Source organism: Ochotona princeps, chromosome 9 (assembly GCF_030435755.1).
Source record: "Ochotona princeps isolate mOchPri1 chromosome 9, mOchPri1.hap1, whole genome shotgun sequence".
NCBI classification, from domain to species: domain Eukaryota; kingdom Metazoa; phylum Chordata; class Mammalia; order Lagomorpha; family Ochotonidae; genus Ochotona; species Ochotona princeps.
In genome coordinates this window covers 26,127,728-26,271,906 of record NC_080840.1, presented here as the reverse complement: position 1 = coordinate 26,271,906, position 144,179 = coordinate 26,127,728, and the positions used below count along the sequence as shown (strand labels likewise).

General features: G+C 39.5%; 1 protein-coding gene across 1 annotated transcript; it reads right to left on the bottom strand.

Annotated features, from left to right (window-relative positions):
- Positions 1-42,230: 42,230 nt before the first annotated feature.
- On the bottom strand, positions 42,231-79,585 carry EIF3E (eukaryotic translation initiation factor 3 subunit E). The gene is made up of 13 exons (XM_058668551.1): positions 79,425-79,585; positions 75,798-75,912; positions 74,315-74,432; positions 73,040-73,082; positions 71,699-71,803; positions 62,360-62,485; positions 61,583-61,707; positions 55,975-56,101; positions 55,121-55,222; positions 53,472-53,581; positions 44,216-44,318; positions 43,777-43,911; positions 42,231-42,419 (listed from the first exon to the last, which is right to left on the bottom strand). The coding sequence occupies exons 1-13, from the start codon at positions 79,512-79,514 to the stop codon at positions 42,381-42,383; spliced, it is 1,338 nt and encodes a 445-aa protein (XP_058524534.1). The 5' UTR covers positions 79,515-79,585; the 3' UTR covers positions 42,231-42,380.
- Positions 79,586-144,179: the final 64,594 nt, after the last annotated feature.

Below are 144,179 nucleotides of genomic sequence, written 5' to 3'. Positions count from 1 at the left end.
CCTGTCCATGTCTTCCATTCCTCTGACTCCTCATTTGCTCTGAATCTCGTTATCACAGAAGTAAGACATGTATTGAGTAAAGTCCCACTCCTTACTAAAAGCAAAGCCCAGCTAGTGAAATATCGCAATTTCACAGGTCCCATTTCTTTCTTCTTCCCCAGATAGAAGAAACAATAAGCTTTGAAATGGAGCATAAAGAGGCCCACGGCATATGCTTGTCTAAAAGCCTGACAAGCTACAGAATCTATTTCCCCTCCAAACGAACAGCACTACACTCTTGCAAACCCAGAACCAAAACCTACCTGGTGGGACATGTAACGCAGGCAACATGGCATTGCTGGGTTTCCCTCTGAGCCAACTCAGACTCAGCTGTCCTACTGGAGGCTTTTTTTTTTTGCCAGAACAGACTAAACATTGACACTTCAGTCATCAGGGACAAGCAGGCCTGGCAGAAGGGCACATTTGTGACTGGTAACCAGTCTTCCCAGGCCTCCAGTTTTATGTTCCTTGATTTCCAGTTGACTTGGAAACCACACCAGGAGAAGCCCTGCTTCAGTTCTGTTTCCTCTATTGGCCCGAGGGCACATGGCAGATGGAGGGCTCCGAAACCTAGGCTTGGACAGAGAGAGCACAGTCTCTAAGCGGCTGTCATGAACGAGGAGGGAGGAGAGGACGCTGAGTGGGAGCCTTCTCGTCCTTGCCTTTCCCCTGGGAGGCCACACAGGACTAGATGCTCGGGAGACCCTGTGGCTTCTAATGCCAGATGCAACGCACATGTGTTGTCAAAGTGGGATTAGTTTTTTTCCTTTAAGTAGGTTAAGCTTTCTAAAGCAGGGGTAATTAAGATGCTAACTAGACAATGAAGAAAAGAAATTGTAAGGCTTAATGAGGATGCCACAGTTACCCTCCAATGGAAATAACAACAGGTTTTCTTTGATTGTTATGAGAAAAGAAGAAAAGAAAAAAGACAACAACAAAACATACCCAGATAAAGGGCTCTGTCTACCAATGTCTGGTAGAACTGGGAGTATACCTAACTACTAATAGAACTGGGCCCTCTATTTGGGAATTGTTTTTTTAAAAGCATTTTTCTTTTCCATTTTTTCCCGTTGCTTATTGGCTTCTTAAATTCTCTTTGGTCATCATTTTCAAAATACTAAAAACATATCCTGCTCTCAAAGACTAGCGTTGTCTTGCTACCACAAACAAGTGTGTTTTCATTACAGGTTCTAGGATTTTGCCAAGCAGAACTTCACAGAAATTGAAATTTCATAGGAGGAGAAATGAAAACAATCAGAAAAGGTGTACAAGTCCTTTTGAAGTTGATTCTATTTAGACGCTATTCTGACGATCTGTCTTCTAGTCCCAGTTCCTGCTGCTGGTGCTGTCAGCTTCTCTGTGTCTCTTTTTCCTTCTCCTGAAGAAAGTGGGAGGCTTGGCCAGTCTCTTGTTTCTAATTGCTCCTCCCTCTTCCTCATCCTTGCACAGCTGCCAGACTGTTGGCTCCAGCAGGCCAACTTGTTGACACCATACTTCTCTTTCAATTCTTCGCTAAAGGCACGGAAATTCAACCTTGAGGAGTCTCCTCTGTAAGTAATATCCACTCATGTTTTTAAAGACAATATTTTAATCATCATTGTTTATTGACTGGCAACACATTTAATATCTATCATTAGTGAACTAGTTAAATAAACTATGGCTCAACCACATAATGGGGAAAATGGGATATCTCTAAATATGCAAAACATACTAATCTGAAACAATTTCAAGATACAAAGCCATATTTACAAAGTATGTTTCTATGCACTCAACCAGGGATGAAGTGAAGAGGAAGATGATTTCCGCAAGTTGCAGAACACAGTGATTATGTTGCTTATTGGATGGAAATGAAGATCTGGGATTTTTTTTAATTGCATGCTCTTTATATACTTTAATATTAAATGTCAATATTTTGTAATGCAAAATGCTAATTTAAAAGAATAATTTATTTTAATGAAAGTACTTATCACCATCTGCTGAAGGCACTTTATTAACTGGCTCCAATACTTGCGACATCTCCTGTGTTGACCCAGTCTGTACCATGCCATTCGCCATTACCTGACCTTCTCCTGACATGCAAGAATGATCCACACAAAGGCCAACAGTTGGGTCTCCTCATACACATCCTCAAGATCAAAAGAGTGCCCATTGCATGGAGCTTTTGGAAAAATCAAATGAGATAAAACATAACAATTCCTTGTAACAATGCTAACAAACGGGCCCGGCACCGTGGCCTAGCAGCTAAAGTCGTCGCCTTCAATGCCCCGGGATCCCATATGGACGCCGGTTCTAATCCTGGCAGCTCCACTTCCCATCCAGCTCCCTGCTTGTGGCCTCGGAAAGCAGTCGAGGACGGCCCAATGCATTGGGACCCTGCACCCGTGTGGGAGACCCAGAAGAAGTTCCAGGTTCCCGGGTTCGGATTGGCACAGCACCAGCCATTGCAATCACTTGGGGAGTGAATCATTGGACGGAAGACCTTCCTCTCTGTCTCTCCTTCTCTCTGTATATCTGACTTTGTAATAAAACTAAATAAATCTTTAAAAAAAAACAATGCTAACAAACACTGTGCTTCATCAATATTACTTGTAATTATTGTCTGATGCTAAGGTAATCCTTCTCCAGATAGAGGGCTTTGCTCCACTTTCTGACTGCGGAAAGGCTGCTTACACTCCAAACGTAGTTCAAATACCATCTTGATGTCCGTTACTACCTCTGAGCTGTAAGCACTTTGCTCACACCCTTGTGTCAGGCTTTTCCTAGTCTATCATATTTAGTAACATACCTGTCTATTTCTACCCAGCCCGCACAAGGTAGGAAGAGTAAAGATGTGATATATGTTTTTTTTTTCAAGAGTCTTTCATAAATTTTCAGCAATTAGAAGAATTTAGTGCAATGAAAGCAGTACAAAAATTCCCAGAAGATGTAGCATGTTTGTGCTGCAACAGTCAGAATCCTCTCACAGCGTGTCTGCTGATGGTTTCCCCACTGTGTGACACCAGAGGAACCTTCTGGGAAACAGGGATTAGTGCTCCTGCCAAGACTCCCCCCTAGGTGATCTGAGCACTTCACACATTTTGGTTGTCAAGCTTCACTGTTCACAGCTCATCCTTCTTGCCAAAATGTTGGGCCAGCTTTTAGTACTTAGCAATATAGATTGTGAGCTAACGCTTGGCCAATGTCTAATTTAAAAGATTGACTATGCATTAAAAGCCCTAAAAGACCAAAAAAAAAAAAAATAGACTTGAATAATCCATTACAAGAGGAATCTCTTGGCTGATTGTTGTTTTGGATTTGAGTTTCAAATATTAACACAATAGCATATTCAAGCGTCCTCTATTCTCATGTGGGAAATAATACATTCTTCACATATATAGAACACAATTCCAGAATTAAAATGTTGAAGGGGGAAAGGTTATTTAGATAGACAGTTCTCTATGGATAATGTGTTATCAGAATCATCTGGAGGTACTTGTTTAAGATTTAGCCTCCAACCCAGGCCAACTAAATGAAAGTCTCTGCAAATGAGGCCCATAGAATCTGCTTTTCTCCTGCAAAACACCTTGATGATTCTTAAGTGCATTAAGCCTGGCAGTCTCTGATTTATATTAGTACTCAGTAAAGTTAACTTGGGAAAGAAATGCAAATATAAAGATCCCTTGAAATAACAAGTTTCACCAATTTACCAAATATCTACTATGTGTTTCTCATATTTAATAATGTTTAATTATCTTATTTGAAAGATAAAAATACAGAGAGCCCATCCACCACTTCTCTCCCCAAATACAAATAACAGCTGGGACTGAGCCAAGCCCAAGCAGGAGCAAAGAACTCAAGCCGGACCTCCCACATGGGAGCAGGGACTCCCTGGAACCATTATCCTTTGCCTCCGAGTACGTACACTTGAAGGAATCTAAAATCAGGAGCAGCACCTGGAGTTGAAGCTAGGCACAGCTGTATGGGAAGCAGGCATTCCAACTGCAGCAACAAATACTAGATCGCTATTGTGTGCCTTTTGTATAGAGATTCCACATCTTTGCTTTCGCCAGGCATCTTGGACAATGTCATAATCTACAGTGTGGCTTGGGCAACTGCAGAGGTGATATGTGGTTACTTTCTTGATTGACTCTCTTTCCTCTTAAGGGCTACTTCTGGGTGCCCAATTCTCATAGAGCTACACTTGCCCAGGTCTCAGGCTTGATGAGAAAAAGTAGTTATAGACAGGATTAGGGTAAATAACATGGTTTGTCTTGGGTCTCCTGTAATGTGGAGCCCAAATCAGAAGAACTACAATCATGTCCTAATTGAGTCTTTGCACTCACTTCGATTACACTTTTAGATGTCTTTCCGTGTAACAGATTCTGATGACTTTCAAGCCCTTCTTTCCATGAGCACATGAGATAAAGCTGGGAATGAAAAGCAACACATTCAGCACTTCTGCTTCTCTTGTAGTGTCCCAGTCAGTGAGGTATGATTTGGAAGTCACTGTGCTTTTGCAATGAATCTATACATTAGCAGAGAGGAACTGCAAAGTTGCTGCTGTAATGGAAAAAGCACTTGTTTTCAAGTCATATCTAGGTTTGAGACTGACTTCATCTTTTCTTGGGTGTAAGATTTCTATTAAGCAATTCACATCTTTATCACTACAGTTTCCTTGCCTACAAAATGAAAATAAGAATTCCCACTTCACATGGTTGTCATAAACATTGAAAAGGCACTTAGGATACATACTAGATATTTAATAATAGGTCATTAAATGGAAAACCAGAAAACAAAGCTTCAATGGGTCCCTATAATGTGGTTAAGTGAACTATGTTGCCAAGAGAAATCCTAAGAGAAATACAAACAATACACACACTACTGAGATGCCTGTGAACAAGATAAAAGCTGAAGCACACATTATGTAACATTGTATAGAAGTTATTTAAGTAATACAAAATGAAGCCATATGTGATGAATTGCTAGAGTAAAGCAATAACAAAAATGTAATCAAGAACAGAAGGAAAGAAGTAACTCCAAGACCAGAGAAATACCTTAGGAAGACCACTTTGAATATTATGGAAGGGTTTGTGAAAAGATATCTTTATTCACTCGACAAACATTGCCTGAGTGCCCAACTATCACCAGCCACTGTTCTTGTTACTGAGATGCAACCAGAAAGAAGATAGCAGAATCCCTGCTACCATGGCATCTATATTAGTACAGAGGAATGATAAACATGAGAATAAAGTCATATGAATTCAGGTAGTTCATTGAAGAAAAGTAGGGTAGGGTAGAAGATGAAAAGTGGGACTAGCTGGGAGTTACTTTACAAGCAGAGAGTCAGAGAATCCCCTTGCCAGACAAAATTGTCCATCAGAGACCTGAATGAAGTGACTGTGTGAACTAAGAAGAGACAAGGGAGAAGACAAGAGAACAGCAAGAGCAAAAGCAAGCAAAGGTTGCCTGGTGAGATCTTGTGGGAAGAGAGTGTGCTGGAGTGAAATGAACCTGCACAGCAGTGGCAAGAGGCAATGCAGGGTGGGGGATGGGAACATGCCACCAAGCCCCTTTGACCATCAGCGAGCCCATCTTCCTCCACGCTGTGACGTGAACCTGTTACAGGGTTAAGAGAAAGAGCAATGCGTAAGTATTTCCTTTGGAATGGGCAAGTATTGGGTGAGAGAATAAACAGGTATTTATTCTAAGACCAGGTGATCAAGGAAAGGTGATGGTGGTCTTAACTATCACAGACTAACAAGAAAACAAAATGTATAGTCACATTAAAAGGAGAAAATAAAACACCCAAAGGAGAAGCAGTAGAAAAATATGACAAGGTGGCAGACACAGTAAGATGACAAGCTAAGGAAGAAATGACTGGTATGAGAAACAGAAAATATTCAGAAAAATATTGTCTGAATAATAGAGAGTAAAGGCCTAGAATCTAATTTCACATTACTATCCATGTGCTTTTATAAGTATTAACCTTTCTTTTATTTAAACATTTTTAAAATATTCACTTAACTGAGAGACAGAACTCCAATCTACTGGCTCACAACTACTCTAAATGGCCTTAGTGACCAGGAATGGGTCCAGGGCAAAGCCAGAAGCCAGGAACTCAGTCCAGGTCTCTAATGTGAGTGTCAGGGACCAAGATGCTCAACCCATCACTGCTGCCTCCCAAGGTGTACATTATCAGGGAGCTGGAATCAGGAGCAGAACTGGACTTAATCCCAGAGATTCTGACACACACAACGTGAACATCTTAACCACTAGACCAAACACTCTCCCCAAACTATTAGCCTTTACAATACTTAAAAAAAAAATGTGTTAGAACATCTATATCCTAGAGTTGTGGGGGTCAAATAGGAAAATATCATTTTCTTGACACAAAGTAGTTTCTCCAAAAATATTTATTCATTTCTTTGTGCCCCTAATTGGGTGAGAGCTTTATATACCCACCTCCAATCAGAAGACACATCAAAATTCCTTCATTAAGAAGCATGTGTAACTTCCTCGTGGAGATTTTGTATCAGTGGATCAACAATTCCAGTTCAGTTTTGTGAATTACTGTATTGTCTAATAATATAAGGAGGGTACTAAGAACTGATCCAGTGTTAATGCAAGAAGGGAAGATGTTTTCAAGCAAACTGTGTGGTGTGCTCACATCACCTTAGTGGAATCCTGCTGCCAAACCCTGTTGAGCAGATGGCTCAGTCTTGGACCCACTGCATGGTGAATTGTTAACAGTCACATTGTGGGAGCAATTTTGATTGTCTGGAACACTGTATAGGGAGAGGCAGGCTTTAAGGTAATCAAAGCATAAACTCTATAGGGCTTTATGGATTAAGGTCACAGCCCCTCAGTGAATACATAATGCCCTAAAGATGATTCTCATTTGCTCATCTAAAATGGGAAATGGAACAACAGACGGGAGAGGGCTTTTATTTCCACTGTGCTGAACTAAGTGACTCCAGGACTCAACTGTGACTTCCCGTTAGGCCTCCCTTGTATAGCTTCATATTCATCTTGCAGCATTTAGGAAAACTGAATAGTTTCTAAAAATTAGAATGAATTCCATTAAGCAGTTGAAGATGAAATGTTGAGTCAGTGTCAGCTTAGGAGATCCAGCTCAAGACTTAGTGTTTCAATTAGAACTTATGAGAAACTAGGCATACTCGGTGCCAGTGCGTGCTGTTTATTCCTACCAAGAATGCCTCAAAGAGAAAGAGAAAGATTCTAGGAAGAACTTCCTGCAAGGGAAGAAGCCAGATTTTCCAATGACTTGAGTCAGTAAATATGAGTTGAGGCCCTGAATGGTACTCAACACCAAGTAGGCTGTCATCAATAGAAAACAATGTTTCTTTATTTCCTTGGAAGTTTACAGGATAGTGAGTCAGCTTTAATTCTGGAGAGTTGAACCACAGGTTTGCATTCTGAACAGCCATGATGTATGTAACAGAAAGATAAGTGTCCCCTTATATGTCTGTCCAAATGACATATGCCTTTCCATTCTTCCTTCTCTAAGTATATAGTACTTACTTAGCATAACATTTTATGTACCATGCTGTTCTAGAATTCATGTGAATTCGGCCACCTTCTTAATGTATTTTTTCTATATGGGTAACAAGTTGTCTTAACTCCCTTAAAATTTACATGGGCTGTAGGGGAGGTAGTGTCATGGCATAGCAGGCTAAGCTTTTGCTGGTATCCAATACAGGTGCCAGTTAAAGTCCTTGCTGCCCCATCTCCTTCCTTCAGCTCCCTGTTAATGGCCTGAGAAAGCAGCAGAGGACAGCTCATGTTCTTGGGTCTCTGTACTCATGTATTAGACCTAAAGGAAGCTCCCGGCTTCAGATAGGCTTCAGATGGCCTGTTGCAGCCTTTTTTTTTTTTTTTTCCCGTGCCTATTGCAGCCTTTTGAGTAGTGAACCAGAGAATGGAAGATCCCTCTCTCTCTCTCCTTCTCTCTATAACTGTCTTTCAAATAAAAATAAGACAAATATTTTAAGAAAATGTACATGAAGAGCAGGTGTTTAATTTAGCGGTTAAGATGCCTGTGTCTGCCTGTGTCCCTGGCTGGTGTAATGGCTTGACACACTAATCCTCTGCCTACAGCACTGCCATCTGATATAGGTGCTGGTTCCTACTCTGACTGCTGCATTTATCCAGCTCCCTGCTTATGGCCTGGAAAAGCAGTTGAGGATGGCCCAAGGCTTCAGGCCCCTCACGCATGAGGGAGACCTGGAAGAAGTTCCTGGCTCCCAGCCTTGCATCAGCTCAGCTCAGGCCATTGTAGACATTTGGGAGTAAACCGATAGATGGAAGACCTCTCTCTCTGTAAAATCTGTCTTTCAAATAAACAAACAAACAAACAAACCAGAAACAGGTGCGTGCATCCCACATTTGAGTGCCAGGGTTTGAAATTGGATTTCAGCTTCTGACTCTACCTTCCTGCTAATCCGCGCCATGGCGGGCAGCACATGATTGTCTAAGGGTTTGAGTCTCTTCCATAGAAGAGGCCTAGATTCCACTCCCGACTTCGGGCCCAGCCTAGCCCAGCCTCAGCCACTGTTGGCCTTTGAGGAAGAAGCCAGTAGAGTGACAAGACTCTTTCTCTCCCTTGCTTTTCCCCTGTCTCTGCCCCTCTGCGTCTGAAATTTGAAAAACAAAACTTTTTAATTAACACATACGGTGTGTACAGTTAGTATTTAGTTGTGTGTATCCTTGAGGATAATGTTTATTTTGTTCCCTTGAGCCTTTGTTTATAGTGTTTTTCAACATAGTGCTTTCATTCTGGTACTTCGAAGTACCAAGGTAAATGTGAAATTCAAGTTTTTAGTTAAGAAACTAGTAGAAAGGCTCTTTTCTCCATAATAGCATCTCTGGTCACTTCACACTGTTTTTCAAGTCCTATAAAGACATCTGTAATTACTTCAACTTCCCAGTAAATACGTATGAGTTTGTATTATGTTTGTAGGTGGTAGAAGTACATGAACAAAAACATGTCATACCTGCCTTCGGGACTCCAAGGAAAGGCGTGAACCACAGAGCATTCAGCTGACTGACACCATCTCTGATGAGCTATATGAGTACGGCATTTAGTAACAAAAGCTAGGTCTGGGAAGAGGTCACCTCCCGGAAGTGCAGGTGGGATGGAGACTACTGCAGCTTTCTAGGGGAGGGATTCTTCACATCCTCTATTGGGAGGCAGCACAGATTCCTAACTAAAGGAAGCCTGAGCTCAGGGCACAGAGCCTTCTGTGTGGAAAGGAATCAAAATGCCAGCAACAGTGCCAAAGACAGGATGAAAACAGAAAGAGCGGTTCCAACTAAGGATCCCAAATGGAGAAAGGTGCCTCAAGATCCCTATGGGACATCAGGTTGAAGGAGCTAGAAAGCTGGGGATGAAATACACATGTGTATTTGGTAGCTCCTAAATGAGCGCTTGAGCACAGCATGGTGTTCAGTCCCCAGGGCTGCCAAAGAGATGACGTTCCCAGCTTTCATCACCATTGCTGTGCTGTTTGCCCTCCCAGACCTCTGATGTCAGCAACCATGAGTTGCCATTCACAGCCATGGGATACTCTATAGTGATCTGCATCACTCTAAGAGGTGCAGCTTAAGTGAGTCGCCATTGTGAGTGATTAAAATCTGACTGTAGAAGAGTGTGCTTTATATAAATACAGTACTATTTTGTTTTCTAACGTTGTGACTGATCTATGTCTTCTCACATTGAAGGTAATAGAAATGAGAATGAGCTGCAATATTATCTCTGGCATAATCCAGACATCACTGAAAAGATAAGGCTGAATAACTATGCAATTTAAATGAAAGCTGCTAAATAATATAAAAGTGTGGGTGAGACAGTAAATAACTAAAATAGAGCACACTAGTAGGACAATACTGGTATACTATGCAGAAAAAAGTAAGCGGTCACGCAAGGTAGAGGAAGAGACATAAAAGTAAATACAGAGGTTCGGGCCTTGGGTTTGGGGGCAAATGCCACTCCTCACAATGTGGCAGCTGTGGGGGGTGCCCCTGCCAGGTCGGACCCAATGCTGGGGGCTCACGCCAAAGACACTGCCACAAGGCAGTGAACGAGTCCTCGGCCTCCCCCAGGACCCAAGAGAGCTCTTTCCTCAGGGTAAGTGTGCCATGAGGGAACTTGGGAACTGGGTTAAAATTCCTAGCTCCACCCAGCTGCTAATATCTGGCGGCTGGGTGAGTTTGGGAGGGGTTCGGGCCTTGGGTTTGGGGGCAAATGCCACTCCTCACAATGTGGCAGCTGTGGGGGGTGCCCCTGCCAGGTCGGACCCAATGCTGGGGGCTCACGCCAAAGACACTGCCACAAGGCAGTGAACGAGTCCTCGGCCTCCCCCAGGACCCAAGAGAGCTCTTTCCTCAGGGTAAGTGTGCCATGAGGGAACTTGGGAACTGGGTTAAAATTCCTAGCTCCACCCAGCTGCTAATATCTGGCGGCTGGGTGAGTTTGGGAGGGGTTCGGGCCTTGGGTGTGGGGGCAAGTGCCACTCCTCACAGTGTGGCGGCTGTGGGGGGTGCCCCTGCCAGGTCGGACCCAATGCTGGGGGCTCACGCCAAAGACACTGCCACAAGGCAGTGAACGAGTCCTCGGCCTCCCCCAGGACCCAAGAGAGCTCTTTCCTCAGGGTAAGTGTGCCATGAGGGAACTTGGGAACTGGGTTAAAATTCCTAGCTCCACCCAGCTGCTAATATCTGGCGGCTGGGTGAGTTTGGGAGGGGTTCGGGCCTTGGGTGTGGGGGCAAGTGCCACTCCTCACAGTGTGGCGGCTGTGGGGGGTGCCCCTGCCTGGTCGGACCCAATGCTGGGGGCTCACGTCAAAGACACTGGCGCAAGGCTGTGAATGAGTCCTCGGCCTCCCGCAGGGCGGCCAGTGCATGTGGTGCCAGGCTCTGCCTGCTGGCCGCCCGGCCTGGGAGCTCTGGGGTATTGGTTGTCTGAATCGCTGCTTAGGTAGCTCCAGGTTGATCCCACTGTGCTTCTGGGATCTCAGTCAATCCTTAACATTCCCAATGGCGGTAACTCTTCCTTTGAAGAAATTGGTAACGGAACAGAATGTACTGGGCAGGACTGAGCAAACCTTAGCCTACTAGAAAAACTAGAAACCAGCATGGAGCACAGGTCATGCCGAGCCATGCTCTTGCACCTACTGGTCTACTTGAGTCTAAGACATGATCTACGGCTCGGAACAGGCCCAATTGGGGAGCTAAGGGGACACCTTAACTGGGTTGAGGTTCCCACCAAGGGGCGCGTGTGCTGGAATGGGGGCTGCATTCTATCTAGGAAACAGTTGCAATCTCCCGATGCACTAGTGTGGGCTGGTGTTGGATGCACCAGGCCAGGCCAGACCCCAACATCATCTGGTGTCCTGGAGTACCAGCGTGGATGTGGGACTGACTAGGCTGGGTCTCAACCCCCTTCTGAGCCATGTGTGAGCTGTACATGGGTATGGCCGAGCCATGGCTGGGCTGAAACATCCAACAACAAGAACCAGAACGGGGTGAAAGCAACCTAGGAAAAGCCACTGTTCCTGCTAGGACAGGAGGTGAACTGACCAGGGCTGGCTCAAGGACCCCTGGTATGTGCAAAATCTGGCATTGGGAGAAGTTCTGATGGAGGAGCCTGGGCAACTCCTCTGGCAGGACACAGTCCCTGCAGGTAAGCGCAAGAAGCATGATAGGAAACAGCCCAGAATCGGCCATGGAAAGTTTCCCACTGGCATACATTCGGCATGGGTCAGGGGCAGACCGGGCTGAATCAGTTCATGTCATACACTGGTAAATCCGAATACCAGAACAGAGTGTGGGTCGAGCCGGGACTGGTCGTGACAAAACCAGTGCACACTATGGAACGCTAGGGCGAGGTTGCCTGTACTGGATTTGACTGCGCACCCATCCTGCACGAGCAAGATCCAGGAAGGGAGGGGCAGAGCTGGCAGGGGGATTAAGGGGCTGGTCCCCTCGCCGGACAGCTACTCCCACTGGAGAGCTTGGGCTGGGATGGGGACAGACCAGACTAAGCAAGGCTGTAAGACCTGTGCGCTGCACATGGACTAGATCAGGGAAAAGCCAGGCTAGGCGGATTATTCTTGCTGGTGCAAGCATAAATTAGAGCGGGTGAGGGATGTTTGGGCTTAGCCACAGCATCAGCTGGCAGAAGCTGGCACTGGGGACTAATTCTGTCAAGTCAAATCACAGAACCACCCGAAGAGTGCGTAAACCAGAACTGAGAGATCAGCAGAGGGGTCACAGAAGGCATTATTGTGACGCTGACTGGCATTCAAGAACCATACTCGGGGCTAGAATGTGTAAGGCATACGTGGACCAATGCCCTGACACTCTGACCCCATTGGATGGTTTAGAAGGGCCGGTGGAGTCTATGCAGGAGGCATGACAGTCTATAGGACGCTCTGGGCTGACCAGAGCAACCTCTGGCATAGTTAACACTGGCTGGCAACAGGCCTGGTTGGAGAGCGTGGTGGAGGCCTTGGCTGCGTGGAGCCTACCACTAAGGGGCACAGGAACTGGAGGGAGGCTGAGTTCTGGTCGGGTCACAGTTGTAATCCCTTGGCACAAATATCAATTCGGCTTTGACGCACCATGCCGGATTAGACCACAGCACAGTTTGGTGCTCTGGAGGACCAGGATAGATGTTGGACGGGCTCGGCTAGGCCTCAACCCCATCTGAGCCATATATGAGATATGCGTGGGTATGGACGAGCCGTGGCTGGGCTGAAACTCTCAACAGCAGGAACCAGAATGGATTGAAGAGCGGAGCTGGCCGAAGGACCTGCTGGAATGCGTGAAGCCCGACACCATGAAGGAGTCGGAGGGAGGAACCTGAACAGATCCTCTGACAGGACACTGACTCTACAAATAAACGCAAGAAGCATGGAGGTATATAACCCAGAAGAGGCTTTGGAATGTGACCCACTGGAATACACTTGGCTCAGGTTGGGGCAGACCAGGCTGAGTCAGTTCACGTCATCCACTGGCAAGCCCAAGTGCTGAAACTGTGTGGGGGCCTGGCCGTGTTTGGTTGCGAAAAAAAAAACAAAAAAAAAAACAGTACAAAACACAAAATGCCAAGGTGAAATGGCCTGTGCTAGCAGGGAATGCAACACCCGACCAGCACTCCTCCCACTGGTTTAGGTGAGGGACAAGAGTGTGATGGGCAGAGCCGGGGAGAGATGCGATACTCATTGGTTCCAATAGAGGTCGGGGCTCAGAAGAGAACCAACCCAGGGGTTAAAACCATCAGCTGATCGGAGTGATGGACTGTGGCGGGCACTGTGCTTACTAGTAATACATGTAGGAGCCTGGACTGGGAATGCCTCAAAGTTTTTTTTAGGGGGATTCCCCTGAACAAAATGGAGGAATCAAAGCATTAATCAAAAAAAGATGGAAAATGGAGTAGATGAATCAACCACCTCAGCTTTATGCTTGCAGCGGAAAACTGGACAAGGGGAAACCCTAAGACGGACTATGTCAATCAGTGGACTCTGCACCAGCCTCATCATACCTGGACTGTTGCTGATGATATGTTGGTGCTTCTAATTGATCGAGGTGACGCTCTGCTGGCTCTGCCTACAAACCTGAGAGGGCCTCCCTAAGAGGCGGTTGAACTTGAACTGGACAAGTGGGATGCTGGACTCTGTATAGTGTAAACTTTTAATTAGGGAATCTCAACGGAACTTGAGCTGTGGTTATGCATCAAGGTGAAGGAATTCATGATGGGGGAAGGGTTTGGGGTGAAGGGGGGGGAATCCCAGTACCTATGAAATTGTGTCATGTAATGCAATGTAGTTAATGAATAAATGAATATTAAAAAAAAAAAAAAAAAAAAAAAAAAAAAAAAAAAAAAAACCAGAACTGAGAGAGACCTGGGAGGGAAATAGTGGGTTCCCCCCTCTTGGGTCACTACTCCCGCGGGAGGGCATGAAAATTAGGATGGGGGCTGGGGTGGCTAGACAGAGAGGCACTCAACAACATCCGTGAGGGCTGGAGAGTTGAGTTGGTTAGATGGAACTAAGCTTTAATACCCACTGACAAGTACAAGAGCCAAATAGGATGTGGGACAGACTGGACTAGTCTGCCACACATACTGGCAAACCAGGGTAGGGGGCGGGCCTGGTGGGGGTTATTGTGGGTCGCCCCGACTAGGCTGCAGCTCTCACTGGTTGATGCAAGGGCCGAGTGTGTGCTGGGCAGAACCAGGCTGGACTGCAACACCCATTGGTTCCAGTGGAAGTCAGGACTGAAAGCGGAACCAACCCAGCCATTGCAACCACCAGATGATCGTGGGGACGGACTGTGCCAGGCCCTGTGCTTGCTGGAGCATACAAGAATCTGGTCTGAGAATACCTCAAAGTTTCTTTGGAGATCTCCCCAATCGAAATGCTGGACTCAGAGCCCTAGCCAGCAAAAGACGGAGGATAGATCAAGTCAATCAACCACCTCAGCTATATGTTGGCAGCGAAATACTGGGCAAATGAAGACTCTATGATGGACTGTGTCAATCAGTGGACGACCTCATCGAGTGAAACTGGCAACGATTCATAACTGGAGAACTATTAAAACCACTTGAGCAAATATCTCAGAGCATGCCCCACATCCGGGACTTGGGGAGGGTGGGAAACTGGGTGGGGCTTCTCTGTCAATATGCCCCTTTGCCTCAGATACATGATGGAAACAATATGGACATAATACTATTACCCACTTACCTATACCCCCTGAACCTTTTTTTTTTTTTTACCGTAGTTAACTATGTAAAGATTGTCAACAAAAATACAATAAAAAAAAGGCAAAAAAAAAAAAAAAAGTAAATACAGAGCCTAAATCTCACAAGTCCAGGATGAAACAGGGAAATATTCAAAATCAGCCAAATGACTTTCACCTTCCAGAAAGGCACACATACTCTGTCAAAAACAGTGGCCCCAGAATTAGGTTGGACACAATGAATGACCATACATTATTGTATTGTCCCCTTAATTGTACCAGGAAGCCAAGTTAGATGTTTTGATTCAAAGTTTCCAGCTGAAACATCTTATAAACAAATAAAAGGGAGGATCTCAGTCACAGATATGGTGGCTGCTTAATGTGACTGCATCAGTCAGATATTAGCCATGGTCACGCCTTCTGTACTACAAGTGGTAACCGACTCACGACAAAGAGCATTCCCACTGATTCTTAGGGATTTTCATTTGAAAAATGGAGTTTCAAGTCACTTCGATTTCTCTGTAGATTCTAGAAAAACTACAGAAAATACAAAAACGTGGCCAAATAGAACTTGGCTTTGTTCTTATATCTGCATCTACAGCAGTTTCCAATATAAATTTTGGAAAATTCCACTCAGTTTGTAACTATGATGTCAAAGAAAATGAAAAAAAAAAGCTTAAGTATCAAATATTCTATACATCTTACACACAACATTACCAGGGGAAAATAAGGGAGGACATGATATGCTTACCTTGGATATTACGGCCTCCAGCATGGATGCTTAGGTGACTTCTCAGTTTCCTTAAAATACACAAAAGTTCTTCGGAAGATTTTTGATTTTATAAGGATGGACAGAGAACAGCACTTGAGACGTAGGCCCATAGGATGCATATCATTATTGACAACCCTAGAAAAAAAAAGTACTAATATGTTAGGATGCCATTCAATCCTGTTTTCAAAATATGGGATGGGAAGAATGCTCTTCTCTAATTGGAAAGAGTGGGAAAAAAGATGACAATGAAACAAACTGGTATGTTTTTCTAAAAAGGGGTGATTTTTGAAAAGGTCAAGAGGAACCTGGGAAGCTTTGAACTGGCTGCACGTTTGAGTTGTAGACAGCAACAAAACTCCTGCCGTGAACAAGATGACTCACATTTTGGAAATAAGATGTCTTTAGAATTCAGGAAAAGGGCAGCCAAGTGAAACAGGAGTTTGTCATTTCTTTACTAAAATTGTACCTTATTTGGAACCCGTCTTGGATTTCATAAGTTAAAATCCTTTTCCCTGAGAAACAGAGATTTAACTAAGGAAGACTAGAGTACTCAATAGTATTGCAAAATGGTTTTCAAGTTAGATGAGGGTAACATCAATGAGAAAGTTCTAGATGCTGAGAATCTGCCTGGTAAGCTTAGCTGTTCTACCAGTACAAATCTACAGACAGAAAATGAGTGGAGAGTTTTAGAAAACTGACCAGGCTAAAAATTCTGACAAATCTGAAATCCTGCTATTGCTAGTGAGTAAAACCCCAAGGTATTATGTTGAAAATTCTTTCACTGAGAAAATGACTGAGATTGCAGTCATTACAGTGGCTTGACACTAGAAACAATGCTATATGTCTTGATGAGAGCACCAAGTTTTATATCTGACTTTAGAAGGACATCTAAAATAAAATCAGAGGTAGTTCACAGTAGTGTTACTGGAAAAATATAGATTGAGATACATGGGGCCAGTCCAATAGTACTTCATGCTAACCCTCTGCTCTGTGGCACCAGCATCCCAAATGAACACCAGTTCCCATCCCTGTTGCTCCACTTCCAATCCAGGTCCCTGAGATAGTCAGAGAGAGCAGCAGAGAATGATCCAAGTCCTTGGGACCCCACACCCATGTGGGAGACCCAGAGGAAGCTCCGGACTCCCAGCTATGCATTAGCTCAGCATTGGCCATTGAGGTCATTAGAAGAGTGAACCAATGGATGGAAGACATTTTCTCTCATCTCTTTCTATGTTAAATCTGCCTTTCAAATAAAAACAAATGAATCTTTCTAAAAAAATTTGTCATTTTGATATAGGTAATATCTGTTTCGTTTGCATGATCTCAAAATAAAGAGAAACATAACCCAAAAATTTTTAATATATAATAAAGAGATGACAAGTTTTCAAATATATCACCATATCAAAGGAAAAAAAAGTATTACAAATATGGCTAAATTTTCTTAATGGATATGATTTGTTTAGGCTTGCTTAATTGCTACTAATTGCCACCATTAGGTAATTACATTGTTTTAGTTGAAGTACTAACATTTATGTAAAAGGAAACTAAGAAATATAGAATTTAACATATGTCAAATATTTATGCATTTTAACATTTTTATTTTGAAGGAATAAAGCATCTAAACTACCTATTGAATATTATATATGGCTGTGTCCCAGACTGGATCTCTAAAAATGTGTTCATCTCTTCTCAGAGCTCCATCATGTTTCCTCCCCACTCAATGCTTCCAAGAACACTGCTCCAAACATCTGCTCACAAAACAACCAGTCAGCTGAGATCCCCTTCCAGGGAATCTACTGACAGCTGGCAGGGAAACAGGTCCCTCTTTCGATGAACAGACAAAGTGTAAGACATGCAATGACAAGGAAAATGGGCAGAGAGGAAAGAAAGAGGGACATGGGTCAAGGCAGTCTTGCCAGGGAAGGCTGCCCTGAGGAAGCCACAGCGACTCACACCCCTGGATGAAAAAGTGTCAGCCATTCACCAGCCCAGGTTTTGGGCCTTGGACAAAGTTAGGAGCTGCAGCCCAGTTGCCTTCAGCCCAAATTCAAACTGGAAGCATGTTTGTTCAGTGTGTTTCATATTTTACAAAGACTTGGGCCTCAGTTGTATAATTTTTTCAATCAGAAGACTTTGACTGAAGAACAAGATTTCTGACCTCTTTTGAAAAAACAGGAAATACAGCCACACAGGGCTTCCATCCCACATTGCAGTGGTTGCAACTGTCCCCATTAGATAATGCAAATGCAAACTCTGCCATTGGGAATCACTAATCTGACTTGAGAATCACACAATTGTCTCCCAGAGAGCATCTCTTGATCAGGGTACTCCAAAGAGCTAAAATGCGGGCCAAGGGGTGACTGGGTAACTCCATGAGCTACAAAAAGGAAATGTGCACATTGTGCTTAGGTTTGTTTTTATCTTATAAAAAGAAACAATTGGAGACGGCACAAGGACTCAACTCCAAGTGCTGAGATCCCATATAGGAACCTGTTTGTGTCCCAGATGCTCCGTTTCCCACCCAGCTCCATGCTTGTGGCCTGGGAAAGCAGCGGAGGTTGGCCAAAGGCCTAAGACCCTGCACCCATGTGGGAGACCTGGAAGAGGCTCCTGGCTTGGGAGCGGCTCAGCTCCCACCATTGCACCCACTCAGGGAGTGAACCAACAGATGAAGATCTTTCTCTATGTCTTTCCTTCTCTCTGTAAAATCTGCCTTTCAAGCAAAAATAAATTTTAAAAAGCAACAGTTAAGAAATTTATAAATATTATTAACCAAATGGCTCTACAAGGACTCTCCATGCCTTCCATGCTGGGTTGATTTGATTCATTATGTTTTGTTATTCAGTACATTATGATAGAATGCAGTTAATATTTGCCAGGTTAGTGAACTGAGGGCCCAAAATCCAGTGACAACTTAGAGTCAATGTGTCTTACATGACAAAGGCTTAATATACCATGTTGAGTATTTGCAGTTTGGTGGCCCACTATCGTACTCCCTCCTAGTTTCATCAGAGGTTTTATTTTCCCCTCCCTGTAGGGAGCTGCCACTACCTGGCACTTGGTAGTAAACAGCCCACCTCCCACTTCTACATTAGTTTAGACGCTTCTAAGCCAGTCACTCTGGGATCTGGTCACCTTCTTCCTTGACTAGCCTGGATATTTCTTATTTAGAAATGAGACGCTGTCCATTGCCACTTCTTTGTTCTCAAAACGATACTGAGCTGGCAGCCTCACTTCACAGTATGCTTGTGATCAAGTTATTTAGTGTTATCACATGGCTTTGATGTTTTTATCTAAAAAAATGCCCATTTTGCCAAATTGCCAAGGGTTTACATGAAGCATAAAGCATCCCCTACATAGCAATAACTATTCTCTATCCACTAGAGTAGTATGTGATAATATTCTGGTCTTACTCCTATTTGCCTTGTTTCCAGAATAATTTGAGGTGGTTTGTTGGGGGCAGCTATTCAACATAAATAATACAAAAATACTTCCAGCGCAGGAATTTGACATAACAGTTAAGGTCCAGTTGGGATATGTCTATCTTGTGTTGGATTGCCACTGTTTGAGAACTGCCTCCACTCTCAAGTCCAGCTTCTTGTGAATTCATATACTGGAAATGCAGCACATTGTTGGATCCCTGCCACCCATGGGAGACCTGGATTGAGCGCCTGCCTCCTGGTTTTGGCCTGATCATAGCCCTGGCAGTCTCATGGGTTTTTGGGCTGCGAAGCAGGAAATGAAAGATTGCTTTCTTTCTGATCTTTCTCTTCTTTCCATGTATCTCAAACAAATAATTCAAAAAATTTTTTTCCGCAAATTTAGCTTCTAACTTGTTGATTATTAAAGCTGGCAAGGAGCTCAGATGAATCCTTTCCTTGTTCATTAAGTTTCAGAAGCAATCAAATAGAAAATCAAACTTAAAAAAAATTCTAGTTCCCACCTGCACAGCTTGCATCTAATTCCCTTGACAGCAGGCTTAAAAGAAATAGAGTACTGAGTAATGGAATGCCTGGGACAGATTTCGGACACAGGAGATAAACTCCCAGGGTCTAAACTTGCACATATATCAGCCTATATCTTGTTCTGATCTTCATGGTAGAAGTGCATTCCTTTGGTTTATCCTCACTTGATCTCTTCCATTTCCCTACTGAGGACTAACCATACTCCATCCATACTCTCAGTTGCAGAATGAATTCCTCATCCCTTTTGGTGGGGTGTCATTTGTCAACTGAAATAAGGGCCTCGATTGTGAGGGAGAAGCCCTTAATATTGATAGGCAACTCCTGGTTATCATCGCCTCCCTCTTGCTTGAGCCTGATAGGGCACACCAGCCAGCTAGGTGTCAGGGGTAAATTCCTCTTAGAGGATTCAATACCCTCCACGGTGACCCCGTGACTCTGCTTGATCACTTCCTTTATTCATCTCTGGATACTGAGGAAGGTGAGAAAGAGGGAGAAAGCATTATTGGATGGTAACACAAAGAATTCACCAGCACACACAAACAAATGCACGGAATAGTTCCTTATTTGTTTTCATCCCTGCCACTCCAAAATATGCTGTACCCTCTGTCTGAGCTTGGTTACACTCTGGATCCCACATTCAAGTGGTTTTGCTTCTGAAAATAGCAGTTGCAAAACCAACACCCAAGTTCATTCTCATTCTTTCTGTCCAAACATGCATACAAGCCTATTATATAGCAATAGAACATTGTTAATAACTCATATCTCTATGCTCTTTTCTTTCCCAGATGCAAGTGACATTCTAATTTCTAATTGTCGTGGTAATTATTTTTAATGTTATCCCTTAGCAATGCACAGCCTCATATATGGTTTGGTCATTGTGGGGACATCCCAGGGCTGTTACACCTAGTGAGAAGACTTTAACATTTCTAGATGTTATGGACACACCTTGTATGTGCAGTCCATCACTAAAAAAAGTCACCATACATGACAAAATTAGTTTTGTTCATCTTAGAATTTTATATAGCTGGAACAATGCTATATTTTTTTGTAATGTGCTTCTTTCACTCTATATTCTGCTTATAGAATTCATCTGCCATAATGAATAGGTACAGTTAATAAGTTTTCTCTGCTATCTGTCCATTGTATTACTTTCTCATATTGCAATTTCTTGTGCCTATTCCAGTACTGGTGGACATGTGTTTCTGCCTGTGAACATTTTTCTACTTGTACTATCTCAGGAGCCTCTCCTTTTTTCTTTCCTGAAATGCAAGTCTCCCTGAATATTTTCTACTGTTCTTCCCAATTCTTTCTGACCAACTAACTGTCCAGTTGGTAAATTACTAACACACATATTCATGAATCACTCAGGTAATTTTAGTATTTAATGTTAGGTAACATTATACTGGTCAATTTTCAATATGACTCACAAATCTTATATAATGTTAGAGCCATAACAGTGCTCAGTTAGTATATTATATTCTTGTGTATTGAAATAATAAAATAATAACAGTTACAATCAAATAATTGTATAAAATTTACAGCTAACACTAATGGCAGCTTTACTATGTTCCAGATACTGTTTGAAAGGCAGTGAAAGTATTTATTTAACCCTCATGACAGTATTATATTAAGAAAAAAGGTACTAGAATGCTTATCCTCATCTACCGTATTTTAAAGAACCCATTTGTTATGTATTGATCTGGTTACTGCAAAAACATGAGCAAATAAAATCACAGATGCTATTGTGATCAGAATACTAACAGGAAACAATGGAATCACTGAGTTTGGATAAATGTTCTTTAAATACTATCACAGATAAATTTCTCTCTACAACTATGTTGTATTTTATTTCTTTATAAATGAATATTTATAACATGTAACCCTCATTTTACAGAGAAATGATGTCATATGTCCAAAGTCAAATGGCTAGTGTTGAAATAGAAGAGATAATAGAAACTTTAATAAAGCCAAATGTGTTATTCGAGATGGAGTTACAAAGGTATGATCACTATTGACACTAAATTCTATTATTTATTGAATATCTAAACTGTGCCAACTAATGGCTTCAATCCCTCATGTAATCTTACTAATTCACACCAAAATGTATTCATTGTGGATGCTGCTGTTTCAGTGTTAAAGTTAAGAAAATGAGGCGAATACAGGTTAAATAATTTTCCTACACAGCTAGTAAGTGAAGGGCTGGGATGTGAACTATCTCCAAACCTTAATATCCACGCTGTGCTGCAAAACCCAGCTGCCCCTTCATAGACTTCAACATCACTTTGGCATTGCTCTTTTCCTTGTTATATTCTAATTTCTCTTCTTGACTACTTCTCCTTTTAGAATGTAATGGGAAAAAAATTAAGAAGTTCAATTTGACAATATGAAAAGATGTCCAGAGACCACAAGTTTGAAGAAAAGAGGTTGGAGTGATGGTATTGGATGATGCATGGGAATTATTTATCTATACTGTTCTGCTGCCTGTGTCCCATAAGAGATCTGATGCAATACTGAAAGGAAAAGTAGATATGGGGCCTGGCGCAGTAGCCTAGTGCCTAACATCCTCGACTTGCACACGCTGCAATCCCATATGGATGCAGGTTCTAATCCCAGTGGCCCCACTTCCCATCCAGCTCCCTGCTTGTGGCCTGGGAAAGCAGTTGAGAATGGCCCCAGCCTTGGGACCCTGAACCTGCATGGGAGATGCAGAAGCAGCTCTGGGCTCATGGCTTCGGATTGGCACAGCCCAGGCCATTGTGGCTGCTCGGGGAGTGAATCAACGGACGGAAGATCTTCCTGTCTCTCCTCCTCTCTGTGTATCTGACTTCTCAATAAAAGCAAAATAAATCTTATAGAAAGAAAGAGAGAGCGAGTGAGAGAGAGAGAAGAAAAAGTAGATATGGTGCTCTGCCCTGCTCAGACTCTGTTGAACATCAAGACAGATTTTCCTTCCATCACTCATTCAGTGATGCATCCCTTCCTTTCTCCCTGCAAGTGAAAATTACCATTAATTAATATGTATTCTCTGCTACATCCATTGTCCTAATCTGAGAAAGACAAACATCATTCAAACACTTCTAGGATCATCTGGGGTGAGTACAATTAAAATCACAAATTGGTATTATTTTTATAGTTTCATTAAATAAGTAAAACTTTATAGCCAGAATTACTAAATTTGTTTCTAGCCCCAACATGCATTTGGTTGACATTTTTGCTTCTATCGAGATAGACTATTTATAAAGTGATATACAAAGTTCCTCTCTGAGCTAGGGAAGAACCTCAACTTCAGTTAACCCACACAAAAATCACCAAGGGATGGTGTGAGCTTAAAAAAAAAATACACGAATAAATTTAAAACTTGGAGATGTGAATGTGTTTTTTTTCCTTCTTACTTTAATTTACAAATCATAAAACTCCCTCATTTCAGAAGATATTTCTGGAAGTTCTGACAAAAATCACAGGCCTGTCTCACCGTCTCACCACCACCATAAACAAGGTACAAAATGGCTCAAGAACACTCCCCAAATTCCCCATTTCCCCCATCCTCACCACCCAGCTTCCACTGATCTCTTCGCATACCTCATGGATATGCTTTTCCAGAATACCAGATAAATGGCATCATAAATAACTTTTGTCATAATACCTACTCAGTCTGGTTTCTTCTCTTAGCATAATGAGTTTGAGATCAAGTGCATGCATGAGTAGTATATTCCTTTCTATTGGCAAGTAACATGCCCCTGTATGAATGTACCAGAATTTATTTAGCATCTCCTCAGTTTAGGAACACACAGATTATTCACAGTTTTGTATGATTATGAACAAAACTGCTGAAAAACATTCACAAGTAGATTTTTATATAAACTGTTATTCCACTTCATTTAGTCAAATGCCTATAAACGGGATGTTGAAATTTTTACTTTATACATACTTGGACACATACTGCCAAATCAGTTTTCCAAAGTATTATTTAACATGTCTCTAGTCACACAAAACTGTTCTATTTGCTTCATGCCTTTCTGTGCTTGTGGGATTTTCAGTCTTTGTTTTTTGCCATGCTCATCTGTGAGCAGTGCGCCCCGAACATAATCTCACGTTTTTTGTTTTGTTTTGTTTTTTGCCATCTGTATGCCTTCATTGGGTAACTGCCGGTCCAAAGCTTTTGCCAGAGCAAGCATTTGGCCTAGTGGCTAAAATGTGGTTTGGGACGTTCACACTCTATTTGAGAGTGCCTGGGTTTAAATTCAAGCTGCATTCCCAGATCCAATTTCTTGCTAATGCAAGCCTCAGGTGGCAGCATGATGGCTCAGATAGTTGGGTCCCTGCCATGCATGGGAGAGCCAGGCTGAGTTTTAGACTCCTGAATTTGACCACACCTAGTCCTGGATTTGGTGGGCATTTGGGAAGTCAACTAGCAGATGGGAACTCTATTTCTGTCTGTTCCTCCCCACTTCCTCTCTGTCTCAAATAAATATCCGTTTCAATAAAAAAGATTTATATTTGAATAGGACTCTTGTAATTCCACTAATTCATATCTGTTTCATCACCTTTGTGATGAACTTAAAAATCATTCAATTAATAGAAAAACGTGATTTGGGGGAAGCTGAATAACCAATTCAAATGAGTTCATGGTAATTTTTTATCTTCCCCAAACCACACCTTTCTAAATTTTCTTATATTTTAAGTAGTTACAGACATTTCTCAGAGTAATATATTAAATATCTTAATTATTATTTTTTTTTAATCAAAAGAAGTTACTATGGTTCATGAAATTATGGGAATTTCAGGAGATGGTATAAAATGCTTTCCAGATGTCCTTTAAAATTGATGATTGCCTCAAATACTCATGCTGACTTGAGACAAACAAAATAGGGCTCAAGAAATGATTCAAGCATCTAAGCTATTAAAATTCAATTGCCTATTGACCCTAGAATGTTACATGCCAAGAGAAATGAGTTGGAAAATGCCCAATAACCATCGTCTTTCTGGAGGTTCCAAACATTATGACTAAGTTATTTCTGTAAGTCCAGCACCAATTTCTGTTTTTTCCATAATGTTTAAAATATGCCACCACTGTACGAGATTCCAAAGGATTCATCTGTATGTTAAGCTACAAGTATAATTATTTAAATCTGACTTAATAAAATAAACATGGTAGAATATAAGGTCCTTAGGAATATTATTGAATTTCTACTTCTTTTATTAATGAAAACTTTTTTTCAGAATTAGAAATTTACTTTTATGTTCTCTAAAATAGGATTAGCTTTCCTATCTCTGTATCATGTTTTAAATATCTGTGTGCTGCTTTTAAAAAACCTGTCTTTAATACAGCACCCAAACTTAAGGCAATCCAACATATTCCAGTTTAAATGATGGATTATATTATCCTACCTGAAAAGCAAATAATATAAAATCAAATATTCAACAGAGCAAGCAAATCCATACCAATTGTAAGATAGGAGAAAGCCATGCATAATCATCTAAGCATAAAGTAACAAAAAGGAATTTCCTTTTTTTTTAAATTTTATGATATAATTCCATAGTGTCTGGGATTTCCCCACCCATACCCCCAAGGATGGAATTTTCTAAAGTACCGTTACTTACAAGCTTAAAAGGTATTGTGGGAATAAAATTATTTATGAGCTAGACTTTCATCAGTACAAGAACCAAAAGTATACATGATAGTCAATAAATATTCCTCAGTTGGCTCAAAGTCAGTCTGTCATCTAGTCCACAGGCTTGGGAGTCAAACAAGTGTGTATCGAAATTCTACCTCATAGAGGTAGAAGTATACTGAGAATTTGATTACAGGCAACATTAGCCACATTATTTCATCTTTTAAATTATTATAAGGCACAAAATTAAGAAACTACTTGTTCTAAAAATCAAATTTACTTTCAAAAGTTAAAATTACCACCAATGAAGGTATGTGAGCTGAATGGTTACGCTTTAGCCTTCAGAAAATCATAAAGAAAAGTTTCGGTACTTGGAACAAGATAGATTAAGTCTATCTGTGTGAAACGAACACTTTAAGGGGGCAATATACTAATATTTGCTTATATTCAAATTCACTAATTAAAATAAATTGAATAGAAAGTGTAATGATTTATAAAAAGTATTATTATAAATGTTTGTATATATCATTAGTTCCACTTCTGCAGCATTATCCTAAATCAAAATTCAGTGAAAGCCATTGACTCTCTTGAAATGATTACAACTGCAAAAGGAATAACCTGCTTCCAAAGTTACAACAGTTATGGTACAATTCTTGTACACCAACATCATTCACTACAATTATGAGAAGAGTTTTGGCAGAGAAAACTGTTTTGTCACATTATAAAATCAAAAGCATAAAATAAAATTTATGCATGTACTACTAACCCAACTACATTTTATACACACACACACACACACACACACACACACACACACACTGAAACTACTTCAAGTTAAAAATAAAGACTGCCAGAAATAAAAAGAAATTTTTTGATGGGTGGTTACTTTTTGAAAGGCACAGTGACAGAAACAGGAAAGGGAGAAAATCTTTCCCCCTGAGATTTATCCCTGGTGGTTGCAATGGTGAGCGCTGGGCCTCTGCTAGTGGGTTCATAAGGCCAAGCACTGGGCCATCTTTTGTTGCTTTCCAAGGCACACTAACTACAGGAAGCTGGATGGGAAGTGGAGCAGCTGGGACTACAGCTGGTGGCAATGGACACTAGCATTGCAGGTAGTGGCTCACTGAGCCACAGCACTGGCCCCAAAAAGTTCAGTCTAAAGGAACAAATAAAAAAATAGCACACTAGTTTAAAATTAACAGTTGGGTGGAGGCACTGTGGCTCAATAGGTTAAGCTGCCTCTTCCAACAGCAGCATCCCATATTGGGAGTGCCAATCCAAGTCCCAGCACCTCTGCTTCCAAGCCTGCTTCCTGCTTTCCCATGGATGTATGCGGAAAGTTGCAGATGAGGCACCGCCCACATGGGAGACCTGGCTGAAATTCCAGGTCCTGGCTTCAGCCTGTCCCAGTCCTGGCTATAATAAGCTTTTGAGGACTGAGCCAGTAGATGAAAGATCTCCTCTCCCTCCTCCTTCCCCTTCCCTCCACTCCCCTCCTTTTCTCTCTTTCACCTTTCAGGCAGATGAAAATAAATTCTCTCTTGCCTTTCAAGTTGATAAAAATAAACAAACATATTTTTTAAAATTAATAGGTGATTTAAAATACAGGCAAATAAAACAAACATGAAGATATTAATAAAAGGAAAATTCAAAGGAGAAATCACTAAATGGGAAAAAGATACTTTCCCATGTATGTTTGTATGGCATAAGATACTATAAAAAACAGAGATAACTATAAAACTCTTTGTATAAAATTACACGGTGGTGAAATACAGAAGTAGAATCTGTTAGAATGTGTGAGAAACGTGTGGAAATAAGCCTCAGATGGAAAATTTTAACATGCAGCTATAGATTTTGTCATATCAAATAGAAAAATAAAGTCACATATGATCTCACATGTGAAATCTAAAACAAACAAACAAAAAAGCTAAACTCCATAGGCAAAGAGTACAATGGTGGTTATCATGGCTGAGGGAAGGCAGAGAATGAGATGATGATGTTGGTCAAAGTGTAGCAAGCTCCTGTTAGGATGAATCATTTCTGTAAATCTACGGCACAGCACAATGAAGGCAACTAGCCTTCGTGTCCTTGGAAACTGCTGAGGATAAATCTTGACTGTTCTCATGACAAACCCACAATATCTACATAAGGTGATGGACTGCTGCTCAGATTAATTGGGGCAATCATTCCGCAGCATATGCATACATACATCAAAACTCCACACTGAATACCCTCAATATATACAGTATGTTGTCATTTACAACTCAGAGAAAGCTCTTGAAAATAATTAAATTGCCTGTACATTCTGCAAACATTTCATACCATTTTTCAAAAGCAACCAAGTAATACCCATGTTCTGACCTTCAAATAGCCAAAAAGTATATATATATTTGTGTGTATATATATATATATATATATATATATATATATATATATATATATATATGTTCTACCAAAATGAGTTACAGCAGGGAAATTTTTAAATTACAGAGCAACATATTTTTAAATTATACTAGAAATTTAAACAAATTTTTAAAACTATGAAAATAGTTTTTTAAAAAAACTTCAATTGAATTAAAGTTTATTGAATATAGTCAACATTTTCCAAAGGGACAAACTCATCACTTTTAATAATAAAAATACACAATGAATAAAAGTATAAAAGTAGATGAACTTTCAATTCAAACAGTTACAAAAATAAGGTTTCCTTCTCTACCTAAATTATTGTGGGAGTTACTCAGGACTATATTCTCTTCCTAATCTATTTCCAGCAATTTCATCCATTTTTCTTCCAGTTTCATTTGTCATTTAAATAGCAGGTGAGCGGGCAGTCCTTGACCTAGCAGTTAAGTTGCCAATATCCCATATTAGAGTGCACAGTTTTTTAAGTTATTCTGCTTCTAGGCCAGCTTCCTGCTAATCCACACCCTGGGTGGTTCAAGTAATTGAATCCTTGTCACCGACATGGGAGACCCAAATCCAGTGCCCAGCTCCAGGCTTCAACACAGCTGACTGCTATCGTGGGCATTCGGTGAGTGAATTGGGAGCATGGAAGGTGTCTCTGCCACTCTATCCTTCACGTGTATACACACACATACAATCACTTGGGGAGATTTTTGGTATTACATAGTAAACATAACTATTCAGCAAGACTATCACCTACCAACTCTCCTAATAAACATAAACTAAGGCATCAGGAGACAAAAATATTTACAGTGGCATTATACATAATAGTAAAAATCTGGTAGCAATTTAAGTAATTACTAATTAAATAATCTAAATGTCCATGTAGTAAAAATGCATATGGATAAGTTGTGGGATATTTACACAGGGAACCGCCCTACACAATGACAGAGAGCAAGCCGTGGGTATACGTATCCATGTGAACAAACCTCAAAAATCTGGTGTTTAAGCAAAAGAGAAGTACATGCAGTGTGGTTCCTTTCATAGAAATTTCACAAACAGGCAAGACCTAACAATATACTGTTTAGTGGTGCATGTTATTTAGCAGTTTAAAAAAAAAAAACACTAAAGGAAAGCAGCAGAAGACTAGTCTGGCAGGAATGCTGAAGCATCTGGGCTAGTAGAGTGGAAAACTTCCCAGCTGTGGTACCAGTCTTAAAACTGCACACATGGGCCCAGCGCGATAGCGTAATCGTTAACGTCCTTACCTTGAACGTGCCGGAATCCCATATGGGCGCCGGTTCTAATCCCGGCACCAACACTTCCCATCCAGCTCCCTGCTTGTGGACTGGGAAGGCAGTCGAGGATGGCCCAAAGCCTTGGGACCCTGCACCCGCGTGGGAGACCTGGAAAGAAGTACCTGGCTCCTGGCTTCGGATCGTTGCAGCACCGGCCGTTGCAGTCACTTGGGGAGTGAATCATTGCACAGAAGATTTTCCTCTCTGTCTCTCCTCCTCTCTGTACATCTGCCTTTCCAATAAAATAAATCTTATTAAAAAAAAAGCACACACGCATTTTCATATATTTTTTCTTACTTGAATATATACTACATTATACAAACACTTGCCAAGAAATACTTTCCCAAAAAGCAAAAGCTCTGAACATACCAGTGTATGCAAGAGGCTTTTACTCTTTGTGGCAAACAGAAGAATTCACTCTCACTCAAGCAAAAAAACCAAATTTCATAAAATATGGAATATACTCACTGAATTTCCCATAGGTCCAGACATCCTAATTTGACCTATGCAGACAGAAGTGATGTTCTGATTATTCTGTCAGGTGGAAAGGCCACTGCGGCTGCTCAGAGGTAAATACTGTAGCTGAGTCCCTGGACACTGCATGGCTCCAGTCCCACCGGCAGGGTACAATGCCTGCAGTGCCTGCCTGCTTGAGACCACAGATTCAAATGATGCAAAATAATGGGTCAAACTCCTTTGCTAGACTTTTTGGTACAAACTTTTTTGAGGAGCCCTTCTTGCGGTAGCTTCAAATGTGAATGTTGTCTTTTGAAGGGATGCAGAACAAACACGGGGTCTACAAAACACTGTTTCAAGATTGTCTCTTCAAAACGTGTACATTTTAAAATTATTAATTTATATTATTTTTTTCTTTTTTAATAATCTTACTTAGTAGATTAGGGTACAAAGAGTCAAGGGCTACAGGAAAGTGGGTAATACCAGTTTCCACACTAATATCACTTTTTGCCCCTTGTATCTGGGGTCAGGGGAGAAACAAAGGGAGAAGCCACACCCAGCCTCCCACCCATCCCAGGTCCCCAATGTGAGACACGCTCTGAGGGTCCTGCTCAAGCAGTTTTGATAGTTCAACAGGTTTGAAATGTTGCCAGTCTCGCTGTTTCAATCGCGATGAAACCTATTCAGAATCCACTGGCTGACATAGTCTCTTCATGGCTGGGGTTCTGAGATCAGCAGTTCAGTTGGAGGGATCTCCAAAGAAACTTCGTCTGAGATGATCCCAAACCAGATTCTTGTGTGAGTTCGCCAGTGCAGGGTCCAACATCGTCCGTCACCTCAATCAGCTTATGCACATGCTGGTTGTTGCAATTGCTGGATCAGTTCTGTTTCCAGCCCTGTCATCCACTTGAACCAATGGGTGTTGTTGTCCAGCTCGATCCTACCCATTTCATACTCGGTCCTCAGGCAAACCAATGGGAGCTGCAGCCTAGTTGGGGTGACTCCCCATAAACCCCACCAGGCCTGCCCCTACCCTGGTTCCCATGCATACCAGTATGTACCGCAGGCTTGTTCAGTCTGTCCCACATCCCATTTAGCTCTCATACTTGTCAATGGGCATTGAAGCCTAGTTCAACTCAACCAACCTACTACTCAGCCCACACACATACTGGCAGGTGCCTTTCTGTCTAGCCACCCCTGCCCCTGTCCTGGTTTTCATGCTCTCCAAAATATACACATGTTTTGAAAAAAAAATTGTTTAAGATTCATTTATGTTTTTATTCTGAAAGTCAGGTTTACAGAGAGGAGAGGCAAAGAAAAAGATCTTCCATCCACTGGTTTACACCCCAAGTGGCTGCAGCGGTCAGAGCTGAGCTGAGCTGATCCAAAGCCAGGAGCCAGGAGCCAGGAGCTTCGGCTCTTGCAGGCCAAAGACTTTAGCCATTAGGTTACCATGCTGGGCCCTACAAATACAACTTTTAAGTACTTCCTAAAATTATTGACTGCTATTATGGGTTAAATTGTGTGTCCTTAACATTTTTTAAACTAGCAATACAGATGAAAAATGGGGGAAAACGTAAGCAGGCATATTCAAAAATCTTTTAACTAGTCATTTTACATATATATATCCTATCAAAATGGTATCTCTGATTAAAAAATATAAATTAAAAAATTTCATATGCATGCTTCATCTACGAAATGGAATTTAACGAAGGATGCTAGTTTGTGTTCTGGATGTTCCACTTCCAATCCAGCTCTCTTTCTGATTGTGGCCTGGGAAAGCAGGAGAGGGTGGCCCAGATTGCTGGGACCCTGCACCCTCAGAGGAGATCTGGAGGAAGTTCCTGGCTCCCAGCTTCATGTCCGATCTGGCTGTTGTGGGCATTTGGGAAATGAACCAGCAGATGGAAGATATTTTCTATCTCTCCTCTCCCTGTAAAGCTACATCTTTCAAATATGAATGAATGAATGAACAAATCTTTAGAAAGATAAACAAAAAACCTAAGATCTAATCTTACAGATTAAGAAAGGAAAATGATATTTGATTTTCAGAGGTCAATTCATGTAGACATATCAAGGAACTTGATGAAAATGATTAACTCTGCTTCCAGAAATCTAACTAAGAACACAATTAACACGGAGATGGTTAGTAACATAGGAAAATGTCTACTGCACTGTTACCTATACTAACAAACCATTGCTTGGGTATTTATTTATTAATACATTTGTTTAAAAATACAAAATATTCATAACACAAGAAAGAGCTGTAAGTCTGCATGAAACATCGCGCATTGGAAATATTATAATCAAGTAATATATGCATATAATACCATGTAAAAATTGTGGCCTACAAAATTTATAAAGTATATTTTTAAATTATAAATTAAACTAAATACAATATAAGGATAGTAAGGGATTAGAAGAACAGATTATAATGTCCATGATAATAATATGGGGGATTATGTTGTTTGAAATTTGTGTTTTACTTCTCTTACATATGTTTTTGTCATTAAATCTATTTTATATTCAAGCACTATATATTAATCTTATCATAAAAATCTGCCATTAATATACCAAATATTTGCCACTAAATGATGGGATGAGGGGCAGGTTTCAGGTATTACAGAATCTCTAATATTAATATATCAAATTTTGCAACCATATTTTACACACAGAAAAGGTACTTTTCACATGATAGTCTCATGTCAGAGGACAAGTAAAGACATTGAAGGTCTTTTGCTTTTACAAAAACACGAGCTACCTTTCCTTTCAAAGATTGAGACCCCTGGGTGAGAGTTGGAAGACGAAATAGTTTAAACACTGATTAGTTTCATCATTACTTTTCAGAATGTGATTTTACAAGGTGCCACAACTCTACTTACCAGACCACTTGCAGCTAATTGCTTGTAATCAATTATTCTAATTGTGTCCTCTTGGACCACACAGAGTGTATCTAATCCTTCCTTCACATTCTTTCTTCAAATATTTGAAACTTTTTTTTTCCATTTTCCCTAGGGTCTTCTCCAGGATAACTATCTCCAGATTCTTCAACTATGGCTCACGATTCTGTGTCTCCTCAGCTCAGATGCTATCTTTCACATTCCCCCTTTTCAGACAACCAGCAACGAGCAAACGTGATTGACTTCCCATGATAAAGGAAGAAACGTTGATTATAAGATCCATTTTCAGCATCACTGCTGTTTCTTAGCAGAGTTGATTAATTTTCTTCTTTTGAAAGGTGAATGTATAGGAAATTTTCTTTCAGTAACCTCAACAAAGTCAGTTTAGGGAATGTACTTTCCTCAATTATTTAGGCTATCTCCTGAAACGGTGCAAGTTTTGATCCTTTTGTGTGCTTTACTGGTTTTATCACCTTCAGTATGACTCAGTATTTACTTTCTGCTCTGGTAACTGGATGATAATACTGGTAAGCAGCTCACAGGTTATTCAGAATCAAATACAGAACACAATTCAGTCACAGTGCTGGAACAGGGCAGAGTCCTGATAATTTTTTAAGTGTGAGACTTTACATGCATTCTTAGAGTCATTGAAAAATGTACTTCAAAATAAGTCTATTTATGAAGGTAGCAACTTAATATTATCAGAGAGCAGAAGAATACAATAATTACTAACAGAAGTTTTTACAATAATTTCTGAATTCTGTTGGATGATTTAATTTAAAACAAATGTCCATCTTTAGGAATTCAAGTCAATGGTCATAGAACTGTACTGCAAAGGACAGAGAAAAATATGATGTGCAGCTCCACTTGATAGCTTGATAGGGACAAGGAGGATGCCATTTTATAATCACATATTGTTAACCTGCACATAACACAAGCAGGAAGAGACTGTTGAAGAACAAGTGGGAGAAAGATAAGAGAGAATGAGTGCTGGCCAACTTTTGTTCAGAGCAGGCACTGTGTGGCTGTTTTATGAATTGTCTTATTTACTCCCATGACCCCATGACATGGGACCTGGAAACACTCATTTTGGAGGTAAAGTAACTTCCTGAAGGCCACATTGTTTAAAGTGAGGAGTTCACTTAGTTCTTAATATCGCCAAGTCATTGTTGACCAAATCGTGCTTGCAACCGTTTAGATAGGGTGAACGAAAGGATGGGGAAAGAGCCAGGTCTTATGTCATTGTAAATGATTACAAACCTGGAGTGGGTATAGAAGGTAGAATTAAGAGAGAAATCTTTGGTGTTTGTACTTTGTAAGACAATATCCACAACATGTTAAGTTCAGAAAATTGGGAAATCTAGATTATACTAAATCAATTTCACATTACAAAGGAATTGAACCCTGAAGGTCAACAGCAAGTTACAACACTATGTGGCATTCTCAGTCCTTTTACTTCTGATTTTTTCGAGAAAGCTAAACAAACCGAAAAGATAACAAAAACTTTGTACTTTTTTCTCATTTTATACCATCAAGGTGATTTTTTAAAATCTGATGATTTCAGACAGGCTTGCTTGCCTCAATTTGATGAAATTTAGAAATGGGAAATGATATTAGCCAGTATTTCCTTAAATTCTTGCACCAAAGGAGACCTTTCCAGACCCAGCAACACACATGAGCCTTCCCACGTTCACTTTCGGAGACTGTGGAGTCTGGCTGGTGATACCGCCTTGCCACTGCTTTCTTCTTGTTGATACACACCTGATTAAAGGCTACAGGATCAAAGAGCAAACCACTTACTGCAAAGTGCTGCAGACCCAAAAGCTCATCAGTGAATGGAATCACTTAAAACTATTTTAAAGGGTCATCACAGAGAGGGTACTTATTTTTAGAAATGAGTTTTCTTTTGATACCAAGAAAAATGTTGGCCATTTCCCTTATGTTTATAACAGCATTCCAATTTAATCTTCAGTTTAAAAATTCTTTAATTATTGCACAACAGTGCTTTGTTGATTGCACAATACCCATATCTCTGTTTGACACGAAAATCTAGACTTATCCACAAGTGAGGGTGGTATGAATGTGTTTGGCAGTGGGATGCTTGGGAGCACAAATGTTATTATCATTTATAACAATGATATATGTTATAGTTTTTAATTTGTTATAAATGTAAATATAAAAATGTTTGCCATAAAACATTATATATTTACCAATTTATTATTGCCTAGATGCTTTTCTAGATATGTTAAAGCTGAAAAGAAACACAATATTGTGTAGGTATTATTTGAATCTGTTCCAAAATTTATTCTGCTGGACTAATGTCCTTTTTAATCTACCACTAAAAGTCAATCAACATGTAATGAATAGGTGTTGAAATTGTTCTTAGGGGAATGATTAGAACCAAACAGAAAAAGATCTTCAAATCTAAATTTCCATTGATGGATATCATGAGTATCCCTGAGAAATCTGGGCAAATAAATGCCAAAACACATATCCACAGGGTTTTTTTTTTTTTTTTGTCTAATCCTATATAAGAACCCAGCATAATTATTATTTATTTAAAATCAAAAGCGAAGTTATAAGAATATGTGGTTTAAATACTGCCGCTTATCTGTGCAGCAAATAACAATCACTGCCTTTGCTTCATTTTTGTTTGTAATAAAATTAAAAAGTTGAAAAACGAAAGAGATGCCATCTATTTAAATTAACTGTGTGTGAGAGGGAAATCTATTGCAGACAACTCTAAATCTTTATGTGCTTTAGGTATATCTCTTTTAAGGAAACACATTGTAGTAATAAAATGTTAACTTTTTAATTTTCTCTTGGCATATTACTTTACACAATTTAAGGGTGAGCTCTGGAAACAAGCAAGCAAACAAACAAAAAACAAAAGGACTTTGTTGGTTCTAGAAGACAAAACCAGGGGGGGCAAAACCCAGAGTGAATTAAAACACACACACACACACACACACACACACACACACACACACACACACACATCTTGCTTCTCTACAATTTAGTCATTACAGTAGAATATATGTTTCAAATACACAAAACCTCGAGTCTCCTGGTACAGCTTGTGTTACCATCTCTTGTTCCACTGGCATTCCTACATTGGAGCAGAGTGTTCTTACGGATAATTTCGCTGAAAAAAAAAAAAAAAAGAAAAAGAAAAACTACAGTTCATCCTTGTTGTCTATTCAAATATCTAAAAAAAAATCCTTCAACTTTTCTCCTTAAATGCTCTAAAAGGAAACAATCATTTTTAAAACTTTCATGAATGATAATTCACCTGAACTTTTCTAGTAAAAGAATGTGGCATCTTATAAAGTAAAAAACATTGTTACTATTGAACAATACTTTTTGTTTTCACTTTCTAGAAAATGTACCTTCTCCGAATTCCTTAGATCACTTATGCATAGACGAGGAAAGGTTGTCAAATGACCTTGTGTGTAAACTTGAAGACTAACACACATTAGTCTACCCAAGAGACATTTCAAGCCTGTTTTGAAACTTATTTGAAATAATATAGGTGAATGTTGAGTAAAAGTGAAAATATGAAATGGATTTAGAACATTATTATTAATTAAATTTCATTGTAGTCCTACAAATCTTAAAGAACTAGGCACCAATCCTAGGTCAAAGCAGCTATTACTACACAAGTAAGCATGTTGTCTAATTATGTCATCTCCTAAAACATGATGCATGCTTCTCTGGGTGATTTCTAAATCGGTAAAATCATCCACATTCCACCACCCGTCTCCAAGGACTGGATACATTCACTAGCAGAAATTTGAACTTTTACACAGAAATGATGCCAAAGTTCCAAAATTCAGGCTTATTCCAGCTTCCCAAGTTTGATCCTTTGGCAGTTAAGAGCTGTGCATGTAGTACTGATATATTGACCTTTGAACACAAAGCTTCTGATCTGCCATTAAGATTCATGCTTTATGCTCTGTGATGTGCTTTAAGCTCATCTGCACTCTTCTCAGATCTCCCTCACATCCAATGGCAGGCACTTAAACAGTTGGCAAAAGTTCAAGGTGCAAGTCTGGTTAGGAGTGAAGAAACACGAACTGGTTTATGCAGAGATGGACCAACAGGCTAGGCCTCATTGGTCAAGTGAGCAGAGATACAGCTAATTCTTGTGCTTCCTTTTTATGCAGTGCATATTCTCACAGTAGGGAAGCCAGAGTGAATCTCTGCAATATTTTTTCCTGCCAGACTGATGTTTTAATGGTTCAAGACATCATTCTCCCACCCAAATGAATGAATGGACAGCAAGCGAATCATCTTCTAGTACATATCTATTATGTTTCCTGGGAGGGAACAAATTATGACTGCCTGAGGGACAATGTAGATAGAATCAAGATAAAAAGTGCTCAAAATTAATGTAACCCAGTAGTATTTTATTCTCTAGGGAAGCTGCCAGACTGCAATACTGACTTTCTGTACATAAGCCATGCTTCTAGGTTTGTAACAGCTACCTTCTAGCTCCCTTCAATGGGAAATGATAGAGGTATACCTTTAAGCATTTAAGTCTACTTAAGAGTATTGACACACTTAAATATGTTTGGTTTATTTACCTGGAATGGTGCTTAAGTGCTCAAGCTGTTTCCCAGTTCAAACTTCAAACAATAGTCTTCTCACTCCCCAATTGTCTTCACAACACTTAAAAACAAAATGAATCAATCTGGCATTGTTCTTCCAGTCTCATCAGACTAAATGGAAGCCGGCAGCAGAGCCACAGTTTTAGAACCAAAATAGGAGATGCCTTAGATTAATGTTATTTCTTGCAGATTCTAACAGTCAAACAGTTTATTAAATACATGAGATGAAAAATTAACAAAACGTAACAGTGTTTGTGCTACCTCTCCAGGAAGTTAGCGCTTTTTCAGAGGATGTCTTGATCTCCCAGAGAATTAAAAACGAATGGGAATAAATTATGCATGGGAAACACAGTTTAACAGAGGGATGCTTTTTAAGAGTCTAATTGAAGCCTCCCTGAAAGCTTTAAACATTTCAGTCTAACAGATCCTTTGGCCCTGACCTTGGCTACTTCTCTTGCTGCTGGCCTTTACTGCTAGGGCAAAACTGTTCAATTGCTCTCAAAAAGTTTACTTCACAAGTGACCTCTTCAAAGTACTTGAGGGTATTTGAGGACACCAGTACCACTTTCCTTTGTTCACACTTGCACCAGCACTAAAGTCAGCAGAGATCCTATCTGAGGATCAACAGCAGGTCAAAAAGAACACAAGTTTAGAAGATTGTAAATTTGGAAGTCCTAATAGGTTTCTCCAGCTGCTTTTCTGAACGCTGCGAAGGTGACGGAAAGAACATCTGAGACCATTGGTGCATCTGCCTCTCTCAATTTTTAATCCAATCTTTACCAAGAAAAATAGGAGACTTTTCCAAAATTGTGCTACTTGATGACAACAACGCTGCATGTCTACATATACTTACATAGTAACTTCTATATTGCCTTATGTTTTACTATTCAGATTTAAGTTGTGAACTGCTGGAGTTACCAAAATTTTCTAATTTTTATTATACTGTGTAGTTGTTTGAAAGAGACTGATTTTCCATTTTCTGATTCATTCGAAATAACGCCCGGGATAGGCCAGGACAAATTCAGGAGCCTGGAAGCCTATCTGGGTTCCCCATGTGATAGTTCATATGTCACCACTTGCTGCCTACCAGGCACATTATCAAGGTCCTTGGTTGGAAGCTACGAGTAGCTGGGATTCAAGCCCTCCAATATTGGATGAAGATATCCTGAACAATGACTTGGCTTGGCCTGTTATGCCAGTCCCAGTACTGGCTTCATCGAGTTATTTAGGTCAGTGATCCAAACAGCCAGGCCGTCTGAGGTTAAGGCCAGCTCTGTGCTGATGTGTACTCTGGAAGGTAGCAGGTGATGGCTGAAGCAGAACCTGCTAGCTACGTAGGAGCCTTGGAATGAGTTCTTGGCTTCGGCCTGGCTGGGCAGCTGTTGTAGCAGGTATATTGGGAATGAACCAAAGGATGGCAGACCTCTATCTGTGGCTTTCAAATAAATATAATCAATACATTTTTTAAAAAGAATGACATTGTAGAATATGCATTAACCATTAACCAACTAGGTATAAACATTAATCATGTAATCACGAGAGTAAATGATATGGAGACTGAGACTCAAACAGAAGAATCTAACATAGTCTGAGTTAAGGCAAAATGTCCTGAAGAAATGAAAAGTCATGTTTTCCTTGATATTTGAGAAGACTCTGAAGGAAAAATGAAACAGAGAAGAAACACACATGCATGGAAAGAGACAGATGCTTGGGAAAACAACGCATTCCTAGGTAGGGGGAGCAGTGTGGCAAACACCAAACACGAACAACGGTGGCACTTTAGAACAGTTCTTTTCAAAGTTGGACTGGTACCAGACTGTGGATTATAAAATCCATTCATGGGGCACAATCATTACACAGACCAGAGCTTTAAAAAAGAGCTCCTCATACATAAGGACTAGTAGGTGGCACTGAATGAGGCTGATGCAGCTAGCATATGTCAGACAGTGGAAGCCATGTTAAGGATTTGTTCCTTAGACTAAGAACCAGTATTAATAAAATTCACACTTTTGATATATTAGTGAAACTGCCTGCAAAAAGACCAATGAGAGAGATATACTAAAAGCTTAAATAAATCTAACTATAGAAGACGTGGGTAAGAAAAATATAATTGTACAAAATAATGTCTAATTTTGATTCTGTAACAAAAAGATGACTATGGCAAAAATAAGCTGATAAAGACTACTGAAATGAAAAAGTTCCTCATATTCTTGAGGGTGGAATAGCAGAGATACAATTTTAAGATTTTAAGTTACAAACACGCCAAAATGTCTAGGATACCATTAAGTAGAAGTGAGCATTTATCCATTTAACCATTATGAGGAAGAAAAAAATGAAGCTGAGGACAGGATCAACCCATAAGGCGGTAAGAAACTGGCGAAAGGAGGAAAGGGATAAAGAAACGAAAGGCAAGGTGGAGACAGGAACAGCAAATCCCTCAGAAAGCAGTAATCACCATGTATGAAGCAGTAATTCCGATTAACAAACCAGAATCGTCCGGCTAATTCCAAAAATTAGCAAATTGTGACATTCAAAATGAAATGTCAACAGTGAAAAAGAATAAAATACATTAATATGGATGAATCTCAGTATTGAGAAGTTACTGAATACCAAGAATGGTTTACTATCTAGGTTGAAAATAGACATTTTTTGTTAGGGATATATGCACATGGTACACACATACATAAATGGGATTACTAACACTAAAGTCACAATAGTTACTTTTCAAAGACTGAAAGGAAAATGCTACCATTAAGGGCCAAAGTTTCAAAGTTGATAAAACAATGGTCTATTTCTTAAGCTGAATAGTTAGTACAAGTTGTTAGGTAAAAGCATGTTGGTTTTTCTTTACACTGGAATCAACTTTTTTATATTACTCACAGTGCTAAAAAAAAATGCAGAAATGCACATGCTGAGAGTGCAGAAAGTATTTAAGACATGGCAAACAATGTGAGCTTCAGGAATGTTTGCTCTTTGATGTGGCTGCAGACACGGATGTGTAGAAGGGTCTATTACTGGTAAAAAAAGTAGAAACAGTTAGAAACAATAATCACTTATATTAGCTTGTCCTGTGTTCAGAATCTTACTGGAGCACTTTACCTATCAAAAAAAAAAAAAAAAAAAGATGAAATAACCTCTATGCAAATGTCAAGAAGGCATTTTTATAATGAAAAACTGTTTGTAGTAACACTAAAACATACATCGCCTTCCAAAATGGTACTAGTAAACCATTAAGTTCAAAGGGCAGCAATGCAAAAAGCAAAAAGGCACAGAAAAGGTGAGCATTAATTATTCATATGATGGAAAACCTTGAAGGAACAGTCTAAGCAGAACAAAGTCAGAGATGCTCATCAGAGCTTTGTTATGTTCCAGTAACACTTTGTGTGAGGCTATAACCAATGACTTTACTTACAGGAACAAATGCAACGCTCTTCTCTTTTATTGGAAGATAATGGTGCCAAGAAAGTTGAAGTTTTATGGACTAGGGCCTAATCACAACCTACTAAACACATACTGCTTTGGACCTTTGTAGTAGCATACAGTGTAATACAATCTCAGTTTTATTTACCACTTTGTACTACCAATCATCTTCCCCCAACCCCAATTACATACTTTCACAATGATGAATAAAATACCAGCACTTGGTTTACTCTGACTAGTCTCTTAACCTGTTCCAGGACCTTTGGTTACACTGCAAGTACCTACCTATACTAGTCAAGGGTGAGAAACCACAGCACATGTCGCTAGGATCTCTGTAGTCATAGGAGGTCTTCTAGAATGCAGTCACAGCATTTACTTACGAAGAAAGGCTGCTTTGTGCTACAAGACAGGATAATCAAAACAGGGAACATACGGTCTGTAGACCAAAATATTTACTATCTGGCCTTTTTACAGAAAACTTGTAGATGCCCTTCAAATCAAAGTTTAGTATTTAGGGAGATCTTCACACAGAAGCAATTAACTTCTTGTCTCTAATCTCGCCTGAGTCTTGAGGTTGACCTGATTACATGTCAAAATAAGAAAAGAACTATACACATATTTTCACATGTATATAAATTTTTAAAAAGAACTTTTATTTTGAAAGGGAGATTCAGAAAGATCTTCTATCAGCTGACTCACCCCTGCCACATGGCCACAATGGCCAGAGCTGAACTGATCTGAAGCCAGGGGCTTCTTCCGAGTTGCCCACATGGGTGCAGGGTCCCAAGGACATGGGGTCATACTCTGTTGCTTTCCCAGTCCTTAGCAGGAGAAAGGATACAATGCCCACATGGGATGCCAGTGCTTGAAGGTCGAGTTAGCTTGTTGTGCCATTGTGCTAGCCCCTTAATTTTGTATTTTATCTCTTACTGGAAGAGCAAACAAATTTCCACTGATTGAGTTTTAATTCAAAGTGAAAAATCAAACTACTTCTATGTAATGAGACCCACCGAGGGCTTTACCGCTCTCAGCTCTCAAACACTTTGTATATCTAATACAGTATGTGCATTATATGTAACAATCAGAGGCACATTTATAACATTCAACCTATTCTCCAATTTAGTCTCCAGAGGTGAACCTTGAGAAACTAAGGAGGCACTTTAACTTAGAAATAAAGGAACAGCTTTACTTTTAGTTCCCTAAACTGGAAACCAAAACATCCTTTTGTAGTTAAATGCTTAATGTGCAACATCAAACACTATCCAGCAATAAAGTCACTGGTACATACAACTTAGATCTCAAAGGTGCTATGAGTGGAAAAGAAAAGCTAATCTCGAAAGCTAATATACTAGCTACAGCTGTCCTGTGATTCCCAAGCAACTGATCCCAGGAGCCCTCAGATATCAACATATGCAAGCATTCAAATCCCTACGTGAATAGTACAGTTACATGCATGTAATTAACTGTCTACTTTATATTTTTGGATTGCCTGGAATAAACCAATCCATTGCAAATGTTACAGATATAGCTCTTCTCCTGTGCAGTTAAAGGACTAATGATAAGAAAAAAAAAAATTCGGGACATGATTAGTAGTAATGGCACAATTTTTTTTCCTTGTATAAATTCAATCTGGGGTTGACTTGATCTGATGCAAAGCTTGAAGAAAGAGAGGGTTGGACCACGTCCAGCCATGTAACATTCTCCTAAGGATGAAACTGTAGAAATAGAGAATGGATTACTGGTTGTCAAAGGTTGTTGCAACTGGATTGAGTCAGCAGCAAAAGCATGTCTGTGATGATCGGCTTATATCTTGACTGCAGTTAATAATCACACAAATGCACACACTGTAAAATGGCACAGAGCTATTCACAGACACTGAACTAGTGTCAATGTTGTGGTTACTGTTACATAAATAATGTAAGATGAACAAACTGAGTGATCATGCTACCAGTTTTGCAATTTGGTGTAAATATGTTACTGTTCTAAAATAAAGAATGTACTTAACACACAAAGAAATTCACAAGATAAATATGACCAATTTTATTCAAATTCTCCAAAAATTTTTACTCAACAAGTTGTTTTGAAAACGTATGTCACTCTTCATACAACGGTTTCATTATTTCATTTTTATTTTATGCTTTTTTTTCATCTTTTCTTTACAGTTCTTCAGTAGAAGCCAGAATCTTGAGTTGCCCAGTTAGGAGCCTAGAATGTGAGGAAATCGACAGCATGAAAAGAAAAATACTTTCTGAAACAGCCAACACAGGAAAAGGGATGTAACATTTACTTCAGCACTACTACTGCCAAACGGCTGTTAAAACTTTCACTTCTGTAATCACTGAACGTGATGTGTTATAGCAAAATATGACCTGAACTGTGGAATTAGTGAGTATCCAAAATAGGTGCGGTTTATACCTTGACAGCCTCCCTCCTGATACAGTTCCCTGTGAATGCCCAGGGAAAAGCAGAAGGCGGTCCAAGTGCTGGGGACTCCACCACACATGTACAGGACCCAGAAAAAGCTCCTGGCTTTGGCCTGGCTCAGCAGTGCCTGCTGTGGCCACACGGGGAGTGAACCAGTGATGGAAGATATCTTTTTCCTCTGTCTCTCCCTCTCTCAAATTAATAAATGTTAAAAAAAAAGAAGAAAAGAAAAATAACTGATAGATGTTTGGCCAATTAAGAACAGAACTACCAACACTGGAACAATAATCACAATCCATAAAATTTAATCAATGAAGGTCCTATTCCTCAATGACAACTTCCTCTCTAGCTGTGCACAATTATGTCCAAAGGGAATTAAAGATGGCTTCAGATTGAAAATCACATGTGCATTCCAAGTGCCTTCAATATTTAATGTGTTATACTGCCCCCCCATACAAGGACCAGTTATTATTACTGGTCTTTTTATTTTAACTTACTTGAACGGCAGAACACACAGACAAGAGAGACATGTGCTGGCTCACTACTCAACAGCTAACCATGGTGCAGACAGACTTAGGCCCGGTCGGCCATGTGGGGGAAAGGACCCAGGGACCAGAGCAGCTCAGTGCTGCCTTCCATGGTAAACACAAGCAGAAAGCCCAACTGAAACACATGTAGGACGCCATCGCAGGAATCCCAATAGGGAAGTGCTCATCTGCAGCAGCAGCTTAACATACTATGCCAAAACAAAGATTCTCCCAGAACTATCCTTGAGATTTATAAAGGACACAAATTTCAGACCCAGAAGAGCACTAGGCTTGTAAATTATCATTTGCCAGTGTAAAAATGATGTGTTGAGATCCCAGCGAAAACTAGTTCATAAAGGCATGATTAAAAAAAAAAAAAAAAGAAAAATAGCTAAACTAGGAACATAGTTTTTTCCTAGTTTCCTTGAGTAAGGTATATAACAAATGCAGGAAAAATTTACATTTAGTACTTTCTTACAGAAAATGCTCATTCTCTTAAGTAGAAATATAAAGTCAAATACAACCGATAAGATTTTCAAACAGCATTCAAATAACAATTACGTCACGTTGTTGCTAATCTCCAGACAAAGTAGAAACCCTGCGATTCTTACCTCGGACCTACTATTCTGATTAAGTTTCTTCTCAATATTCATGGCCAACATCTGGCTTCTGAAAGAAAGGCTTTTGGTCTTTTCAATCACCTGCTGATATGGGGAGACTGCATTGTTACCCATAACCACATGACCCTAAAATGAAAACAGGCAAATTAGTACGTTTTTAAGGGTTTACATGTTATTTGCTTATTTGAAAGGCACAGTGATACACAGATTTTACTTCTTTGTCTCTCAATATTACTAGGTCATGGTGAGTATGACCTAACAACGTGGTCACTCACATGTATTTTAACGTATTTGTAGAGGGATGACAGTATTTATCCAGTTGAGGAAAAACAGGTTATTGTTGTTGCCTACTATGTTACACATAACCAAGTGAAAAGAAAGTGTTCTAATGAAAAATTCCCAGGGTGAAACAGGAAAACACAATACTCACTAATTTAGAATCAATCTTGGCATCCAATCTTGCATTCCTGATCAAATTCACAATCCACCGTTCGGCTTCTTCTGGGGTCATATTCAATTTATCTGCCAACATGCTAATTTTATTTTAAAGAGTGAAAACAGTATTTCAGTTCAATGGTCACCTGAGAGGTTTATATGTGCATACTACTTGACCCACACTTTAATTTGGACTTATAATTTCCAGGTAACCTCCAAATTGCGACTGTGTGTATTGTTCATATTTATGCCTATTGCTTTAAATTATTCCATTTCACCAAAACACATAATAGGATCCCTGTAGGGAAAGTACCATAATCTACCGACAGAAAACTTCCCAGCTTCTAAAATAGTACCTTACACTTAGCAGGTGCTCAATAAGTAATCTAAGGAAGTAAAATGATATGATGTGCAATGATTATAGAAAGTAAACCCTAAAATAAGAAGCATCAGCAATATGCAGAATCAAGCGAAAAACCTCACCGAAACTACTAAATGTCTGTAGTATAAACTCTTCTCTATAACTTGGGGCTCCTGCACTGGAGAAAGAGACACACTTATTATAGACACAGAGGCAGAGGACAGGAGACCAAAAAGGGGAGAGAAGAGGCCAAAAGCCAGAGACAGATAGGCCCTGATTGAAAATGGCTTCTGTTACCACTCCAGCTATATTTCGCAATGTTCCATTTTATAATCAGGTTGAAGAGGCCTTATGTAAAAAGTCAGAAGACCGCTGGTCAGCATTTAACATCCAAGGGTAGAAAGTGTAAGCAAACGCATGTATGAGCACTTATACACACTTACTATCTGTCTTGTCTTCCCCAAAGACACTACACTCTGTTCATCCTTTCAACATAACCACTGCTTTGATTACAACAATCAGAATATCATTAAAATAATTTCTTGGAATATTATAAACTAAAATTTCTGATCTCTGAAATCAAAGTATCCAGGCCACTGGCAAGTATGTATTGAATTCCTAATTCCAGAGGTTTCAAAGGTAACCAATTTAGTTAAGAAAAGCGGAAATGTAACTTTACTATCTCTATATGTTTACTGACACAGAATCAGAAAATTTCATTCAAAATAAAAATTCTGGCTTATCAACATAATGTTCTAAATATATGACCAGATAATCATTTAAAAATTGTCCTTGGATGGCTCAGAGTTAAAAACAATATCACCACTAAGGAATACAGCAAATTAAACCACACAATCCCCTGGATTTATGTATTAAAAATATGTTACTTATATTTCTTTTATTTTTGAACTTTGCTATAACCACACACTCACAACAACAAAAAAAAATGGTAAGAAATGACTATTATTTCACATGGACTTTTTACTCTACCAACATTCTCCAAGTCACTTAAAAAGCCACTTATTTTATAAATGCCACTCACTTGTAATTTTACCATTTTATTTCAAAAAAAGGGGGGGGGAGTTTATTTCTCAAAGGAAAAATTCCTCCAACTGATGCCTCCTGATATCTGTCTTGTGTTTCTAGCTAGCATTTATTTTAAATTTCATTTTTTTTCTGCACTAAAAAAAAAAAGAAACACTTTATATTGGTTACTTTAGTTACTCAAAGTATTATTCTAAAGGCTTAGCACACATGTTCTCATTACATATGAAAACCTAAGCAATACAGCAAAAGTAGCCATAAGAAGAAATTATTTATAGTAATGAATTCCTAGGTTTAAGACATTGCAAATAAAAAAAAAACTTTTACCAGTGCATCTCTAGGAAAGCAAGAACAGACTAAATTCAACATTAGAAGAATATAAATAACAAAAGCTCATGCAGAAATTAACAAAACTAAAAATCCCCACAAAATAATCAGAACAAAAAGTTGGCTTTAGCTAAACTGAAAGAAAAATAGAAGATTGCAATAAAATTGGAGATGTTAATCTTATAAGAAATGGAAAAATTCTTGGACACCGAGCAGTTAAGTCAGAAAGAAAAAAGCCAGACAGCTAATAGAGTACCAAGCCAGGGGTCTTCTACAGAAAGAAACCCGGCACCAGATGGCTTCCCTGTGGAATTCCACCCAACTATCCTCCCCAAATTCTGACAAATTAAATACCTGCAAATAAGAAAATGACACATCAGTCTCTGGTGAACACTGATGCAAAAATTATCAACAAAATACTAGAAAACCAAATCTAATAGTACACAAAGTGGTACAGTAAGATCTAGTAGAAATTACTCCAAAGATGAAAACACGATTCAATGTATGCAAATCAGATATCCTGTATATCACACTGGCATAATGAAGGGTTTTCAGAGGACTATTTGCTCCTATCACTATAAACAAACTGTTAATAAATCAGTGGCAAAAAAGCCCAAATATTATGACTTTAAAAAAAAAGTCAACATATTTCTCAAAAGATATACAAAGGTCAATGAGTCTTAAAAACAAAACAAAGAAAAAAACGCAGTGCAGTAGCCTAGCAGCTAAAGTCCTCACCTTGAACACATTAGGGTCCCATATGGGCACCTGTTCTAATCCCAGCAGCCCTGCTTCCCATCCAGCTCCCTGCCTGTGGCCTGGGAAAGCAGTCGAGGACGGTCCAAAGCCTTGGATCCCTGTACCAGCATGGGAGACCTGGAAGAGGCTCCTGGCTCCTGGTTTTGGAGTAGTTCAGCTCCAGCCGTTGAGGCCGCTTGGGGAGTGAACCATCGGAAGGAAGATCTTTCTGTCTCTGTCTCTCCTCCTCTCTGTACATCTGACTTTGCAATAAAAATAAACACATCCAAAAAAAAAAAGAGCCTCAACATCATCTATCACCACAGACATGCAAATTGAAACCACAAATAGATACCATTTCACCCCAATTAGAATAGCTATCATCAAAAAGAAAACAGGGGCAGGTACAGTGGCAAAAATGGGCTGGACCTATAACAGCAGTGCCAGTATTCCAAACGGACACGTGGGTGCTCTACCTCGGATCCAGATCCAGCTCCCTGGGAAGGCTGAGGAGCTGGCCCAACTCCTGGGCCCTTGCACCCACAGGGGAAGCCTGGAACAAACTCCTGGCTCGTGAATTTGGACAGCCCCAATTTCCAGTTGCCACCATCTGGGGAGTGACCCGGGGGATGGGAGATCTGTTTCTCCTTCTCTCTCTGTAACTTCTGCCTTTCTAAGAAAAATAACTGAGGAAGGAAAGAAGGAAGGAAGGAAAGATAGATAGATAGATAGATGCTGAAGCCAATGCAGAAAACTTTTAACAGAACCCTTAGCCCAAACGAAAAGAACTTAAATTTACAAGTTACTAACACTCTACCAACATGAACTGCTGTGTTGTTGGTGACAAAATATCAACTTGTCCTGTAGTCTGAAGTTTTAAGTCAGCAGGTTGGCAAACAATCACCTAAGGGCCCAAAATACATACATAACTCTAAACGAATGAAGAAAAAGCAGGAGAAAAAGTTACCATTTTATCGGGGAGGTTGTGAACGGTTTACCTTAAGATTTTAAACTAAAACTGCATTCTATGCAGAAACTCTAGAATTTTCTATCCCACCTCTCTTTACATACATATTCTTCATGTACCTTGACCATATGATACAAAACTTTCTATTATTGCCTATTCCTCTAATGCCATGATACACTTAAACAACAGAATGTTGGGTTTGTAACTACTGCTGAAAGACTATACTATTGTAATAACATGCGGGGAGAATGGGGAGGAAACTAGGAGGCGGAGGGTGGAGTATCTATACCTACCAAAAGCATATCATGAAAAAATTTATATATTCTTAACACAAAAAACACTTGTATACAATCGTTACGTATTATTTCAAAAACTCAAGTATTTCATACTTAGTTCAATTTAAACTTACACACACTTCCAGCACAAAAATCAAATACTTCCTTTTGTGTCTATAACACTTAGTACCAAAGGTCTCACTTAATAACACATCATACATCTGTCCTGATGTAGGAACCTCATGTGGACTTCAACTCTAAAGTGATCTGCCCAGTTTTTAATACCTGATATTTTAGAGGGTTTCCACTGTCTGACTCTTCCCCACAGCCACCCTCTACCCCACATTAAAAAAACTTAAGATTTGGGCTTGGCAGCGTGGCCTAGTGGCTAAGGTCCTCGCCTTGATCCCATATGGCCGCTGGTTCTAATCCCGGCAGCTCCACTTCCTCTCTGTCTCTCCTCCTCTCAGTATATCTGACTTTGTAATAAAAATAAAATAAATCTAAACAAACAAACAAACAAACAACAAAAAAACTTAAGATTTGCAAAAAGGGCATGGGGGGTACAGTGTTCCTTATGTCTCATTACTAACTTCTTCAAGTAATCTAGCATCCAAGTACAATTTATTAGAAATACTGCTGATTTGGGCCCGGCGCAGTAGCTAGCAGTTAAAGTCCTTGCCCTGAACACGCAGGATCTCATATAGGCGCCGGTTCTAATCCCGGTGGCCCCGCTTCCCATCCAGCTCCCTGTTTGTGCCCTGAGAAAGCAGTGGAGGATGGCCCAAAGCCTTGGGACCCTGCACCTGCGTGGGAGACCCGGAAGAAGCTCCAGGCCCCTGGCTTCAGATTGGCTCAGCTCCAGCCGTTGAGGCCACTTGGGGAGTGACTCATTGGACAGAAGATCTTCCTCTCTGTCTCTCCTCCTCTCTCTATATCTGCCTTTCCAATATAAATAAATAAATAAATAAATAAACAAACAAACAAAAATAAACTAAAAAAAAAAAATACTGCTGATTCAAGCACCAGGATCTGCAAACCTCTGGCCAGGTTTTAACTCAACTATTCAGCATATTCAAAGAAAATTACTCCAAGTCTTTTCTAATAGTATGCCATAACAACAAATACAAAAAGATTGAGTTTCAGTGTAAGATTGGGAAAAATGGGGAACCAGAAAAAAGCAAAGAAAAAACTAAATGCTTTGTGTGAAAATTGAAAACTCTCATTAGAATTCCTAACATCTTTAGTACTCAAGAATAAGTTAACTCAGAAATTCAAGTTTAGTGGTCACTGAAATCATTTTGAGAACAATTTACTTTCATGGGACACAATTTCCCTCTAGCATAAATGAGCATAATTCTAAATACAGATTTTGCAATAACAAGAACTTAAAAGACAATACTGTAATGTAAAATATTACTTTAAAAAGTAAGCAAAATAGAATGACTTCATAAAGAAATACAAGAGCAGTTGGAAAATAACCATCTTTTAATAAAAAGCGTTATCTTACTATAGGAAAATTATATTAACGAATGCTCCAACATATTTATCATACACATTCAAAATATTACTTCCATACTTTGTTTTATCTGTAATTGAAAACTGGTCCAAGGATTATTTAAAACAGCTTTTAAATTTAGACATATACTATTCAGCTATAAATTCAACTATATTAAACCACATCACAGTAATCTTTTTTGACAGTCGTTACAATTTTTTTGGTAAACAGATTTGAGTCCTTATCTTACAAATCTCCAGAGTTGTATGTAAACTGATAAAAACATTCTTAATAAGTATTCTTAAGAAAATGTGACTATCACATGTGTTTATAGGCACTTAATAAAAAAAAATCTATTAACAGAGAATATTCCAAATCACAAATGGAAGGAGTTGTTATTTAAACAACCATGGACTTTAAAATTGTGCTATTCCATTCAAAATTTAAAATGCATCCTTTGGGGAAAGGAAAAAAGGCAACACACACATTTTTCACTTCCTCCCCACCAAAAGATAGAACATCAAATAACTGGAGGTTAATTAGAGGCAAGTGGATCAGTGTAAGCCTATGAATGCAGTAATTTGCCATAACAGATATTCCAAGTGTATGGAGTCTGAATTAGGATGCCTGCTGCATTTATAAAAGCCTAATATACATACATTATTTTCAACTGCAGTAATTTTAACCTTTTAAATCAGCTTTAACATTACTCCACTGCTCTGAGTCTGCATTTCAATGCTAAAATCATGGGTGACCAAATGAAATCTTTTGCGATTCTGGCCGTACATTGGAATAGCCACCCCCGAGACAGGCACAGCAGTACCGCTCTTCATCACGCTCTAACCACACTCGATAAATCAGTGTCAAAAGTTTAGGATGGGCAGGTCCCAGTCCCCAAGCAAAGGGCAAACAAATGAAGCTGGAAGATTTACGAAAAATCAGTAACTTTGGATTTCCAGGATAATGTTGTATTCTTCAGGGCTCCTTCACAGCAGAGGCCATTCTGGAACCCCAGGAGGCAGATGTTCACCAAGACTGTTAGAATTTTCTAGTGGCAGTCAGGTTTTAGTACACTCTTTTGAGGTAATATAGACTTGACTTCTGCACTGAAGCAACAACTTCAGAGCCCTTGGAACCATGCTATTTATACAATCCCACAGAAAACGCAAATGGAATGACTGGATGAGAGAAAACGAGGTGGGGACTGCCGAGTAAACTCTATGAGAGGACCATGCTGATGGGCAGCACCACCAAAATGCCTGGAAAGTGGAGAAAAAGACCACACACAATAAAGGGTCAGAGCAAAGTATAAATTTTGCTCTCAGAGCAAAGTCTTTGAGGAGAGATTTTAAAGTTTAACACAAGAATAACAAAATAAAGCTTGTTAATGTCTATAAACTGTTGTGAACAGTTTTATAGCCACATTACTGAAGTGCTGATTGAGGACACAGAGCAGGTCAAGCCATTTGGCAAACGACTTTTTTTTCTAGAATATAGTCAGCCAACATAAAAATTAATTCAGAAAAATTCTGGTAGTAACTGAAGACTGGAAGTGATACCATCACTAAAATTTATCAAATGAAAAACTGCAACTCATATAACATCCTGGTCTAAGTAGGGTGCAATCACTTTTGCAGGGGAATGGGTGCTATGGTACTCTGGGCTACTCAGGGCACGAGAGCCTACGGGCAGAAGAATTTTTAGAGTCAAACAGGCTTGACCCTCATCTTTGCTACTCCATCTCTCAGTCTCCGTTTCCTTAGTTTCCAACGTGAGTGGAATTCTCTGATGTTCAGTATAGCTGTGAGGCTGGCAGCTGAAACTCACTTTCTCAAGCGCAGAACAGTGCTCAGTAAAAGCCAATGCTTGGGCACAGAGAGTCCGTGTAAGATAAAATTCTACATAGACTCAAACAGAGCTAGACACTTACAGGGGATTACCGACTGGCTCAATGGATAACAAGGTACAAGGAAAATACAGACCTGGTAACATTGGTTCTGTTACTAAATAAAATACATTGATCAATGTCTATGAGTGGAAGTTCCTCAGCTAAAACACAATAAAGCTGTGCTCTGTGATCATAAAAAAATTAGTAACAAGCAAGGTGAACAGGGCTCTGCTTTGATCTAATTATATACACCCAAATGTGCATGTTCATAAATCAAAAACTGGAGTTGAAAGCCATGATTCTCTAATCTGAAATGTGAATGACTTCTGAGGGGTCAATACTGAACAATACAGATACAACATTTCTATTACTGACCAAGTTCTTCTAATTTTAGAAGAACACACATTGATTTATGTATTTTCAACTGTCTAAATTAGTAAAACACCCCGTAAGTATACTCAAAAAACCATGAAAAACAGAAGTCTATTATTGGAAAAAAATTTTTTTTGGACTTTGCAAACCCATTAGATATTTAAAGTTAAAGTAGCTTAGAGAATTCTGCATGGTCAAAACTGCAATAATCAAACAAAAATCCAAACATTTACATCTACATATATATAGAAATTTCTTGCGGAATGATGTCATACAAATGGTTATGATGATGTTTCTAGTCTATTATCTTCTTGAGATGAATGTGTTACACTTGAGTAGGCAACACAAATAATTTTACTGTTCATAATCATTTCATTTAGTGACTACAAAGCCACTTGTAAAACCTAGATCCCAAAATAGAATGCTTGGGATGCAATTCCAGCTTCCTGGTAGGATAGCAGGTGACAGCAAGTATTGTGGGTTCTTGACACCTCAATGGGAGACTAGGATTATGTTCCCGGCTCCTAGCATCAGCCTGGCCCAGAACTGGCTGTTACAAGCATTTGGCAAGTGAAACGGGATAGGAGCACTCTGTCTCTCAAACAAAAGCCAAAAATAAACAAATACCATAAACTGAATCCTAAAAAGTAAAATAAGACTCAATAAAGACAAGAATTAGAAGGAATCATATTCACTGTACTGGAGAAGTAAATACTTAAAGAAAGCATTATCATGGACAAAAATGCAAGTTTGGGCTAGCACGTTTTTTTCATGTTACAAACACACTGCACTGGCACTAAACTATACAAACAAACCTAATATGTTAGATGGTCAAGAGCCCCACATATGATGTTGTTTCACAACTTTGTTAGGAATTTGAAAGCATTCTTTAAAAAAAAAAAAGAATTTTTACATTGTCTGCAAGCTAGAGAAAAGTACTAATAAAATTGAAGTCAAGGATTCAATTGCCACAGAAAAATCCAAACACTCGCCCTATGCTTCTAACTGTGGACAACCACTTCAGTAACAACCCACTAAAATTAGGGAAGTATGGATCCTCCAGCAAAAACAAACGACATTAAAGAAGAATTTGGTCTACACAATTCCTTAGAGGCTAACATTAAAGTAGGAAGTTTTTTTTTTTTTTTTTTAAATTTATGTTTGGCTTCATCTGTGGCCAACGGGCAGTGGTTATTTTTCAAACTGTAATATATAAAATTAGTTTCTAATAGGTTATGTACATTTCACAACTTTTCCCAATAATATTTTACACAACACAGAGAATTTCAACTAAAAGTCACCATAATTTTTCCATGTTTCAACATTTGAGGATGTCACAGCAGTTTACTATATAAGCACTCAAATGTAATTAAATAAAACAAACTCAATTAACAGAAATGATTACCAAATGTAGTGGTCTTTCAACAAAATTTCTGATTTACTAAGGGCTAACTCTTGAACTGTTGAAAACCATTTTTAAAAGTGGTTACTTCATTTCTTCTCCCTGTATAATGGTTTAATAGTATTTACTCTTCAAAAAGGTAACTGTCAAATAACATCTTTTAGAAAAATGATATGCCACACATCATGTAAGCTAAAGATATCTGAGTCTGTAACTCCTTAAAAGGATTGTAAAAAATAAATTATCAATATTTTTTCCCTTTTCTAAAAGCACAGGAAAATCAAATTAACTGGAATAATATTAAACACAACTGAACAGTAAATAGAAATTTCCAGGCCTTTAAAACAACGGAATACAAATCAACACAGGGCTTACTTACTTAATGCTGATACATTGGTGGATACGACAGAAAGTCTCAAATATGAAAAGACGGGCATTTTCAATGAAATCTTCAAGACACGCCACCAAAAAGAAGTCATTCACAAGCACCTATGTTATAATAAAAGAAAAATATTAGCATGCCAACGCACATTTTTCAAAACTTGACTCAAAATTTTTACTGTTCTTATTCACTACCATCTAATGATAGCTTTATGCGACAGTACTTTCACAAAGAAGATCTATGCTTGTTTCTAAACAACTTAAATAAGCACTGGCAGAATACTGCCAAAAAAAAAAAAAAGACTTAAAAAAACCATGTTTCCTTGTTTCATGGATGCCTTGGAATAAAAGCACCTTTTCGACCAAGTAGCATTGCCCTGTCTGTATCCTAGTTAAGAACCCTAAAAATGACTTAACTTTTCCAAATACTTAAAATATTATGAATAGACTAAAGACAGGAGAATTTCTCTGCTAGCAAAAGGCTGCAAAAAAAGAAGAAAAAAAAAAAGATTACAAAAGGAAGCTCAAATTCTACTTTTGGTATAATTAAAATGTTCAGCTTCAACTATTCAACTGCCCTCACTGCTGGGTCCACAATCAGCCCTAGATACTCAGCATGAAGAACCAGACACCAATACTCACACCAATGAAATATCACATGAGTCTACAATGAGTTTTTATACTGAACTCTACTCATTTATTTTAGTGCTTTAGAAAATCGATCCTCAGTATACTTACATATTTTTTCCTTACATAAATAACAACTCAACCTGTCAAATTTACTTAATTTTTGCCAAAATTTGGATTCAATAGATGAATGTGATGAGTGGTAATGTATGAATCTGGTAAAAAGGAATTAAAATTTAGCAAGTAAGCTGTTACTTTAATTTCCTAAATTTTACAAAGTAACGTATTCAAAACAACCATGATCTAAATCTTCCATTTGCTTAAGAAATTCTGGTTTCCACCAAACAAGGCATTACAGTTATAGAAGTTACAACTACAACTGACCTCACAGCAAATATTAAATGCAATCATGTGAACATTTCTCAATAAGTGCAACTAACCTTAAAGCAAAATTAAGAATCACAGTTTTGATGTGCAATTCAAGTTAACCACCCTACATATATGAAATATATACATATTTACAGTATCTTCAATGTCTCAATAAAACCTTTTAATGAAACAAACTTCTACCCGGCAATAGATGGTTAAGTCATGAAGCATTTAAAAAAATAAACACAAGGGCCTGCCACGGTGGCCTAGTGCTTCAGTACTCCCCTAGCACACACTGGGATCCCATATGGGGGTCGGTTCTAATCCCAGAAGAACCACTTTCCACCCAGCTCCCTGCTTGTGGCCTGGGAAAGCATTAAAGGACAGCCCAAAGCCTTGGGACCCTGCACCCATGTGGGAGACCTGGAAGAGGCCCTTGGCTCATGGCTTTGGATTGGCTCAGCTCTGGCCTTTGTGCCCACTTGGGGAGTGAGTCATCAAACAAAAGATCTTCCTTTCTGTCTCTTCTCTCTGTATATCTGCCTTTCAAAGAAAAATAAATAAACCTTAAATAAATAAATAATTAATGTTTAACATGCAAATAACTAAGAAAGCTATGAGTTTACTAATAAAGTAAAACTCTGTACTTACCGATTCACATTCCCTCAGCTTTTTCTGAGCCCCATCAAAGTCAAAGTTGACGTATAAGCATTCAACAAATTCTGTAATTGGGTCTTTATAGGTGTAAGATTCCTACAAAATTAAGACATAGGTCAGGTCGCATCTGTTTCAACATTATTTAGCATGTACTGCCCCTAGATTATCCCAATTTTCCTATTTTCTCCACAGTTCCCATGAATTTCTAGTAAATTACTATCATATTCAACTAATAGCTTCTACACTGATTCTAAGGGCATGTCTTCCAAGCCATGTTTTCTAGTCTCACTCTAGAAAAATTTCACAAGTTTTTGACCAATTCTTCATTAGTCAGTAAATAATGATAAACTTCCCCAAGTACAAAGATAACCTTGCCTTATTTGAATGGTAGTAACATCTTTGTGCTTAATTTATTCTTAGATTAAATAAGGATTTAAGTTCTTTTTCCAATTATTGCTGAAACACAAAAAAACAACCTATAAGGCTGCAGTTTTAATCAATTTGGGGACGTTTAATAACTGTCATTTATATATGTCATCCTCTGAAATGAGGCTAGTAATGACTCCTCTATAAGCAGTTCCAGACACCAGATCTTTAACTTTGTAGTAACACAACACAGGAAGTAATGTATTTCAAATTTCCACTTAGATAGCAATAATCATTCAGATTACACCTGATAGAAGTTTTACACTTAAAGACAGTAAATGTCCATGAGAGTCTTCCTCCTTTTAAATTTCACCTTAGTACTTCCCCGTTTTCTAACATTTCTCTTAAGGAGTTTTACTTTAACAAGAAGAGCAGCTCTAAAGGGTAGGCATTTTAAGAAGGGATTAAGGATGAATTTTTACCTGTTGAATAACTTTGACCAGATCTTTTAGCACCTGCCGGCGTTTTCGCACATCTTTGTTGGTTATGACTGCCGTGGTCAGATAGCGGAGAATATGTGGACACATTGTCTGAATTGCATTAAGATATCTAAGGTAAAAACACAAGTTACTTAATAGTAACTTCACCTCTAGATCTACAAAGCAATCTGAGCTAAAGCAAATTCACACACAGCTTAGTGCATTGCACTATTTCAACAGTCTAAGACCTACAATACTTTAGGGCATTTCCTTGAAGGAGATAAAGAAATAGAATCCAACTGCAGAAATCTAAATGATGAAAATGCCAGACAGTAGTCCCCAGTTTGGAGGCGGAAGACTCATTTACAGGCTAGGAATCCCATGATCAATACTGGGTAATACTAGTTTTTGAGGGTCTTCACATACATTTATGGTAAAACTGCATATTCAAAGCACTCATGACTATCAGCAAGTTGAGGCACTAAGATACCAGCCCTTCCCCAGCACGGAGCACCTCCTGCGGTTCGCTCTGTATGAACTGCTCTCCCATACATCCCTGGAGCCTAAATCCTAGCTATTTTGCAGACTCCTGATTAGATGCCTTATGTTCCATAAATCATGCACGAAAATATCTTTATATTATAATGTAGATTCCTACTGTCTGGTCCCATTTAGTCTCCATCAAAATGCCATCTAAACAAGGAAAGGCTGGGCCCGGCAGCATGGCCTAGCGGCTAAAGTCCTCGCCTTCAAAGCCCCGGGATCCCATATGGGCGCTGGTTCTAATCCCGGCAGCTCCACTTCCCATCCAGCTCCCTGCTTGTGGCCTGGAAAGCAGTTGAGGACGGCCCAATGCTTTGGGACCCTGCACCCGAGTGGGAGACCCGCAAGAAGCTCCTGGCTTTGGCCTGGCTCAGTTCCAGTGCTTGTGGCTGCTTAGGGAGTGAATGAACGGACAGAAGATCCTCCTCGCTCTCTCCTAGTCTCTGTATAGCTGCCTTTCCAATAAAAATAAATACATATATTTTTAAAAAATACTCTCATGCAGAAGCATAGGAAAGCACAATCTTTTATTACCACTTTTGAAGCAGATAATTTTAGCAGGCTATTATTGAACTCTTTTATAAGTTAATCTAAAATCATTACACAATAGTAGTATTTTGTTTATATAATGTTGAACTCTGATTTCATTTTATCTAGAATAACTATATGAATGTGTGTGTACATATCTATGTACATATGCATCACTGAATTATATGTATCTTATTTGTAGATTGATTTCTTCAGCTAAAAATATCTTTCTTTTTTTTTTTGGCAAAGATTTATTCATTTTTTTATTACAGCCAGATATACACAGAGGAGAAGAGACAGAGGAAGATCTTCCGTCCGATGATTCACTTCCCAAGTGAGCCGCAACGGGCCGATGCGCACCGATCCGAAGCCAGGAACCTGGAACCTCTTCCGTGTCTCCCACGTGGGTACAGGGTCCCAAAGCACTGGGCCGTCCTCAACTGCTTTCCAGGCCACAAGCAGGGAGCTGGATGGGAAGTGGAGCTGCCAGGATTAGAACCGGCGCCCATATGGGATCCCGGGGCTTTGAAGGCGAGGACTTTAGCCGTTAGGTCACGCCGCCGGGCCCTAAAAATATCTTTCTATATATATGTCAGAAGATGACAAAGTTGGGACAGACTAGACAGTAATTATCTTTGCCTTTGTGGGCAAAAACAAGATTAAGAATATGATATAGGTACTTACACAAAGAGAAAGTAATTCTAAAATTTGTTATTGCAAAATTAAAACACAGCATTTGAAAATTAAAAAAAAAATGCAGACTTCAAATGAAACCAATGAAATTTCTGTTAGGACAATTTCACTCCACTGGGAGGGAATGTATCACTTAATACTGCTCTGCTCTAATGAGATTTTACATATTTTATCTTCAAAGATGTTTTTCACACAGACAGGTACTATTAAATATCAACAAACACTTAATAAGTTTATATTCATTTAATAACTCTGTTAGCTTAGAAGGTGTTTGTATAATTCTGTTTAATTCTCCCAATACTGCCTTTTAACATGTTATTACAAGTTCTAGTTCAATTGCAGGTATATGAATTTTGAAATAACAGAAATTTCTCTTGTATTTGAAATTTGGGCTGAACCGTTCTGCAGTCAAATTTGAGATTGAAATTGTTTCTGAACCAAATCTGGAATCAAATCTTTTTGTTTTGACAAAATGAAAGAAATCAATATAGTTTTAACTCATACTATCATAGTTGTCATTAAAGCAATATTATTAAAGTATACATTTTACGAACATTTTGTTCTCTAATTTTAGGCTTAAGAGACTAAGAAACGTCATCAGGCCTGCAGTTATTCCCCAAAGCCATTTACTAGTTGATAAAGGCGACCGAGGGTAGCTTCTGTCAATCACAAAATGTCAAGTTCACCTTAAAGCAACATGCTCCCTACTCCTCAACTCTTCAGTTATTCTAGTTTGAATCAATTTTCACTAGACAGATTTCTTTTACTGCCACAAATCAATATGATTTAACTGAATAACCACTGGGTAAAAGGCATCTTCCCTTACATAGCTATCACAAAAAGGACTCAAAACTTACTTTGGGAACAGAGTTTAACCTAGCAGTTGAGGTCCCGGTGTGACAGCCTAGTAGCTGAATCTGCAAATTGCAAGCTCCAGGATCCCATATGGAAGCTGGTGCTCTCTAATTCTCATCCAGCTCCCTGCTTGTGGACTGGAAAAGCAGCAGGGAATAGCCAAAAGCCTTGGGACCCTGCATCCATGTGGGAAAGAGGCTCCTGGCTTCGGATCGGCTCAGCACCGGCCAGTGCGGCCACTTGACTGAACCAACGGACAGAAGATCTTTCTGTCTCGCTTTCTCCCTGTAGAAATCTGCCTTTCCAATAAAAATAAACAAACCTTTGAAAAACAAAACAAAACAAGCCCCTAGCAGTTAAGATGTACAAGTCTGTCTCAGGAGAGTGCATTAAGCCACCACCTGCAATGCCAGCATCCTATTTAGTCCAGCAACTCTGCTTCTCATCCAGCTCCCTGCTAGTGGATGGCCCAAGTGTTTGAGCCCTGCATCTACATAGGAAGCCCAGATGACTATGCCACGAATAAGCCACGGATCATGGCTTCAGCCTGAAGCAACCTTGGTTATTTCAGTCATACGGTGAGTGAATGAGCAAACAGAAGCTCTCTTTGTATCTTTGAATTTAAATAAATAAGCCTTTTTTTTAAAAAAAAGGGGGCTAGACAAATTATTTTGGTGCAAAAAAATTATAAAAACTATCTGCTATATTTTTTCTAATGTGTAAATTTATTTTTTTAAACATTTATTTACTTATTTTTTATTGCAAAGTCATATATACAGAGAGGAGATCTTCCATCCAATGGTTCACTCCCTAGGTGACTGTGACAGCCCAAGCTAAGTCAATCCGAAACCAGAAACCTGGAGCCTCTTCCTCCCCATGGGGTGCCGGGTCCCAATGCATTGGGCCGTCCTCCACTGCTTTCCCAGGCCACAAGCAGGGAGCTGGATGGGAAGTGGAGTAGCTGGGATCCAAACCTGCACCCATGAACACTCAAGGCGAGGACTTTAACCATCTACTACACTGGGCCCTTACCAAACTTTTTAAAATACTCTTTTAATCACAGCATCCCTGGAATCTGCAGTGCTGCAAGGAGAGTAGAGCTAGGCCACAAGAACACAAATACATGATGTGGGGAACGGAGTGCTAGAGCCGCTCCTGGGATTGGTAAGGGTCGTTGCAAGATGGCGGCTGGCCCAGGGCCAGGAGGTGAGGTTGGTCTCACCAGCAGGTAAACAAGAAGTCAGAGTGATAGGCTAATGCCCTTGCTGCAATTATGTCATTGCTACTGACCTACCACGTAGCGCCAAGTGGACCCACGCGGAGAAGTGATTGGTGGAGAACAACATAAAAGTAGCTGGTAAAAGCTAGGGGACGGACAGACGGACAGACGACAACTATGCCTGAGACGGACAGGGAAAGGAACAAGGGCTGGAGCAAGAGGAGAGAGACAACGGAGAAAGATGGAGAAGGATGGGTGGGAAAAAGGGTGGTGGAGAGAGGGCTGGAGAAGCCAGGAGGAAAGCTAAGACCAATGCGGACGGGGCAGCAGAGAGAAGGATTTAAACGTGGCCACTTTTGGCAGTGGAGAGTCCGGCTGCGGTTCCGGCTTTTGCCAGACTCTCAGAGTATGCCTCGTCATTTTCGTGTCGCTGCTGGGCCACAACAACATGATCTCTCGCTCAACTACTAAATCTATGTAAACAAGCTCACTCTATAGAAACTATAATTGGAATTTCACAAAATACTATATCTCATTAAAAAATTATTTAACATATAAATAGCATGCTTGGGTTGCAGACTAAGTGCAAACATGCTGTGGGTCAGATTTATCCCACAGTTTGTAGACAGTATTACCATTCCCCAAAATTCCAAATGCACCCAGGATCCCATACACAGGAGCTTTTGATTGATGATTCAACTTTGTGGTTATCTTTCAGAAAAACATTGAAGTGACCAAGTGGCAAAGGGAACTAGCTGCTTTTCTCACACAACATTATCTTTAGAGAAAGATGGGCAAACAAAGCTGTTTAGAGTTGGGTATTTGACACTTTTAGAAAATCAAGTGAGCCTGTTCAAGATAAACAAATTATAAAATTAGATTTCAAGGGAAAAAATGGAATACGAAAAACTTGTAAATGCCACTGAGAGTGTGACAGCTTTTTTTCAACTAAGTTTGGTAGGCACGCTAATGACTGTGGTCTTTCAGCGTCACATATCAACACCCTGGGATATCTGTGTAACTCATGGGACAGGATCTCCCAAACAATACATGTAAGATGCTACATAATTATGCAGAGGCAAACGACCCACTCTTTTTACATAGCTACCCATTCCAGATTCAGATGAGAAAAAAATGCAGATTCCATATCACAAAGAACTTTAAAAAACTACTTATCAAGTTTCACTGTATCACCAAGAAACAGTATTCATAACTACCTGAGTACGCTCCAGCGGAGCAGTGAAGACACCTGCCCTCCAGGGACCTAGTGTCACCCTCGTCTCTGGCTCCTGACTCCAGCTCCTATCACTGTGCATCCCGGCAGTAACTGGAACCTGCCATTCGGGAGGGCATTGCTTTCTACCTTCCTGCTGCCAGCTTCAGGCCCAGACCCAGCTTTGTGTAGGCATTTGGGGGAACGAATCAGCAGAAGTGTTCTCTTTATTAACAGGAAAAAAATCCATACTTCTCTTATCCAATTAAAAAACCTATCATAATAGGCAGACCCAGAAGAAGCTTTCAGCTTTGGAGTAGCTCAGCTCTGGCCATAGCGGCTATTTGGGGAATGAACCAGTGGACAGATTATCTTTCTCTGTAAATCTGCCTTCTTCAATAAAAATAATTGTCTTTTTAAAAAATAAAAAGGACTTTCAAATAAGCAGATCTCTCACACCAGGAAAGAATAAATTCAAGCATTAGAGGATAGTACATCTTACGCTTTAAAATTTCCATGTAATTTCAGATATTGAAAGCCAAAATTATACAACAACTTACTGTGGCTGGTAAAGGAAGAGATCGATAATGTTATCACGACCTTTGGGGTGGTTGAAGAAAACAAACAGAGACCAATGAATGAGCCACGTTCGCTGCTGAAGAGACTGCAGTGGAGAACTCACAGACTGCAAGTTAAAAAAAAAAAAAAGAATGCATGCATTCAAAATATTAACATATGACAGACAAGGGAATATCACTGCTCCCAAAATTATAATGAAAAAACTAGGCCCTTCTAAAGGCATGCACTAAGGACATTATGAGCAGAGTTGCGTCTCCTTTATGTTTTCACTGAAGGAGAAAGGGTGTCTCACGATACCACTCTGGCTTTTAAAGACAGATTCAATCTGTCCACTACACCATTCTTGCGGAGGTTATAAATTATAATAATTTCAGACAACATTTTAAAAGCAAGGACTTTACTGAACATTCTGTTCAGTAAATGTTACTGAACATCCTGTAAATGGTTTTATTCGACATTAACTGGGTATGAAAACTGTCATCTTCCATGACTTGTAATAATAGGAAGCACTAACAACAGTGTCGTGTTCATTGGCAGAGAAGAAAGGACACATTAGGCTGCAACAGAAATGAACATTGAGTTCTTTTCTCAAGAGTTAAAAGAAATTTAAGCAGATGCAGTGAAATTAAACAACCCACCCAACTCATTGTGATCTTCTTAAATCAACCACAACTAATCTGAACATTTTGCTTGTTTCCCTTACCAGAAAGCCTGAGAAACATAATCACAGAGATTCCCTCTTAAAAGGAGGAACTTACATTGTTATCTATGGTTTCTTTTAATCGTGTTAGGTCTTCCATGGCTGCATCCCAATTCTGCATTAAAATTTCAGAAGCCAGTTTGCCCCAGAGTGAACTTAGAGCATTTCTATCTGTTGCAGGAACCTGTTTAAGCAATCATAATTAATTTTATTCTGAATACTCTGTAGAAAAGATAATGTACATTTCATATACCACGCATTTAGCCAGCCTACTGAAAGACCTGCAGACCTCAAAACTCCTGTTAGCTAAGTCTTTATGGATCACAGTGTGAGCTCGTTCAACAAATTTAACTTGCAGGTCTTTTTTAAACTAGACCAGAAAATAAATGACAACTTTGACGGCTAGCAAAACACAATGTCATTTTAGAGTAACCCATCTCAATTATATATAACCAAATTTTAGGAGCTTAAAACTTTAAATTCACACGAAATCTGTCAGTATAAACACTGGAATGAATTATGAAACACTCGATGTTTCATTCACAATGTAAAAGAAATTACGTATACAAGAGAAGCTTTTGACGTTATGACACAAATGCACAGAATTATACAGAGGTAGAGAAAAAAAGACTGACAAGCAAAAAACAATTTCTGTCTCATAAAATCATTTAAAAATCCAAAAAACCCACAAAACCCCAGCGGGAAAGAAAGTATCTTTTCCCCCGTTTTAGGAGCAGCACTGAAGCACACAGCTTAAGCTGTCCATAGTTTTCTACTGGACCATCCCTATTTCTTCTCTCCATTGGCAAGAGTGACAAATTCAAAACACCTATAAAGACCAGGAGAGTAAGAAAAGTAACTTAAACTGGATTCCCTCAGAACAAGGCAACAGAAACAGGTAAAATGACTCCAGTGATCAAGTGTGCAGCAGAAGCAAGCAAAGGAATTCAAGAGAAAACATTTCCACATTCCAAGCAGAAATTCTAAATTTTTCACTGAAGTACTTGTATGGTATTCTACTTATATAACACAATTACAAGTTCTGCACACTCTTTGCACAGGATCCAAAATCCAATTGCTAAGCATTTGGCCATACTACCTCTTCAACCACTTGCTAAATGATAAAATTGAAACCATTTGTTTTAGCTTCCTCATCTACAACATGAGCATATTAACAGAACAAATCTCAGTTATGCATTTTAACCGACACAATCCAAGTAATGATTACATCATTACTTGCTACACTGTAAGGATTTGTTAAACGTGAATTACTATCAAAAAGATGATGGAAATGTCAACGTTCAAAACTTTGGCAATCCTGATATGCATTGCCTATAAAGAGATTCCTCCTTTGATGGCAGCAATTAGCTCCAATATACTGAATAACATTAAGTAAGCAAGCTCTAAGAACTGGAAATAGTACATAATATTCATCAACAGATGAATACATAAACAGACCATGATGTATTCACAGAATATAATACCACTCAGCTGCAAAAAGAATTTACCTTATGATATATTCAATACCACAAACTAATCTGGTATTTGCTACTAAAAATAAGCAAGACACAACATAAATATTATCATTGCATTTATAAGAAATTCTAGGGGGTAGTGTTGTGGTTAGCAGATTAACCTGCCATCATCTGCACCTCTGGCATCCCATTCGAGCAATGGTTCAAGTTCCATCTACTCCACACCCAAACCACCTCTTTGCTAATGTGCCTGGGAGCAGTGGAAGGTGGTCCGAAGCCTTGTGGCCCCTACACCCACAGGAAGACCTGGGGGAAGCTCCTTGGCTCCATATCCTGACCCAGGACTGGCTGTCGTGGCAATTTGGAGAGTGAGCCAGCAGATGAAACATTCTCTGTCTCTGCCTGTTTCTCTGGGTAACTGCACCTTTCAAATCAAATCAAAACAAAGCGAGAGGAGAATCAAGATGGCAGAATAGGGTAAGGACACGTTTAAATGGATGGAGAAACATTAGCTAGCATGAAGCAGAGAGGACACATTCCAGGAAATAGAAGAGGACAGAGCAACAGCAGAGGGGTACCTGGAGACACAGGAAAGCAGCAGACACAATGGTGTGGTGTTGCAGTGACTGATACCCCAGCAGCATTTAGCTAACAGCAATCTGAACTCCACCAGCAGCCGGAACTCCACCAGCAACCAGGTGGCAGGGGACTTTCACTGGGAGCTTGGGAGGTGAACCCAGACAAAGAACTGTCCGTCCTGCTGGTCTGTTTGATTTGCCAGGAGCAGAGGCAGAGCAGCAATCCCAGACAGGCAGTACGAGAACAGGGTGGATTTCACAGCACAGTCAGCCTCCTAGAGCTGAATTGGGCGCCATTTTGCCTAAGAAGGCAAAGGCAAGGGAAAGGACTGAGCATAAACAGAGCTGGGAGTGAACTCGTTTCTGACTCAGTTAACTGCAGCAATGGGGCATTCTACAGATTCCACCCAAGACAGGTCTGCATAGCCCTCAGACCTGATGATCAGCAGATCAAGAACTCTAGTAGTGGTACATAAGGTGCCATTTTGTACACTGTGGCAAAAGCTTTAGGACTGCAGGGGACAACAATGAACTGCGCATGTGCTGAGCTAGCAAGAACTAGCTGAGGTCCGTGGGTTGCTCTGGTTCCACAGGAAAATAATACCAACTGTGGCATCATACAGGTCACAATAAGCCGATGTAGCCCTCAGACCTAACGTCCAACAGTTCCGCAAAGATAAGCGCCATCAACAACCTAGCTATATAGGACATCTGGTGTCTCTCTAATCCTGGGACCTGCTACAACTGGAAGTGGGAGAAAGACTGTACAGACAACGGTGCAGCCTAAGCACGGTATCACAGGAGGTGGAGAGTGGTGAGCCAGGAGCTGGGGCTACGGAGTTCTTCGTGGAAATCTAACATAAGAACCCAAACCTGCAACTCGCTGGAGGTTGTGGCACAAGTGGCTGCAAGCAAAGAGTTGTGTACCAAATGCAATAAGTAAAATCGCACTGTAGACCTGTGGGTGACACAGCTTAGAAACCTGCCCCAAGGAGAAGACTCTACTAACCAGAAGTACAATGACCAAGAGCAAAAGAAGAGACAAAGGCAGAATGAATATTACTGAAAACTCCCCTGCAAAGAAGCAAAACCTTATGCCAACCTCAGAGTTAGCTGAGGAAGACATGGAGAAAATGGTGCATACAGAATTCAGAAAACTCATTTTAAAGCTTCTGATCAACAATGAGAAACACATAGAAGAGTTCAAAGAATTTAAGGAAGCAATAAAGCAAATCAAGGCTGATATATCAGAAATTATGAACACAGTACAGCAAACTAAAAGTACAGTGGAGAGTCTCCACAACAGAATGAAGCAAGCAGAAGAAAAAATCTCAGAATTGGAAGGTATTTCCTGTCATTAAAGGGTAACAAACAAAAAACTGGAAGCAGAGCTGGATCAGGCCAAGAAAAATATCCAACAATTGAAAGACACTATTAAGAGGCTAAATATAAGAGCCATGGCAGTCCCAGAAGGTGCCGAAAGAGAAACTGGTTTTACAAATACATTTAATGAAATAATAAAGGAAAATTTCCCTAATCTAGAGAAAGAGTTGGGAAACAACATCCAGGAGGGGCACAGAACTCCCAACAGGCCTGATCAAAAGCGATCTTCACCAAGACACATGATCATCAAGCTCTCTTCAATTGAACACAGGGAAAAGATCCTTAAATGTGCACGTGAAAAAAATCAATTGACATATAAAGGAATGCCAATTAAGCTCACAGGAGAGCTCTCACAGGAAACTCTACAGGCAAGAAGAGAATGAAGTGACATATTCCAGATTCTAAAAGAAAAAAATTGTAGGCCCAGGATAACATATCCAGCAAAGTTTTGTCTTTGAAAATGAAATAAAATTCTTCCACAGTCATGAAAAGTTAAAAGAATTTGCCTCGTCCAAACCTGCCCTACAAATGATACTACAAGATGTTCTCTTGACAGAGAAGAGGAATGGCCCCTACCAAAGGCAAACGGGAAGAACATCCCAGTAAAATGACAACAGAAAACTAAACAAATTCCTAAAATGACAGGACCAAAGTACCATCCATATATATTAAACTCTGAATGTAAATTGCTTAAGCTCAAACATCATAGATTAGTAGAATGGATTAAAAAACAAAACCCATCTATTTATTTATTGTCTAGAAGAGACACACTTCACCAACAAAAATCAGCAGAAACTATATTGCATGGGTTTTGATGTTTTCTCATCAAAACACTTTCTTTTGATTAAATTTTTCAATGACTCGTAGACCATACAGTAGCATCATTTTCTTCAAGAAGATTCTTGATTTTCATTTCTTCAGCTACACGTTAGTCATTTAGTAGCATGTTATTTAACTTCATGGTGTTGTTAATTTCTTTTTTCTCCCTCATGTTGATTTTGTTTTGTGGCTTTTCATTTAAGGTGATGTATAGTAGCTGTGTAATGGAGACTGTCATATCAAATAACATGTCATTTAACTTTACGGCATTGTAAATATCTATTTTTCTTTCTATTGTTGATTTTGTATTATGACTTTTCATTTGAGGGGCTGTACAGTACCTGTGAAATGGAGACTAACATATCCAGATGTGAGAATACAATGTAACAAGTATGCATTTCTACTTCCAGACAGAGATGGATGTACAATGAAAGTGTTTACTCTATCTTGACCAATAGGATGCTGGACTCTCTGCCATGGTCCATGCCCGCAATGATGGACATATGACTGTGTATGAAGAACTATATGTTAGTAATGATATAAAGAAACTAGGTGTGTATGTCGGGGGGGGGTTGGGGCTGGGATAAGGGAAACACCTGGAGCCAATGGAACTGTATCATAAAATGATAATAATAATAATATGTAAAAAAAATAAAAGCAAAAATAAATTCTAAAACATACAAAATTCGTCTGTTAAGAATAAAAAGACATCTTGGGCCCGGCAGCGTGGTCTAGAGGCCTTGCCTTGAATGCCCCCGGATCCCATATGGACGCCGGTTCCAGTCCTGGCAGCTCCACTTTCCATTCAGCTCCCTGCTTGTGGCCTGGGAAAGCGGTCGAGGACGGCCCAATGCTTTCGGACCCTGCACCCATGTGGGAGACCTGGAAGAAGTTCCTAGGAGAGCTGGAAGAAGTTCCTGGTTCCCGGCTTTGGATCAGGGCAGCACCGGCTGTTGCGGCTCACTTGGGGAGTGAGTCATCGGTCGGAGGATGTTCCTCTCTGTCTCTCCTCCTCTCTGTATATCTGACTTTGTAATAAAATAAATATCTTTAAAAAAAAAAAAATAATAAAGACATCCAACACCAGCAGTGCAGTATGACTAGCATGTGGACATAGGAGTGTTTCTGGGGTAACACAAGTATTGCTCATCGTGATTCGATGATGACCACACAGATACATGTGTTTTATCAAGATTTGGTGAAAATGCCATCGATTTTAACATACATTATTATTGTCTATTTCCAAAACCAAAAATTCTAGACATATATAAATTTCAAACTGTAAAATATAAACATGTCAGAGAATACAAAACAGATTTATTTTGTACTAACAACCGGAACATCAGAATCAAAAATTTCAGTCCAGACCATAAAGTGTCTAAAAGCTACCATTGTGCAAGCTATCAAGTTATCATGGAAAATTGTACTTTCAAACAAAATGAATGGCATGTAGATATCATATCATATGAATGACAGTAGATATATTTTTCAATCATCAGTGTGGATTAAAAAAAATTACAAGCATATGACCACAAACAGTCCTAGCATCTTAAAAGTCTTTTCATTTTTGTGTAGTTCCTATAGCACCAGAATAAAAGCTACAGTGAGGGGAGATTTTTAAATAAAAATTGCTAGTAATTTTTAAAAGTGCTCAAAAATTCCTATTAAATCTGCTTCATTTATTCTGAGTTGAGACATGTAGAGAATGAATCAAAGAACTATCAAAAACAAAGGAACATACCTAAAAACTCAATATAGGTTTAACACAAAATCATATGCTGGCATCGCAGAGTTTTAACTTATACAACACTGGCCTGCAGTGGGTCACTAAGAGTCAAATTCTAATCTGAGATCACAGTTACAATGGCTCTTTCATAGGTTAGGTTTCCCTAACCATAGATTTAAAAGAATGAAAAACAAACAGAAAAAGAATTTTAAAATAAGAAAAGGGTATACCCTTCAAAAAAAAAATATCTCATCCTAAATATAAACAGGATTTTCATATTTTGCTGTCAACCAAATTTCAAAATTTTTTTGACTTTTTTTTATTTATTGATTACATTGCATTATGTGACACAGTTTTATAGGCACTGGGATTCCCCCCCACCCCTCAACAAACCCTCCCCCCATGGTGGATTCCTCCACCTTGTTGCATTACCACAGTTCAAATTCAGTTGAAATTCTTTCATTGCAAGCATCTACCAAGCATAAAGTCCAGCATCTTATTGTCCACATAAGTTCAACGGTTCCTTCGGCAGACCATCTCTGGTCTGAAGGTAGGGCCAGCAGAGTATCAAACCGATCAATTAAAAGCCCCGACATTACATCAGTAACTATTTATAACGTTATGGTACTAGTTGACATGGTATTAAGTAACCAATATGTTAAAAGAGAGAGGAAAAAAAAAAAATGCAAGTTCTGAACCACAACCTGTGACTTCTACATTGACATTTCAATTATTAGTTTGTATACAACCGGGTTCTATACACCTTAAAATGGCTATAGATTACTATTCAGCTGTCTCGTGTCTATTTTAATTTTAGTATTTAGCATTTTATAGCGTTGCAGCATAATTTTGCTGAAGCTGGCTGTTTTTCAGATAGTCTAACTCTATAACTCTAACAAGACATGTAAACAGTTTAGGTGCAGAACAGTTTTAGGAGGGGTGTGCAGAGAAATCTTCAGTACCCTAGTGAGGAGTAATTAATCTTTGTGTCCCACCCAGTGAGTTATAAGTGCATCCCCGCTGACCGTTTCCTGTCTGTTTCTAAGCTTTCCTTGTTGTTCTCTGTCTACCTATTCTAGTTTTTTTGTTTGTTTTTTTTGAGGGGTTTCTGGAGCGCTCCTGATGGTCACTGGTAGACAGCGTGTGGACCCAACGTCGGAAGCAGGCAAGGACCAGAGAAAGCTCCTCTCCCTAGTCCCGAAGGAAGTTTACTGCAAGTTTAAGGCAAGATTACTGATAGGAACTATGTTTTAAAAACTTTACCTATATTAGCTGCTTTATTAAATATTATTAGAAAGCCATCAATCACCATTTAACTCAAATGTAAAAAAATTTTAGGTGTATTCCACATCACTTTTAAATGTTACCCAATCACCAAATATTGACAGATTCTAATGCAGAGCATATTATTTCGTGTTCAGGTAACATTATTCAATTTCTTGAGCTCCAGACCAAGATTTGTTAGAGTGATGCTAAAACTTAAACCAATCCAAAATTTTATTAAGACAGAGAACTAACCCATATTTTCATAATGAATAAAAGTGAACATAAAAAATTACCCAAACTTTTAAGGATCAACCTACCACCTGTAGAAATGTTCAGACTAATTATACAACCAGATATATAAAACATGTAATAATACTAACATAGAATGTGATATAAGTGTTAGGATAAAAGCTTTTTGTGGCAGTACAGCCAAGTTTTTTTAAGCCCCAAAAGTTTCATGTGTACTACTCTGGCTCAACTCCATGTCATTACAGTTGGTTCTTCATACCAACCTGCTTTCAAGGGTGGATATGCTAGAAGAGTTTCAATATCTGGATTTCCAGCAGTTACCTTAAGTTTCCACGTTTTAGCAAAACGGCACATTCACTTACTGACCAGCAACAATAAATTTACTGTGCTGGAACTCTAACATGACACTAAATCTTCATTCTCAAAATTCACTCCCAGCATTAACAAATGATATGAATAACCAACTCTTTTCATGTACCTGTAATCATACCAGGCTTCTGATTTTACAATCCTGGTTTAAGCTGTTTACATTTCCAAAGTAATCAACTTTTTCTCTCTTAATTCTTTGGTAATATTCAAAGTAAAACTGATGGAATTTTCTGATAAACCACTACAAATTTAGCACCACTGGACTACCTTCAAGTCACCTGCAAAATTAACTGCTGCTAATCTGCTAAATTAAGGATCCATCTTAACCACAACATAAAATTTTTCTCAAATCGAATTTAGAAATAAACATAAAACTTTTATGTTTTGAAACTAGCGTTACAAAAATAGCACATATCAATTTAAATGTAAGAATTACCTAATCAGTTAACACCTCCCCACAAAAAAAACTAAATTACTTTCTCAGAAAACAAGCAGACAGCAGCCAATAAACCTTGGGTGTGTGTGGGTGTGGGTGTGTGTGTGTGTCACATGCAAGATGGAAGGCATAGAAAAAAAAAGTACCAGAAAATAAAGACAAAGGAAACAAAATCTTACAAGACTGGAAGACAGAAAGTCCACCTCAATAGGATTTTTAAAATTCTAGTTTTAATTAAGAGAAATCAGAGATGAACTACATTGTAATTAATTCAGAGTAAAAATCTATAATTTCTCAAATTATAGACAAATGAAAGAGCACGCTGACTGCCCTATACCATGCTCACCAACACAATTACTCAGACAGAACACAGGACAAAGGCTGTCAACTGAAAGGCCTGATTTGTATCCTGGCTTCCTACTACATATACCCTAACTAAAGCACTAAAACAACTGAAGATAACAACCAGTTATATAATAATATTCAACAGAACCATTTAAATTCACACATCAAGCCAAATGACTGATCTTTAAATTGTAATGGCTAATGGGAGAAGTAAACACAATACCTCAAAACACCCTGAACCTGTTTAGAACAAGTTCAACAAATCGACAGCCTGAATTAAAATTAACACTTAGCAATTCATTCAGTAATATTAACCCATTAAATTCAAGTTTTAAATTTGACAAACATTTCAAAGTTACCATCAATGGCATCTTTACTGCTGAAATTGTTTGTGCGGATCCTATACATTGGAGAATGGGACATGATTAAGTACCTGGGGTACCACTCATTGTGCTAAGCAGTAATACTAGAATAAGAAATCTATTACATGACAGAATTCTGCTAATGCCGAAAATATAATAAATGGATACTACTTTCAAATTTCAAGTTAAAGCTTGCTCTAAATTTTGAGGTTCCAATTTACAAAATAATCTTACATTTAGGTTTTACATTGATGGAAAGGATTTCTTTTTGACTGTATTTTATTTCAGTGACTGCTGAAAACTTAATAAACAGACTCGAATCTACACACCTGTTGAGGAACCCAGGGCATCCTATAAAACAGAAAGCCAAGTTTTATTAAAGTACTCACCAATACTCTAAAGAAGTAAAGGTATTCTGCCGCTCCGGAGTAATTCCCACACTCATACTGAAATTTTGCGTATCTATACAGTGTGTCTAAATATTCTTGCCTAAACTAAAAGGGGAAAAAAGTTGTATTTGTCAATTTCTAGTTTTAAACTTACATTCACATTTAAGCCTCCCCAGGAAATTAATTTTTTCAAAGGTTTCTAAAAGTTGCCCTTAAAATACACTTCAGGAATTGATCAGTTTAATACTCAGTTTTGACCTCAACGAATGACAACTTATAACGACACGTGCTTTGACATGACACCAGCTTGTGCAGCTGACGGTTGGTATATGCGGCCCTTACCTTGTCACTTAGCTTAGCCGACTCTCAAGCACATGTCTCATATATCCACATAAACAACAGTGTATCTTTGTTTTCTGTGAAAACTGAACCTCAAATCATAACTTTTAAAGTTAATAACATAATCAAAGTGAGTGAAGAAATTGAAACACTCTAAAGTAGACATAAACCAAATCCATTTAAATCAGAACGGGTAATTTACATGGAGGTTAGGAAACTTGTTCAAAATCTAAACCTGGGTCAATTATTTGAAGACCTTCCCACTAATAGTTAACACAAGAGAAATAGAACTGGGTTTCTAGGAAAGCCCACAAATTTGTGAATTTGGGTATTTGTGAAGACCTTAAAACTTCTCAAAACTTTAACTATTGTTCAAAGCAAGAGTTCATTGTTTTTACTTACTTATCAACATAAGAAAAGATCGATTATGTGCTAAAATATTTAGCTTGCTGTTTGCACTAACACAAAATGTTATATAATAATTACAGAACAGTTCAAAGACTTACATAATTTCTGTCAGTTAAAGGTGCACACACCATTTATTTTCTTATCAGCACCAATTTTTAAGAACTAAAGTTTCAAAAATATCAGGAAGCATTCAGATTTCAAAATTATTTTAAGTCATGTAATGAACCTATATGTAAGAAACTCATCCATAATCAACCTTATAAAACGTGACAACTGGGGCTGGCACGATGGCTCTGCCCATATGGATGCCAGTTCCACTTCCCAGCCAGCTCCCTGCTTATGGCCTTGGAAAGCAGTGGAGAATGGCCCAAAACATTGGGGTGGTGCAGGCATGTGGGACACCCAGAAGCTCCTGGTTTCTGGCTTTAGATAAGCTAAGCTCCAGCTGTTATGACCATTTGAGTGAAAAATCAGCAGATGGGAAAAGCTTTCTGTCCCTCCTTATCTCTGTAAAGCTGCCTTTCAAATAACAATAATACTAAAAAAAAACAATACAAAACAAAACTTTATAGAGTATTTGTAAAAAACACTTACACCATGTTTGTCTGCCAGGTAATCAAACAGCATCCGACCATCCCTTAATAATAAAAACAAAAAGTGACTGTATTTTATATGCCACAGAAAAACAGTTTTTATTTACCTACAAGTTAGTATTTACCTACAATCACTTTAAGTATCTTAATATGTGAGCACTAAAAGACTCCTAGAACATTTAATATCTACACATACTCCGAATGCTTTATCTTTCTTCTTCAAAGACACAGCTTTGGGGCCACCAAGCGTTGTTCGAGTTCTGTCTCTCCTTATCTAGCTCTCTGCTAACACGGCTGGGAGTTGTGGATGACAGCCCAAACACTTCCACGTGGGTGACCGAGCCCGAGCGCCTGTTCCTCACATCATTTACCCAGCCCTGATCACTGCAACCATTTGAGGCATGAATCGTTGGATGTAATATGTTCTTTCTCTCTGTAACTCTGCCTTTCAAATAAATAAATCAATCCTTACAAAAAATATATTTAAAAAACTTCAAACTACAGCATAGTGAAATCTGACAACTATTCCTCAAGTGTATATATTAGTAGGTATAAATTGTCACAATGGTAATACTTAGTTTTAGTAGATTTTTAAATATTTCTAACATTACAAAGTGTTCATTAGTAATAATATGAGGTTGACTAAGGCAGTATACTTACCTTGGAAGCCAAACAATAAGCCTATTCCTAACTAAATGGAAGTTGGAAATCAAATACTACCAGTTCCACACTATCCTCCTTGGGTGAGGTAGCAGATGCTCTAAGTTTCGGACTGAATGTGGTGGTAACACATGAACTCAGGTCTCGCTTACGGACAGGGAGCTTAGAACCACAGCATGTCTAACAGCACCTCTAACCTTTACCTGCTAACTGATACAGCAACCCTCTAGTTCTGACAACTACATAAAGTCTGAATTAACATTTGTACTAATCCAGACATGACAACTTCTGTTAAAGATTTTTTTTGAGAGTCAGCAAAAAGAGCTGCTCCCATCTGCGAATGCATTCCCCAATGTCTGGGCTTGGAGGAAGCTCAAGCAGCCAGGAACTCAATCCAGGACTCTCACAGGGGTGGTTGGCACTCAAGTGCTGGAGACATCACTGCTGCCTTTCAGGGTCTGCATGAGCAGGAAGCCAGAGTAGAAACATCCAGAATCAAGAATTAACTCAGTTACTCCAATGTGGGACACAGGCATCTTATCCAGTGTCTTTCCACCAGATTTATTAACTGTCTGTCCTGAAAACAGAATTTTCAGAATTTAAATTAAGAGATTACCTTGTTGACTGCATTTGCCTTGTAGTTTCTGGATCTTCAAACATCTTCACAATTGGTTCTGTTTCTGCCTGAAGCTGTTTCAGTTGTGCAACAACTGTGGTTCTCTTTTCCCTCAAAGCTAATTAAAAATACAGAAGAGTACTATAATGTTAACAAACCACACTGTTCACAAGACAGGAGAAATGTCAGTTTACTAACATTATACTTATATTTATTTATTCCCAATAAATCCACATGCCAGAAACCATCAAACTGCCTCCGATTCACTGTACCTTCTTTCTAGCACTGCAAAGGCACATAAATAAGAGGGCCTGGTGCAGAAGTGGAGATTCGAGGGGGGGGGTTTAGGTACGAAGCAATTAGCTATCCTTTATCTCCACATTTCACAAAGATCATTCTAAGAGTTTTTTTTGTTTATTCTCATTGAATTCTCAAGTAAATATTACCCAAAGTTTCTGAAAAGAGGTTCAGAAGGGATGCATATTATTAATTTATATTCAGTCAGCTAACTCTTTTTACTGTAGTCCAATGATGCAATCTTTCAAACCACGTTTTACAGTTCCTTTTTGCTACAACATGAAAAGCCAGAGAAAACCTACTGTAGTTATCCATCTTAGATTAAGGTTTTACTAAAATTTATAAAGTCACTTATTCTTCACAAACTAAAATTTAAAGAGGTACTGCTACTGCAAAAATACTGTAATCCAAGTTAAAAAAGGTTATTCACCTTTACTGTAATAATTTCGAAATTATATTTTTGGAAGTATATTCTAAAACATTTATCAAATACAGAAGATGACCTGTGTGCATATTGAGAAATGTCAATTTAAGCAAAGTAAATTTTACTTCTCTACTGAGAAGCGTTTAAATGCCACCTCCACAGAAGAAAGGTTAAATTATTTTCTAAACTAGTGAAACCATTTCCTTCTGTTTTTGTTTTTTAAATTTAGTATCTATAAACAAAGATAACAAGGATTTGGTAAACTCTAGTTCCAAGGTAGGGTGCTAGGCCACACCCAACAGTTTCTGATTAAACAAATCTGGGAATGGTCCCACAATTGCATTCATAACAAGCTCTCCCAGGTGAACTGCTGAGGCTTGGCCCATACTTAAAGAATGTAGGCTATAAAAGATGCCTCTAAATAGAAAAAAAAAATCTATTAAGGTAAGCAATATATTAACTAAAAAAGTTAGTTAACCAACAAAACTTTGACATTTTCAGTTACTTCTAAGGAAATATCTAAACCTTAAACACAACTCTAATAAGACATACGCTGGAATCATCTGCCGACCATGCCACAACACTGAGGGGGAGAAAATGAAATACTTCAAAAGACCTGTAATCTTTATGGTACCTTTCAAAGAACTTCAAAGCATTCAAATAATTATTAAGCCTTTTGGTTGAAACTCTTTAATGAACCAAAAAAGTTTAATCCCAACCTCAGGACATAAGACAAGCTTCAGTTCTAATGCAAAAACTTACCGTGAGGGATATCATCGGAATACAGGTTTTTGTATACATCCATAGCAAAGTCTACCATGTTGGTATCACTGAGAAGATCCAACTTCCCTTGCAGTAACTCTTTTTCATTATATATCTGCAGGAGGAAATTATTTTCTAATTAATGTAGTGAAGTTTCCCAAACAGATTAACTTTCCTGGAAACACTTGGTGAAATATTCTTTTGTTGAGATCCAGAAAAAGTTCATGGCTCCTGGCTCCGGATCAGCTCAACTCTGGCCATTGCGGCCACACGGGGAGTGAACCATCCGACGGAATATATTTCTTTCTGTATTTCCTCTCTGTATATCTGCCTTTCCAATAAAAATAAATAAATCTTAAAAAAATAAATACTTTTGCTTTATTTCCTATTATTTATCTTTTACATTCCATGATTAATTACTGCCTCTCTTTGATGTGGCCTTAACTCACATCCATTGTTTCTCAGTTAACAGTTGCAACTCTTTACCCACACAACTGTAACGAACTAGCACCCATTTTACAAATCAATCACATTATATGGAGTATCCGCTTCACCAAGACTTCAAGAAACATATTAACTCAAACAGAAAATACACACAAACACATAAACATTAAGCACATTAAAACTGCAGATTTCAAATCTTAAACTCTTTAACTTCCATTTTTATAGGGCCCAGCATCGTAGCTCAACAGGCTAACACTCCCATGCAGGCAGCAACATCCCGTATGGGTGCTGGTTCCTATTCCAGCTGCTCCATTTCCAATCCTATTTATGGCTTGGGAAAGCAGCAGAGGATGGCTCAACTCCTCGGACCCCTACACCCAACAAGGGAGACCCAGAAGAAACTCCTGGCTCCTGACTGGCTCAGCCCCAGCCATTGTGGCCAGTGGAGCAAACCAGCAGATGCAAGTTATTTCCATCTCTCCTTCGCCATCTGCAAATCTGCCTTTTAGACAAAACCAAGTAATCTTTTTAAAATAAACTCAATTTTTCATAACCATTTTTAATTAACTGCATATATACGACTTCTACAAAACAGAAAAAGCAGCCAGTCCAATTGAAATGGCTCAGATTTTCACAAGCACTTCATAAAAGGTTAGCAAAATGATCAACAGAGGTTCTCAACCTCGTTGATCCTAACAGAAATACACATCCAGGGGTCTAGGTTGTGGTGTAGTGGGTTACAAAGCTGCCAGCAATGCTAGCATCCCATAGTGGAGAGCTGGTTAATACAAGTTTAATGAGAAGGGAATTTTTTATTTTTTATTTTTGACCTTTACATAGGGATATCATTTTATAAATGAAGTATTTCACTTAATTAAGGCATAGAATTATTGTTCTATTATTGCAAATGCTTGCAAATATTTATCAGCAAAAAAAAAAAAAAATCCCACTTAGTCTTGGCTAGCAGACCACACAAAAACAGGCAGGATCTCCCACTCATTCCCAGGGTGAAGTTTGCTAATCTCTGTTCTATCAACCTCTTGAAAGTAGCTATTACTTTTCAAGAAAGCAACAATCTCATTTCTGTCATCTCCAGCTCTGTCAAAAGCTTTTACCCAGCAAGTCACCTCCAAGGGTTCATAATCGCTCTCCACCACCACTATTAAAATGCGTCAGGAGGCTCTATCACTTACCCTATTTCTGTTTTTATTACCCCTTTGATCCTGAGAACACAGCAGAAAACCAAGTTCCAATCCTCGTCGAGCTTACTCTCCAACACACTATACATACATTAAATGGTTTCATTATTTTAAAAATTCAGTTGTATTCACTGGCAAGGCAGAGGAAGAGACCGAAGCTGGGGGTCCCTCACAGAGCTAAGGCTGGGATGCGGACAACCCAAGTAACACCCTAACCTCCCTAACCAGTGTGGCCAAGTGCCTGTCCTCAAACTGTTTTCTCAGTGTACTACCTTCAGGTAGCACAACAAAGACTGCATGCTAATTCTGAAGTCACATTCAACTCAAAGCCACCTCTTCACAAAATCCACTTTGCCGGTCAAGAAATAACAGAATCTTCTAACTTCTGGTATCTCTTGCCAGTACTTTTCTCACAGGTACTACTTTTTGCCTCCTACTGTAGACAATCAACTCCAAGGCAGATTAAGTATTTCAATGGTGAGGGGCCTGTTCCCTCCTCCTACCTTGAATTTCTCACAGCTACACAGTCCTCCATTCAGCAAACGCCTCCTAAGTAACTTGGGCACCTGACTCTTACTCTATCACACCCGCTTCCCACTGATTCTGAACTGTCACTCGCAGTTTCAGTCTTGGGCTATGAAAAGCTTATGTACATTTCTTTCTTAGGGCTGACTTGAAAAACAAAAGTGTAAAGAACATAGAAACACGTTGTTGAGGACAGACCAAGCACTCTTGCCTTTAGAAACGTCTAAGCGATTTCAAATATGGCTAGTTTTCCCCCTCTTCATCGCTGGTGAACTCTCCTCACCAGAGGAGCAGGCAGGTTAGGCCAGCACGCTCACATACAGCTAATAAGGGGAAGAATGAAGCCAAAACACTGTCCTTTCAAGGCAAGGCTTTCGGGGCCACCAGACAATTACTGAATATAAAGTTGCTATTTCCTATCACCAACCACTTTAATGTCACACATAGGCCTTAAGGTTAAGGATTTTACCTGCATAACGACCCAAACTAACGGAAAGCTTTGAACCATTATCAATGTATACTCATAGGAATTACTTGCAGGAGAATTTGAAACTTTTCCACGGTACTACTGTTGGAACACACCAAAGTATTTCACAGATCCAGAGCTTCCTCCGTAACCTATGTTGTAACTGCCCTCTGGGAACAGAATCCATTCCTTTTTCTGAACAAACTCTGATTCCTTCATCATAGTAATATTACTTGATTCCAAACATCAAAAACGCATCAACTTTCCAATAAACTTGGTGTATCAAAGCCCAACATTTCTTTCAGTCATATCTTTACTAAAAGTTCAGCAGCACATTTAGGCCTGACATATGCTTTTAAAATGAGGTTCCAAAATGACATACTTAATCAAGCTATCCTGAGTTAGTAACTAAACGAACGTTCATGACCGGAGCAATCACTTGGAGGTGGGAAACAAACGTCGAATTCAGGTTTGAGGGGTAGTGTCTGGGTTTCTGCGGTCCCGGTTCCCATCCAGGAAGTAGTTATTGAATCTAAAGGGCAGGGGAAAACTTGACCGGAAAAAAAAAACATTTCACAGCTTCACGGAAGTTACACTGCTAAATATTTTACGTCTAAGTAAGCCGTTTCTCACGGCCCGGAACATGAAGCCCCAAATCCAAGGCCACCGTCCCTGGTTCTCACAAGCTCCGACACTCCGAGAGGCCAGCCAGGCACTTCCGCAAGCACCGACGCCCCTTCCCGGCGCCCGGGCAGCTTGACCACCCCCTCCCCGAACCCCCTGGATCTCTTCCCCCGCGTCCCCGCAGAATGCAGCCGCGTTGACGGGACAGGGCGACGCTCCCCGCCCGGCAAGTTCCCACGGCTGGGCCGGGACCACCCTGGCGGCCGCCTCACACGTGCGGCCGGGCCCGGAGCCGCAGCCGCCGACCGCCGGCCTTGCCCCGCAGCCTCGCCGCTCCCATCGCCTCCCTCGCGCCCCGAGCTCCCTCACCTCCTTCACCGAGAGGAACTCCAGGAGCGGGAAGACCAGATGCCGGTCCAAAAAGTGAGCGATCCGAGTAGTCAAGTCGTACTCCGCCATCTTGGCAAGGGAAAAGGGAATGTCTTCAACTAAAACTTTATTGGTAGCGCCGACGACACAGCGTGGTGCGCATGCGCAAGGGAGAGGCGCGGACCTGAGCCCAGCCTAGAGCGCGCGGGGAACAAAGCGCGCATGCGCAAGAAGCCTGCCGGTCGCTCCGGGGCGCGTGCGGCGGTCACGGTTTGTTTTTCGAGTTGGTGTCGTTTTTCCGCTGCTCCCGGTACTGTTGATAGCCCCTGAAAACGAAGAGCCGATTGCCAGGGCAATGTCGATTCCATAGAATGTGGCCAAGGACAAGATTGTGAGGATGTTGCTCTTCGGGAAAACTATCTGAGCTGTCGTTTAAGTGTAGGGTATTGGTTTTGTAAGTTGGCGAAAGGAAGGCGGGCTGGTCGGCGGTTGTGACCGAATGGTCACGGCACCGGCTAGGATTTGCATTCCACACGCCGGGTTCCGTCCCCAGCCGGGCTGCTCCCTGCAGCTTGCTCCTGGAGCGCGCTTTGGGAGACAGGCTCAGGTTCTTATCTGCCCGGTTCTCCTTGGTCCGACCCGGGGAGTGAACCCGTGACGGGAGTGCGTGTGCTTCACACAGCAGTCAGAGTGATTTACATGTCAAATCCTGTGTCTCAGAGCTGTGTTGAAGGGGCCGTAGAAGCCTTAGGTCTTCTGGCCTCTCCCGGATCTGCCTTGAATCACTGTGTCCCAGCTTCACAGACTTTCTTTCAGCCCCTTGCCTGTTCCCAGCTTGGCCTCACACTGAATGATCTTGCCTTATATTTCAACAGATGAACTTATCTCGTAATTTCGTCAGTCCACAAATTTTTTTAGTGACCCTCATACACTTACCAGATTGAACTTAATTTTATTTATTGTCAGTCTTTCCTGATTATTAGGAGGCTTTCAAATGGATAATGAATTGTATGAATTTACTTTTGAGCAAAATATTTTTGAAATCCAAGCAGCTTATTATACTATGCTTTCTGGACATGAAAAAGTTTTGCCCCAAGATAAATACCTTGGGGGAGGGGAATTTAGTTATTCATTTGAAAAGGCAGGATTACATAGAAACAGAGACATCCTCCCATCTTCATCCCTCAAATGGCCAAAGTTCCATCCTGGTTTCCTAGGTTGGCACAAGGGTCCAAACACTTGGCCCACTGCTTTCTGAGACCCATCAACAGGAGGGAAACGGGAGAAGAAGCTCCAGGGACTTCAACCAGCACCCAAGCAGCGGCTAACATGCTGCACACTTGCCCAAATACACACTTTCAATTCAGTTTTTGCTGCCTTTTTGAAGTGTCCTTGTATAATATTAGCTTCACAAGGTCAGGAATTTTGTCTTTTTTCTTTCTTTATCTAGTCCCTGAAGAATGTTTAGCACATAGCTGGCACTTAATATGTACTTGTGAGTGGATATATGAAAGAAGGAAGATGTGCTTTTACTTTGAAGTGTAAAATTACATGAAATGTTTTGAGTGTTTTGGTGACTATCATGAATGGGTTGTGAGGAAGCGACAGGAGGGAAAGCAGCTGGAGTTCTTGCAGGCTGGGTGAGGGCGGGTGCTACTTCGCAAAACTATTGTAAAGCAGAAAAATGATAAGATATAAGATGTATTTTGGTACTAGAACTAATAGGACTTGCTCTTAGATTGGATATTTGTAGATTGCAAGAGTAAAGGTAAAATAAAAAAACAATAACCTAGAAATGCTGCCCAACAATGAAAAGGGAGAGTGTTTATACATGAAACCTGGATGAATTTCCAAATAATGCTGAGTCCAAAAAATCAGTTATCAAAGGTTACATATTGTAACAAAAATCCAAAATAATAGGAAGGTGACCGAGGGGTCAGAGACAAGGGAAGGTGGGCGTAAAGGCGACAGCAGGGATCCCTGCAGGAAGCAGATCCCCCAGAGCTCCACCATTTCCATATCCTGTCTGTGCGGTTGCACTGTAGTTTTTTGGTTCGCTTTTAACGTTTATTGAGATTTAATTCACAAAGCATACTGTGTGCCCATATGTGTATACATATAAATGTGTGTGTATGTATATATGTGTATATACATACACACATATGTAACATTCACCAGCACCCCAATTAAATTCTAGAACATTACATCACTTCAAAATGAAGCTGTATAGGCTGACGTTGTGGCTCGGTATATGAACCACAATGCCAGTCTCACAAAAACTAGTTCAAGTTCTGTTCTACTTTAATCAACCTCCCTGCTAATTGCCCAAGTGGTTTGGCCCCTGCCACACGTGAAAGAGACCTGGACGGTATTCAGGAGCCCCGTTTGGCCTTGCGCAGTCTTGGGCATTGTGGCCGTTTGGAGAATGAACCCGCAGAAGAAAGTGGGTTCACTCTCTAACTCTATCAAATAAACAAATCAATCTTTTGAGACAGTGTAATGGCTTAGCAAGCTGGACCTGTGATGCCAATACCCCATATAGACATTGGTTGGTGTCTCAGCTGCTGCACATCTGATTCAGCTCCCTGCTTGTGGCCTGGGAAAGCAGTGGAAGATGGCTCAAGCCATTTTTCCCCTATACCCACATGGTAGTTCTGGAAGAGGCACCTGGCTCCCGGCCTCCGAAGGCCCTACTTACAGCCACTACAACCATGTGGTGAGTGTGCCAGCAGATAGATGATCTCTAGTAATCACTCCCCTATCCTGCCATCCTCTGCACACCAACCCAAAATAAGTATCTAATGCCTTTCTAGATTTCTGTGTTCGCAATATTCTTATAAATATGATCACTTAACATTTCACTTTTTGCATCTTAACTTTTTTTTACTTTACATGGTGTTTCAAGGTTCATCTAAGTTATGCAAAGTATTTCAAGGTTCATCTAAGTTATAGCATGTATTGATACCTCAGTCCTTTTTGTGAATAAAATTCTATTGAATGGATATACAATATGTTGTCTAAGCCATTCATCTGTGAGTGGAGATTTGGATTGTTTCCACAAACAAGCTACAATGAATAGTGCTGCTATAAACATTTGTGTGGACCTGTTTTTCAATTTTCACAGTTATATACACAGCAAGATTGCCAAGTCATGTAACACCACAGTTAAATACTTAAATAACCATTTTCTATAATAAATGCATAATGTTGGCATTAGAAGAAACTAGGTAAAGTGAACACAGAATTTCTCTGTATGATTTCTTACAACTGCATATGAGTCAGCTATTTTAAAATTTAAAAGACTAATGAATAGACATGATCCCTAGATCATGGCTTAAATCGCTTCCTACGTCGGCATTGTGGTGTAGCAGGTTGGCATACCAATCGTGACACTGGCATCCTATTTGCAGTGCTCATTTGAATTCTGGATGTTCATCTTCATGCTAAAGCCCCTGAGAAGGCACTTGAATTTGGCCCTTGAAGAAGTGGTGGAGGAAATCAGAGAGGCCATGTAGTAAATAAATAAATAAATAAGTAAATCTGACTTTCAGATATATAGATAGATAGATCTATCTTTTAAAAAAATGGATCTGTACCACCAATTTTGGGTTAGGCCAAAGCTAAGTGCTTCAAACTCCATCCAGGTCTCCCATGGGAATGACAGGGATCCAACTACTTGGGCCATCACCTGCTGCCTCCTGGGGTAAGCATTTGTAGGAAGCTAGAAATAAAAGCACAGTTGAGACTTATACCAAGTTGCTCCAATATGGAATGTGGCCATCTAAAATGGCAACTTAACCACTCTAACCAAATGTGTGTTTCAATAACTGACAGTTTTGATTTAAAGTAGTCTGTGAGTCAGTGACAAAAGTTTCAATAAAATATAGACAGGAAAAGAAGTAAGCATTAAAAGGAGTTATTGTGAGAATCAGTCTTCCAGTATAAATGAGCCAGGGCATAGAAAAGGAGAAAGTAGCAGTACAGGCCTTCAGAAAAGAGAACAGAGTGTCTTTGAGAAGCAGAGAGAAAGAAGATACAATTAAATTTGACCAATATTTTAAATTTGCATTGTATTCAAGGCACTAAGTGATGATGCTAATAGAAATATATAACCAGTAAGAGCTAGTCTTTAGTCATAAGAGCTTTCATTCTAATAGATGACAATTATTAATTCATCCAACATAAATTAATTATTACAATGTGCTAAGCATTGTTCTAGTTCCTGGAAATATGGCCATAAAGGAAACCAGCTACTGTCCTTTTTTTCCCTTTGAAAAAAAAATTATAGCCAACTATTCTCTTTAAAGAAGCTTATATGCAAGTAGAAGGAGACAGATTCAAACATATTAATAAATATATTCAATAATATGTATGTTAACAAATATATATACGTATAAAATATTGTTAGATGGTAATAAGGTGCTATATAAAAATCAGGTAAAGATTAGGGATTGAAGGGGAAAAGCTTGTTAAATAAATTAGTCAGAGAGGACTTCTATGATAAGCTAGGATTTGGAAAGAAACATGGTGAAAGTGAGGAAAGCTATAGTTACCTACAGGCCCATCCCATGTAAAGGAATGTTTGGAATCAAGATGCTGAATTGGGGCCTGGCATGACAGCTCAACTGGCGGAGTCAATGCCTACAAGTGCCAGCATCCCATTCGGGCATCAATTCACCTCCTGACTGCTTCACTTCCCATCCAGCTGCCTGTTTGTGGCCTGGGAAAGCAGTGAAGAATGACCCAAAGCCTTGGGACCCTGCACCCACATGGGATCCCCGGTGGGGATTCCTGGCTCCAGATCTGCTCAGTTCTTGCTGTTGTGGCCATTTGGGGAGTGAACCAACAGATGGAAGATCTTTTTGTCCCTCCTCTCGGTAGATCTGCCTTTCCAACAAAAAATAAACAATAATAATAATAATATGCTGATTGAGCAGTGTGCTAGATTCCCTTGAAGAAGTGAACTGGAAGAATGAACAGTGGTTTGTTTTGTTTTGTTTTTAGCAATATCGCAAGAAAAGGAGAAACAATGGCTCCATAGATGTGGGATCTAGAGAATGCATTCTCAAAGGTGAGGGTATGTTGATATTCTATGCTCAGGAGATCAACAACTGACATGGAAAGGGCAGTATAATGAGCTATTCTATGACAAACGGGCATATGAAAAGAGCAGGAAGGCCAGTCAGGGCCCCAAGTAAATAATGATCATCAATGGAGAAGGTGGGGAGGTTTCATGTACTGAGACTGCTGACTGACCATTCATAGGAAAGAGAAGGTTGCAGGTGGCTCAGGAACAACTACAACATCAGAGACAGAAGAATGAGAAAATGTAAGAAATGCTGTGGGGGCTGGTGCCATGAGTAGGCTAAGCCTTTGTGGCACTAGTATCTCATATGGGCACCTATTTGTGTCCTGGCTGTTCCACTTTTTTTTTAAAGTTCTTTGAAAATTTAATTTTTGATGATGATTACATAGTTGAGAAAGGGGCATGTCCCTGTGGACCACTAATTAGGGTGGGACAGTTGAGAAATAGAAGAAAATATATGAGACCATTATTTCCAATTTTCTTATTCTTCTTCCTGTATCTGGAGGCAGCGGGGAATGAAGCGGAGAAGCCACACGTAGCATCCTAACCGCATCAGTACCGGGGATGAGGAACAGTGTCATCCCATGGTCCCTGATGGGGAGCATGTTCCACGGGCACTGCTTAAGTGGTTTTGATAGTTCTGAAATGCTGTTGATTTCATTGCTCCAAGGATGAGAAAATTCTTCCAAGGTTCATTGGCTAACACAGTCCACCTTAAAGTCTCCATTTGCCCAGATATCTGCTGTCAAAGCTTGACTGGGAGAGTTGTCTAATTTATTCTTCCATCCTCTGTTTTAGTACTAGATGTCCTCTGTATGCCTCAATGAACTGTCATATCCCCTATGTGCATCTGGGCATGCCATCCACTGCATTGTCTTCAGCAACTGAGTAGGCCCAGTTCTGACACATGCACTCCATGGTCACAACTTGCAATTTTCCCCATGGTTGGAGTTCTGAGTCCAGCAGTCCAGTGGCGGGGGGTGGGGGGGAGTAGTCTCTGAAAAAACCATACCCCAGAACTGACTTCTGTGTGTGTTAGCCAATATTGGTTCCAGCTCAGTCTGTTACCCACATCAGCCTACACACACTGGTGGTTGCAGTTATTGGGTTAGTTCGTCGCCAGCCCCATGTCTTTTGCAAACCAATGGATGCTACAGCCCAGCCCAACCCTACCTACCACACACTCATAAACCAGTGGGAACTGCAGCCCACTCAGAATGACCCTACTCATCATAACCCTGACCAGGACTGCATACAGTCCCAGGTACTATGCATGCCAGAATGTGCAGCAGATGGTCTGGTCTGTCCTGCATTCCATTCAGCTTTTGTACACACCAATGGGTGTTGCACTGGCTGCTCCATTTCTAACCCAACTCCTGATTGTTGCCAGGTAAAGTGGTGGAAGATGGCTCAAGACCTTGAAACCATGCACTCACATAGGAAACCCAAAGGAAGCTCTGGCTGATGGCTTCAGAGCAACTCCGCTCCAGCCTTTGTGGCCATTTGGCAAGTGAGCCAGCAGATGGAAGATTCTCTCTCTCTCTTCCTCTCTCTCTCTCTCTTCCTCTCTCTCTCTTTGTGTGTGTTTTGTGTCTTTTTCTCCTTTGCTGTGTATCTCTGCCTCTCAAGTAAAAATAAAATTTTTAAAAAGAGAAAAGTGTTTGTTATTGAAAGTTGGAGTATATGGAATTTTGGGGAACATGACAAAGAAGAAATACCAGGATCAAATTATAGGAAACAAGAGTGTGGAAATTTGTGTCAGGTCATGAGGAGCCTCCAGATAGTTTTCAGCATGACAGTGAATAATCGTATCTGAGCTCCAGGAAGATAATTCAGACAGCTGTGTGGACAGTGGGTTGGAAATGTGAAATACAACCAGGATGTGGAAGGTTTTCAAAACCAGACTGGGAAACTTGGATTTGATCAGATAGGCAAAGGGAGCTACCCATATTAGTTTTAAAATAGAAAAATACATGAAGACAGTAATGTTTTGTCCTTCAAAATTAAACTGGAAATGATTTAAAAGATGGATTAAAGTGGTGACAAATTGGAAACTCTGCTGATGTGCCTGGTTTTTCCCCTGGAATTACCCCTGCCAGTTAGTGAAAATATCTAGTTTCTTTGTGCAAGAAAGAATTAGCTCCAAATATGGAAAATCTGACATTTTTCCTTTAGGCTCTTCCTAGTGCTTTAGTTAAAAAAAGATATTACAGGGCCCGGCGGCGTGGCCTAGCGGCTAAAGTCCTCCCCTTGAAAGCCCCGGGATCCCATATGGGCGCCGGTTCTAATCCCGGCAGCTCCACTTCCCATCCGGCTCCCTGCTTGTGGCCTGGCAAAGCAGTCGAGGATGGCCCAAAGCTTTGGGACCCTGCACCCGCGTGGGAGACCCGGAAGAGGTTCCTGGTTCCCGGCTTCGGATTGGCGCGCACCGGCCCGTTGCGGCTCACTTGGGGAGTGAAACATCGGATGGAAGATCTTCCTCTCTGTCTCTCCTCCTCTCTGTATATCTGGCTTTCCAATAACAATAAAAATCTTTAAAAAAAAAAAAGATATTACAGAGGAAACACAAATGTTATCTAGGTGGTTTCAGGTAAAGACGTTTATTATTATTATACAGGGTACCAAAAGTTAATGGAAAATGCAATTAAAAGATAAGCTTATTTTGGTGCAACAATTTTTAAATGCAATAATGACTTTTTATAGTATGTATTCTTAGATTTATTTTATCCATTTGAAAGGTGGGGTTAGAGAAAGAGAAGGAGAGAGATCCATCTTCCATCTCTGGATCACTCTCCCAATGGCTACAACCACCAGGCCTGGACCAGACCAAAGCCAGGAACCAGGAAGTTCTTTCAGGTCTCCCAGTCCAGGGACCAAAGCATTTGGGCCATCTACGAATGCTTTCTCAGGCAGATTGATAGGGAACTGGATCCAAGGTGGGACAGCTGGGACTCAAACCAATGCCCGAGTGGAATGCCAGTGTCGCAGGTGGCAGCTTTACTTGCTGAATCACAATACCAGCCCTATATAATATATACATTTATAATACATATTTTCCATGCTTTTTTCAAGACACCTGCATGTACACACATATTTAAAAATTTTTTGCACCAAAATAAACTTACTTTTGGTTTTATGTTTCATGAACTCGTTGACGATCATCAAGTCAAGGCTGGGACAAACAACACAAACATCCGTTTCCGCCTTCAAGGAGTTTGTAATTTAGTGAGAACAGAATGTCAGCTGTGAACTAATTGTAGTAGCATACGAGAAGGTCTTCAGGCTTGCTCCTGGGAGACCAAGGTAGGCAGCAGCTGTGATTGAGGTCACTGGGATGATGGAGTAGCCCAGCACAGGGGATGGGAATAGTGGCTGAGAGGTAGAGGTACAAGGTAGAGACAGGTGTGGTGAGGCGACAGACTAAGAATCAACAAGAAAACAAGAGTCACTGGGCTACAGGACATAGTTTGAACTCTTCAAAACAGCCCACAGAGGTCTGGGCAGTTTTGCCTTGACCCGTCTACACAGATTTCACGTTATGTTACTTGATATTACCCACACTATCCTCTCATCACAAAAACCTTCTCAATGTCTCTGGTCACACTATGCATTTCTCAAGGCCACATCTGTGTGCCTGCTCTTCACTCTACCTAATATATGTGTTCTGCTTAGCCAGCTGAACAGTTTTTCACATAGAGATGGCCAAATGTTACCCTCTAGCCGGGAGCTACTGGCTTCCAGAGACTCCTATGTGAAGACACTGAGCGAGGATGAAGATTTGTAAGTCAAGGAAAGAGGCAGCAAAAAAACAAAAACAAAACAAACAAACAAACAAACAAAAAAACCACACTCTCACACTCTCTTTCAATTTCATTTCATACTTCCAGCATCTAGAATTATAAGCAAATTTTGTTTAAGGAAATCTGTGGTACTTTTTTTAAAAAAAGATTTATTTTTATTGGAAAGTCAGAAATACAGAGAGGAGGAGAGACAGAGAGGAAAATCTGCTGTCTGGTGATTCACTCCCCAAGTGACCGCAATGACCAATGCTATGCTGATCTGAAGTCAGGAGCCAGGTACTTCCTCCCGGTCTCCCACGTGGGTGCAGGGTCCCAAGTCTTTGACTGCTTTCCCAGGCCATGAGGAGGGAGCTGGAAGGGAAGTGGGGCCCATATGGGATCTCGGCGCTTTCAAGGCAAGGACTTTGGCCACTAGGTCATGGCGCCGGGCCCTGTGGTAGTCTTTTTATACAGTTGTAATAAAGGAATATGCCACTTTAGTATAAAGTCAAAAATTCTTACTATAGTCTATATCGTAACCTTCCTTAAGAGCTGACCAGGACACATTCTCTCAGCCCCCATAGCTCTACACAAACCAGGCAGCATGTTTACTGCTTCTTTAATAAAGTTCCTACTGTTTCAAACGTGCTTCCGCCCCTCTCATCCCATTGACCGCGTCTTCGTGTTTGAAGATGTGGGTGATGTATCATCTGTCCTGTTCTGGATTTCCCTCCCTCCCTCCCTCTTCCTGCCCCAGCAGACTTTTATCTCTCAGTCTAACTTTTTTTAATATGTTGGTTTCCTCCAACTTGACTGTGAGCCTCTTAGTAATAAGAGCTGTGAATACCTGTCATTTCAGGTCTGATTCCTCTCTCAGGTTCTGGCCCACAACAGATCATCAGTGCTCATGAAATGAAGGAATGTGTACAGAGCCTATATAATCAAAACTATTTCTTGAAAGGTGAAGTTCCATATTTTGCAATAGTATAATGAATATCTACCTTTATAATTGTAGGCACATTTTTACTGGTCCTGTTAGCTAGTTCAGTATCTCTCTGAAACATTTCCAAATTATATTAGCATTTAAAATTTATTTGCCTGCACTTTCATCTGCTGGGCTACTGGGTCACCACTCAAACGCTCCCAACAGTTGGGGCTGGGCTGGCATATGCTTCCATGTGGATAACATAGACCCAGTACTTACGCTGTCACTCGCTGTGTCCTGGGGGACATATTAGCAGGGAGCTGGGACTGGAAAAAGAGCTACGACTTCAACCAAGGCCCTCCCATGTGGACTTCAAGTATCTCAGCTGATGTCTTAACCACTTTAGCACACTGCATTTTATTGTGTCTGCCTTCTTTAGCTACATTTCCAGTTCACACATATTTTGGCTTCCTATTCTCCACCGGAGTGTTAGATTCTATGGATTAAAAACTAATTTTATTACATGGCCCGGTGCTATAGCCTAGCATGGGCACTGGATCTAATCCCAGCAGCCCTGCTTCCCTTCCAGCTCCCTGCTTGTGGCCTGGGAAAAGCAATCAAGGACAGCCCAAAGCCTTGGGGCCCTGCACCCACTTGGGAGACCTGGAGGAAGCTCCTGGCTTTGGAGTGACACAGCTCTGGCCATGCGGTCACTTGGGAAGAGGATCATCGGATGAAAGTTCTCCCTCTTTGTCTCTCTTCCTCTCTGTATATCTGACTTTCTAATAAAAAATAAATCTTTTAAAAAATGATAACAGTGAGGCAGAAGATAGAGATGCAAAAACCAACAGTTACACTGAGGTGTATTAAGTACAATCATGGGAGAAGCACATGAAATTTTAAACAGAGTGGCTGATTAGACTAAAAGCATACACATGTCTTACATTTTTTTAAGTCTTCTTGTTATTGTTGTGGTTGCAACATAATGATCGTTTCCTATCTCTTCAGAAGAAGACTTCTTCTTGACCTTGTGCCCTGGCTCTGGAGGGACCTACAGGAACACCCCGTGCACTGATTACACCTTGATGCCTGGGTGAGAATTTCCAGAAGCCTCAGTGCTGCTGTCATTAAAGAATCACACAGAGAGAAGGCGCTTTTGGAAGACTTTAATCCCCTGCTTTCTTCACTTACCACCTCATATAAAGCCAGGATTGACAGCTAATTCCACTCTAACTCTGAGACTTTGTAATATGTGAAGGGAAGCATATTGGGAAAAGTGAACTATCACTGTTCTTTCTCATCTGTCCCCAACGCCGGACCTGGAATGTGGCCACCTCCTTGTCTGTGTGAATGTGGTGATTCTCAGTAATTGGGACTGTCTCAGAGAAACCTGAAAGCATTGTGATGAATTTGGGAGAGTTGACAAGGTAATCTAAACCACTATCCAGTTCAGAACATGATCAAAACATTTGTGTCTCTGTTTAAATTCTTCTGATCCTGTACATCTTTTATAGAATATCCTGTCTTTATTATCTATCTTTAAAAATTCCTGCAGGAGGGAAAAAAAAAAACCCTACCACCTGATTATCAGAGCAACGTAGTTAGTTTAACACATTTTTTTTTTTATAAAAATACGGTGATACTGAAATACATTATAGGTTTTCAATGATACTTCATCCTTTCAAGATGAAGGAATTGCACAAAGAGCTAAATACTTGTCAAAAGTGTCCTGATCCTAGGGCAGGCATTTGTTACAGCAGTTAAGATGCTGTTTGTGGGGCTGGAATCCTTTCTTGGAGTGTCTGGATTTGAGACCCGATTCTGCTCACTATACCAGCTTTCTGCTAATGCAAGAAACATCAGGTGATGGCTCAATGCTTGAGTGCCATCTGAGTTCCAGGAAATCCAGCTTGAGTTCCCAGCTCCCATGGCTTGTGGACACTCAGTTAACAGGTGAGAGATCTCGCTCTTTTTTTTCTCCTTCTCAAATAGAATATTATTTTAAAAGTCTGTTATTTTTAAAAGTATTTTGTACTTACCATACAAGACCTGAGTGAGCCCACAAAAATATAAAGACTTCTAAGAATTAAGTTGGAAGTCCACAGCAGGTCCAAAATCTGCTTTTAGCTTGCAGATGCTGGAAAAGCATCATGTATAATTTTATTAGCTGAGTTGGTCTAGCTTCCTCTTGTTCACATTTTAAGCATAGTTTCTTTTAGAATTTTCTTGTTCTCACTTTTTATTCCTTTTAAGGCATGATATATTATGTCCATTTGCTGTTATTTTCATTACTGAAATTATTTTCCCTTTATTTCTAATTCCTTCCTGAGTTCTGTTATGTCAATATTGAGTTTTTCTAGTTCTGACTTATGATATCTTCCATATCTTGACTGAGTTTATGCATAGATTTGAAAAGGCGAGCTGTGGCACCTCCATGGGTGCTATCTCACCTGGCAGTCACGAGTGGCACATTGCCGTGGGAAAGGAGTCTGTGGACACAATGGAATGGGGGCCACTGAGGGCTTGTTCTGCATGTCCTGGGAGATTTCTGGGGACTTCAGACTACTACAACAGCCGGTAATCTGAAGAGATGGGATGGGGTGGATCAGATGGGGCCACTTGGAGTGGGTCAGTCCAATGTGGGTATGCATAGAAGTGGGGCTGGGAACAGACTAAGATGGGCTAGGTCACAGCACCCACTGGGGCTTGAGGGCTTGAGGGCTTGGGAGCCATGTTTTGGGGGCAATATTAGTTGTTTTTCTGTTTCATTTTGCCACAAACCCAAGATGCCAGACATAATAAGTGAGCCACACGAGGAGGCTTTATTTCTGCTACTTCTCTATGCATTGAGCAGGGACAAAGTGGGAGCAGAGACAAAGAGAAGGGCAGACAGAGACAGCACGTGAAGGAGGGATAGACAGGGAGAGTCTGACAGACTACTCCCTGGTGGGAGACAGTCCAGGACCACTTCCACATGGCAGAGTGACCCATGTGCATGATCCTCCATGACTGTGGCCTTTCTCCCTCTATGGAAAGACTTCATCTCTCTTAGCCTTCAGACTCAGGTCATTGATCGTACTGGACTGCTTTTAATTGTGTACACACATTTCAGACTTCATTCGCGTGTGTGTTGTTGCATTTAACTGTATCTACCTAGAGTGGCTTTCCCAATTTTTTTCTAGCTAATTATTTAAAGATTTTTTTCACTTACTTATTTGAAAATGATAATTACAGAGATAGTACGGGAGAGATCTTCCATCCACTGGTTCATTCCCCAAATGGCCACAACAGCTGGGGCTGCACCTGATCCAAGTCAGAAGGCAGGAGCTTCTGCTGGGTCTCCCACATGGGTAGCAGGAGCTCAAACACTTGGGTCATTCTTCATTGCTATTCCAGGTCATTTGCATGGAGGAGCATCAGAAACGGAACAATGGGGTACAAACTGTTGCCCATGCGGTATGCCTTGCAGGCTGTCACTTTACTGCTATGTCACAATGCTGACTCTTTTTCTGGCTTCCAGACTAATGTGTGTTTCTCTGAAATCACACACCATCTGTCGTTTAGCAGGCAAACTGTATATATTATCCGAAAGACTGTACATTGTCTCCACTTGACAGTAAGCAAGGGACCATATACAGATATTTGAAAACCACATAGGAAATGAAATTAAACTTATTTGATGAAAAACATTTCAAAAATCCATCTCTTGGTAGTTTAACCATGCTGAGCTTCATTCACTGCTCTGGCATTTTGAAAGAAGGCATCCATGTTCATGACTCCAGACTTCCCCTCTCTGACACTGGCATCGCCTCTGAGCTCCAGATCACTCATTCAAATCTTGGGTAACATCTGCTCTTGTGGGTCTCCCAAGAATGCAAATCAAGATCCAGCGCTGAGCTAGTATTCCTTTTCTTGATCCATGGCATGCTGCTATTACTGCCAGGAAATTAGAGTCATGTTAGCCCATTCTGTTTTGTAAATTCCCAAACATCACATGTGTTTCATTCCATCTTCTGAGGCTATCTCAGCTGCCTCCTTCTCTCTCCTACCCACTGTCACTGAGCCAGTGCAGGCCATATTATTTCTCAAGTGAAGCCACTGAACACAAATTCCGAACTGTAATCTTGTGTCCACCCTGACTTTCTCTAGTTTATTTTATCCCGGACAGGCAAAATTATTGTTTGAAAATGAGAACTTAGTTATATTTTCCTCCGCTTCAAACTAGTGCAAAGCTTTCCAGTGATTTTAGCGTTAAGTCTGAAAGTCCTTGGGTTGCACTGTATGCTGAGGTTCTTCAGTTTGCTCACTGGATTCTTTAAATTCCTCCACTTCAGCCAGCTTCTTGCCATCACCCACTGATGCTGCTTCTTCGCCATCCTCCTTCCCTACACTGAATCAACTCACAATTTACCTTTAAAGTAAATATTCCTCTGCTATTCTTTATAATCACATTACATATTATACATGCTTGCTTTTTAAACTTCACCTAAATGAAGGCACACTGTATGCATCCTTAGGTAACATATTTTATGTTCAACATACTTGAAGGAATCTTCCACACTGCTGAGTGTATTTGTTTGCTCATTTTCATTGCTATAAAATAGTCCACATTTCTGAAAAATCTAACCTGGAGGTGATAAACTTTAGGGCTTTCATTTTAAGGGTACAATGGATTATATAAATGGTGTTGCTGTTAACTTTCTTGTTCATGCATCTGTAATCCAGTTCATAACAGTTTACAAGTAGGGCCCAACACGGTAACCTAGAGGCTGAAGTCCTCACCTTGCACAAGCTGAGATCTCATATGGGTTCCACTTGATGTCCTGGCTGCTCCACTTCCATCCAGCTCCCTGCTTGTGGCCTGGGAAGGCAGTAGAGGACAGCCCAGAGTTTGGGGACTCTGTGCCCACATGGGAGACCCAGAGGAGGTTCCTGGCTTTGGATCAGTTTAGCTTTAGCCATTGCCGTCATTTGAGGAGTGAATTAGCAGATGGAAGATCTTTCTCTTTGCCTCTCTTACTCTCTGTAAATCTGCCTTTAAAATATAAATAAATAAATGCTTAAAAAAAAGAAAATAAAAAACAGTTTGCAACTGTGAAATTCAGCAGTTAGTGCTAAACTGTTTTTAAACGAAAATTCAAAATTTCACTCTCGCCAAGTGAATATGGGTGTTTTTGTTGCTATCCTTACCAATAGTTTTCAATTTGTGCTAATCTGATAGAAGCATATTTTGCATACAATTGTTGTTATAAATTGATCTTATAAAATAACAGTGGGGTCTGCTGTTTCCAAAACTTACCACTCAGTTCCTCTTGCCCCAGTACCCTTTTGCAAAGTGACTTTGTAGCTCTGCCATTAAAAAAAAAAAAAAAAGGACTACTGTGTGTCTCTTCCCTCTAAATAGTACTGACCCTGCGACTGTTCTGCTTTCTGATTTTGGAAAGCTAGCAGCTTCCACTCTTATTCTCATGGGATCCAGCTGCTATATACATAAGCTCATGATAGACTGCCGAATGATGGAGGGATATATAGGAAGAGAGAGGCCAACTCAGCATCTAGCTATCCCAGCACCCCAGCTAAGGAGCCTAATACGTGAGTGAGGTCACCACAGCCTTTCCAGGCTCAGTCAGGACTTCCGCTGAATGCAGCTGCATGGGTAGCCCTAGTTACACTTTGTAAAGAAATATTATTTTCCAGAAGCAAAATTGTGGAGATTTTTACATGCAGCAAAGGGTAACTGCATCAATCAATCAATCTATTAGAAAGCTTTAAACATCCTTATATCAACTATGTCCGTTTCTTTCATTTAACTATCTTAATATTGTAGGGAACAGTGTTGTGGTATAGTGGATAAAGCTGCTAACTGTGATGCTGGAATCCCATGTGGGTGCTGGTTGGTGTCCTGGCTGCTCCACTTGCCATCCAGCTCCCTGCTAATGACCTGGGGAAAAAGAAGAGGATGGCTCAAGTCTTGGGCTCTTGGTACCCATGTGGGGGATCCAGATAGGGCTTCTGGCTTCAACCTGGCACAGCTCTGGCCACTGCAGTCATTTGAGGAATGAACCACTAAATGGAAAATATCTCTGTGTCTCCCTCCCTCTCTCTGAAACTCTGGATTTCAAATGGATAAGTAATTGTTTTTAAGAAAGTATCTTAAAATGTCTTAAAATTATGCACAAAATGTTTAATTAATTTTATATTTTATTATAATATATTTATACTTTTAAGTATGAATAACTTCTGTGTTTAAAATTTAAAGCAGGTTCAATAAAATAAATTATGATATCTTGAGAGAGGGACAGAGAAAGACAAGAGACATGGAGGTTTCACTTGCTAGTTCACTCCTCCAAAACCCACAAAGCTCCACCCTCCACTCTTTATCCCCAAGTCCCCACCCCTGGGCTGCAGCCAAAGTCAGGAGCCTGGAATGCAACCCAGGTCTTCCCCAGCCAGGGCAGTGACCTGAGTCATCCCTGTAGCCTCCCAGAGTCTGCATTAGCTGGCTGCTGAACTCAGGAACCGGAGCCAGGAATCCAATCAAGGTTCTCCAACTCAAGACAAAGTCTTTGTAACTGCTAGGCTAAATACTCACTCCAACAGGACTTTTAATGACAGTGGATACACTGAAGACAAGTAAGCAGCAATGGATATGGCCCATTTAAACAAAATTGTACATACAAGAAGAGCACTAGGAAATATATGAACAATTATTTAAGTATTTCGGTTTTATTTTTCCCGATTCTTTGAAAGTTTTATACTGAGGGCCTGGCACAGCGGCCTAGTGGCTAAATCCTTGCCTTGCAGCTGCAAGCATCCCATGTAGGCACCAGTTTGTATCCTGACTGCTCCACTTCCCATTCAGCTCCCTGCTTGAGACCTGGGAAAGCAGTAGAGGATGGCCCAAAGCTTTGGGATCCTGGGAGACCTGGGAGAAGCTCCAGGCTCCTGGCTTCAGATTGGCTCAGACAGACAGAAGAGCTTTCTGTCTCTCCTTCTGTCTGTATATATGCCTTTCCAATAAAAATAAAATGAAATGAATCTTTTTTAAAAAGTTTTATGCAGGGAGCATATGTTAGTTATATAAGTAGAAAGATATATTTGAAATATATATTTTACAGAGAAAGGAGAGACAGAAAAATCTATCATCCACTGGTTCACTCTCCAAATGGCCATAGTGACCAGAGCTGAGTTGATCCGAAGTCAGGAGCCAGAAGCTTGCTCTGGGTCTCCCACAATGCTTTGTGGTCCATAGGTGCAGGATCACGAGGCTTTGGGCCATATTCCTCTTTCCCAGGCCATATACAGAGAGCTGGATCAAAAAAATGGAGCAATTGAGACCTAAACCCATGCCCCCATGGGATGCCGGTGCAACAGAGTGGAGGATTAGCTTGTGTGCCACTGCATTGGCCCAAATGTTGCTTTTAAAGTGGGAGAAAATTTGCTGTCAAGTCTGACATGCTCTGAAGGGAGAAGTATACGTGCAGAGTAAACCATACAGGCTGCGACAGTCTACTTCCGCTGATGGCAATCAATTCAAATTTCAGGAAACAGATTTGAAAACTAGTTTCTCGTTCTTTATTTTTCTTTTTTAATTAAAAAGAGAAAAGAAACTGTACTATTTTTCTCTTGGAATTACTTCATAAGAGAATTCTCAGACATTTTAAAGGTAGGAAGATTAAGAAATTTTATGAGTAACTCAGTGTGTTCATTTTCATTTTGCTATGGACTGTTGGAAATTTTCTTTGAGAAGCTCTGTCTCAAAGAAAAGAAAAATAGTGCTAAACCTTAAGATTACCCAGGGATAGTAAATGGCAACTATATAGTTATATTCTAGCTCAGTAAAAAAACTCATAGGTTTCCAAACTAAAATTATTTTTAAGGTAGTGAGGAATGAAATATCTAGAACCATTAGTCAAGTTAGTGTTCTTTCTGGGACAGTTTCTCTGAATAAAGCTACTTATGGATTAATTCACTATTGCCAATATCTACAATGCCATGACACACTTAAATAGCAGAATGTTGGATTTGTGACTGATGCTGAAGGGCTACATTAGTGTGATAATAATAATATGGGGGAAAATGTGGGCGTGAAGAGAATGGGGAGAGAAAAAGGGGAGATGGAGGAGGGAACTCCTATACCTACAAAACCATTTCATGGAAAATAATAACAATAAAAATAAAAAAAAAAACAATGACCCACCAATGCTGAGTGTCTGAGCCTGTGACCTAGAGATCCATATTCTTCACAACATTCACGGAGGAATATTTTGAAACTACACTTGAAGAAAAAAAGTGTTTCACAGATTTTCCACCATGATGTATCAACTTCTCTACCTTAATCTTGCTACTGGTCACATGGCTAGATGCAAATATTCAATAGAGAAATATACTTACGGGCTTGGCGCCATAGCCTAGCAGCTGAGGTCCTCACCTTGCACGTGCCAGGATCCAATATGGGCACCGGTTCTAATCCCAGTGTCCCCGCTTCCCATCCAGCTCCTTGCTTGTGGCCTGGGAGAGCAATTGAGGACAACCCAAAGTCCTGGGACCCTATACCCACGTGAAAGACCAGGAAGAAGCTCCTGGTTATTGGCTTCGGATTGGCTCATCTCCAGCCATTGCGGCTCCAGCCATTGCGGCTGCTTGGGGAGTAAACTATTGGATGGAAGATTTTCCTCTCTTGTTTCTTCTCTGTATATCTGACTTTCAAATAAAAATAAATAAATCTTGAAAAAAAAAAAGAAATACACTTACACATTCCATATAAGTAAAATGAGGCAAAATGCTAATGATTATGGAATGTTTTTACAATAATTTAGCAAAATATAATTATTATTTACTAACTTTTGATTTATACTGGTAGTCACAATTTCTGTTATTTCTTTATACTGAGATTATTTTGCATTTTTGTCAGCAACCTTGGGCAACAGTCATTTTAGAAAGAGTCTTTTACATATTTTTGGTTAAAATAGTCTTGATTTTTGGTGGGAAAAGAATTTGAGTTTATAGCCAAGTTTGTTTGGCTGCTATTGGGTTTTTGATGTAGATAAAATCCATTACTTTAGATTTTTAAAATTCTCTAGTTTTTTAGAAAGTTGAGGATCCAAATAAATGGTACTTTCAAACTTTAATTTTTTTCTGTGACTATTAAGAAATAAAAACTTATGTGGAAAGAGAAGAAAGAAGAAAGAGAAGAAAGGAAAACACAGAAAGAAAACGGGAGAAACCATTGCCTCAAGGACAGACTATTCCAGCCCATCCTCTAAATAAACTCACGCAAACAGCTCAATTCCAGCCCAGCCTCTAAATAAACTCACGCAAACAGCTTGCATTTCACATTCTGATTCTTACTTGCATCTGAAACTATTCATTCTTCTATTCCCTTTTAGAACTGCCTTCTTACCTGTATCACGGCCCAGATAATACTCTGTGCTCAATCCTATCTTGCTATTGTCTTTACCAACTTGTCTTCTCAAAGTGTTAGTATTTTTAAACACTATGACTGTGTCTGTTTTGGAAAGATTCACGGTGAGGAACAGAACACTTGTAAGAATGTGTGGCCTCTCCCTTTGATCCCTGATTTATCACATACCTTCTCAAACCTACTAGTGCCAGAAGGAGGCTTGTTTCCTCGTGGGATGCTGCATTTGGGGGGATGAAGTGTTCACTCGTTCACACTGTATTGGAGTCTCTCTGGAGCGTTGAGCATCTGGATGCAGCCGTCATCACAGCAGTGAGAGATGCAGCAGGCCAAAACTGTCTCTGGAAGCGTAACTGACCGGCACCAATTCCACCACTGCTTTTCCCCTCTAACTGCAGAAATAATAAATTCAAAAAGGCATCTATGTGAAATACTCCTGCAGCCTTGCACTTAATTTGTAGTATTGTAACCCAGCCTATTATACAATATCATTAGTTAATGATGTTACTATAAAGTTTTGAAGGGATCATAAACCATCAATTTCATCACAGTTGCAGACTGTTTTCCTCATATATACATAATGGCATTTTCTCTTATTTTTCCAATAATGGTACTAACAATATTAGAAAAACTTCTGAACTATAATAAATGGTCTATGTTTGTTCAAAAATTATTTCCTTAATACCACCAAGACACAAATGCCTCAGCTAGATCTGATTAACTTTGTATACATAAAGATATTTTATTATAAAAATCCACATTTATATGTAAGAAAAAGGTAAGCTATGAAAGAATATAACTTACTTTAAGGATATCAGCTTAACCAAATGTCATCATTAACCTAATTTCAGAGGGCAAAGCCAATGGACAGAACTTAGTAACTTTCCCAGGATCATGTACTAGTAAGTGGCACAGCTGGAATTTGGAGTCTGCATTTTTTTTTGTAATTATTGTTCTTTCCTGTCTTCTGTATGAAAAGAACAGAGAAAGAGAGAGAGATAAAGACAGCTCATTCCTCAGATGCCCAGGAACAGGGAAATTAATCAAGGATTAATTTCAAGAGCTCTGTGGGCCATCCACTGCTGCTTTCCAGGTGTGCGTGTTGTGTGGGTGCGTGAGCAGGAAGCTGCAGTGGGGAGCACATTCAGAGCCCCATTCCATGCCCTGTGATGTGGGAAGCATGCATCCCAAGAGACAGCGTGACCACTGTGCCAAGTACCTTCATCTGATGTTTCTACTCTAAATCCTGACTGAAGTTACAAGAACCAATATTTTAAAAATCTAACTAACTGAGGTATAACTGACATAATCAGTACACATTTAAAAATCTATTTCTCCCTTCCCTTATCCAATGGCGACCATTATTCTACCTTTTCTTTCTATAAACTTGACGACTTCAAATACCTCACCTAAAGGTAATCACCATGTATTTGGTGTTTTGTGACTGAATTATCTAATTTAGCATTATGTTTTCAAGGTTCTTCCACATTGTAATATGTATGAGAATGTTTTTCCTTTCCAACAGTCTATAGTATTCCATTGTATGTACTTAACTTACCTGGACAACAGGTTGCTTCTGGCTGTTGGCTATTATAAACAATGCTGTAGTGAACATGTGACATGCATATGCTGATAGTTCTTTGAGAATGAGCTTTCAGTTTTGGGGGATACATATCTAGATGTGGGATTGCTGGATTGCATTTTTAGTTATTTAAGAAATTGTTGTACCATTTCTAAAGGAGTTGCATCATTTAAATTTTTAAAATGTTCTTATTTAAGAGGGAGAGAAGAGAGAGACAGAGAGATGCCCTTGTTATTCCCCAAGTAGCTGCAGTCAGGCTGACCTAGGCCAAGCCAGGAGCCAGGAACTCAGTCGAGTAGCTCTGAGTTGGGCAGGGGCCCAACTCCTTGAGCTATCACTTCCTGATCTCTGGGTATGGATTAGCAGGAAGCGAGCATGGACAGTAGAGCCGGGACTCAAATGCGATATTACTATGCCGTAACTTCTACCCTAATGCGTGGTCTTATGTTTTCATCAACTGTGCTCTAAGTTTCAGTTTCTTCACATTCTTAGCAACGGCTGTTATTTTCTGGTTTTTAACAGTAGATCTAGAAATGAGAATGAAGTGGTTTCTTATTGTGGTTTTCATGTGCAATTTTTTATTAATGATATGGAACATTTTTATTTCTTATTGGCATTTACAGGTTATCTTCTGATAGCTATCTGTTAAGAACTTTGCCCACTTTTAAATCGTTATTTAAATATTGTTGAATTCTTTACATATCCATATTTTGCAAGCTGTTTACTCACTTTAAGTATTTTGAATATATTATCAAAAATTATTTTGCTGTGAGATTTATATTCTATCACATGATTTTGTGTTAACTTTTAATGATTCCTGTATTATAGACACATTATTTTCCTTTCTTGTATACTGATCCAAGGTCAGTTTTATGATAATATCAGTTAGTTTTCTCAGTCCAGTATAACCATGAGACACCTTGAGGAGGCCGCTCCTGCCCAAACACCCCGCACACCCCCACCGGACGCATTGGATGAAGGGACAGCTGCTTGGGTTCTAATGCTCCTGCTCTCTTCTCTTTCCCCTCCAACCAGTTCAATCTCATCCCTCCCAGCAGCTCCCCTCCCCCCCCAACACCCCCCCCCCCCGGAACTGAAGATTGTCCTGGCCGCGACCTCCATGTCCCCTGGGGGAGCTGGGGAATTCCTGCCAAGCACCTTGACTGGGAGGGGCCTGAACAGGGCTGGGGTGGGGGGTTCCTGCTCTGCCCTGCCCTGCCCATCCACACTCTACCTTGCCCTCCCATCCTCTCATCTAGTCCCCCGCTGGAGACGGAAGATCTTTTATTTTCTATTGTTTATAACCTCAGACTTGGGCCCCCAGTTTTTCCTTCCCCATTAACTTGAGTGATCTGCGTGAGAGACATACAGACAGATGCCCCCACAAGGATGGTTGGACAAGGACTTTTACTTTTTATTACATAAAAACATTAAAAAAAATTAAAAAATAAAATTTTAAACTAACTGAAAAAAAATTGATGGGTGTAACAAAAATTTGTACTATCAGATTTTGGAGGCTAAATGTGTGAAATCTGAAGAGTTACACAGATCCAGGACACAAGTAAAAAATGGGTTTTTGTATTTGCGTGTTTCTTGTGGTCCCTGGCCAGCCTTGACTTATGTACCATGCTAGTACTTCCCTTGCTGTTCACGTTGCCCCTCCCTCCTCATACCATCTATAGTTTTATGAGGACACCTGCCACTGGGTTTAGAATCCACCCAGATAATCCAAGCAGATCTTATCCTTAAGTCTATCTTTAAGGATACTTGTTTCTTATGAAGTAACATTTGCAAGTTTCAGGGTTTAGGATGCATATATTTGCTTGGGAGAGGCAGTCTAATCCACCATGGTTTTATTAAGATGAATTCCTAAGATTAAAATTGCTGGTTCAAAGTTTGTAAAATATGAATATTTTAGGTACATTACACAAACATTATGCTCCAGAATGAATTGGGTCTTTGTCTCAAACGTGTGTTTTATGTTCCTCTGTATATACACAAAACAAACACATGATTACCACTTAAAAATTGTTTCAAGAATAAACAACAGTAGAGAAAAGGGAAAAAAAGTGAAAAAAAGGATGTTAGATACCCCTCACAATTGTCTTCCTTGATAAGCTAAGAATTGTCCGTACCTGTTTCAATGAAACATTCTTAATTGATATGGATATAGCAATGTAGCTAAACTTGTTCCTTTGACTTGTTCATTTCTCATTTGTTTCTGTCTAGAACTCTGTTTTCATTAAAAAATTTATTTTTATGTGAAAGGCAGGTTTACAGATGGAAAAGGACAGACAGAGAGGAAGGGGTGTGGGTGTGGAGAGAGAGAGAGATCTTGCATCCACCGATTCACTCTCCAAATGGCTACAACAGGCCAGAGCTGAGCAAGTCCGAAGCCCAAAACCAGGAGCCAGGGCCAGTAGCATTAACCTTTCAATTTTACAAATAAGGAAAGGAATGATTTAAACAACCTAAGTAAGGACTTGGGTCATCTTCTACTGCTTTCCCAGGCACATTAGCAGGGAGTTGGATAGGGAATAGAGTGGCTGAGTACTATGTCATTGTGCTCACCCCTATTTGCTTTTCAAATCCTTTAATTTTAATGAAAAATAATGGATCCTCAATTATGACCAATGAGTTATTCCATTAAATGCTTCCATTATCTTATCACATAATCTTTACATCTTTTAACTTTTAAAATGAGTTCATGAATTATATAAGAAAAACATTGTGTGTATGTATGTTTCTATATGTTTGTGTGTGTTTGTTCTGAAGAAGAAAGTCATCAGTATTGGGTATTTCTTAAACACAGTTGAAAAGTTCACCACAAAGGAACTGTGTCATGGGATAAAAGTTACTTTCAACAGCATCTGGGTAATAAATCATGTGGAATTGTATCTTCAGTACTTTATCATGAATAGCAATGAATCACTAGCCTTTTGATAGAGGATAATTTCTATAACCAACTTGCAGAAGTCACATATCCAAGTGAATGTGTCTTTCACAACTGAAGATAATAAATTTTTCTCCAAACAAATGTTTGATCTCTCTTAAAACTCGCAGTTTTTAATTGGTAGCTTAAGATTCTTAACAATAAACTAATTTCATTTCATCAACTCATCTAATTTTTAGTCCAAAGGTTTCATTTATTTTTTGTTTTTATCATCCATGGGACCTGAATTTGAATAACTTCAGTTTGGTTCCAAAAATAAATCTAACTTTTTAGAAAATTTACCACTAGAGGAAGATGTGCAAAAGAGTATGTACATTTTTCAGAAATGATGTAAGAAACTACATTGTTGTCAGAATAATTGTATATCCTCCTGAGGAACGTACTCAGAGAGAATACTCAAAACTGTTTATGATATGGTTTTATTAATATCCTGACACAGGACAACAGAAGTAACTCAATAGAGTAATGGGATGATATATTTTATGAGAACGTATCCTTGAGACTTTCAAGTTAATCTTACAGTCTTACAAATAAGGAAAGGGACGATTTATACAAACTAAATAAGTTGCAGAAGGCCAACTACCTTATTAGTTGTCAGTGGAGTTGGGGACATCCAAGTCGCTTTGCTATGCTTTTTTGTTTCTCCATCCACAGCACAGTGTAGTTGAACTTGTGAGTTAACGAGTTGCTAGCAAAATTCAATGTGCTTGCTCTGGATGGATTTTTTAAATTTTAATTTCTTCTTGTTTAAAAAGCAGAAAGATGGAATGAGAGAGTGAGAAAGACAGATAGAAACAGACACAGAGAAATCTTCTGTCTTCTTACTCCCCCTCCACATTTATGCATCAGCAAGGGTTGGACCAGGGAGGAGCCAAGACCAGGGAATTCTATCAAGGTTTCTCACATGAGAGGCAGGGACCCAGCTACTTGAACCTTCCATCTGCTGCTTCCCAGAGTGTAATTAGTAAGAAGCTGGATTTAGAATTAGAGTTAGGCCCACTGCCACAGGCTGAAAGTTTTAAATGTAATTTTAAGTTTCTATAGGGGAAGGAAATATTTCTCCAATGCAAATTAGCAATAGTGTTGGGTCACAGATGAAATAAATGTAATTTAGATACAGTCATCAGACTTGACATAGAAAAATTTACAGTTCAGATAAATAGCACTTTTTTTTTGCTCTAAATATATCCCAAACATTTCATGGGATATACACATAGTAAAAAACATACACCATTTGTATGAAATTCAAATTTAAGCAAAGTTGTGTTTTCTTTTTCTTTTTTTAAATTATTTTTTATACAGTTCCATATGCTCTGTGACTTCCCTTACCTCTCCACTCATTTCCCCTGTAAGATTACCCCCAACTCATTTCCCCTATATTATTACAATAGAATAGTTCTTCAAAAACAATCATAAGTCCATCATTCTGCTATTTAAGTGAATCCTGACGTTGTGGGCATGGACAATGGCAAACAGTCCAGCATCCTATTGTCAAGATATATGTATATATATAATGGTTTCATTGGGAGTCCATGTTTGATCTGGAAGTAGAGCTGTATACTACATTGTATCCTCACATCTGGATATGATAGTCTCTATTACATAGTTACTATAGAGTCCCTTAAATGAAAAGCCACAATAGAAAATGAATAACAGGAAGAAAAATAGAAACTTACAACACCATAAAGTTAAATAACATGCTACTGAATGACTAATGTGTCTCTGAGGAAGTGAAAGAGAATCAAGAACCTTCTTGAAGAAAATGATGCCACTGTGTGACCTATGAGTCCATGAAGAACTTTATATAAGGAAAAAAAACTGTTTTGAAGAAATGAAAATAAAAACAAAAACATCAAAATCAATGAGATAAAGGCAGGGGGCAGGCCTGGTGAGAGTTACTGTGGTTCGCTCTGACTAGGCTGCAGCTCCCACTGGTTTAACATGGTGGGCAGGATTAGGCTGGGCTCCAACACCCATTGGTTTGTGTAGAAGACAGGGCTGGAGACAGAACTGACCCAGCAATTGCAACCCCCAGCATATGCATAGGCTGATTGGGGCAACGGTCTATGCTGGACGTTGTACTGGCAAGCACACAGGAATCAGGTCAGGGATCACCTCAGACAAAGTTTCTTTGGGGATCCTCCCTGCAACTGAACTGCCGAACTCAGAACTCCAACCATGAAGAGAATTGCAGGTCTGACCGTGGAGTGCATGTGTCAAAGCTGAGCTTCCTCAGAGCCTTAGACAGAGCAGTGGACAGTATATCCAGGTGCACATGGAGGATACAGCAGTACATTGTAACCTGCAGAGGACACTTGGTATCACGACAGAGGACAGAACAACAAATTGATCAACTACCCCAGGCAAGTGTTGGCAGTGAAAATCTTCCAGCTTTTTGCTTGTTTCACTGGTGGAAGAACTATCTTCCAATCCTGAGATTTTTTTCTTCTCCTTCATTCATTCTATTGTTGAGGCTTTCCACTGAATTTTAAATATGATCCATTGTGTCCTTCATTTCTAATAATCCTGCTTGATTCTGTTTCAGTGTTGCTATTTACTGTGTGACATATTCCTTGAATTCCTGCATGTGCTTCTCGATGGTGATAAGAAGCTTTATAACAAGTGTTTTGAATTCTGTATCCCCCATTTTCCTTGATGTATTCCTCAGTTAACACTGAGGTTGGCATTTTGCTCATTTGTATGGGAGTCCTCAGTAATATTCATTGTGCCTTTGTCTCTTCTTTTGCTCTTGGTCATTGTACCTCTTGTTAGCATATTCTCCTTAGGGCAGGTTTCTAAGCTGTGTCACCTACAGGTCTGCAGTTCAATTTTATTGCTTGCATTTGTTACTCAGTTCTTCATTTGTAGTCACTTGTGCCACTCCCTCCAGTGAGTTTCAGACCTAGGCTCTTGCATTAGGCTTCCACCATGGCTTCCATAGCCCTAGCTCCTGGATCAGCCATCTCTATCTCCTGTGACCTCATGCTGTGGCTGACTTGTTTGTCGAAATTTTTCACTTCTAGGTCAAGCAATTTCCAGGATTAGGGAGATGCAGGGTGTCCTAAATAACTGGGTTGTTAGTGGTGCTGATCTTGCTTAAACCTGTTGGCCACTAGGTCCGAGGGCCACCTGGACCTGTCTTGGGTGGAATCTGCAGGGTACTGCATTAGTACTGTTTTCCCTGTCGGACCAAAGCAATGCACTGAGCCTAAAGTGATTTTGTTCCCACCTTAGAGCATGTGCAGTTCACTGTTGTCCATCCATTCTAACAGTCTTTGCCACACTGTACAAAATGGCACCTGACATGAAACTGGTGGAGTTCTGGATCTGCTGGCCATTAGGTCTTGGGGGCTGCCTGGGTGGAACCTGTAAGATATCATATCACTCTTTTCTGTGTTGGATCAGTGCAATACACTGAGCCAGAAATGAGTTTGCTCCTGGCTTAACACATGCAAATTTTGTGCTTGTCCTTTCAGTCCCAGAGCTTTTGTCTCACTACACAAGATGGTGCCTGATGTGGCACTGGTGAGGTTCTGGGCTGTGAAATCCACCCTGATCCGCATTGCCTGTCATGGATCTGCCACTCCGTCCCTGCTCCTGACCAAATCAAACAAATCAGCAGGACGGGCTGTTCTTTGCCTGGTTTCACTTCCTGAGTTCCTGGTAACTCTCCTTCCTACCTGGCTGCTGATAGAGCACTAGCTGCTGGTGGAGCTTGGATCGCCCCTCGATAACTGCTTTTGTATTATCTAGTCACTGCAACACCACACTGTTGTCTCCCTGCTCTCCTGTGTCTGTTAGTTTCCTCTGCCATCAGCCTGTCATCTCCTATTTCCTGGAATTTGCCCTTTCTGCTTCACCCTGGATAATGATTCTCTGTGTGTTTCATAAGCTGCTTTTGTTTTATTTGGTAAACAGCTCTGGGGTATGTGAAGCATCCATACAGTCATTTTGAATCTAACAACTTACCAGCAATATGTGTCAGTAGTGCTTATTATTCACCAAATATGCTTGTGTTTCTCCTCATTTTGCGTCTCTATCTGAATTAGGCAGACTGATTGAAACACTTTTAAAAATCAAAGTACAACCTCCTAGGTCGCTCATTCCTGGCTGTGGTGAACTGGAGGGATGTGTCCAGGATGACCTCGTCACATGCAAAGGCAGCCTTGGATCCATAAGGGAAGGTTGGAGTGAAGCTATCCAGGACGGACACTCACACAGCACAGCTTGATCTGTGTCACAAACAAACTTTCACCTATTAATCCACTGAAACTTCAAAATTGCTTTGATTATTGCAATGTGGTATAACCAATCCTGATAGTTTATATCATCAGATGAGATAAAAAAATGCTGAGTCTAAATTTCTTGTTGCTATTTAATATTATCAATTTTCTATATACTTACCAGGTTTGTTGGGAAGACTGAAAGAGAATTACAAGCAAAAATCTTGCACATTCTGTCTAATGCGTTGTAAGCTGCAATAAATGAGAATGATATTTAATGATAGTATTTCCATTACAAATATTATTTCTAACACTTACAACAATCTTATGAAATTGGGGTTATTATAGTTTCCATTTTATAACTGAAGGAAATGAGGCTTGAAGTGGTTAAGCAATTTACTCAAGGTCGTTTCAGTGTTCTTAGTACACAGTGAACTGGGTTTCTATTCTAGGACATTCTGACTCTAAAATACATATCTTGAAATGTACGTCATGTAAACATTTCAATGTGTCATACAGAAGCATTTAAAACCTATTACAGATTGACAACTGTATAAGATAGTCTGCATTAATATCAGATTAGCATTAGACATTAGAAAAAAAAGATTTGCATCCAAACCAATCTCTTCTGATTAATTTGAAAACCTGGAGTTTGGAGAGAGAAAGGTAGAGAGAGGAAAGAGAGAGAAAATATTCCTTCCATCAGTTGTTTTGAATTCCCATAGTATCCAACTGCTGCTTCCCAGGGTGTCTGCTGACAGGAAGTTGGATGGGAAGAGGAGGTGGGAACTTAAGCCCAGGCACTCTGACATGGGATGCCTGCCCAGAACGATCTTGCCCTTACAGAAACTCAGTTATTTTCAGGCAAGTAAATATGACAGATGGAAGAGTCAGAAAAAAAAGACATGTTGGATATGTAGGGAGAAGAGTGTTATTAGGGTAAGTAAAACTCAGGCTGAGCTTTCAAAGATGCATGTGAGTTAGTTTTACTGATATTACAAGAATAGGCTGTTTTTTTGAAGTAAACGAAACATGTGAAACACACATAAAGCAATTTAGTATATTTGGGAATTATATCTGTGGTTGGGTTATAATTACATAGCATGTTCAGTTCACAGCAGAACCTGTCCAACAGGGCTCCAACTGACATGGGAAGAGACATCCAAAGGACTTGTACTTCCTGCCAGAAATGCCAAGATACCATTAAAAATAGAGAAGGGTGAGGAAATACTCTGATCTACATCCACAATTTTCTCTCTTTTCTCTCACTAAGAGAACTGAGGAAATTTAGTCCAAGAGCTACCTAACTGCCACACAGAATAGTGTCTGGGAATGGCAAGGAAGAGACCCGAGAGCAAATAGCCTAAGAATATCACCTACTCATATTCTATCAATCACACTAAAATATCCTACTATCTTGGAATAGATTTTTCTCAGAAACAGACCTTGAAATGGAGATTAGGTTATAGGAAATTATAGTAAGTGATGACTTTTGGATCAACACTTGCAAAAGTGAGAAGAATCAAGAAAGGTTGAACATTGGTAAGAACTGAGCTGCAACAGACAGTCTTGCAGAACTCTCTTGCGTTAGAGCTCTGAGATTGGACCTTTGTGTTCTCATGTTGATACTAGTTATCTGGATACAAGTTATCCTGGGAAACAGATTTGACCTGGAGCAAGTCAGTTTTCTTTAACTGAGGAAATCTGATAGCATGATAGCTAAAGACCATCTTCCAGCAGTACTATTAGAAACTGGGGATTTAAGTCATGATGTCTACCATAATCCAACCTTTGTGCTACTCGGTTTTTGCATTGGTTGTGTAAAGAGCTCTTCATGAACTCCTTTTCCTGAAGGAAACATGGAAAAGGAAGATTAGTGAGACAAGCTAGAATCTCCAGTGCTGCAGCTGGTCACAGGGTCACAATCAACACTGGTGCTCTCCTTTCTACTGTGTATGCTAGTTCTCAGTCTCAGGCAAGCTTTTTGCTTATCTCAATGGGATCATCCAGCAGAGTTACTCACCCCCTTCTCTAAGGTATCTGAGTCAAGGCACACTATGTCCTCTGCACAGAGTTACTACCCTTATAACTTATTATCTGAATTGGGGAAGGCAGAGAAAGCATCGCCCAAATAGATCATCTGTATTTCCCACATATATTAAAAAAACAAAACACAACAACAATAACAACAACAAAAAACTCTACCACGTCCCAATTATCAGAGTCAATTTTCTCTGCAAAAATGGAGACTTCAGATCTTGCAGCCTGGTTCCTAGCAAGGTGCTCAGGCAATGGAGTTCATAATTGAACTGAGTTTTTGTTATGTCACTTTTGGAGATCTGCTACCTTGATCTCAATTGCACAGAAGCCAGGGCTCTATGCTGCTATAGTAAAGAAATCAGAAATTTCAGCAAGCATTGGTTTTTGGGGCACTTAAGATTTTTGAAGTCATGAAGAGCAGGGGGAAAAAAGTTAGGAATGGAACAATAAAAAGGAAGTGGTCAGTTAATCGAAGGGAAAGTAAAAAGTACAGGATGTCTCTGAAACCAAAAGAAAAAAAGTATTTCAGGAACTAGAGTTTGATCAATTTTTGTGAAATGATGCTGCAGGAAAGGAACGGGTTCAAGATTGAAGCTAGACCACTAGAGCCAGAAAGAACTAATGACCTTGAAGAATGTATCTTCAGTAGAGAGGAGGAACTAAAAACAATATAGCAACTGGAGGAAAGAAAATGAAGATGGTTACTTCAAGATATATTTCTGTAAATGGAAAAAAGACAAAAAGAAATTAGCTTGAGGGAAAAACACCAAAGAATTTTTCAAAGGTAGGAGATACAGCATATTCATAGAAATGACCCAGTAGAGGAATTGACAAGAATATTCACTTTTGTCAGAGATACCTAACAAGTTCTCTGTAAATGTTAGTTAATCTGATAATTCTATATAACTTTAAAAATGAGATTTTGATAATAATAAAATTATCTCCCCACTTTATTGAGTTTTTTATTTCTAGCAAGTTTCAAATAATGCCATCCAGATACCCTAAATTTCAGATGTCATGAATTATGGTTGTGAAATATAAGAAAAAAGAAAGTTTAATGTTTCTTATGACCACGTGAAAATAATGTTATATATACATTGTTTTGGAAGAAAAGTTTATGTATTCCAACCCATAAATCTGAGCATAACCTGTTATTCCTACAGAATAATTTAGATTTATGGCAAGGTCTGTTATTTGAAAAAATAAAAATTTTCTTAATATCTATTTCTAGAATGTGCTAAAAATGTGTAGAGCCACAAAACCTAAAGAAATAAAATACAAACAGCAATAATATACAGGATAAAGAATAAATACAACTAAATTATTGCAGGGCATTAAATATATTTGAGAGCTAAGATAAAAGCTCACTCTGTTTAAAAATAACTGTGGTGGCTGATAACAATGCTAAGGATTATACCTATAGCGAAAATCTGGAACAGGCAGAGTTGAGGGCACAGTACTTAGTTTTTGAGGTTTTTGTGGTTGTGTGTGTGTTTTTCTGTTTAAGAAAGGAAAAAGGGAAACTTACAAAATAGTTCAATTGTATGTAAGAAAAAGTCATGGCTCTGCCTAATCTGAGCCTTTGTCCAAATAAAAGATTATAGAGAAATATTGTCAAATGCTCAATTTTTCCTTCCAAAGAAATGACAGCCCTATACCTTGAAAATTTCAAAAGGAGTCTTCCAAAACCCCTATAAAATATTAAACTAATAGACTTGCAATTTTAGTACAAATCACAAAATGCTGCAATTACGTTCCTCACTGTGATTTTAGCTAAGTTCATAGGGTTTACATGTACAACTTTTCATTCCAAAGCAGCCTAAAGAGTTAATATTTCACTGGAGTCTGAGTACTTGTATTTTCCATCTTTTTTGAATTAAGATGAGAAAATGAAAATGAAGGTTTGCATACTGTATTTGACTTACAGTTTCCTAACTATGCCAAAATGTTCAACTAATCCTTGATTTTCTATCAGTATTTAGAGGAAAGTCTTAAACGGAAAATCATCTTGAAGCAAATTCAAAGACCAAGTCATGTACAAGAAATTTTTATATGTTTTATGCTTGCAATGTAATAATATTATTTCTGAGTAGTTTTCATAACATGTTTGTGTAAATTAACAAAAGCAAAATAATTTAGGTTTCCAGTTTTTTACTTTCTCATGTGAAAGCCATGAAAGAGAATATGAAGACAAATGAACCTTTGACTTACTTATTTTCCTTGGTAAAAATTTTCTCATGTTACATTTAGTTTTTAAATTGCCCAAATATTTTAGATTGGCTTTGGTGTTCTGAAAAATATGCATATTGATTTGGGAGTTGATGAAATACTTATGAAATTCACAATGGCATGTCAGCTTGCCAATGTGAAAATGGACATAACAAAAATATCCCCGAATCCTACATTCTTTGAATTTAGAAACAATGCATTCATCTTAAGCAACATGATATATCAATATGATTGTTATCATATTGGGCAGTTAAAAGAGCTATGTGGAATACATCTCAGAATTTTCTAGTCAATGGATGGATGGCGGCATTTTGTTTTGTTCCCCATAGTGTTAATTTCTCTACACTTTTAATTTGCATGTGAGTCCAGATAGTTCAGTATATCCTAACAGGAACTACAACAAAAAGTTTCCTGCTATAGAAAGCAAAAAACATTTTACTGTTACAGAGACAATGGTGCCTTCACAGTAACTTTTACAAAGGTGCTTATCATAGCTGTAGGTACGTTAACAGGATGAAGTAAGATACAAGCATTATCTAAACAACTTTTCATGGTGAACTTTAATAAGCTGATACGGCACAGCCATCAATAGGTGTGGCAACTTTCAAAGAAAGGTTCAAGTGACACAAGAATATGCTTGAATTATCAAGGTTCCTAAGCCTAACCAATCACTGTTTTTGAATAGAATACACGCTATAGACAAAGAATAAATCCCACATTTGCCAGTGTGCATGAAATCCAGACAGAGGCAGATAGCACTACAGAAGCTTGGGTGTTTTCAGTATGGTTATGAAGTGTTATCTCCTAGTGAATTAGTCAGGTGTTCAACTTGTTTAGCATTACGCTCTTTAGTGAAGACAGGTGTCAGGTAATCATAGCTTAAAGACATTAAAACTCATATTATCTAAATTTTCTTCCTCTACTCTCATGTCTGCTTCTACTGAGGTTTCCTTATGAATTTGTGCAGGAATAAAATGTATTCATTTTCAAAATGAGAAATTGTGTTGTGTTAATAATCAAATGTATTATGGTAAATTTAAGAAATTGAACCATGGTTTAAAAACAGGTATTTTGAATGTTTGGACAGTGTGAAATGGAAAAGACTGGGCAAAACTACATGAAGCATGGATGTATCAAGGAATCTAAGATTATTTGACCAGGAGGGGGTTGCAATAAGTTCTAATAGGAAATATATTGAAGTGCAAGTTTCTGGTGGAGCAATAAATGGTTTGGAAGGAGCAGACTCTTCTGTCTAACTATGGGCAAAGAGAACGAGGTTTGGGAGACAGTATAGTTTTCAGCTAGTGGGAGAAAAAGTGTTTCAAAAGATTCAAGACTGCTGTTGACTGTTTTGATAGTGGATATAACTCTACAAGAGATTGTAAGCCTAAGTATCTGAATTTTTCAGTTTGTGATATGGTTTATGATTGTCTTTAACTTTATCAAAATAATTTCTTTAGGTTGGTAGTTTGATTTAACAATCAAAAATCTTTGGAGATGAAAAACAAATGTGATCACAAAGCATTTGGTAAATATAAATATAAAACTCAACATTAGCAACTTTCCAACAAATGTATGAGAAGTAAGTAGAATGTTTTGTGTAAAATTTCCAGAGTGGTTTCTTAATACATTAAAATGTTTTTCTCTTATTAGCAATGCTTTCATACTTGGCTTGATTCACTTGATATCGATGATCTGCACTGTAATAAAATTTAAGCAGAGAAACTTAATACAGTCTGAATTAGGAACCACAGCTTCACTGGGACTTAATGTATCATGTTGCAGCATAACATTCTAATATACATAATTTCCTAAATCATGCTTTGACTTCGGGGAGCACTTAAGTATTCAGCTCAATTCTCTCTGAAGTGTCTAGCATATAGTTAACAATATAATGTCCTCCATGTAGAAAGTACAGAGTTTTCTTCCACACCCTGCCTCTCCAAATGAGCCAGAAAGTTAAGAAATGGCTAAGTAAAAAAGGTTCCTGACAGACTTAGTCCCAGAACAATTTGATAAGACACAAAAGAAGACCAAAAATATTTTGAATGACCACTATGTGCCAGTCTTTTCACTCATATTTAACTACACTTGAATCATCAAAATATATTTGCAATTTAGGTTTTCATTACTCCCATTTTAATTTCACAGAGCTGAGCTCAGAGGTATCCTGAAGTAACACAGTTGTAGTGAAATCAATAATTGGAAACAGTCCTACCTTCAATTTGTTCAGATATTGAACCAATGACCTACATCCAAATCTATGCTGGATAAGCCTGGCCAAGAATCTTATGATGGGCATTTTAGCATCATCTTTTCACCAGATTATTCCACTTTTTTAAAAGATTTTTTTTTTACTTTTATTGGAAAAGCAGATCAGATTTACAGAGGACAGATGGTGAGAAAAAGCTACTATCCACTAATTCACTTCCAAAATGGTTGCAATGGCTGGAGGTTAACCAATCCAAAGCCAGGAGCCTCTTCTGGGTCTCCCATGTGAGTGCAGGATCCCAAGGCTTTGGGCCATCTACTGCTTTCCCAGGCCATAATCAGGGAGCTATATGGGAATTGGTGCAACCAGCACATTAACCAGCACCCATATGGGATCCTGGCACTCTCAGGGTGAGGATTTAGCCATTGCTCCAGGTCTCCAATGATTCTTTCAGTGTTGTAAAAGTAGACTTCCTAATAATCAAAAAAGGACAAAATCACTCTTGCTTTCTTAAAGTCATGAAAAGGGTGAACAGACAAGTCTTTGCTTTCTTAGAGCAGTTGTAGTTTCAGAAACCTGATCTAGCAAGTACATTGTCTGTTAACTCCTGAGTGAGTGGCAGAAGCCAGGACCTTGGATTCTGACCTAAAATTTATAGCTGGCCTCCAAAAATCTAATTTATGGCCAATTTAAAAGAATCTTGCCCAGAGTCAAGTCATACTGACTTATTGTTTTAGCTGGTGAATTTTGTCTTTTTCTAACTGGACACCGAAACCCTGAAGCATTTCAATTGCATAGGAAGTAAACCAATGTTCATATTAATACAAATCTTTATTTATTTGGTATAAGTAAAAGAAGAAAGTGTTTGCCAATTGTTTACTTCCACAGTGAATTGGGTTTGGCTTCTTGACTGAGTGGTGAAGGATTTGGATAGGAATATTTCAGTTGGCAGTAAGGAGAAGAAAGAATTCTCCATTTTTATTTGACATTGTGAGTTTAAGGAATGCTTTGTGTTATTATCCTGACAACCTTACAAATCAAAATCAGGAAGAAATGGTAACCTACAGTTTCCAGTGGAAGACAACTAGGGTGAGGGGTGGAGGACAGACATATTTTCATTTCCCAAAGGGCAAAATCTGTCAGTAGGAGGAATTATTTTACGTCTGAGATCTAAAATATGAATTATATATAGCTTTGCAGGAAAACAAATTAGATGAAAATTCACTCTAGGTCATGATGGGTTAATAAATACAAACAAAAATAAAGGTAAGTTGGCCCAGTTTTGTGATGCAGCATGTTAGGCTGCCCCTTGGGATCCAGCATCCCATGAGTACTGGTCTTAGTTCCCCTTGCTCTGATTGTGATCAGCTCCCAGTAACATTCCTGGGAAAGCTGAAGCACTTTGGCCGAAGCACTCAAGTACCTGCAGCCCACATGGGAGAGCTAGTTGAAGTTCCAGACCCCTGGTTTCATCTTATCTCAGACCTGGGCACTGTAGACCTTTGGAGAATGAACCAATAGATGGAAAAAAAAAAAAAACTTTCTGTCTCCCCCTCCTGCTTTCTGTAACTACCTTTCAAATAAATCAAATAAATATATGTAAATAAATAAAAGCACTTAATCTAGGGGTATTTAATATGCAGCCTATAGTAAAATTGCAAAAGTCTTTAACTTTTGGTATTCTCTACCCTGTGTAATCCTCTTCCAATGGAATGAGACCTCGATGTTGTAAGGAGTTCTAATGAATAGAACTAGCAGAGCCAGTGATGTGTGAACAAAGGCAATATGCTTCCCCGCCTTTTTTTCTTTTCTTCCTTTGTGCCTCCTTCTCTATCCTTCTCTTCCTGTTTTTAAGATCATTCACTCTGTAGGAATCAGCTTGTAAGTAACCCTATGGAGAAAACCCTGTAGAGAGAAAAGATTGTTTGCCAAAAGCCACATGTATGATCTTGAAGTGGCTCCTCCAGTCCCAGTCCTCCCAACAGAGGGCAGATTCATGAGATACTCTGAACTAACACCACGTCTAAGCTGCGCCTAGATTTTTGATGCTGAAGAACCATGCAAGATAATAAACATCTATTATTCTATGTCACCAAATTTGGGGCACTAATACAGTCTAGCATGGAAAGAGAGCTAGGAATCCATCTAGGCAAGACCACTAGATAGGAACATGTCACATTTAAATATTCAATATTCAGCATGTGAAGTTTGTAGGCTCAGAAAGTCAGCAAAATAGGAAACCTTCAGACACATGGGTATCTCAGCCCTAAATCTCAATGGCTGATAGAGGATACTGAAAGACATGTGTTGAGGTTGTCATAGTTATTAGAGCTCAATGAATTAAATAGGCATCGCTACAACCTCTAGAAACTGTTTAGTTTTTATGTTTATTTTATATTTATATCTAGAAACTGTTTTTAGTTTTTATATTTTATTTTTAGTTTCATATTTGTTTAAAAGGCAGAGAGAGTGAGAAAGAGAGAGAGGCAGTTAGGGCTGGGTAGGAGTGCTTGAGCCACCACCTACTGTCTTTCAGAGTGCACATTAGCAGGAAGGTGAAATCAAAAACGGAATTAGGACTTGAACCCAGGCACTCTGATGCAGGAAACGAGCAGGCTGACCTCAAGAGCTTACATTTTTAAATGAATTGGTATGGATATGGATATAAAAGGTGTAATGTCTAGTTCTAAAGTCATGCTCTTCTGCCTCCTCGTCCTGGGTGCTACCATCACAGTTGAGATTCTGGGAGCACTTCAGGCCCAGCACTTAATTGCTACCCAGTTGTTTCTTGTTTTTGAGCCTAGTATCCACAGTGAGACTATAGAATGCTTAAAGAAAGGATTGTGTCTCCCTCAGTGATATCCCTCCAACCACAATTTCATACTTGGAATGTGAGCATATGTGGATTATTTCTGTATACCTTCCCTGAAACCACAATAATTTTGGATCAGTGTATATGAATCATTTAAAGTTGCCACCATCTTATCTCCAGTGAAATCCAGGACCCCCTGGATAATTACCTTCAACTTTCTGCCTCTCTTTCCTCTCTCCACTACCATGTTCTTTCTAGCTCTTGAGCTGTACTGTCATGTTCTTGTATTGTGAGCATTATCATGTGGCATCAATAAAGGTACAGGACATATCAGGAAGACTTAAGCTATACTTCTCTATTGTTTTCTACCCATGCACTTTATACAATATTAGAAAAAAGAATAATTAAACAATATTACACATGAATTGTGGCAGCCCTGGGGATGTTTTAATGGAACACCAATGATGCATCATGATATTGTCCAATGAATGATCCTTTTTAAAATTTGACACTGTGCAGTAAGTGATATCATGTATGAAAGGAGACTTCATAAAACTATCCTCCCACAGAATTTTTAGGGTAGAAAAATGCACTGATCTAAAAGGATACAAAACACATACATGTTGGAGAGATGGGGAAAATGGTGACTCTTGAAGGAAGGTAGGTACCAATCACCAGAACATATTAAAGGGAAAACTTTCAGAAATCGCTTCTAAAACTTTGGTCTCTAAAATTTGATCTGAACAAGTGGATGTAGAAAGTGTATATTTAAAAGATGCAAATAAGTCGTAAATGATTTACAGCAATTCCATAGAGTGGTGAAATCTTGCTGATTCATTCAGCATCTGATAACTATTGTTTCTTTTAAGAATTCCATTCAACATAATCCTCCCACTAAGCACTGGCTTCTTATTTAATATAGTTGAAATTCACATATATTTGTCTATTTCCACTAATAAACTCTAGGCTTTTAGTGACCTTTCTTGATAAGTCTGTAATGCCAGTACCTAGCACATGAGAAGTGGCCCCAAAGTATTTCTGGAATAAATAAAATACTATATCTGTTAAAAATAAGAATTCATAGAATATTTAAATGCTATTGTATGCATGCTTTCATTAAAAATATAAAGAATACACCTAAAAGAAATAAAATCAACGTAATAAGGCTATTGCAAGTATTGTCTGATGATAAATAATCCTGCTAGGAACACACGATTTCAGCAATTATTTTTCATTCATTGCTTCATTTATTACCGTCCTCCTTTCTAGTCACTGTAGCCAGGTTTTTCCCTCCCCACTGGCCTTCAGAACCTTCCTAAGGGACCCTTCCTAGTTTTGGTCCTGGCAGAGAGATCTCACGTTACTGGAACTCACTCTGTCTTATCTTGCTCTGAAGGGTCCGATATTAAACAGTCTAGTTTGCTCATTCACAACAGATTGAAATATTTGAGCTTTATTCTGCCAGCAACAGCAGCCCAGAAGGTTTATGAGCACAGAATCAACCTTGCATGCAGGGTTCAAGAAGATTTTTCTGTTGATAAGGAATAGAACTGGTTTTTCTCTAGAGGGCCTGATGATAAACAGCCATGACTTTTTGCAAGGAAAGCCATGCGATGAATGTTAAAGGATTAGGAGCAGTACAATGTTTTGTAATTAGTTCTAAGTGGGTGTCATTAGGATAAGTTCAGTGAGTGGGAAATGATATGGGATGATTTTTCAGGGAGCCTTTTTGATGAACAAAGATGTCAGGTAGCTCTGAAGGATAGAAGGAATTAGGTGAGTGATACTTGCTTATAGCTAAGTATGGAGAACAGCTTGGTTATAGTTATAGCTCTCAACCCTGAGGAGCTTAGAAAAAGAATTCATGCTGTCAAATGCCAGAGCAGAGTGAACATTGAATTTATTGATTTCAGAGTTTCTTTTATTGCAAAGTGGGAAACACACTGCATGGAAAACTAGGGAGTGTCTTAGTGACCAGATGTTGGAAAGAACTGGGTATGTGCAGGTGTTTCTCGGGATGGTTTAAGGGAAAAGACTGCTCTGGATTGGACAGTTGTCAGGGATCAAGGATAAAATCATGGTTGGGTACCTTAACAATTTCTACCTGGGAAATGGGAAAAACCAAATAATTCAGAACTACAATTGGAAACGAATCAGCGATTAACAATACAACCCAGGGTGTGGAATATTTGGCAAACTTTGCAGATTGATTATAAATAGGTCACATCACATGTTGCCTTGCCAGGTATTAGTGTTCTGGGAAATCATTGTATTCAACAGCTAAACACCATGGGCTGACTGTGAGTATCAGATCAGTCCTTGGATATTAGGAACTGCTTTCCAACTTCTCAGTCTCAACTCAAGATACTGATTCACTGGCAGACAAGATATCTTAATTACTGATAAGATAGTTATGTGACTTTAAGGCAATCAGAAGACCATGCTTTGACAAACATTCTTATGGTAGGAAAGGAGACTGAAAAAACAATAACTGTGTAGATTCTTTTGCACAATAGCTACTATGTTTGAACATAACTGTGGCAGCAATACCAATCAAACATTGCAAAGTAGGATTCAGGAAGCTTTTTCTGTTGGTAGCTAATATAAAGTTAGAGTACAAAGTATGGGGAGAGAGCTGAAGTGTGAGTAGGGAGAACAGAAGTAGAGCCAATACCAGCTGAAAACATCTGCCATGGTCCAGGCCCGACAAGACTATAAATTGGATTAAAAGATTGGCAGAAGACATGGAACACAAGTGTTAGATGTCAAAGATATTAAAGAAGCATCTGACATCATTTACAGTAAGACTGAAGGGCAGTGACTTGATAGCTCCCAACACTATGTTTGGGGACAGAGTGAGACATTCAAATACTTCAGGACTGAATCAACTATACAAGTGATAGGATTTTGTAACTGGCAGGATGTGAGGGGAGAGAAAGAAATAAAAATTAAGAGTGATTTTGGACACAGATTGAAAGAAGAAATTATGTCAGAAACAGGAACATCCAGTGTTGTCAGTTCAATTCCTGTAATGGTGGAACATCTAAGGGGAGACATCTGGTCAGGACTTAACAATAAGGATTTGGACTCTGAAATAAAGAAAGGTTAAGATAGAGGTTACAGGCCAGGATACAAAACCTGCTGACATATGTGTGGTTCAGGTCTGAGGGTGGGTCAGGCTGGACCAGTGCATAACACAAGGTATAGGGCAGGCCAGGTTGAGTAGCAACACTAGCCAGTTCACATTAGGGCTGGGATTGGGACTGGCTTGGCAGGACTACTCTATAGCACCAATAAACATGAGCTGGAGCAGACCGGGCCAAGCCAAGCTACAGCACCAGCCTACAAATTCCGAGGTAAGGTGGGCCATGCCAGAATGGGCCACAGCACCCACCAGCACACATGAAACCTGGGTGGGGAGGGGAGTGTGTGTGTCAGGCCGACAGGGTGCAGAGTAGGCAGGGCAGGGCTACGATACCTGTTAACCTGCACGAGAAGAACTGGATTGGGGGAGAGCCAGGCTGGGCTAACCAACTATACCAATTGGTGCATACATAGGCAGCAGGCTGGCTGGGCTTTGCTGCAGCATAAGTTGTCAAGTGCTGGAAAATGGACAAACCCTGTCAAGTTGGACTTCAGACCAACCTGGAGAATGCAGGATCTGGAACTGGGAGTGGGCCCAGTAGGAAAAAGGTGGACACTTCTCTGATGGGCTGAAACTCCCACTGGTGAGCATAAGAACCAGAGCTGGGGGCAGGCCTAGTTAGATACGCTATGGCACCCACTGGCATGAGTGTGGGCTGGATAGTGGGGTAGATTGGGTTGAGATAAGCTTCAATGCCCACTGACATATACAAGAGCTGAATGGGATGTGGGACAGTCTGGACTGTCTGCTGCACATACTGGCAAGCACAGGAACCGGGGCTGTGGGTAGGCCTAGTGGAGCTTATTGGGAGTTGCTCTGACTAGTCTGCAGCTCCTGCTGGTGTACATGAGGGCTGAGTGTGAGTTGGGCAGGGTTGGTTTACTCAAGACAGGGCTGGAGACAGAACTGATCTAGCAATCGCAACTACCACATATGCTGATGTGGATGACGGACAGAGCCAGACACCGTATTGGCAAGCACACACAAGAATCAGGTCTGGAATCACTTTGACAAGGTTTCTTTGAGGATACCCAGAACTGAATCACTGCAGTCAGAATCCCAAAGCTGGGGAGAATCACACGATCTGCAGACTGACTGTCGAGTGCATGTGTCAGAGCTAAGACTCCTCGGTGGCTTGCACTGACCAGTGAATGGTATACCCAGATGCACATAACAGGATATGGCAATCTGCTGGGGCCTGCAGAGGACATCTGGTACCACAGTAGAGGCGGGAGGACAGAACAAATTGCTCAATTACCCCAGCTAAGCATTGACAGAAAATATCTGGGCAAATGGAGACTCTAAAGTCAATAATGTCAGCCAATGGACCTTGGAAGTATTCCTCATCTTTGGATCAGAGAGATTGACAGTATTTCAACTATCAAAACCACTTGAGCAGAACGATCAGAACATGCTCCACACTGGGGGCCCTGGCATGACCTCAGGTGGCCCTTTCCCATTCCCAGGTCCTGCCCTTATCACTCTCTTCCCCCAGACACAGGAAGAAGAAAAAGAAAATTTGGAAACTATTATCTCAACTCCTTTCAGTTAATCCTTGACCCTACCCACTCTATTCAACTATGTAAACATCACCAAAAATAAAATTTTAAAAAGATATTAGTATATCCAACCATTAAGCAAACAAGTAAATATATTTGTAATAGCTTGTGCGTAGTTTATTCTGAGTTTCGCAAAAATGTATTTCCAGATTGGTAACTAAAGCAGATTCCTTTCTCATTAAGTTCTTTGTGGCCAAATGGGCCAAACTGGAAACCATAATGCTAAGGGAAATGAGCCAATCCCAAACGGTTAAATACCACATGTTTGCCTTAATTTAAGATGATATGATGTTATGTATAACATGTAATGTTATGTATGTTATATGTTGTGTATAAACTAAAATTGAAATGTCAATGAGGTGGTCACAGAAGGTGGCTGGGAACTCGCATTTACTTTTAACATATTGGTTACTCATTACTATGTCAATTAATTCCATAATGATGTAAATTTTTGCTGATGGTATGTTGGAGCTTTTAATTGATCGGGATGATACTCTACTGGCTCTGTCTTCAGACCAGAGAGGGTATACCTAAGAAGCCGTTGAACTTGACTGGACAATAAGATGCTGGACTCTATGTTTGGTATATGCTTGCAATGGGGGAATCTCAACTGAACTTGAACTGTGGTTATGCAACAAGTTGGAGGAATCCACCATGGTGGGAGGGTTTGGGGAGGGGTGGGGAGAACCCAAGTACCTATGAAACTGTGTCACATAATACAATGTAATTAATGAATTAAAAATAAAAAAAAAAGATCTAACCAAAAGGTGGCAGTGCACATACACATGCACATCAGACTCCTCAGCTATTACCTGTGTAGTTTGCAAACTAAATCCTCAACAGTCTACATTGAGATAAAATAATTTAATTTTAAATTAATTTAATTAAAATTTTAAATTAAAAAATCGACCAGGGTTCGCTGAAAAAATCTGAAATTCACAAGAAATCATGCTTAGACTGTCATGCATAGCACAACAGAACAAAGTGTGTTAGAGCAGTTGTTTGTCCACTGGGAAGTTATGGATGCCGAAGGCTGAAACATCGCTTTGATCCTTGATACATAGGCACTCTTCCTGCTGCCACACTCCACCTGAGCAGAGTAGGGCTTCTTTTGCTTTATTCTCCAGCCTTCTTGCCAGGATGGCCTCCCACCCATTCCATCAGTTTGTGCAAGCTATGGGAATATATTAATGGCCTGAGTTAAAATATTCATATTTCAATTCAGGTTGCAACCCAATCATAAGAAGTAAATATTAACTGAGCACCTACTATGTGCTAAACCAAAATACATGCAAACCTGCTTAAGCGGCAGAAGGGCAGCAACAGGGCAAATGTCAGTGTCACATTCTGGATAAAGACAATTGAGGCTCAGAGAGGCTGAAGAGCCCAGCTAAGGTCACTGACTGTTGGCTAGGATGACATTTAAATTAGCTCTTAAGTCTCTAGTTCTTTCCAAAATCTCAATCACTAGCTGCTGGGAGCTATTTCAGGTTGTGATGGGGAAAAGACACTACAAGTTATGAACTTTATTTTTTCCAGAATATTTTGTAAGGATAATTTTAATAGTTCTAAGCATAAATTAGGTGTGAGGCATAGAGCTCTGAAAGTATGCATTCCGGTAACTGCATTTTAATTACACTGGAATGAATTAATTGTGTGATATTACTTTCATGCTCAGTGTGAGAAAAAAGGCTGAGTTATAACACATAATCTGCATGTGTACTTTATTTTTATGCATCACTCTACTTTTGCCCATAAAGGGTGGCATTTTGCAAGGCTGTTTAAGCATTTTAAATTCTCCAGTGTTGTGTTTTCCCAGCCCAAGTTTTTGACAGTTTTGGTTAAAATTCAATTCATGTCGTGGGTTGATTTTTTTCCCCTCCTTTTTTTTTTTTTTATTGAAACAGTCTTTTTCTCTGGAATATTTTAAGGCTGTTCTTACCATTTCCTGCTGGGTGGGACTTTTTTTTGGCTATGCTGTTTGCTTAAACCATGAAGCCATTTCAAGTAGATGTATTTGATCATCTTTTTTTTTTCCCTTCAGAGGAACCTCCCTATAATTTAAGGTTGCTAATAACCTCACCAAAGTGACATTTTTAATATTCATTTATTTTCTCATTGGAAACACAGAATGAAGGGTGGTGGTTTTCTAGCAATAACTCTAGTCCAACTTATTGCAAAGTTAGACTGAATTGTTTTTATATGCTTTCTCAATGAAATTGTGTTGCAGAGGGTAGTTGTTTTACATATAAATATAACAAAACTAATACTTTTTAAAATATAAGAGAGAAACAGCTAATAGTAAAAGCAAAACGACTTGAAGTATAGCTCATCTGTTTGGTGGTTGAAAAACCAAAACGTTTTTCGCTGAATTTGCCTTTGGAAAGCAAAAAGCAGTATTCAGATGAAATCACTTAAAAAAGTATTTAGGGTATGTGTGTTATTACTTTCCCCATCACCGTTATCAAGTCACTATTTGTACCCATTTACACTTCACCATACCAATTCTAATGAAAGTCTTTGGGAACTTACTAATGGAACAGAACTAAAATGGCAGAATCCACATGAAGCCAATAATACACTGAATTATCCTTTCCACAGATGCAAATTTGAATGTTATTTGATAAAATGCTTGCAATATTTCTTGCTTCACTGAAGAAGTTTCCCATTTTGAAATTCCCCAGTAGTTGTGTCCTTACAATAATAGTATAATACATTTTCATGTGCAGCATTCCAGGGTGTGGTTCATGAAAGCAGATTAACTAGCTTGTGCCACGTTACTGTCCTAATGTGTTGTGAGGTGGCATGGAAGGGCACCCTGAAAATAACTCACAGCATTCTGCTCTTGTGGGAGAACACTGTCCACTCCCACTCCACCATGGACTCCTTCCTGCCCCAAAACGTAGGGAAAGGCCTTGCCTGGTAGTAAACTGAGGTGCTAATTCCATTCCATTGTTATCTTGTTAGCAATCCCTGGCCTCCTCTGTTGTTTCCCAGGGAATAAAATGAGGGATTTTAAGCTATGTTTTCTCTAAAATGCCTCCTAGATTTAAGACTTTAACAAGGCCTATGAAACCTGTATGTAATGCCAGAATCCAATTGGGAGAACCATAAATTTATTAAGTAAAACACTGAGCCCTGACAAGGGTTCTGAACTTGATGTGATGTTTTCAAACTCTCTCCACTGTATGACTTTTTCCAAATATCATAGCATCACATAGTTTTCCTTCCCCTATTGGCATGGTTATTATAAGAATGAGGAAAATTCCCAGTTACAAAATTTTTTGAATACTTCCACAGTTTGAGTAAAAATGCAAAGTATTGCTTGTTATCCATGAAAATGCTTAATTACATATTCTAATAAAACATGGTGAGAGGGTGAGAGTCACAAGTTCAAAAGAACCACTATCAAATGACAACAGTTTTGTTTTAGAGAAGCCCTCCAAACTTCTCACATACTCTTAAATTTGGTTTCTTAAAAGATTTCACTTAAAAAAATAAGACAATATTTTTGTTTAGTTTCAGTTCCAGACCAAAATTAAATGTTTCAGATATTTCCCATGCCAATGCATACCCCCAGTTCACTGCCCCCATACATAACTTCCCCTGTTAGCAGCATCCTGCTGCACAGTGCTACATTTAGCACAACTGATGAATCTATACTGATAAACCATTACTACTCAAGGTCCATAACATACATTAGGATTCACTCTCAGTACCTTCTCTGGGTTTGGACAAACATCTGTGACATGCATCTATCTCTATGTGCCAAATAAGGTACTTTTACTACCTTGAAAAGCCTTCGTGCACCATCGATTCATTCTTCTCTCCCAGAACCCTTGGCTACCACTACTGATCTTTTTTCTCCATTGCTTGATAGTTGTTGTTGCTGTTTTTCCAGAATGTTGTATCATTGGAATAATAGAGTATGCAATGTTTTTAGACTGGTTTCTTTTGACTAATTATATGTTTTAAATTTCTTTCATGTCCTTTTTTTTTAAAGATTTATTTCTTTTTATTGGAAAGGCAGATTTACAGAGAAAAGGAGATACAGAGAGGAAGATCCTCCATCCGCTGATTCACTCCCCAGGTGGCTGCAACAGCCTGAGCTAAGCTGATCCGAAGCCAGGAGCCAGGAACCTCCTCTGCATATTCCACTTGGGCACAGGATCCCAAGACTTTGGGCCATCCTCTACTGCTTTAGCTGGACACAATCAGGGAGCTGAATGGGAAGTAGAGCAGCCAGGACATGAGACAGTGCCCACAGGGGATCCCAGACCAGGCAAAGCAAGAACATTAACCACTAGGCTATCGTGCCAGACCCGCTCCATGTCTTTTCATGATTTGATATGATAGCTTCTTCATCTTTAGTCATGGATAAAAAGTTCATTGTATGCATTACACTGTAGATGTTTTTACCCAGCTAGTCACTGAGGGACATCTTGGTTGCTTCCAATGTTGGTAAAAGTGAATAAAGATACTCTACACACCCATGTACAGATTTTTGTGTGGACATACATTTCAACCCCATTGGGAAATATCAAGGATCATGAATGATGGATTGCACGGTAAGAACTGGTTTAGTTTTCTAAGAAATCACCAAACTGTCTTCTCAAGTGGGCATGCCAGTTTGCATTTCCAGCAGTAACTAAGAGTTCTTCATGGCTCCAAAGCCATGTCAGCATTTGGTGTCATCAGCATTCTGGGTGCTGCTCAGTGTAGTGTATCACTATCGTTTTCATTTTCATCATTTTGAGAGGCTTAGATACAAATAGAAAGAAAAGAGAGCTGGTTCACTCCCCAGAAGCCTGGAATGGCTGAGGGTGGGCCAGGCCACAACTGAGATTCAGGTGCTCAATCAGGATCCAACATTTGGAGCCATTACCTACTGTCCCCAAAGGTCTGAATTAGCAGGAAGATGGAATTAAAAGCCAGGGCCAAGTCTTGAACATGGGCATGTGGCACGCTGGAGTCCCAACCAAAGGCCTGACCCTCTCAGTTGTCTTAATTTACATTTCTCTGGTTACATTTGATATGAAGTATCTTTCCAAATGCTTGATTGTCATATATATATTTACATAAATATATATATATATATTTTTTTTTTTTGGGTGAGGTTTCTGTTAAGGCCTTTGATCCATTTTTCAGTTTTTAATTGGATTTTAATTTTCTTATTGTGGCATTTTAAGTGTTCTATATTTTAGATGAAATTCCTTTATCAGATATGTCTTCAGCAAATATTTTCTCCCTACATGATGTTTATCTTCTTTCTCTTGACATTGTTTTTCACAGAAAAGCTTTAGTTTTAACAAAACCAAACTTATCACTTATTTCTTTTATGGATTATACCTTTCGTGTTGTATTTACAAGTCATCACCTTATCAAGGTCATTAGGTTTTTCTCTTTCATCATCTAAGAGTTTAATGTTTCACATATATGTCTATAATCCTCTCTTGTGTAAAAATTTAAAACTAGGGAATGTTGCTCCATATTCAATAAATTTAACAACTAAAAATTAGAGCAGAGATTGGGAGGGGAAGCAAAATATGAAAATAGCATAAAAATCATGCAGCTAAAGATGTTTACAGAGCTGGAGAAAACAGGCAGAGAAGCCAAAAACAGAGAGTGAAGGGGAAACAGCAGAAAGATCCAGATGAGAGTTGATGAAAAGACAGATAGGCATTCCACACAGACAGAGCATGAGTTAGTCCAGGAGAAAATTCTCATGAAGATATAGCTGGGTCAATGGTTTTAATAAAATGGATTTTGTAAACATACCAGTTCGAAGCAATCATAGGCACATAGGAGTTTATCTCAGGGCTAACTGAAAATGAATGAGAGACTGAATCAGACATTCTCCAATATTATTTCAGCTAATAAAATATGTTAATAAGCATTCCTTATATTATTTAAAATTACTGGCAGTAACTAAAAGCCTATGTTTGTCTCTTTCAGGAAGAGGATAAGGAAAAAGGTTTTAAAAATACAGATATTTTGGGCCTGGAATGATAGCCTAGTGGCTGAAGACCCCGTCTTGCACATGTCGGGGTCACATAGGGGCTACAGTTTGTGTCATAAGTCATAAAAAATGACTTTGTTCTCTTGCTGGCATGGTGGTGCAGGCTAATCCTTCACCTGAGCCTTCAGCATCCAATATGGGTGCTGGTTGCTCCACTTCCAACCCCGCTCTCTAATGGCCTGGGAGAGCAATGGAGGATGGCTCGTTTCCTTGGGACCCTGCACCCAATTGGGGGACCTGGAAGAAACTCTTGGCTCCTGGCTTTGGATTGATCCAACTCAGGTCATGCAGTCATTCAGGGACAGAACCAGCAGGTGGAAGATCTCTGTCTCTCCATCTCTCTAATTCTGACTTTCAAGTAAAATAAAAAAAAAATCTTTTGAAAAAATATTTTGGTTCTGTGAGAAAAACCATTCAACATTTTAATAAAACTGATTTATTTAAAGACTTCAAAAAAAGTAACATAACAGATTTTAACATCAAACTTCTATATTGTTATTAATTCAAAATAAGGTTTAGCTTTAGAAGGTGGTCTCTGGTTAAGACACCCGTGTCCTATATCAGACTGCCTAGGTTTGATATCAGTCCTGGCTCCCATCCCTGACTCGAGCTTTCTGCTCATGCATACCTCGGGGACAGCAGCAATGGATATAAGAAGAATAAGAGAATTGTTCATTTTTAGTATTCTAGATGACAATGCCATCATCGTATTTTTAAGAATACATTTATGACCTAGAAATATAGATATTTATTAGTTAAATTACAAGATTTATAATCTGGCAAAGATTGTGTGGCTACATAGATATAATAAATATCAAAATATTACTTTTTGAACAATCTGGGCATGCGTACATAAAGATTCATGACATTATTTTCTGTTTTTGTGTGTGCTTGCACTTTTCCATGACCAAGATTGAAGTATCTTTTTTTTTTTAACTGGAGTTAATTATGTAAAAAACATTTGAAGAGGGCCCGGCGGCGTGGCTTAGCGGCTAAAGTCCTCGCCTTGAAAGCCCCGGGATCCCATATGGGCGCCGGTTCTAATCCCGGCAGCTCCACTTCCCATCCAGCTCCCTGCTTGTGGCCTGGGAAAGCAGTCGAGGACGGCCCAATGCATTGGGACACTGCACCCACATCGGAGACCTGGAAGAGGTTCCAGGTTCCCGGCTTCGGATCGGCGCGCATCGGCCCGTTGCGGCTCACTTGGGGAGTGAATCATCGGACGGAAGATCTTCCTCTCTGTCTCTCCTCCTCTGTGTATATCTGGCTGTAATAAAAATGAATAAAATCTTAAAAAAAAAAAAAAAAAAAAAAAAACATTTGAAGAAAAAGTGACTCACATAAGTGTAAATCCTGAATTCAATGGAAGAATCCTAGGGCACTTTCTTTGTTACAGAAACTTATTCGGTTCCTACTTTTTTTTTCACAATGACTTATACAGTTTTATTTTTCTTTACCATCTAAGTTTTATTTTCTGAACAGCTAAATTATGTTTTTATAAATTTCCACTTCAGAAACACAGGAAATCTTAAGAGATGGATGGGAACCAGGTACTTGGTGTACCGTTTTCCGTTGTGTTTTATTTAAACTAAGTTCCCAAGTCTAAAAACAGAAGTTGGAGTATCTTTATGCCTTGGGTAAGGCTATTTCAATTGTTCCATGAGAAACCTGGAGAAAATTCTGTTTGGAAGCTTTGCATTGGCTATCACCTGAGACTGGCATCCTGGAAGTACCGCACACTGCATCTCCTGGAGAAGAATGCTTGCCTCTTACTCACTGCTTCATTGCAGCCTGAAGTCTCCGAGGAGACTGCCTGTCTACCCAGCTGCAGAGTGTGTATGTGTTGATTACACCTGTTGCCATAGAAACAAATAAAACCGATAAACTACACACCCCAGATTAAAACTGACTTAGGAAACCTAGCCTTATTGCAAAATGTATGATAAAACATCTCTTCATTGCACTTCCCTCTATGTAGAATGATCATTTGTGGAGTAGAATTTATGGAAATCATTCTATCAATATTTCTTGTTGGCAAATCTATTGCTGAATAAACCCTTAAAGTGGCATGATCTGCTGCACCTTACTGTAGATAGGCAAATGGTAAAATAACAAACAGGCTAAACACACATGTGTAATAGTTATGACATTCTTAGGAACAGTGAGTTCCCTAAATCTAGACCCACATATGTTTAAAAATGATAGAAAATAATGTATGTTTTTTCGTATCTTTAAATGTATTAATGTAAAGAGAGCATATTTCATGTGTTTCACAGATACAATTTTAAGATAGTCATACTTCCCTCCTTCTCCTCCTCCTTTGCGCTCTTATCCCCCTTCCTTTTTTTCTGCTTTTTGTAAATATCACTTACTATTTCAATGACTGATCCACTGTCTTGTTTAATTACTGTAGCAATCTAAACTGAATATTAATTATCACTTATTCAGCACTCTATGTCGGAAGCTGCGTTAAATTAGTCTCTTAATTCTATAATCTGATAGCTGGATCTTTTAATATTTGATCCCAATATACATGAAAAATGCACCTCAGAGAGGTAAGACATTCTGCCCGTCGAGTGAGAGGACATCTTTGGCTGAAGAAGCTTTAAGGTTTAGCTTTACAAGGTGGTCTCTGGTTAAGACACCCTTGTCCTATATCAGACTGCCTAGGTTTGATACCAGTCCTGGCTCCCATCCCTGACTCCAGCTTTCTGCTCATGCATACCCTCGGGGACAGCAGCAATGGATCCCATCATTGAGCCCCTATTTTCCCCTATGTGGGAGTTCCTGGCTCCTGGTTTCAGTCTGGTCCAACACTGGACATTGAAGGCATTTTGGGGAGGAAACTAATGGCTGACAGATATCTCTCTCCCTGGTTCTCAAATGAAAAAAAAAAATCAGAAAGAAAAGAAAGAAAAATTACTTTGCCTGTTTGAACTTCATTATACTGTTTCATTTGTCTTAGTATAATAAAACTCATAATTGAAGTATTAACAGAGACTACAATGACTTTATAACATGTTTCTACTATTCTCAGTTTAAATTTAATGTGCAAGTTTCTCTTTGTTGGAAATTATACTGAGAGCTTTCATGGGAAGGGAATAGCTCCTATACAAAGGGGGAAATATGGAAAATGGTCTGTAATGATAAAAGTATTGCTTATGGAGAAATATAACCAATCAACAAGTTTTAGAAAATGAATTGGATATAAATTCCCTCTTAAATGTAAATATTATACCAGTAGGGTCAAAACAGTTCCTTTGCAGAAAATGAAAAATTTGGAATATTTCTTTTGGTAATAGGCATTTAGCAAAACATTAATATTGTTACATTATTACTCATGGGTCATGATTAAGATCATTTGATAGTTACAATATTTTTTTAAGGTATGTTTCAGGAAAAATATCACTGACAGTATATCCCGAGATCAGAACAAGCTAGGATTGCCTTTGAGTGCTTTACAAAATCACATTAAATCTATTCTAGTTTTTAAAAAACAATTTTAAGAAGATTTTTTAAAAAAATCTTTCAAGTTACAAACAGCAACAGATAACTGAAGAAAGATGTGTCACAGGGAAATTTTGAATAGTTTATTTGGATTTCTTTCAAGTTGAAGGAATACTGGGGGATCTCTTTTCCCATTTGTTTTATGAAGATTTACAGGAAAGGGAAGGTTATTTTGAAGAAAGCCAAAACAAAGTTTTAATGTCATGAATGCTGTCTCTGGAAATGACTTGTAGTTTCTAAAGTAGGTTCTTCTAATGGCTCGTCTACAAATATATGGAATGTACAAAGGTCTAGGAATTGTAATAGCTGGATCTTAGTCTAGTCTGTGTTCTGCTGTTACCTGGCTGTGGATCTCAAACATCTGTCAGATCTTGGTAGGGGGTGCCAAATAATCTTTAATATTCTTTTCAACTCTAATTAGAATCAAACTCTGTGGAACAATGTTTCTGGCTGACCAGAAATTGTGAACTATCCACAACTGCTTTCTTCCCAGCTCTCTTCTGGTGTTGGTCCAGGAGTAATCAGGGCATTCAATTCCGATCAATGAACTGTTGCTGGCTGAGATTCCAGAAAAGTTTTTACAAAGGACAGACTGGGCTAGGATACTGCTTTTTGTCTTCTGAACCTGTCTTCTGGTTTAAAATAACAGCAACGTCTAGAAATGAGGCAGCTATTATGCAATCACAAGGTGATAAGCCAAACACTATGGATGATAGAAGAAAATATGGAAAAAAAGGGGTGGTCTTTAATGGCATCCTTCAGAAGCTGTATTAACTGTGAGTTGCCTATATCTAGATAGCTAGAGTTCTTCTTCATTTTTTGTAGATTTTTTTTTTAACTTGAAAGAGTTGAGAGAGAGGGGGAGAGAGAGAGATCTTCTATCTGCTGGTTCCTTCCCCAAATGACTACCATGACTAGAGCTGGGAAAGTCCAAAGCTGGGATCCAGGAGCTTCTTTCACTTCTCTCCCGTGGTGCAGGACCCCAAAACTTGTGCCATCCTCTACTGCTTTTCCAGACAATTAGCAGGGAGCTAGAGCAGAAGTGGACAGAGAGGACTAGAACTGCTGCCCATATGAGATGCTGGCACTGCAGGCAGTGGATCAACCTGTTAAGCCGCTGCATCAGTCCCTAGTTTTCTCGTTATATGAGGAAAACAAATTCCTGGTTTAAGCCACCATGATAGAGTTTACTATTATTTGAAGCAGAACTTTTTCCTCACAAGTACAGCCCAATACAACAAATACAATGATAATCTTCCAAAGTGAAGATGGGTTTTTATGAGGAACATAACAAGAAATATAACAACTGCTTCTCTCAAGGAGTTTATAATTAATAAAAACCAGAATACAAGCACTAAAATAAACATAAGATAAAGCACGTTAAATCACATAGTACCAACGATGTTTTAAGCATGATGTAGTCATTTAATTTCATGGAAAGCTTTGGAGAAATCAGGAATAGAGGTTTCCATTATGTATGTTAGTATTCACTGACTTTTATTTGTTCACAATACTGTTGTTAGTTAATTAAGTGAAGTTGATAAAGGGGAATTGTGTTATGATATTATGTTGACTCAGATGCTGCTCTCACTAGGATTAACAATAAACTTTTTCCAGCTTGAATTTTTTTTAAGATTTATTTTATTTTTATTGGAAAGTCAGATATACAGAGAGGAGGAGAGACAGAGAGGAAGATCGTCCATCCGATGATTCATTCCCCAAGTGAGTGCAACGGGCCGGTGCTGTGCCGATCCAAAGCAAGGAAACCTCTTCCAGGTCTCCCACGTGGGTGCAGGGTCCCAAGGCTTTGGGCCGTCCTCGACTGCTTTCCCAGGCCACAAGCAGGGAGCTGGATGGGAAGTGGAGCTGCCGGGATTAGAACCGGCACCCATATGGGATCCCGGGGCGTTCAAGGCGAGGACTTTAGCCGCTAGACCACACTGACAGGCCCTCCAGCTTGAATTTAAAACTGAGAAATCTTAACTTAGCCAAAGTTTTTTTTTTTCTAATATTCATTAGGTAGAATTTCATATATTTGGAATGAAATTCATAATGGTAACCCACTTCTGCTTAATCAGCTTTTGGCTTGTAAAGCCACTAATTTTCTAAGATTTTTCTTTGATAACAATGTGTACTAAAGTTAGTTTCTATCTTCTGCTCTCGAGAGCTTACTTGGAGGTTCTAGCCAGGGAGGCCAGCTTGTCATATTTCTTTGATCAAGGATTGGCCTTGTTTATTAAGGAAGGTTATTCTCTTTGACCAAGTGTGTGGTTTCCTAAGGAGCACACAGAGAGCAGTGAAACAAGAAGGGGACACCCTCTCCAGCCAACCAGATCAGCAGAGCAGACCCTGTGGCTCCATGGGGTGAGCGACATCACAACCAGGTGGCCTCACACTTCCCTCTACTGCGTAGACCTTTTCATAGACTGGCTAGATGATTCCACATGGAAGCATTAGTAATTCCAAGTGGTTCCGAATGCTACCAGCTCTCCCTCAGCACCTATCTTTTGACAGTATCTAAGCCAATGATAACAAGTCCTGATCACAGAATACTTACGGAAGGTTTTAAAAACACCAAAGCATGTATTCTCCTGTGTGTTCCACTTTAGCTTGCCTACAGTGGAAAGGCAGTGGTAGCTTTAAAAACATTTTGCCCTTTAGCTTAAAAAAGGGGTTCAGTAAAACAAAACATAGACAATGGCATTTTATCATACAGACTTGACAAGAACCACGCAATGCCTGCCCGTGTCTCTTTCTCAAATGCACTTGCTTTTCTACATATTTTTGTTTACTTTTTCTACCCAACAGTTGGTTCCTTCTGCTCTTTCTGCAGTTGCCTAGCTGCCTTTACTCTCCAGTTACAAAGGAAAATACAATAGTCATGCACAATTCTACATATATTTGTTTCCTGCATCTGAAGCTGCACCTCATGGAGATTTGCTTTTTTTTAATGTGCACAAAAGAGTATCTTTTGGGGGACACAGACATATAGGTACATTACAACTGATTGCAAAAGACCATTCTCTAGTTCAAAGTCCTTCATCTAGAAGACTGACCCAGGTTAAGGGCTTGTTTCTTTCAAATGCATCTTGTCTGGAAAGAGAATCTACCTGGTGTGGCATGGTCAGGTGCCGCTCTGGATCTATCATGCATGTTCTGAGGGCTGGGCTAATAGTGTAGAAACAGACCTGCAGAAGATTCATCCCCCAAATGGGGAACGGGCCATTTATTCCAAAATTGGTGACTATTTATGAGGTAGGAAGCTAATTGAAAACATGTTGATCCCTCAAAGAGTTCACTTGAATGTGGGAGTTTGGTCAAAAATTCAAAAACGTTTTGCATAAATTTTCTGCCAGTTGGAATGAACACATACTTGTATGGGGGAAAAAGATCATTTATAACTGGTGAGTTCTAGGAAACCATCATGGAAAGAAACAGAACTTTTATCATAAAAAGAAATATAGAGGGCCCGATGCGATAGCGTAGTGGTTAAAGTCCTCGCCTTGCACGCTCTGGGATCCCATATGGGCGCCGGTTCTAATCCCGGTGGCCCTACTTCCCATCCAGCTCCCTGCCTGTGGCCTGGGAAAGCAGTCAAGGACGGCCCAAAGCCTTGGGACCCTGCATCCACGTGGGAGACCCAGAAGAGCTCTTGGCTCCTGGCTTTGGATCGGCACAGCTCCAGACGTTGTGGCCGCTTGGGGAGTGAACCATGGGACAGAAGATTTTCCTCTCTGTCTTTCCTCCTCTATATATATCTGCCTTTCCAATTAAAATAAATAAATCTTTAACAGAAAAAACAGAAGTAGAGAAAGCAGCAAGCAACACAGGTAGAGCTAGTATAATGAGAAAGGACAAATTAGTGAGAATGGTGACCATCAGATACTGAGTGGATCACAGCACTTTTCTGTTATGGGAGGTAATGTTGAGTCATATTGTGGATTTTTAAAATTCTGGTGGAGGAGAAGGCATTTCTTCAAGAAAACTGTGTTGTTTTAGCATGGGAATGCAAACTCAGCCCAGTGTTTTAGAAAGCTGAACCTCTTCCAAGGTGCATAGTAGCAAAGAGGAGAGAATCTGAAAAAGATAGGGAGATCAAGTAAGAGGCAGTATTTAATCAGGGTTTGTGGTATTAAGTATTAAACAAAAAAAAAAAAAAAAAAGAAAAGAAAAAAAGGGAAAGCATTCTTGAGAATCCTGAGGTTTTCTCGGGCAGCAATCCAGCAGCGAGGAGACGTGAGCATCAGGAAGCCTAACCCAGTGTGTTGGCTCCATGCAAGCATGGTGCAGCCAATCCTTCCTGAAAGTTACTTTTTAAAGCATTCTATTATATTTGTCTGTTTCATTTATTGCATCATTCATATATTCAACATTTACTAAGCTGCTGATTTAGATTTTACAATAGGAGGTGAATTAAATAAAATGAATAAGATCTACTCTTCTCATGAGGCAATAGACATTGTAACAATGAATGTGAAGACCCTATGAGAAGTGCCACATTACCTCAGAGGGTTTGCTGGGCAGATTAAATGAGATCATGTCTGTAAAATGCTTAGTTAGGCATAGTGCCTGGTACCTAGGAAGTGCTCAATAAATAGTAGCTATATTCCATATAAAATCCCATGAGAGCATAAAGAAGCAGTGATGAACTGTCTTAGGATATTGAGGACAGCTTTAGAGAGGAAGTGAGATAATTAACTAAGAAGAGACAATGATGTGCATTCTAAATGGAATGACTCACTATAGGAAAAAGCATGGTGTGTTTGGAGAAGTTGCAATGTGGCTACAGAGAAGGGGAAGGTATAAGGATGGCAAGGAAAGTTAAGCCTAGATTTCCAGAGGGTCTTGAATGCCTGAAAAGTTTTGACTTTTATTTGGCATTCAGAAGCAATGATCGGTTTACAAGAAGAGAGGAAAGCTTATTCCTTTTTTATTAGCTTGCTTATTAGAAATGTCATTCTGGAGACAGTTTATAGGATGAACCAGGTGTAGGAGCTGAAAAATTGGCAATAGAAAAAGAAATCAATAATTTCTTAAGTTCAGGTAAGGACATAAACTAAGGTAGTAGTGGAGATTTTTTTTTTCAACTTGTTTCAACTTTGTTCTCAAAAAGCATGTTATGAAGTATTTCCAACCATCTACATGCTTCTAAAATTTTTAAAGCTCACAAGATCACATTTGAAAACACTACATTTGTATTTATTTGAAAGGCAGAATGATAATGAGAAAGAGATAAACTGACATAGATTTTATCTACGAGTTCAAACCAAAATGCCTACATAGAAATTTAGGCCAGGCTGGAATCAGGATCCCAGCACTCAATCCAAGTCCGCCATGTGGATAGCAGGGATTCAAGTACGTGAGCCATCATGTGCTGCCTCCCAGGGTGCACATCAGCAGGAAGCTGGAATCAGAAGTGCACCAGGGGCTTCTCAACCTGCCTTCTAACTTTATATGAAATGAGGTCTTCCGAACAGGTCTCCAATCTTATGATTATGTTTAAAATCATAAACACACACTTGAAAAATCTAAGTCTTCTCACATGCCAATGAAGAATACCTTTTCCTTACTATTCTCCATACAACTGCTCAGATTATGTGGACATTGGTTACATATGGGGCACTAGGCAAGTTTCTGGGTTGATACTGGGTAGTGCCAAATCAATCAGATAACTTTCTATTACAATTCTTATGCTCAGCCAATGTCCATTTGTTGAAAATCAATCAATTAGAAACTTTAAGTAGTGACACTTTTATAGTTCTGATGATGAAAATCATGAAAGTTTGGAAAATTTTGTACTTTTCTTTAAAAACAAACTAAAAACTCACACTTAATTTTCCATCTCTTAAAAAAACAGCTCTGTGTAAGATTAAACTTCAGAGTTAGATTATGTTTAAGATTACGCATAGGGCTATCATTATGGTGCAGCAGATTAAGCTCCTGCATATGGGAGTGCTAATTTGAGCCCTGCCTATTCCATTTCTGTTCCTGCTAATATACCTGGGAAAGTAGCATTAGATGGCCCAAGTATTTATGCCCTTGCGACTCACATGGGAGACCCAGGTAAATTCCATGCTCCTGGATAATTTTTTTTTGTGTGTGTGTGTATCTCAGGGTATTTATTTGTTAAGGATAGTGTTCGTTTCTGTGTTAGGCCTCTCTCCATGAGACTGAATAAATTTTTTTAAAATTAATTACATTGCTTTATGTGACACTGTTTTATAGGCACTGGGATTCCCCCCACCCATGCCCAAACCCCTCCCCCCATGGTGGATTCCTCCACCTTATTGCATTATCACAGTTCAAGTTCAGTTGAGGCTCTTTCTTTGCAAGCATATACCAAGCATAGAGTCCAGCATCTTATTGTCCAGATAAGTTCAACGGTTTCTTGGGGAGACCATCTCTGGTCTGAAGGTAGAGCCGGCAGAGTATCATCCCAATCAATTAAAAGCTCCAACATAACATCAGCCACAATTTATAACGTTACGGAATTGATTGACATAGTATTAAGTAACCAATATGTTAAAAGAAGAAGAAAGAAAGAAAAGAAAAAAAATGCAAATTCTTAACTACATCCTGTGCCTTCTTCATTGACATTTCAATTTTAGTTTATATACAACCAGGTTCTATACACCTTAAAATGGCTATAGATTACTATCCAGCTGTCTCGTGTCTATTTTCATTATAGTATTTAGCATTTTATAGCGTAGAAGCATAATTTTAATGAATCTGGCTTTTTTTTCGGCTAGTCTAGACTGGTTTATAACTCTAACAAAATATATGCCAACAGTTTAGGTGCAGAACAGTTTTAGGAGGGGTGTGCAGAGAAATCTTCAGTACCCTAGTGAGAAGTAACTAATCTTTGTCCCACCTAGTAAGGTATAAGTGAATCCACACTGACCGTTTCCTGTCTGATTCTAAGCTTTCCTTGTTGTTCTCTATTTATTCTAGATTGTTTGTTTGTTTGTTTTGAGGGGTTTCTGGAGCGATCCTGATGGTCATTACGAGAGAGGGTGGGGACCCAAAGTTGGAACCAAGCAAGGACCAGCGAAAGCTCCCTTCCCTAGTCCATAGGAACTTTACTGTTCTGTTTCTGCAGACCGCTCAGGGCTCCCGGCTATAGTTCCAATGTCTTTGATCCTACAAGGAAGGTTTTGGACTTCCTCCATCCCATGTGGTAGATCCAGATGGGGGTGGGTGACCTCAGCGTTCTCGGCCTCCAAAGGCACTCCAATTCCCCGTGATCTCCTTGGCAGTTGGGATGTAGTCCTTGGTGAGGATCCGGAAGTCTTCAGGGTTGGGATACAAGCCTCCTCCTGTCTGCCCGCTCCACTCTGGGATCCCCCTTGCTCTGTGCATATGACTTCCTATTCAGAGGTTGTTAGGATCGCTCCTGATTCCCCCCATATGTCTTTGTGGTTTTACTATTGTCTAATGCTGATTTGAGTCTGTTGTCCAGGAGTTACCAGTTACGATCCTGATAGGCCATACTTCACATCTTCCTCACACATTCTAGGGAGATGGAAGATTTCTCTGCTCTCCCGCCCCATTACGGAATAACATAGGGTATTAAAGGTATATTAGGTTTTACAGTTCTTTGACGTAGATCATAAGCAGTCTGATTCACATTGATTGTTGGTTCATTGGTTGCTTCACAATATCTTGTTGCATGTGAGATAGGCTGTTTGAGGTTGAGATAATATTACATTTTACAGGTACTATTTTTCATATTGACATCATTTCATCTTAAATTAAGGCAAACATGTGGTATCTAACCTTTTGGGATGGCTCATTTCCCTTAGCATTATTGTTTCCAGTTGGGCCCATTTGGGCACAAAGAACTACATTTCATTTTTTTTTTTTTAATAGCTGAATAGTATTCCATGGAATAAATAAATCATAGCTTTTTTATCCAGTCTTCTGTTGAAGGGCATTTTGGCTGCTTCCAAGCTTTTGCAATTATTGATTGTGCTGCTATGAACATAGGGGTGCATGTAGGTTTCTCGTGTAACATGTGTTTTGGATATATTCCTAGGAGTGCTATTACTGGATCATATGGTATGGTGATTTTCAGTTGTTTGAGTGTTCTCCATACTGATTGCCATAGAGGCTGCACCAACCTGCATTCCCACCAGCAGTGGAGTAAGGTTCCCTTTTCCCCACATCCTCGCCAGCAAGTGTTGTTGGTGTTTTTTTGTATATGAGCCATTCTTACTGGCGTTAGGTGGTACCTCATTGCTGTCTTAATTTGGATTTCCCTTATTGCCAGGGAATTTGAGCGTTTTTTCATATGTTTGTTTGCCATTTGGGTTTGTTCCTTTGTGAAATGTCTGCCCATTTCCCATGCCCATTTCTTGAGTGGTTTGTTTGTTTTGGTGTTTTGGTTTCTCTGGAGATCTTTGCATATCCTGGATATTCTCCCCCATCACCTATGTAGTGTGCAAAGACCTTCTTCCATTCTGTATGTTGTTTTTTTACTTTATTGATTGTTTCCCTTGCTGTACAGAAGCTTCTTAGTTTGATGTAGTCCCATTTGTTTATCTTGGACTTGATTGCTATTGCTTTTCGTGTTCTATTTAGAAAGTCAGGGCCTACACCTAAATCTTGCAGGGTATTTCCAATATTTTCTTCCAAAAGTTTGAAGGTTTTTGGCTGTAGGTTTAGGTCTTTTATCCATTTAGATTTGATCTTAGTATATGGTGAAAGCTGTGGGTCTATCCTCTTGTTTCTGCAGGCTGTTAGCCAGTTGTCCCAACAGCATTTATTGAAGAGACCTTCCCATTTGAATGGGTTGTTGTCTGTTTGTTTTTTTTTTTTGTCAAAGACTATTTGGTTATATCTGTGTGGGTTCCCATCTGTTATTTCTATTCTGCTCCATTGATCTTCCTCTCTATCTCTGTGCCAGTACCAGGCTGTTTTGATAACCACCGCCCTATAGTATGTCCAGAGGTCTGGAACTGTGATTCCCCCTGTTAACTTCCTATTCTTCAGGATGGTTTTAGCTATTCATGGTTTTTTGTGTTTCCAGATGAACCTTTGTATCATTTTTTTCAAGTTCTGTGAAGAATGTTTTGGGTACTTTGACTGGGATTGCGTTGAATGTGTATATTGCTTTTGGTAGTATGGACATCTTGACGATATTGATTTTACCTATCCAAGCTCCTGGATAATTATTATAACTGCATAATACATCATAGCATACCTTTTGCTGTATTTAGCTCCCTGTAACCTTTTGAAGCAATAAATAACTGCAAGCACAGGGCATGAGCAAATTCCAAGACAAGCTTGCTCAAATGCAACTTTATGTTTAAAGCATATGCTGTGCCATTTACCTGGTTTTTTTAAAAGATTTATTTATTTTTATTACAAAGTCAGATATACAGAGAGAGGAGGAGAGACAGAGAAGAAGATATTCCATCCGATGATTCACTCCCCAAGTCAGCCGCAATGGGCTTGTGCGCGCCAATCTGATGCCTGGAACCAAGAACCTCTTCCGGGTCTCCCACGCAGGTGCAGTGTCCCAAAGCTTTGGGCTGAATATAAGAGCTATGGGAAAGCTCTTAAGAAAACACTACTGACTCTCAACTGCAGAAAGTTTACATTGTGGTAACTGCGGTACAGAGTTAAGACTACATGTCCAAATCCCCTTGCAGTTAGACATGATAACGTGACTTAATTAGCAGCCAAGGAAATGGACAAAAGCACTTTCCCATTTTTTAAATTAGATTATTTGGGTTAAGTATTTTGAGTTCCTGTTAGATTTTGGATATCAATATTTTGTCAGAGAAATAGTCTGAAAAAAAAATTCCCTCCATTTTATATGTGGTACCCTCTGTTCATCATTTCTTTTCCATCTAGAAGCTTATTCACTTGATAAAGCTAAATTTGCTTTTTAATTTTTTTTTAAATTACTTATTTTAGGATTTGATGTAGACACAAGAAGGGAGCCCCCACCCACTCATTTATTCCACCAATGCCTGTAGCAGCTGGGAATGAGCCACTGCTAAAGCCAGGAGTCACAAATGCAATCCAGGTCTCCCATATGGTTGGCAAGAAACCAATTCCTTGAGCCATCGCTGCTGCCTCACAGGGTGTGCATTCGCAGGTAGCTGGGATCAGACACCCAAGCCAGAAATGAAGTCCAGGTACGCCAGGGACTGAGAGTTTTAACTACCAGGCTATCTGCCTGCTCCTACTTTGAGATGCTTTTTATTGTCACATTTAAAATTTTTGTTTTATGAACTTTATCACTTTAATTGCTTCTGAAGTCACAGATTTCCCCATTTTTAGGTTACAGAAAACTCAGTTCTGTTTTCTTAGCCATAAGAGTACCCAATTTAGTGTGCTGATATCTTAAATTTTAAAAATAAATTAAAAAATAAAGGCATTAAATAAATTTAAAAATATCACACATTGCATATAGTAAATTATTAAAAGATCCTGGAAGCTGTCACTCCGACACTCATAATAAGAAAAACATGGACAAATTGAAAATTAGCTACTCTTAGATTCACTAGAGAAGTGAGGTCCAAAGGCAACTTACCGTCCCCAAAACTCGAGGACAGATCGGTGGATATGGAGAATTCTGGTTTATCCGGAAATAGAAGACTAACAGCAGAAGTCAGTAGGAATGCCTTTACCATAACAATTAATTGTTACATGATTCATTGCTAGATAGCAGCCACTGACCTGAGTTATAATTTCTAAGCAGCTAGTGCTAACGGAACTCAAAGACATCTGCGAGTTTTAGCTACAAGACTCTTACCATATCCTCACTGTAAAGACAGAAGGAAAAATAAACTTACTTTGATGAGTGTTGGGAGTAGAAAAGTGACAGTTTGGAAACTCACTGAGAGAAACTGTTTTACCAGAGCATAATGTAAGAGTTACACTTAAGTATAACATATGGGAGGAAGGGAAATATCCAACTCAGGCTGACTCAAAGACTGAGGCTTCACTGTAGGGCTATCAAACGCTTTCCCTCTGTCTACATGCTCCTGCCACAGCAGGAAGGCTGCTGTGTAACAACAGGGATTACAGCTGAAAGGACGAAAGGTTCAAACCCTATTTAAAACCCAGGATTAGGAGAAACAAAAGAAAAGATACTGAAGGGAATTTTAGCCTCTGATTCCACAGCTTCAGTAAACAGTATGCACAGCATATTCCTAATCAGATAAACACAAAGTATTATGTTTTCTAATAATCTAGTATGTTTAAAACATACAAATATAAGCATAATGATAAATATATGTAATTAGTTGTGATTGAAGATGCATTTACTAGAATAGCACAGGCAAAAAGTTGAGAGCAGCTGACCTAGAGAACTTCCTGACTCGTCTGTACAGCACCAATCACACAGGTGCCAAAAAATCATTACACATTCAAATCTCAAAGAAAATCTTTCATTCCATGTCACAATAGGTCAGTTAAGACATAGATAATATATGTTCATGGAAGTTGAGGACCCCAACTAGAATTATAATTGTCTAAACCAATGCTGGTGCTTAAGCTCCAGAAACACCTGTCTTAGTTCACTGTGCCAATCGTCCAGTTAGCAGGAGATGCCAAAGAAGTTAGTCGACCTGCGGTTAAGCAGTCATGCTTGTCCTCATCCTACTGGTTGATACTACACTGTTTCCTTTTACAGCATTACTATTTCTAAAAGATATAGAAGATTCAAGTAAAAACATCTCTTTTTTGTATGAACCAGCATTTATTTATTTATTTATTTATTTATTTATTTATTTATTTATTTATTTATGATGCAGTTCCATAGGCTCCTGGTGTTTCTATTATCCCAGCCCCAACTCCCCCTCCCCCCCACACACCTAGTTTCTCTATCTCATTACTAAAGTGTAGTTCTTCTTACACAGTCATATGTCCATCATTGCGGGCATAGATAATGGCAGAGTCCAGAATCCTATTGTCAAGATATAGTAAACAGTTTCATTATAAGTACATCTTTGTCTGGAAGTAGAATGCATACTACATTGTATCCTCACATCTGGATATGTTAGTCTCCATTTCACAGCTACAGTACATCCCCTCAAATAAAAAGTCATAATACAAAATCAACAATAGAAAGAAAAATAGAAATTTACAATGCCATGAAGTTAAAATGCCACTGGATATTACAGTCTCCATTACACAGCTACTCTACATCCCCTTAAACAAAAAGCCACAAAACAAAATAAACAGCAAGAAGAAAAAAGAAATTAACAGCACCATGAAGTTAAATAACATGCTACTAAGTGACTAACGTGTACCTGAAGAAATGAAAATCAAGAATCTTCTTGAAGAAAATGATGCTACTGTATGATCTATGAGTCATTGAAGAATTTAATCAGAAGAAAGTGTTTTGAAGAGATAAAACTAACCGAAGACATCAAAACCCATGCAATATAGTTTCTGCTGATTTTTGTTGGTGAAGTGTGTCTCTTCTAGACAATAAATAAATAGATGGGTTTTGTTTTTTAATCCAGTCTACTAATCTATGAAGTTTTACCTTAAGCCATTTACACTCAGAGTTAATATGTATGGATAGTACTTTGGTCCTGTCATTTCAGGAATGGGTTGTTCATTGGTTTAGTCTTCTGTTGTCATTTTACTGGGATGTTCTTCACATTTGCCTTTGGTTTTGGTGGGCGCTATTCCTCTTCTCTGTCAAGAGAACATCTTGTAGTATCATTTGTAGGGCAGGTTTGGAAGAGGCAAATTCTTTTTTTTTTTTTTTAATATTTATTCATTTTATTACAGCCATATATACACAGAGGAGGAGAGACAGAGAGGAAGATCTTCCGTCTGATGATTCACTCCCCAAGTGAGCTGCAACAGGCCGGTGCACGCCGATCTGAAGCCGGGAACCTGGAACCTCTTCCGGGTCTCCCACGCGGATGCAGTGTCCCAAATCTCTGGGCCATCCTCAACTGCTTTCCCAGGCCACAAGCAGGGAGCTGGATGGGAAGTGGAGCTGCCGGGATTAGAACCGGCGCCCATATGGGATCCCGGGTCTTTCAAGGAGAGGACTTTAGCCGCTAGGCCACACCGCCGGGCCCGAGGCAAATTCTTTTCTTTTCATGACTGTGGAAGAATTTTATTTCATTTTCAAAGACAAAAGAGTTTTCCTGGATATGTTATCCTAGGCTGACAGTTTTTTTTTTCTGGAATATGTCACTCCAATCTCTTCTTGCCTGTAGAGTTTCCTGTGAGAGCTCTCCTGTGAGCTTAATTGGCATTCCTTTATATGTCAATTGATTTTTTTCA

Bases quoted from the DNA above. Each gene is read 5' to 3' on its own strand.
- EIF3E (XM_058668551.1), bottom strand. From the start codon at position 79,514: ATGGCGGAGTACGACTTGACTACTCGGATCGCTCACTTTTTGGACCGG. The intron at 73,083-74,314 runs GTAATCTCTTAA...TTTATTATTAAG, and splicing joins AGGCAAATGCAGTCAACAAG to GGATGGTCGGATGCTGTTTG. The intron at 71,804-73,039 runs GTAAGTGTTTTT...TTCCCCTTTTAG, and splicing joins ACCTGGCAGACAAACATGGT to TTTAGGCAAGAATATTTAGA.